The sequence below is a fragment of the Apteryx mantelli genome, unplaced genomic scaffold, assembly GCF_036417845.1.
Source record: "Apteryx mantelli isolate bAptMan1 unplaced genomic scaffold, bAptMan1.hap1 HAP1_SCAFFOLD_62, whole genome shotgun sequence".
NCBI classification, from domain to species: domain Eukaryota; kingdom Metazoa; phylum Chordata; class Aves; order Apterygiformes; family Apterygidae; genus Apteryx; species Apteryx mantelli.
In genome coordinates, this window is record NW_027118791.1 from 765,445 (window position 1) to 909,623 (window position 144,179).

Below are 144,179 nucleotides of genomic sequence, written 5' to 3' on the forward strand. Positions count from 1 at the left end.
TTTTGGAAGGAAATGATTTCTTCTGTGTCTGAGAGGGCTTGCAAGCATTTCCATACATAATGTTCTTTTGTCTTCCCTCTGCTGTTCATTCTTGTTATCTCTTTTTTGTTCTCTCCCTCCCCACTTACGCTTTCTTGCTCTTAGCATGCTGCTGAAGCAAAGGAAAGGAACTAGGGGGTGTGGGGGGGGAGGCGGGAGGGAGAGAGGGTGCTTAAAAGGTGCAGAAGGCAGGTATGTAAAACTAGGGAGCCCTTTTAAAAGATATGGATTTTCTGCTCTCCTGTTATGGGGAAAATCAGGAAATTGAGAGGAAGAAGAGAAAAGAAACTTTTTTCTTAAATAAAAGTCAGAGGGTTGCATATTAATTGCAATTAATTAATAGTATTAACTCCATTCCCCCACCCTTCAATCTCAAGGGCTTAATTTCATTCTGGCTGTCCCAGGGGCACGATGGGAAAGGGCAGAGTCAAGAGGCTGCGGCCTGGCTCTTCAGTGCAGCCACAGGACAGAGGGCTCGAGGGTAGTAAATGAGCGTGGGGAGAAACAAGCCCATCTTCTGAACCTCAGCACCCAAGTTCAGCTTTTTTTTCCCTCTTTTTATGGTAGCAGGTTGGGGGTTGATGTCACATCGAGCTGAGGGTGGTGTAAAACTATGCTGCAGCAGCACATGGTCCATCGCCTGCAGTCCTGCTCTCAGCCCGTGCCAGTCCTTGCAGTTTTGTGATGAGAGGGATTTCTGTCTGAAAACAAACCCCATGAGTAGGAAGAGGATCACAGGAGAGGGGAGCACCTGCTTTGCAGGCTGGCCTGGGGTTACAGCAGCTGGAGAAGGTGCTGAAGCCGAGCCCGCAGTGAGGGAGTGAAGCTGCAGGTTGTCACACTTCATTTGGAAGGAGACTGTTCCCATCTGCCAACCTGATGGTCAACCAGGTGGCCAAGCTGGTGAGGAGAGCCTTAAAGTGGGAGTGAGTGGGAGGAGAGGGTGACTCAAAAAAGAGTGAGGATGTAATGGCGTGGGATGGCAATGAAAAGGTGCAGGGTGATGTGGGGAAGAGAAACGCCGAGAGAGCAGTGGGAATGCAGGGAGCTCTGCCTAGGGACGGACGGTGAGGCATTCGAGAGTGTATGGGTGAGGATTAGGGGGCAGACCAACAGGGGTGGCCTTGTAGTGGATTTCTGCAATGGATTGTCTGAAGAAGGGCAGCCTCTGCAAGGCCCAAGGAGCGCTGAGCTGGGGAGAGGAAAATTTGTCCTGCTCTGCAGATCCCAGCTCCCAGGCGGGCTCAGAGCTGGAACAAGAGGCTTGGAGGCAATGACGTGGTGATGGATGTCCCCACGGTGGCCACCAAGGCATTGAGATGGGGATCCCCACAGTGACCACCAAGGCATTGTGATGGAGGGGTCCCCATGGTCACCACCAAGGCATTGTGATGGGCGTCCCCACAGTGACCCCCCAAGGCATTGTGATGGGAGTCCCCATGGCGACCACCAGGGCTTTTTGATGGAGGTCCCCACGGCGACCACCAGGGCTTTGTGATGGGAGTGGCATCGTGCCCACAAGGCCATTGTGATGGGGCAGTCCCTGTGGTGACCGTGTCCTTGCTGGGGCCAGAGCCCTGAGGTCCTCACTCCGAGGAGAGCGGCTCGATCAGGAGGAAGCAGCTCCCCTTGGTGCCAGAGTGGCAGGTCTCTGAAAGAAGATCCTGGAGATGGGCAAGGAGCGGCAGGCAAACGTCTTCTCCCAGCCCATGGATGGGCTTCCAGGCACAAAGGAGCGCAGGAGAGAGGTGAGTGATGGGGCTGGAGGGAGAGGCAGGCAGCAGGGATGGGACCCGCACAGAGAGCACAAGGATGATGGGGAAGGGGAGCTGGGGCATGAGCTCCTCCAGCAAGGGGGTATTTATTCCTAGCCTGGGGATTTTCTCTGAGACAAAGCACACCAACCTGGATGCTCCAGGGCCCACACAGACCCCGTGAGCTCTGTGCTGAGAGGCAGAGAGCAGCTCTGGGCCAAGCTCAGCCAGGCCATACTCGGCCATGATCTTCCGTTCGACACGGGGCTGAGGTTCCCTGTGCTTCAGGGGCCCTCGTACCAATGCAATCACCCCCATCATGTGCCTTCCTCCATCGGCCTTGTAAGGAAGGCTCCTTTGGGACACAGGCAGACACTGCCTGGCAGGACTTGTGCAAGAGCAGAGACACCACATCTGCCTGACTTACCACCTCTGCCAACTAAGGCAGCTAGGCAGGCACATGGAGGCCTGGAGGCCTCTGCAGGTAAAACATCAGGATCTACAAGTCGAACCAAGCTGCCTGCTCTGGAAACATCCTGCAGATCTTCTGCCAGAGGCAAGGTCAGTGCCATGGCTACTGAAGGTGTGGTGGCCAGGAGAATCCTGGAGAGAGTGACCGAGGGATTAGAGAGGCTGGCTGCAAAGTCCAGCCTAGCTGCTGCCAGGGAACACTTCCTGCCTATTAGTGGTGCTGGGATGGCTCTGGACTCAGGGAAGAGATGGGAAGAGGAAGAACTAAAGCCATCCCATCTTTCCTTGCCTCCCCTTCAAAAACCCAAGCAGGAAATGGTGACAGTGTGCTCCCCCCTACCCCAGCCAGACCTCTGCATAACCCCGCTCAGGCGATAAACATCAGCAACAGTTGTGATGGCTGCACCCCGTTCAAATCAAAATTTGGGGAGACAGATAACAGCGTGATAGCCAAGGGCTAATTGAGCATGCACCAACCCAAATACAGTTGGCATGCAAATATGACTACAAGTCAATCATCTTACCCTGTAAATAGGAGGCAGCCCAGAGCCCGTTGAGCTCTACTGCGTGGCAGCAGGCTGCACGGCAGGATCTCCTCTTGAACAGGGACACCTCTCAAGGTCACTCCTCGAGGTTGGGAGATCCCTTACCTGCAACAGATCCTCCCTAAGTGACTAATAGTGCACTGAAACTTTGCTAAGTTGCATCTCTGATTGATTGTGCACATAATCCTTTAGACATAAACCGTTGACCAAATCTGGGACTAAAACTGGATCCAGGCGCACCCAGACTCCTCTGAGAAGGAGTTTGGAAAGCAAGGGGGTCCACTCTGAACCTCGTGACTCAACGGGAGGGCCTCCTTGACAATTTGGTTTGAACCTTATATGTAGTTATTGTTTTACCCTCCATGCAGTAAATAACCGAGTGTACCTTGCCATCAAACCTTGTTAAATCACTGTCCTATCTCAATAAAACATATTGCTGCTTCTCTCTTATGAGTGAAGTGCATCACTCATCTGCAACAAATTGGTGTAGTCGGCAGGATGGCAAGTAGCATCACCAATTATCTCGGGAGGCATGGAGTGAACCCAAGTCCCAACTTCTCAGAAGAATGGGCTCGTGACAATTGGCATAATTGGGAAGCTGTTGAAGAATACGTAAAAGTGACCAAGGGCCATATAAAGGATGGAAAAGGGAAAGGAATTAACTGCAAGATGCGAGGTACCTGTTTAGAAGCTGCATATCAAGAAAGGAAGAATAAAAATAAAGAGGAGCAGGACCTAAAGGAAGAAATAGAAGATCAAAAGGCAGCTGAGTTGTTACTGTCTTTGAAAACTGAGCAGCTGCAGAAAGAGTTACAGGAGGAAAAGGAGAAAAGACAGAAGTTGGGAGAAAAGGTTGAGCTGATGCTTATGGGGGCTTCCCGCCCCCCTGACATTGTACAGATTAGGAAACTAATAGTATGCCCTGAAGATTGGGATGGAGACATGTGGGGTGATCCCGATGATAGCGAGCCAGGAGAAGATGATCCTTTGTCCCCCTCAAATCCCCCTGAATATGAAGCTAGACCCACTGTTAAAAGGGAATGAACCGAGGGACCTCGGGGTGGTGCTCCACGATATACTATGCGAATCACTCCCTGGGATCCGTGACAATTGACAATTTGGCAAGAGAGATATCACAGAATCACAGCATGGTTGAGGTTGGAAGCAGAAAATATAAGCAGAAAACCAGGTGAAACTGAAACGGAATACTTGTGGTGAGTCTGCCTAAGCGGCGGTAACTGAATAATGCTGAGTGAGGACGAAGCAAACAGCTACTGGGGTGTTAAAGAAGTTCCTTGACCCTAGGTTTCCTGAAGCAGAGTCTTAGACACGGAGTATCACAAACTGATTTACTAGAAGTGGTACAGCAGCAAACAACAGCTCGAGCAAATAAAGCTTGGAGTTGGCTGCACCTCACACTGTGACCTGGGGCTGATCATATTTCCCATGTCTGCAAAAGAGGACCAAACAACTCTTTTATCCCATGTAGTGCAGTGCATTCATACATCTACAAGGTAGAAATCTGCAAGGGGAAGGCAAGAAGGGAATGGGAAGGGTCTTCGTTTCACTCATTAGGATAGCAGGCCTTTCCCCAGAGCATGGTTATTCCCTGCAATGGCTTCACAATGGAGCTATAACACCAATCCCATGCTGAGGGCTATAGTCAGTGATCGACAAGTGACGGCTTCTCTAGCCTTTCCAGTCTCCTCCTGAATGACTCTCTGCTTTGCTCCTTCACAGCGAGACATGTCCTTCCACAAGCGCACCGACTGGAGAGTCCAGCTTAGACTGAGGGCATGTGCTGGATGCCAAGACCCACAGGAGTCATGCTGTGGCAGAGACGTTTCTTCTGGGAGCATCCGAGAGAGGAACACCGTGGAGGAAGTGGAAGAGGAGCAGCATGCTCACTTTTCCCCCTCCCACCCGGCTGCCGAGGAATTTGCCAACTTCATGGACTTCCTCGCTGACAGGGAGGTGTTTAACAGCCTCCAGACAGTCATAGAAGAAACCACCCAGAAAATAGAGGATGTCATGGCGGCTTATGGGGAGCCCAGCTGCAGCCCAGAGACTGAGTGTCAAAGGTGTTCCTGTCGGACCGAGAGGGGCCATTTCTACTCCTGCCACTACCCTGTCACCTCCAGCTTAGGAGGGCACTGGGAGAAGCAATGCATGACCAGAGCTGGGCAGGACCTGGAGTGGAGAATACTGGACCCGTCTGCTGCCAAAATTGCATGCAGGAAGGACAGGAAGCGGGTGGAGGAAGTGGTGAGGGCTTTTCACCCAACTGTCTCTCTCTTCTAAATCTTGGGGCCCTGGGCCTTTTCCCAGAGTGCAAAGCCACAAAGACTGTGATCTGATTTGATTGGAAACTGAATGTATAGTGTTGTATAGAGATACATGCAGCAAAATCTCAGCCTTAGCCCCTTCCTGTGGGGTTTGCATTATTTGCATACATGACCAGCTCTGTGTAATGCCCTTCTCTGCACCCAACAGTGTGAATTTGGGGTGTAAGGGATTGAGAAAGGAGGGCGGTGGAGACTTTCTCTTCTTGACTTTCATCACTTGAAAGCTGAACCCCAGCGTGAGCAGGAGGCACTTTTCTTAAAGGCACGTGCCTCCTACAGGCTGCTTATAGTACTGGGCCATTCCTCCTCTTTGGGCTACAGGGAGGCCCTGAGGGGGATCTGGCAAAGGCTCCGTCTCCACAGAAAAACCCTCATTCCACAGAGCCTTGAGTATAAGCTTCAGATTCATGCACGTCAGCACATGGCCAGAGAACAATCTTGGTGCTATAAGCGGGACAAATACATGGGACAAGATCCTGGAAGAAGAGCAAGTACATGCTGTTTTGCTCTTTTTTTCCCACAGCTATGAAGCTACAACTATCCCAGAACAGAATCCATAGTCTGCTCATTTCTGGAGGGCAGGGCTTGAAGCAAATCCCCTGGGAAAATCACACTCAAATTGCAAGAACTGGCAGCCCTGAATGTGTGGCTGAATGAAAGCTGCAGTCTGGCTCTGACACTCATGATCCTGCCCTCAAGCCTGAGGAGGCACAAGTGCCACCTATGTCATGAGCTCAGCTGTGCTCACAGCACTGCCCAGCTCTCTGCAAGCGTTGGCAGAGCGTGTGCTCAGCAGCATCCCGTGGTGTCCAAACCATGACATTGGGCTGCCTGACCTGGTGTCCGCCTTGGGGGCAAGATCTGAACTTGCCCAGTTAAAAACTTGGATTCCACTAGACCTGTCATTAAAACTCACTGAGGCTTGGACCTCAGACTGGGCTTTGGCCCCTCTTCAAACTAGAGATGGGATTTGCCTAGTTTAGCCTTCCCTCCCTGAGTCTCTGTGCTTCACGGGCTTACTCTGGTAAGATCTTCATCCTCTTCCCTCTTCTTGCAGACTGTTAATGAAAAGGCAGCTGATTTTCTGTCTCACAAGACCAAGATGAGATCTGCACCAGGGGCTAGCAAAGAGCGTGAAAAAGAAATCACAGCTGTCCTGAAAAAAGCAAGCCCCCCTGAAGCTTCTCAGGACCATCATGGCCAGTTTCCCTCTGGCACTCCTCATTTCTTCAAAGAAAAGACAGCATTATTCTCAGCCCTCCAAGATCTCACCAAGGACATTGTTGCCCAAGTATTCAGTGCAGTAATGGAAGAAGGATCCCACCTCCCTGACAAGTCCTGGGGACATGGGGAGAGCAAACCAAAACCATCTGCGGAGGAACCTCAGCCCAAGCCTACATCTGTGCCACCTCCACTGGCTAAAATTGCTCCAAGATCACCCCTGGAGAAACCTCCACCTAGGCTAAACAACAAGCCACCTCCACTGCGGAAGCAGAAACTTAAAGCCAAGAAATTGGAGAGGATTGAAGAAAACCCTCCACTTTCCCAGGTAACTTTGTATTTTTCCAGCTCAAGCAAAATGACATCCTAGGATCAGTCGCATGTTGCAGGTGTTTTTTCTTGGTATCCCATCCAACTCTGCATGATGTCTGCATGAATTGTAACTACAATGTCTGCCTAAGAATCACATCTTGCTCCTTTACATTGCACTAGAACAATGTAGTCTTCAAATTCAGGTATTCTTAGGGTTGTCCCTGAAACACTGCCTTTGGAGTAGTCGCACGATAGCCAGTGTGCTTTATGGGCACAGTGGAGACACGTGTGCATGATGTCACTGCAGCTCTTGCTTTTACAGTAGGTGGTGCATGTCTTGTGCTGTCTATCTTGAAGGCAAATTCACTTCTGGCATAGGTAGCAATGTAAGATGAGCTCTACAGGGAAATGGGATACAAAAATCGTCTCCAGCAAGACAGTCCAGGTAGGCAGGCCTGAGGACTTCAGTGAGGCTGTCTCGGGGCTCAGGCAGCTGCAGGAGTCACGTTTCTTACAGCCATAGCACTTCCATAAGCCTTCACATGAACCCCTGAGCCAACAACCATACACAGTCCCAAGGTGAGGCAAGAACAGCCTTCCTGTACTGGGGGATGATAACTTCAGTGCTCACTGAGACTGACTTTTAATCCCTTTTCTACTTCCATCCTTCAGAGGGCAATTTTTTCTCTGCTGCATTTCTTCCAGTGTCTCTCATGTGGACTGAAAACACATTAAGTCATAGCTGAGGCTGAGCTGAGCTGAGCTGTAGCATCCATGACTGGTGACAGACTGAAAGGCAAAGATGCTACTTTTGGTTACAAATGTCTCTGATGCCTCACGCTGCTGAGGTCCGCTCAATATCCAAAGCTGCTGGTCATGAGAGAGTTGGGGCAGGGAGCCCTTTGACAAGCCAAAATGATGGTTCTCAAAAAGCGACTGTTTAACTGTGTGGATTTAGTCTAGACTCCCACATCCCATCAGCTGGTCTGTCACACCAAAACTCTGTCATGTCTTCAGCATAAGAGGCCATTTGCTCTTTTCCACTCCCACCTTGCTCCCTTGGCTTCAGTGGGCATGGTCCAAACAAGAGCAGAGTTTAGCCTGGTTCTGGTTTTGACCAAAGTTAATCAGAAGCCACTACTACCAATAAAAAAACCACCACAAAGGGGTCTTCATGTTTAGAAAATATTTGCTATCTTTCACATTCCAAATTGTAATGAAATATATAAATTTTTTTTTCATGCTGATTCTCTCTTGGCAACTGGACATATGGACAGGCGGGACCTCATCTCCCCCCAAGGAGCCAGCTTGCTAAAAGGGTGGCGAAGAAGAATCAGCCCGGAGGAGGCAAGCGTTTCCGAAACAAAGAGCAGATTATCGAGTCTCTTGTGGAAAAGGCGGTCAGGCACATACTACGCAAGTATAAGTATGAACGATCACTTTCAGAGAAACTTGGATTTAGCTCTGTTCTGGTAACAAAGGTGCTCCTTGAGATGGTGTTGGGCTTTAAAAAGCTAAAGGGCAGTGGCATACAGTTAACGTCGCAGATTGACTGGGCTGAGGTGTATAAGCAAGGAAATCTGAAGACTCCTTCTCAACCTTGAAAGCCGACAGCAGAAGGGATGGGCAAGAAGATTTCTCCTCAACGAGAAATGATTCTCAGCAAAGCAGGATTGCCCAAGAAACACATTAGGCAGCATGCCACTCCTCTGCCAGCACCCACAGAAACAGCACCTCCAAAATTCCCTCAGGTGCTAACACAAAAGGCAGAGGACTCACCACAGCTGGCCGCTGTGCAATTTCTCGGGCAAACATCATCTTCTACAAAACCAAGGATTGCAAATGAGAGCCAGAGAAAACGACCTGTTTTACCAAACACTCAAGTCAACACCTCTGCAAGGCCGCCCATACCTCCTCCAAAGCCTGGTAGCCAAAAGCCACTCTCCTTCTTCCCAGACATTGCAGGAAATCGGACGGAGCCTTCAAAGCCCTGTGCCCACTCTGAAAGAGCTAATGCTACCCCTGAGAGCCTCGGGACCCTGTCTACCACCTTATTATTACACAGAAGAGTTAATTCCGCAGCTCCCTGGCAGCAATCAGCGTCTTCTCCAAAGCCAGGTACCTCCAACATCTCAGATGATTTAGCAGACACAACGGCCCACTCCCCTCGAGCTCGAAGAGAGAGCTCATCCTCTTCCAGGACTGACACCAATGGCGAGAGCGGCCAAAACTCTCTGACTCTTTTACTGGCCACAGACCGCCACGACTCTCTAGGAGTGCTGAGGCACTCCTCTCTTTCCCAAAGACCACAAGGAGGGCACAGGCACCAAAAGCCCTCTGCTGTTCTCCCCCCGATTTGAAATTCTCTCTGTTTAAACATGAATATCATTGTACAGATTTTTGGCCAGTGTGTTCTTTGTCTTTACCAATTCTACTTATTCTTACAGTCTTCTGAGATGGATTCAGTGTGAACAAGTGAAATATCAGTTTTTGGCTCTCTCATCCTTCAACAAATGTGCCAAGTGATGAGACGCTGAGCACTTCCACAGGTTCTTTGCAAACCATTGGGTTTTTTGTGGCTTCCGTCTCTCCTTGGGAAACAGCGCTACTGTTATTAATGCTGTTAGTCATTTGTATTATGGCCATGCTTTGGGGTCACAGGGAAGAAAACTCTGCTCTTAGCCGTGGGAACGGATAGCAATGTTTGATGTAGGGTGAGGTTATGACCATCAGTTCATCAGGGTGGGGGAAAGAAGGACACGGAAGGGAAGAAGCAAAAGAAGGCACAGACTGTTTGCAGGCTTGATTCTCCACAGTATGTGTTCGCGCACTGTCTTTCCAACCCCACCTTCTCCTGGCTACTCTCTGAACAACTTCAAAAAAACACCTTCTTTCCCACAAGAGTCTTCACTGATTTCCCAGCTTCTCATATATTGTTACTGGGTAATTCTAAGAGCTAGGGCATATTGAACTGGATTGGCTCCTGTGGTGTTAGCCAGGCATCCAAATGGTTTTGTTAGTGATGATTTACATTTATCTATTTCGACAGCAATCCAGGACCTTTGCAGGTGAACACCATTCATCAGCATTTACCTTTTAGTATTTCTTTGAGTGACCTCTCTGTGTTAACCCAATGTAGTATATTTAGCATACAGGTTCAGAGTGGCCTAAAGGAAGGACTGCCTCTTTTAGAAAAACCTCCTGGCTAGGAGATCCCACGACCGCTCTGGGTCCCTGTTCCAGTGTTTGACTACTGTCACAGTGAAAAATTACTCCTGCTGTCCAGCTGGAGTTTCCCTTGCTTCAGCTTCTGCCCATTCCTGTCTCTGTGCACCTCCAAAACAGTCTGGCTCTCTCCTCCCTGCAGCCTCCCACGAGACAGCCGCAGATCGCAACAAGATCACCCCTCAGCCTTCCCTTCTCCATGCTGGACAAGTCCAGTTCTCCCAGTCTGTCATCATGCATCCAGTGCTCCAGTCCCCCACCATACTGATGGCCTCTGCTGGATTTTCTCCAATAGATGTCAACATCTTTCCTGTGCTAGGAGCCCCAAACTGGACACAGTGCTCCACATGCCATCTCGGAAGTGCCGAGTAGAGGAGAAAAAAGATTTCCTTTGCCCTGCATGTCTGCTAATACAGCCCAGGGTGCAATTGGTGGTCTTTGCTGCAAGGGTACACTGGTGACTTCTGGTCGACTTGGTGTCCAACAGTACTCCCCAGGTCCTTTTCTGCAAAGCTGCTTTCCAGCCCCCGGCAGGCTGCAGCCAGGCTTGCTGCATGAGGTTCCTCCGTCCCCAAGAAGCAGGACTTGGCATTTGCTCTTGTTGCACTTCATGAGATTTCTGTCAGCCTGTTTCTCCAGACTCTCAGTGTCCATCTGAACAGCAGCCCATCACACATTTCAGAGAGCTTTGGGAATCTTTGTGTAAACAACTGGACTGAGCCCCTGATGTCTGTTTTTTAGATGGCGAAAGTTAGATGAACAAAATCCCACTTCAGGTAGTGGTTTGGTAGTAGGGGAAACATTTTACTGTCCGTGTCTCTGCAGCATTGCCTACGCAGCCAACTGTACAGGTTGTTCCCCTAGAAATGCATCTTAAGTCAGCATAATAGTAGCTGGGAAATGCTACAGTCTTTTCTTCCAAACAATGTTGGCAGTGTAGATTCTCATTTAATCAATTTTCCTCAGAAGAATCAATAAATCCTCCTACAAAGAGGTAGACGCTGACCCACTCTTGACATGAGAGCGGTACTGCCTTGTGACTACCATGTTTCCTGGGGATGGAGGGGCATTGCCTATGTTTATGCAGTAGATTAAACACCACTGTCTGGGCTGCTAATCTCTGGGGTCCCTGCTGTTCCCTCCAGAGATTGTCATGGACCTCTGCTGAGACTTTAACCAGCACCAGGAGGCCAACTGCAAGGGCAGTACCATTCAATTGTGTTCTTCAGCAGGGCCTCAACTAGCTTCTGAATACATTGTAGAGGGGCCCAGAGTGTAAGAATTTGCCTTCAGTTTCAGTTCTGTGGGAGATACCATCTTGCCCAAAGCCACACAGGGCACAAGCGACTTGCTCTGTGGGTAGAGCCCAACACCCTACAAAGCATAAAAGAACTTGGGAACTGGTTCTGATGATGACTAGGCTGTATGTGATAACTGTGCTCGGGTTGAAATCATGTCTGCCAGTTTTAGATAGCTACATTTGATCTCATTATGTAGGCTTCTAATATATCTTTGAAAAGGCATAGGCACCCCTTTTGAGATGATTCATCTGTCCTACAGTAGATGAAAAACAGGTTCCTATAGGCACTGTTGATTTCTCCTGGTGACTCTAAAGGCTTGTTCTTAGTGAACATCACAATTTACATAGGTAAGAGACCAACCACTTCTCTAAAGGTAGGGAAGGGCATCCTAGAAAATCAGAGACAGCCACATTGGGCTGTGACATATGACTCAAGACCTCCAGGAGACCAAAGCTTTCTTTGAACATCAACTGGAGGCCAGGCAGGCTCTCCTGGGACATATTAGGTAACTGGATCCCAAAGTGTGGGATTCACATTACCCATCCTTAGGGATGAAAGTTCAGTTCTGTATTTAAACACCTAAAAATGGCTTTTGATAACGCAGATGTCTACATGCGAGTTAGGTACTTTTAGTTCCTGCTTTAATGAAATCATTGGACAGTTGGTGAATACAGTCAGTTGGGTCTATAGAGTTATTCAGTAGCAAGACTCATTTGCCCAGCTGTAGGCATGTAGCTCCAGTACAGAGCTGGAAAATATGTTATGGGACTTCCATAACACCTGCACTCTTGTGGAATGGTGAGTAGAGGCCAGAAGGGATTAACGACAGATGCAAGGAGTTTCATACACGATGCAGAGATGTCTGAGGCAGTGCCTCTCACGTTGCCCTTGCTTTCAGTGAAGAGGAGGTGGTGTTCTGCCTGGGTTTACATGGTAACATATAGCACAGGATGATTCATGCTCCAGGAACATCTCCTGCTCTCTGCTGCTCAGAAATGAGGCCGGAGATACCCAGCTTGTCTGGCAATGGCAAAACCTGGGGGGAGCAATTTCTGCTGAAAACTCCTTTTCTGGTCAATAGAGAGACTGACTGACCTCATGTACTTTGGAGAGCAGGTGCAGGCGAGGAGGGATCCCGCTCGGGAAGTGGGTCTCTCTCCCCCACAACAGTGAGATTTCCTTGTTCACGATGGTTTCCAGCATCATTTGAGTTGCCGTAGGCTGTACTGCCTGGCTTCCCACTCTCAGAGTGTGAGGATCTCCCTCAGACCCTGCCAACCCCACAGAGACATCTGGGGCTCTGTACAGTCCTGCACGCCCTCGATGCTCCTGGGCACCCTGACTCTCCCAGTGGGGCTGTACAGCCCCTGGTCTGTGTAAGCCCTGCAGCTCAATCCATCACCAGGCACAGGTCAGTCACTCTCACTGGGAACAGGCACCAGTGCTCTTTATTTTGCATTTGTAGGTGGATGTTCACATTTTGAAAGCACTCCACCCCCTTTACTGACAGCTCCATTGCTATAAAAGGGAAAACAGGTAGAGTGTCAGCAGGAGCTCCCACAGGAACATGTCTTTGCTCTGCCCTGGAGGTGCCATCCCCTGGGGCCAGCCAAGCTTTAGGGCCAAGCACACTCCAGAGTAATCGCTCAGGACCTGCCTTTGAGCTTGCTCATGTTGCTCTTCTCTCTTTTGCATAGCTGCCTTTCCTAGGACGAGCTCCTAGTCCTTCCAGTCCCATCTCAGCATCTTCTCCTAGTGCTAGGGAGTTAAAAAGAAAGCTGTAGAGTTGTATGTATAGGGAGAAGGCAGAGAAATACTGGAGGCCTAATTTAGGCCGTATATTATGGGATCTGCTTCTGAAGAAGTGGAAAGGTCTCTGTGATGCGGTCCATGGGCCCTTGGTGCCCATGACAGGGTCCCATGTGCAGCTAGTCAGCGAGGGGCTGAGTCAGGTGGGCTGAGACCTTGGCCTGAACAGGGATCGACCCTCAGGGCAAGGGGTCTCAGTGTCAGTGCTCTGTGATGGAAGGACAGACCAACTGGTTTGGAAAAGGCAGAGCCAAATGTCAGAGGGATCCTTTTGTCTTTAGCCAGAACTCACATGTGCCATATTGAAAGCCTATTCAATGCTATCCAATTCTATTTCAAGTGCCCAAGAACTTCCTCTTGGATGTCAGGGACATTCAGTTCAAGGCCAGACTCAAAGAAGACCTGCTTCTGTCTCAGGAGGGCTGTCAGAGAAAGATCTCCTTTCTCTGTTGGTGCTGCCATCTCAGGTTTTCTACCTGTGCCCAAATAACTGAATTCCACCACTGCCTCTAGGAAAGTCCATCCCATCTACATTCAAGCAGCTGCATAATTGGGAGGCACATCACACCAAGGCCTCCGCTGTAGTTTCTGCACTCTCAAACCCTTCTAGCTCTCCCACCCCTGAACCTCTTCTCATCCCAATGATATGAACAGGGACTGTGCTAATGATGTCCACAGGCTGGCTGGATCAGAGGCTGTTCAGGCCCAGGGACTTCTTCAGTGGCACCTTGTCCTTCCTGGAGATCAGTTGACCTCTTTCACAGGCCCTGTGGTGCTGCAAAGCCAGCTCAGGCAGCAAAGCCCTTTCCTGCCATTTCTGCACAGCCCAGCTCTGTTTTCCTCCAGCCTCAGGTACTGCAGGGTTTGCTCCCTTAGTGGGAACCTCCTTTCACCATTACATTGACACCTGCTATCTACGCCAGCATGTCCCTGCACTGAAGTGGGCCATTGCACATACAGTGTCCTTGACTCTTGGTAACATGGTTCACCATGAGCAATCTGTGCTCTGTGCCACAGCTGAGGCTCTGCAACCCAAATATATGCAAGCGAATGCAGCCTGGGGCACAGACAAGTGCAGATGGAGATGCACAAGTTGTCACAGGACTACAGCATTGCCAGAATAACTGAGATGTGGTGGGATCACTCACATGACTGGAGGCCTATGATAGCACAGTACAAGCTCTTCAGGAGAAACTGTTGGGGAAGATGAGGAGGGGGAATGGCCTTTCTGTGAAGGGGCAGCTCAGATGTATGGAGCTCTTCCCTGGGATGGACAAGGAGCTGCATGAGAGCTTGTGGGTAAGCATGAGAAGAAGGATGACATTGTGATGGGAGCTTCAGACCATGTGATCTGGGTGAGGAGGTGGACGCAATCTCCTTTAAGCAACCTGAGGAAATCTGTGGCTCACGGGCTCTGGTTCTTATGGGGAGACCATAATCTCCCTGACATTCACTGCAAGGACAAACAGCAGAGTGTAAGGAGTCCAGGAGGTTTTTGGAAGACGTCAGGGAAAACTTCTTAGCACAGCTGCCAGATGGGCCAATAAAGGTGATGCTTTCCTGGATGTGGAAATTGCAAACAAGGAGGAACTGCTCAGGCATGGGATAGTCAGTGTCAGCCTCGCCTACAGTGACCATGAAAAAGTGGAGTCCCAGATCCTGAAGGGAGTGAAGAAGGAAAGCAGCAGAGTACAGACGCTGGGCTTCAGAGGAGCAGACTTGGGCCTGTCCTTGGGACTGGTGGGGGAGCCCATGAGAGGCAGCTCTGGAAAACTGGCAGGGCTTTAAGGACAGCACCCACCAAGCACAAGAATGGTCCATCCTGATGCACAGTAAAACCAGTAGCCATGTCAGGGGACCAGCTTGGCTAAAGAGGGAACTCGCACCTGAGCTCCAGGGCAAGAAGGTAGCATATGGGAAGGAGGAGGAGAGAGAGGCTGCAAAGGAGGAATTTAGAAATATTGTCTGGCAAGGTAGGCATGGTGTTCGGGAAGACAAAGCTCCCCTAGGATTGACACTTGCAGAGGATGTCAAGAGCATGAGGATGAGCTGCTACTGCTCCAGTAAGAATAAAAAGGAAAAGGCGGGCTCACTGCTGAATGGGGCAGGGAATCTAGTAACAGCAGATGCAGATAGATCTGAAGAAACCAATGCCTTGTTAGCTTTCATTTTCACAAAAAAGGTCTCTCAGGCTGTTGTGCCTTACTTCAGGACTCCTGAGGAGAAGAACAACCAACAGGGAATGAGGTTAGTGAGGGATTACTTGTGAGACCTCAAACTATGCAAGTTAATGGGGTTGGATGGGCTGCATATGAGGATGCTGTGAGAGCTGGCTGCTGTCATAGCAAGGCCACTTGCTATCATAATTGAAAGACTGGGGAGACTGGGCAAGGTCCCAATGACTGGAAAAAGGCAAATGTTACATCCATCTTCAAAACAGGCCAACAGGACTACCTGGGGAGCTGCAGGTAGTTTAGCTTCACTTTGGTGAGGAGTGTGTCATGGAGTGAATCCTCTCACATCACATTTCTGGGCACATGAAGGAGAAGGTGATAGAGAGCAGTCAGCATGGATTTACCCAGGGTAAATTGTATCTCACCAACATGATTGACTTCTATGATTAAATAACTGTATTTGTGGCTGGAGAAGAGTAAATGACTTTTTTCCTGGACTTTAGCAAGGTGTTTGACACTGTCTTCAACAATATTCTTGTTTGCAAGTTAGAACATTACTGCCTAGGCAGATAGACAACCGGATAGGTAAAAAGCTGCTTGGATAGTCAGGCTCAGAGGGCACTGGTGAATGCGTAGCACTCTCCCTGGTAGCCAGAAATAAGTGGAGTACCACTGATCTCTCCAGGAACCTGTCCTGTTTATCATCTTTATTAGTGACACGGAGGAAGCAACACTCATCATGCTTGTAGATTGCCCCAAAATGGAAGGGGGAGACCAGTCATATGCTTGAGGGCTGCCATTCAGAGGGACATAGGCAGGCAGGAGGAATGAGCTTCAGAAACCACACAGTTTCCAACGGTGGAAGTAGGTCAGCTTTCTTCTCCTCCTCCATTCAGAATTGTTCAGATGCAGGGCTTCTTGGCAGGACTCCCCCAAAGGTCTTGATCAAGCCTTTGCTTCACTTTTAATTTCTCCCTTTTTCCCCCCCCCTTTCCCCCTTCTAAGTTTGTGCCTTTTAACATCCTTATCCCCTCCCATATAGTCAGCCCACATCTGTTTACCCTTTCCTGTTTTGTGGGTTTGGGTTTTTTTTTTTGACACAGAGGAACTTCAGTCTAGAAGGACCTTGAGAAACTTGGGTGATTTAGCCAACAGACACCTCATGGAGATTTACAAGGGAAGTGTCAAGTCCTGTGAGTAGGGAGGAATAACCGCATCCATGGGGAGAGGTTGGGGGGACCTGCGCTTCTTTAGCCTGATGAAGTGGAGGTGAAGGGCAGGAGAGTAGTAGCTTGTGACTGCTTGAAGGGTGATTTCAGAGATGATGGAGCTTTTCTTGGTAGTGGGAAAAAGCATGAGAAGGGAAAAAAGCCACAAACAGCAGCTTGTGGGGTTCAGATGTAACATTAGGAAAAGGAAATGTCACTTGAAGGGTAGTGCTGTGGTGCTACAGGTCACCTAGAGGGTGTCTGTGATCAGCCCCTGGCTTTGTGATTCAAGGAAAACCAAGTGAGGACAGAGAGACATGAGTAGAGGTAGGGACATCCATGGGTGAGAACAAGGTGGCAAAGCAGGTTGGTGTGTACAGTCTGCAGGGAAAGAGACACAGGTGTGGGACAGCGTAGGACAGCCTGTAGTGGAGACAGCCATGGGCACTGCCAAGGCTGAAGGCTGCCTACAAAACTGAGCTCTTTGTCCTCTTGGCTATGGCTGTTGTCCCTGCCACTGAGGCCCTCAAGAAGATGTTTCCTTAAAGCACTGTGACCTCGCTGCCTTCTCGTCCCCAGGGACTCAGGAGGTGCTGTATCACTGTCCTGCACTCGGTATTGCACACCCCCACCCTCACACTGCCCCCAGGAAGAGCCCTGAGCAAAGCGCGAGGGAAAAGATCACCCTACCCAGGGGCTGGGTGTCAGTGTCTGGCCATTCTGCTTGATAAAACACATCAAGGCTTACTTGGCATCAGAGCTACCTGCACATTACCTTTGCCTACCAGCAATCAGGGCCTCCAGCTTTCTGCTCTCATCAGCCCCTGGGGAGCCTTCCTTGGTAACAACCCTCAGTGGGACCCATTAACGCTCCAAGAAACTTTGGAATTTACTTCTGCTTTTAACTTCTTGAGAGGTTTGTTCAATGTCCCCTCAGTATTTGAGGTTCATGGACTCAGCACCAAATACACTCAAGAGGCCATTAAAACGCAAAAAGCCCTAACAAGGCATGTCACTCCCCCTAATTTTCTTCAGTTCTTCAGTTCTTGTATGCCTAATTGGAGAGGATTCAGGAGTGTATTTACAAGAGCAAGATTTCCACGAGCACCTGAAAAAAAAAGGATTTCTCCTTTTTAAGCTTCCTTTATTTTTCAGCTTACAGAATAAGTGATAGCCACATTCTCCAATTTGTACTGACCCAGAGGGTCTCCTAATGAAGTCCAGACATGTAGGAAAAGCAGTATTTTCCATATGAGACCTTTATGGACAACTTTCCTCCTCACCTCCCCAACCCTGCCATTTCTCTCATCAGCCGCTGGGGACTTATATGACTCTTGTTAAAATCTAACTTTTTTCCACTCGAGTCTGTAGCTGAATGTTACAGCTTCTACGCACCAATTCCCACCTGCTTTCCTTAGACAACTAGCTGCAGACACAGGAGGATTTTTCTCAACTGCAAACAAGCAAAAATAAAATAGGATACAGTTTAATAAAAGGTAAAAGACACTCCTCAACTGTATGTTAAGTGCAAGCTGCCTCCAGTGTGGTCCACTTTCCACAAGGAATAACCCTCCTTGAAATGATTTTGACAGATAGATAGGAAAGGATAGACAGAAACAGAACTAAGGAGCTGGCTAAAGAGATAATTAGACTCCTGAACGACGAGGCAGGCTTCAGACACCCTGAAGCTCAGAGCAGCAGCTGGAGAGTTGAGAGGTACCTGATGGATAAAGAGTAAGATATGTCTAGTTTGTCTGATGCAAAGATGCCTTTAGAAATGATCAATTTAATCAGGACATGTGAAAATATGTGAGGAATTACTGAGATTACATCCACAGCATAATAAACAGAGCAGTGGTAACAAATTGAGGGGCAGATCAATATTTCTTCTCCTGAGATTCATACCCTGCCTGAACATTTCCACTATTTTATCATGGGAAAAGTGGACACTAAAATTAGTCATTCATTTTAGCTGATGAAAGTGTGCTCATATTTTTTAAATGTTGAAAATTCTTCTCCACCTTTTCAGGCAGAGCTCTGTTCTAACCACAAGCACCCAGTGGCACATAGAGAGGTCCCGGTATGTCTGCGGTATATCCCTAGGCCTGGCAGCTCTCACAGGGGACCTGTGGAAGACTGGAGCCCCTTGAAGCTGCAGATAGAGGGTGGGTAGAGTGGACCAGGACACCTACAATGGCACCAGCCACCAGTGACCCTGTGATTGCATCCCACCCCAATTCTGGAAATCGCTTTCCTTTTCAAAAAAAAAAAAAAAGGTATATTAAAAAAAAGACAACAAAGCAAAGACAGACAACAAGAACACAAAAAAATTTAAAAGCTGGGAAGTGTTACAAAACATTTCTTCATTTTAGATCATTTTATTAATTTCTTTCTTGTTTCATTTTTTATTGACATTTTCTAAATATCTCTGGTATTATCAGGCCTGCACCATTAAAAAATATATTTCTGTGTCTCTCACAGAGCCCAGTGGCCCAAAACCACTCACGGCCCAGGGCTGTCCATGCCACTCCTCACTCTCTGCACAGACCAAGTCGCACCCACCAGAGACAGGAGTGACCACTAAACCCACATCCTAGCCCTGTGCCTGTTGGTGGCCTAGCAGGTACTCAGGCAGGCAGGACCTCGCAACCTCTTATCCCAGACAGGAGTCAAGTGCTGGCCTATCAGCTTCACCCATAGAAGTCACCTCACAGCCACTTTCCCACCCGTATGCCTGCTCCTGGTCCATCACCTGTAGAGGCAGAAGTGACCTCACTTTCATCTTTATGATCGTGGGCCTCCTACTCTCCTATGAGCTTCTGAGAAACAACTAATCTCATAAAAATGTCCCCAGCCATCAGCTTCCTGGTGGCCTATCAGCCACGACTGATCTCATAATCACCTACCAAGCCAATGGGCCTGCTGCTGGTCTTTTACCTTGCCTTATGGAAATCACCTCAGCATGTTTTTGGCTTCTATCCAGTCAGGTATTCATGCAGGCGATGATTTTCAGGGTCCAAAAGCAATGCTGTGATTTTCTTCGTTTTCAGCACAAAAAATAAGCTCTGAGCCCTTGAAACATCACTCACTGTTGTATGTGCGTCTGGGAGAACTTGTTGTAAGAGACCAATTATTTTCTGAAGATATATTTTGTCTTTGGAAGTTTTCCTTATGTGCCCATTTTGAAAGGTAATGACTGTGGCACTGCTGCTCAAAAGAGTACCTCTGAGAGCTCCGTCACAGCAAGACCATTTCCTTGTTCACTATGCCAGAGAAAAAAGTCCCACCATGTCAAAACTGCTCTCTGCGGCCTCCTCCTGGAAGTCAGCCCCTGGATGTTTTGTTTCAGGGCCCAGGGCAGTGCATGGTGTGCAGGTTGCAGCAGAGATCTACAAGGCAGTGAGCCTTTTGGCAGGGAAAGCTCAGAACCCTGCCCCCTCCTCTCCCCCCCCCCCCATTTCACTGGATTGGGAGGTTACCTGGATGGTTAATTAAGAGCAAAGAGTTTCTAGGATTCTGCTATGTTAGAAGAAAAGAGAGCCCGCACCAATTATGTTTATTGGTAGTACCCCTCCCTCCCAATAAGACAAAGTGAATAAAAAAAGCTGTTGTCTGCATGCTATCACTGGCAAATCAGTGAGGCTGTCTTCATCACACTGATGAAACCGAGAAGTGTTTTATGGTTTTGAATCCAGTGAATTTGAACCCATTGTAATATCTGAGCTTAATTTTCGTGCTTAGCATCTTCTGTTATTCAGGGAGAGAAGGTGTTCTGAGCTTTTCTCAACAACCCTTGGACATTGTCCCCCGAGTTTTCAGCTAAATTTCCTGAGATGACTTATGAAAACTTCCTTGTGTCAGCATGCACTGGCAGTCTATGTCACAGTCCTAAGAAGTGTGTGTTCAACGTTTTATTAATATTTTTTAGATTTTGTTTATAAGAACCCCCTGTAACCAAGACTCACAATTCACATTGCTTCCTTTCACCACTATAATCCAATGAGAACATAAATCTCCCGAGGCACCTGCATTTAATAGCTACATATATATGTGTGTGACATGATATATGATACATAATCAGAATTGCTGTCATGAAAAGCATCATGACTGGGGAAAAAGCCGAACCTTTGCACGACCAATGGCTCCCTTCAGGGCCAGTTTCACAGTCCCGTTTCTGAGACTGTAGATGAAGGGGTTTAAGAACGGGTACAGGACAGTGTTGAGCAAAGCTACAATTCTGTTGTTCTCCAAGGAAACCCCTTCTGAGGGCCGTGCATAGAGAACAATGCAGCATCCATAGACAATGGCTAAGTTGGTGAGATGGGAAGAACATGTAGCAAAAGCTTTCTTCCTCCCAGATGCTGCTGGCATGTGCAGAATACAGTGGAAGATGCACATGGAGGACACTATGATTAGACATAAGGAACCCAGCACTACAAGCGATATGAAAATGGTGTCTACTTTCCAAAGCAGGCTGGCATCAGAGCAGGACAGTGTGAATAAGGGGGAGTTATCACAAAAAAAATGGTGGATCTTGTTGGGGCCACAGAAAGTCAGCTTTGAGAGGAGGACCAGTTAGCAACTCGAGAGTGTGAAGCCTAGGACCCACGCAGCAGCAACCAGGTGGGTGCAGAGCTGCCACTTCATGGCAGCAGCATAATGCAAAGGTTGGCAGATGGCAACGTAGCGGTCAAAGGACACGACAACAAGGAGAGCGAGCTCTATAAAACCCAGGGCAAAATAGAAATAGGATTGGGCAAAGCAGCTGCTTAATGAGACTGGTCTCCTTCCAGAGCTCAGAATTGCCAACAATGTGATGGTTGTGGAGGATGTAAACCAGATTTCCAGGAATGCCAGATTGCTGATGAAAAAGTACATGGGAGTTTGCAGGCGGTGATCCACACACATGAGGAAAATGATCGTTGTGTTCCCCGTCACTGTTGTCAGGTATATGAGTAGAAGGAGCAGGGAGAGAAATTGCTGTAGTCTTTGATCAAGCCCTGAGAAACCCTCCAGGATGAACTCAGCAACTATAGTTTCATTTCCTGGTCCCATGTCTAATTTCAGTACATCCTGCTGAGACAGGAGCATGAAGAAACAAGTGTGAGAATTTCACAGTCTGGATGGGAGGGTAGATCCTTCCTTCTTTGCTCCCTTGCTTGCTTCCTAGGTAGCACAGACAGAAATATTCCTCTCAGCCATTCATCGCACCCTGATTTCTCTGCTTCACATTTACAGTCCTCAGAGATTTTACTGTCTTCTTTCTACCTTCTCCAAATGCTCACAAAGGATTCTTTCTCACAAGCACAGTATTGTAAAGAGGTTGTGAACTAGTTCATGCCATGCGTGGGAAATTCCCTGTTCACTTCGACCTATTGCAAACATTGATCACATCTGTGCTTCAAAAGTCAACCTAATCTCCCAGCAAAAGTACTTACTATTATCTGCAGATGCCAGTCCATCCATTTAGATAAGTATTTGGAAAGTTATTCCTTCTACTTGTCGGTGCTTGCCTTTTTTGACTTGGAAAATCTGTGAGGCTGTTGGTTTCAAAACAAGCCAGTACTGAGCATCTCTTCTGTAATCCCCTGCTTTCTTCCACAGCTTCTTCCTCTCTCTTTCTCCAGAAAATGGGGAGACATAGAGAACAAGTATAGCTTGCCTTCTTTAATACTCCAAATAGTGAAATTCATGAGGGTTCCATTCAGTCATTGGAAATGTCTGTGTCAGACAGTCTCATCTGATATCACTGTGCACTGAAATAGAGTTCTTGCCAAAGCATTGCCAAATTCCATTGTTATTAAATGTCCTGACCAAAATGCCTTGCCTTCCCTCTAGGGGAGGAGTGGGATTGTCTCATCTTAAAGAACTTAAAGGCTGTCCTTTTGATTATTTGACATAGGAAGCATCTGGAACAAAGAAAATACTAAGCAGGGTGATGTTTTAGATGTCTAAAAGTCAGGCACTTCAGTTTGAGCAAGTTAGCTTCCCCCCATCTTGTCAGTGCAGAGAGAGAGAAGAGTGTCTGGAAGAGACTGGTAACACTTCTTTTGCCTGCCGGTTACAGGCTGGGAGGACCCAGCCTCTCTCTAGAGCTCTCTCTCTCCCTCTGTTGACTATGTAGGGACCAAGGGAAAACAAGTGCACACTCCAGCTGCTCACAGGCACCTCCAGTGAAGTTGATGAACTCACTATTTCAGTCTCAAATCTCTTCATTTATTTAGCTGCTAATTTCTTTTTTAAACCAAAAAACACATTTAACAGAAGGAAGCCAAAGGAAAACATAGGCAATAAATACTGACATTTTTTTTCCCCTCCACCTTTGCATTTGGTTTTAGACATATAAAGGAAAGGAGCAGAAGACTCCACAAATAGGATGCCTCAAAAATACAAGGGTGGAGGGGAGAAGGAGATGATGGATTTCAAGGAGTGAAACAGAGATTCTCCACAGACTCTGTTGTCCCCCAGACCCTGTCTCAGAGTGTAGTGGGTGACTCTTACACAGAGAGTAAAATGGGAAGCTCAGTAGTGGGCAATACCCCATGTTTGCACTGGCATTTTAACTTGGGGCTCAGGTTAGTCCTAGATCCCAGATGCTCTGTCTTACTCTCTGCTTCTAGTCTGGCATAAGGGAATCTCTGGACTGGGTTCATCTGGAAGATTTGCTGAAATTGAACCACTGGCTGTAATTATTTGAGCAAAAGCTCAAGCCCGGTCACCTACAGCAATATCACTGTAGCCTCAGTGAATCAGAGGTGACAGTCCCAGCTTCCCATTTGCTGGGTAAGTTCCAGCACTCAAAATGTTGTGTCTTCTTAGTCTGCTGGATGTCAGCTAAAATCATGCTTCTCCTCAATGTACTTTCTTAGAGAAACCTGCAAGGCTGCTGAGAGCTTACAGCAAAGCAGCTTCTCTGCTCACCATGGGGGTAACCCTCTGTTGAAGCCTTTCATCAGGCTTTGGTTGGTTCAAAGGATTTGCTGTATTCAGGCCCTTCGTAGCCAAAAATGGAGCTACCATATGCAATAGTGAGAATGGCAGTGTGAGGTATGCAGGTGAAGAAGGCTCTTTCCCAGAGGGTATTCTCCGGATAGTGCATCTAGTGCACACATAAGACACAGGGGTCAGTGTGAAGGAGCTCAGCAACATAGCAGAGAAGGGAACAAAGCTCATGTTTGAAGGTAGCTGGTGCCCATGCAGGCTGCTCTCATCAAAGGGATGAGGCCACAGAAGAAAGAGTCTCTGTACTGGGGACACAGGGTACCTTGGTACATAAGATGGTGGGGCTGAGCAAGGATAGAGATGCCATCACCCAATGGGTGAAGATGAGTGTGGAGTCCAACCAGGGCTTCATAAAGATGGTACAGTGCGATGGGTTGCAAATGGCCCCGCAGCAATCAAAAGACATCACAACAAGTAGGTTGAAATCAGCTGTGGCCAGGAACATGGAAACAAAGGTCTGGAACTGGCAAGCAGCCGTGGGATGGTCTTAATCTCCAAGATGAGGCTGACAAACCTTTTAGGGGCAAAGGGAACCAAATATCTAGGAAGGAGAAGCTGCTGGGGAAGAGATACGCTAGGGGTGGAACTGGTGGTTGAGTCAAATGATGGCTATCATGACCATATGCCCCATGGCAGTGAGCAGATAAATCATCCACGGCAGTATGAAGAAGAGGATTTACATTTGAGGAGTGACTGAAAAGGCCTTGAGGAAGAATTTTCCCGCTATGGTATGGTTGGGAGGATCCATTTCAGAACCCAGTCAGTTGAAGGTGTGACAAGAGTAACTAATGTCATGTGTGGTGAAATTGGTCTTGCTGCCTTCATCAAATTTCCCTTCCCTTTTCCTAGTCCTACTTTTCTTTCCTGAGGTGGGAGACCAGAACTGCACAAGGGATTCTCATTTTCTCTTTGTTTATATGCAATGCCATGAAATAAAGGTTGATTCATCCCACCTCTCTTTAGACACAGGAAACAACTCTCCTGCCTCACTTGCTTGCAGAGGTGGGCCAGAGTGCTAGCTAAGAGCCAGTACTTGTGGCAAAAGCTTTGGAAATCAAGTTCCAGGTATGAAATTCAGGTTTCTCTTACAGTTAGAATTGTGGTGTGGGTGGGCAACAGGCTATCAGGCCTGTGCCTGTATGCGCACTCAGAGCACTCAAGTCATTAATCCCCTGGGTGGCCCAGGAACTCCCCCATCTAGTAATCCACACAGGTGAGCTGATGGACAGGTTTGAGACAGGGGATGGACCTGAAACTAGGAGATTGACTGAACTCCTACCACTTTCCAAATTAAGTGTTGGACTGACTGGTGCAGAACCTCTCCAAGTGGGTATTTCAGACAGTTCTAGAGATTTCTAGAGGCAGATCCTGCTGTGCCTGGACCAATTCCTGTGCTTAAATGTGGTGAGTACCATCACAGGTGGATTATCTGGCTGTTTCAGAATCTCTGCAGCAGTTCCTGCTGCAGAACTGATTAAATTGTAAATACTTAAGGCCCTTGAAAATTGACAGTACAAACTGCTCCTGCAAATGAAGAAGTGGCCATGTAGGACAGTCTTCTGTGCATTCTTAGGAGAGTTAGGAGATGCTTTGGTATGTAGTTTGAGGTAATCAGTAGCAATGGCTCATGCATATGCTGGAGAGGTCACACAGGACCACAAGCCAGCTGGACTATAAAAATTCCCCAGAAGAACAGTTTGGGGAGTCTCATCTGATCCAGTGCAAACCACTGCTGGAAGGACCCTGGCAAAGGAGACTGCCACCACCATCTGGACAGTAACCAACCATCCCGTTCAAGAGATTTGATGCCCCTTGTGAGTGTTACCTGTGACATGCCAATAGAGGGGCGTCTGTGATTCTTTCGGATTTGGGGGTTATTTGCACTGAACTCCGAGAGATCATCATTTGTCAAGTATGAGAATTTATTAGAGATAAGAGGTTATAACAAAAAAAGCTAGAAATATAACAGAACTGAAAAAATATATATACATATCAGAGCTCTACAGTTAAATCACGGATGCACGGTACAGCAACTGCTCTCGCCCTTTATTGGTCACCCTTCTGGTACAGTTTTGCCCAGATTCTCCTCACCACGCCATTCACATCCACAGGCCAGCTGATGGTCGGTCAGAGTCCGCACCAACTTCTGTGGCTTATTCTTTTCTATAGCCAGTCAAAACAACGCCAGCCCGCAGTTACACAAAGGCTGTATGGCCTCAGTCAATAACAGCGTGCACATCAACAGGTAACCTAGTGCTCAGCCCACAGCACTGCTCAGTTGGCAACAGCACCCATGAACAGGTCGTTCTGTGGGGAATGGTTCCACAGCACCTAGATGTTTATGGGGTGAGTCTGTGGTGTCACTTCTCCTCTGTCTGGAATTGTCAGTCATGGGGTTGTTAGATGTTGTGTCCCCAGGCTGCAGCAACCCCACAGTGTGGTGGCTCCAGCTGTGATGCACCCGGGGTTCCTTAACTCCTGGGATCACCCCAGAGCAAACCCCTCTTCTGTGGGCTGCACCATCCGGAGTCCCACGCTTGCCTGTGTGGCGCCTGTCACTCCACCCCTTGACAGTGTCAGACACACACATTTATTTCAGAAGTCAGCAAATTCCCCTTGGTGTGCAATGGGCGGCTTTTGGGTAAGCACAGTGTACTGGGGAAATGCGCACTGCTATTAACAGACGCCAAAAGCAAAGCGTGCCCATTTGCAGTAACACGTAAACAACTGTTAAAAATAACAGTCTTAATCCTAATAGCAACATGATTGGTCGGCCGATTGACCCAAATTCGGTGAATCCGAGTGTTGTTCCAGCTCCATATCTTAACACAGAAATCTTATTTCCTTTAATTGCAAGCATTTCTTTCCTGCACCAAAAGATCAGTTTGTTCCCCAACCTGGAATAGTTCCCTTTAGAGGAGCTTCAAATAGAATTGGTCACCTTTTTTTTATTATTTTCCCATATTTCCCTGTCTTCTCTATAGTAAACAGACAACTTTAACTTCAGATCAACAGCTGTTACACTTATGCATAGATTTTACCATCTTTTTCTCTTTCTTTCCTTTCCTTTCATCAAGGGAAGGTGTTAGCCCCTTACTTAGGATCATCAATTTTTACAAACACTAGAATACAGCTGTTGAGTTTCGTTATCAGCCTGGTATGAGTATCCTCTCATTCTTAGGTCTGCCATCTTCCTTTGATGTTACTTCTCTTCTGGCTCCTAGGTTCATTCTATTATTTAGATACTTTTAAAAAACACGTTACTTAGCCTAACAATTCTACCACTCTTTCTGGCTGCTTCTTTTCAAGTTCTTGCTCTTCAGAGGGTCACTCTGTAAAACCCAAACAAAAAGTAAACCCTACCAAGGCCATTCGGTTGTTATAGTTTGGTTTTAACTGTAACTGCTGAAGCTATTTCTTTTAAGGTTACTCGGTTACATCCATCTATTATTCACATTTGAACAGGGATTTTTTTTTTCATTGATTTTTCTTTATGCTCAGAATCTTTTACGACAGCTTGGGGCATTTTCCAGCCCCTGCTGGTTTCTGGTGTACTTAAAGATGCCGGCTTTCCGCATTTGAGGTCTTTTCTTGTTTCCTAACTCTGCCCCTGGGGCTCTTATCTGCAGAGCCCGATCTCCACCCTGAGTCCTCCTGTGCCTCAGTGCCAGGCAGAGCAGTTATACTGGCCAGGGGGGGCAGAGCGTTTCTCACGGTCTTGTGAGAAACAAGCTGCCCAAGCCCGGTCCTGCTTTCCACCCAAAGCCTCCCCTGCTTCGCTCCCTCTCCTCTTTCACCTCTTTCTTTCACGTCTGTTTTTCTTCCACATGGTGGACTCCAATTGTCTGACAGAGCCTTCAGTGAAATCCAGACCCGCCCCCCTCCTCCTGCCAGCCAATAGGCAGGTCACAAATCAGCAGCTGCCTATGGGAATGAGCTAGGGGAGGAGTCACAATGTTGCAGTGTCCAGATGGAGTGTTGTAAAGGTGAGGTTACAAAGTGTCAATTTAATCGGGGAATGGGGGAACAGAAGAGGGAGCCACACAGCTCCTGGGGGTCCCGGTTGATGCTGGGGGCCATGCTGCTCTTGGGGATCTTGGACCAGGATGGGTTTCTGTACAAAAGTCTGGAAAAGCCTTGATGCAAGGCACTAGAGAAGAGGGATTTTCCTGAACACTTAGAGAAACCCATGCATGACCCAGAGATGTTGAGGGAAACCCATCTCACCCACCCCCAAACCCACTGCTCTCCCTGGAGACCTTCCTGGATCCTTGGGCTGGCAGCAGGAGGGGGGTCTGTGGGCACAGCCATGTCCCAGACTAGCCTCCATCAGGCCTTCAGATTCACAACATGTCACAGCTTCAAATGAACTCTCCAAAGCAACACTTCCCATGGCTTTGGTGTGGAGAGAAGACTTTGGGTAGACAAGCAGGAGACAAAGGAGGCAAAGGGCAGAGACATCAGGCTGCAGAGCTGGGGCTCCCAGCATCGTAGAGGGGGTGCCACAGGCTCAGGAAGCAACCCAAAGAAGTAAAGGAGTCCTTCCTTTTGCAGTGACTTGGAAAGCCACATCTCTGACACTATTCAAGGTGAATGGAGTCTCCCTTCTGCAAGATTTGCCCCAGGACTGTGCAGAGACTAGCAAGAGCAGGAAGGTCGGTTGCAGGGATGCTCTCAAGCTTCAGCAGCTGCAGAGCTGGGAGCTGGTCATCTCACAAACTTTGGAGTGAGTCAAAATGCACGTCCTGAGGCATTGCACTGCCTCATAGGCTCTGCACTGGAGCCTGAACAGCAGCACTGCAGTGTGTGGGCATGTCCTGAGAAGCCCAGAGTCATAAATTGTGGGAGATCCAGGATGTCGGGGCTGTACAGACCCCGGGAGAGCAAGGGTGCCTTCGGAGAGGAGGGCAGGGGGCTGAGGAGTGTACCCAGGGGAGAAGCACAGCCCCAAGGTGACACTGAAAAGCACAAGGACCAAATGAGGCCCAGGGATGAGAAATGGCTTCCTCAGGCTCAGCCAGAAGGAAAGATGGGCAAACTTCATGGGAAATGGGAAAACTTCCCCACATTTGCTACCTGGCCTCGCCCATGGCTTTGGAGCCTGGCAGGCTCCAGGGTCCTGGATAAGGGCCTCTGGATGATGTGTGTTAAGGCTATGTTTGCTCTTCTCTGGCATAGCATCTCTGTCTCAAGCACTGCCGACTGAGAAACCTTGCCGAGTACTTCTAAAAGCAAAGAGCCTGCCTTGGTGCCTAAAGGAGGAAGGCTACGTCCTGTCCCACATAATCCTACATCCTGCTTCCACAAAAAGAGTGGCCCACAGCAGAAACCAGTTTTGAGGCTCACCAAAGCATTTCTCAGCCTGTGGCCATGCTTTGTGCTGGTTCATCCCACACGCCTTGGATCCTGTAAAAATGCCAACCCCCAAACCCCAGATTCCTGCACAGGTCTGCCCAGTGCAGTGACCTGTCGGTGCAGGGGCGCAGAAGTGATGTCTCCAGTGCCCCATTTGAGATATTTCACAGTCTTTGGCACTGTCTGGAGATGTTCCTGAAGAATTTATCAGAAAATTATGGAAAATAACTGCAGTGAAGGCAGGTGGCTGCTTTCCAGGACATGAGGGGAAATCCCTCTGCTCTCTCCCTGGCTGTGCCATCTCCATGGCAGTGACCTACTGAGCCCCCAGATGACATGAGCTGAGGTCCCAATGGGACGTGCCACATCACAGGGAGGTCTCCCCGGTGTCATGGCTGGGGACCCTCACTTCCCTGTGAGGCCCAGGCACTCCTGGGCACTGCTCACACCCTCCCCACGGCTGCCCTTCATAGTGGCTCCATGGCAAGGAGAGGGGACAGGAGGCAGTGGGGCCACGTTGGGGCCCCTCACCAACAGGCGGAGGAGCAGGGGCATGTTGGAAAGGAGTTTTGGGTGACAAGACAGGAAGAGCGTCCTTCCTCATTGGATGCAGAGGTGATCTGAGGGCAAGGGGGCAAGCAAGATGGAGGACTGCTGGATGGACACCATCAGCCGGGACTGCAGTTCCTTGTTCCCAACACTACTGCAGCTCTCCACTGGGAGTAAGGGCTTCGGGAGCTCCTTCCCATAGACTGTTAACTGCCAAAACTGCTGTGGATCCCGGGCTGTGGGGGTGGCTGGACAGGGCTGGGGGCTGCTGCGAGAGCCCTGCCTGAGGGTCCCCTCTGGCTCGGGGGACAATGTGGCAGCCAGGACTCCTGGGTCCTGGGGCTGGGGCTGTCCTGAGCCCTAAGGCTTCTGTGCGGCCAGCTCCATCACCTCTTAGGGTGAGGGGGGGCATGGGAATCCATGACAGGTTCCCCTGGGAGTGGGGCCCCCTTTGGGGTCCTGCATCCCAGACGCTGAGATGGCCTGCAGCTCCATGGGGCTCTCAAGAGCCTGCTGGAAATGTCCATATATGAGAATAAAACCTTCACCTTTTAATAACCCCAAGTCCTCTGGGTGTTCGGGAAAATCTCTGTTCTTTCCCCCTGGATCCTTCCAACTTGGCGCAGCATTTTTTGGGCTCAGAGATGCCATCTTCAGATGGCCACTGCCCCTGTCCTCCTGCAAACTGGGCTCAAATCACTGTACCCAAAAGAAAATACATTGGAGAGAGCAGATTGGAAACAGGCAGAGGTGCAATCCTCATTCAACAGGTCCTGGCTGACGCCAAGGTCTTTTCTCTGAGCTGTGGTGGGCAGTGCTGGGGTGAGCCCAACACAGCCATCTCCCCCAGCCCCCTCACAACCCCACACCACTGCTCCCTAGCCGAGCCCCAGGGCTGCCGTGGGCAGGGGGCCAGGGCAGGAGGGGGAGAGGACACTGCCCTGCCCTGCCCTGCCCTACCCTGGGGGCAGCAGGACGCTGCCTGTGGACTCCAGCGCCCTGGCCAGCCCCAGGGCCCCCACGCCGGCACCACGGATACCACCAGCACAGGCCCCAGCGCTGCCCCCCTCTGTCCTGCACAGCCCCCAGGGCGCAGGGCAGCCAGCAGCCCCGCGGGGCCCCTGCCGCACAGCCCAGCCCCGCCGGGGCAGCGGCCGCGCCCCGATGCCCCGCACTGCCCGCCCACAACATGGCGCTCGACCGCGGTGGAGGGGGCAGAGCTGGCTGCAATGGCAGGAGGGCCCAATGTTGCCATGGCATCGCCCCAGTGCAGCCCTCCTATTGGCTGTCCGGAGGAGAAGGGCAGGCATTGATTTCACTGATGGCTCTGTCAGCCAATTGCAGTCCAACATGTGGAAAAAAAAAGACGTCAAAGAGGTGAAAGAGGAGCGGGAGCAAAGCAGGCGAGAAGCGAGCGGGCGAGAGGGTTTGCTGGGGGCTGCGGGCGTGTTCAAATGGCGGCAGGTGCCCTCCCGCCGGGGCGGGGGCAGCGGTGCTGGCGCCGGGGCTGCTTTGCTGCAGGAGCTGCAGCAGGGACTGGTGGGGCCGTGAGCAGGGGCCAGAGCGACGTGGGCCAGAGGGGGGAGCTGCCCTGCAGCCAGACGTGGTGGCCTGCCGCGAGCAGCTGGGCCGGGGCGGCTCGGTGGGGTTTGGGTGCAGGAACCTTTGGCCCTGTGGTGGCTCTGGGATCCCTGTTAAAGCGTTTCCCTGAGCTGCTGCTGCCAGCACAGCCCCAGGTGCTGCTAGGAGCTGCGTTTGGGAGGTGCTGGGCAAAGTGTGAGCAGGCTGCTGGTGTCGTCGCGAGGTGCCCTTCCCAATGGTGATTTTGTTGTGAAAACTGCATTTCTGAGCGTCTCTGAGAGAGACTGTGCCCGCATGTCATGCCATGCCTTAGTCGTTGTTTTTGCTCCCTGCCTCTTGCTTTGCACCGAGACCTGTGACCCTGGCAGCAGGGTGAAGGGTGTTTGCAGAAGAGCTCTGTAAGTGTGAGCTGTTTTGCTCGTCAAGGGCCTTGAAAGTTGATGAACGGCCAGTGCTTGTGTTATAGGCAAACACGACCAATTGGTTTGCATAAAATCTAATGGAATAATTGAGCAAGTTACAAGTAAGCAAAACAGCGCTGGGCGGCCGGGGGAATCTCCTGCTCCACCAACGGCGCGCGCAATCCCCCCCTCACAGTCTCCTTATATGCAATTCCAGCTCCAGGTATATGTGGCACTTCCTGTAACTTCTGCGGTTGCGCCGGCTGTTGCTAGGGGGTCTTCTTCAGCCCTCTGCATTGTGAGTGGTGACCCTCAGGTCACGCATATATTTTACAACTTTCGAAGTCGTGCTATATTTCACAGTTGTGTGACATCGCCATCACCATATTAGGCTATCTAAACTAACATTGCCTCTTCGCTAGCTCAACTCCCTTATCTCAGGCAGGGTACATGCCCCCACCACAGGATGTAGGATGTTCCCACAGATGTTCCCAAGGCTGTTTCTTACTTTGATGTAACCAATTAGCACACATCACAGTCCAGGATGTTTCAAGGCTGTTTCTCAATTTGATGTAACAAATTAGCACATATCACAATCCCCCCTTTTTGTTTTGGTCCCTTCTAATTTGTTCATCAAATCGAGCAACAGCCTCCTGTGCCAGGGAGAGCATAGGGTTATGCTTACTCTCATCTTCATTTAGTTGTTCATATTGACTTCTTATCAACAGTAGGTGGGCAGCTTCGAGTCTGCTTTTTGCTAAGTTAATTATTTTATTTACTATACACGGTCCAAAGGTCAACACTAGTACTAGTAAAGCCAATGGGCCCGCGATGGTAGACAATAAGGTTGTTAGCCAGGGAGAATGACTGAACCATGATTCATACCACCCTTGCTGGGCTTCTCTTTCCTTTTTACGTTTTTCAAGGCCTTCTCTCAATTTCGCCATAGTATCCCTGACAACTCCTGTATGATCCGCGTAAAAACAACATTCTTCTCCTAGGGCTGCACACAATCCTCCCTGTTGCAAAAATAAGAGGTCCATCCCTCTTCTGTTCTGTAAAACTACTTCTGATAGCGATGTCAACGATTTTTCTAAGGCTGTAATGGATTTTTCTATTCGTTCTAAGTCCTCATCCACTGCTGCTCGTAGGGTGCTAAGGCTCTGCTGCTGCACCACTAAGGAGGAGATTCCAGTTCCCGCTCCTACTGCCCCTAGGCCCAGTAAGGTGGCTATGGTAATTGCGGTGATTGGTTCTCTCTTTACTCGGACCGGGTGAGGGGTGTCCCAATGGTCGTACATCACATTTTCTGGGTGGTACAAGATCCTGGGAACTACCTCTATTTGTATACAATACTCTTGGGACTCACCAAGTACCCTTAGGGAGACACAGGGAGTTAGGCCCGTTTTTGAACATAATCCATCCAATTTCGGAGGTGTAGGTTTGCAATGTCACAGACCCACACAGCTTTCTCTTTGATTTTGGTATTTTACCAATACACATTCCCATTCCCATAACTTGCTCCATGGTCAACCCCTTCTTCTTATCTTCCCATTGACACTGGGAGCTGGGATTATTGCTCACAGTATATGTCATATTTACTCCTATTGCTTCATAAAAAGGGGGTCTTATGTCATAGCATAACCAGCAATGGGTGGTTATACTAGGGGTTGTAGCATTTAATACTTTGTAGGTTGCCTGTACAATCTTCCACAGAGGATTGTCTACCCCCTCTGTGGCTTTACTTTCCGAGATTACAACAGTATCTTTCGGGGTGGGATGGCTCATAGGAATACTTGTCAAATTCATTATCGCAGCCGTTGGTTTGATTCTTAATTTTGCTCCTTTAACGGCTAGATTCGGCCCTATTGCTTGAGGAGCAGGTTGCACACTTTCTTTCTTTATGAAAATCAATCCACCCCTATCGGTCCCGGGCTCCCAGTACCGGACTCCCCAGATCTTTCCCAAAAACCACCCTGGATCTTCAGGACGGGTGATATTTATCATTAAATGTTTACAGTTCGAATGGGAGGACGGACGCATACCTCCAGAAGAGTCTCGTTTGGGGGGTGTACAACCATAGGGTCCCCACTGGGTCTGAATAAACTTATCTGATCCTGCGCTGGGTGTCCAATCAGAGGCTATAGTTTCACATCCCCAATAAGCACAATAATAAGAGTTTGGGTAGTTACAGTATCCTCGCCCAGGATTAGAACTAGGGCAAAAGTAAAACCCCTTTAGATTTAAACATGGCTCAATGGGTACCAATTCACACAAGGTAGGTGTGAATGTAGGGTTCCCGGGTACGCTTCGTACTTGGATCACTGTTTGATCTTCCCATCTCATTAATGACCATTTAAAGGGTTGGTGTACATTATGTTCCCCTTGGATTCGTCTTCCTAATAAGCCCAGCACAATCATCTTCCAGAGGAGTAGTGGACCCATGGCTTGGTCAACGGATATTTTACGAACCCTTAATGCCTTGGAGGGGCGGTCCGTGATGCCAAGTGTCTCTGGGACTTTAAAGAGTCTGGGTCTTACAATTTTGGGTATTCCTGCTTAGGAGGTGGCTTATCGGCCTCGATCCCCACAAGTTCTATACGTCTCTGCCTCCCTTGCCTACTCTTTTGCTTCAGAGCAGCAGGGTGTACCGTCTTCTCGGCAGCAGCCGTATTCTTCAGGGGAACCTCCTGTATGAGCCTTTTAGATTTTTTTTTTTTTTTAAAGGCTTCCCAGTTCCCAAGAGTGACACTCAACATATGGCGCGGTCCGCCTATAATTGGTGTTTTCAATTTTAGCCTTATGTGATTTGGGGTGGTTGGCGTAGGTACAACCTTTCTCTGGTTGTACTCCTTTTAACAAAGGCTTCCCACCGTTCTACCGATCTTTTCTTAAGATCTTTTAATGTCCAATAAGTCAATTTTGTCGTAACAAGGGCGGCAAATGCCGTTAGGGAGATACCCGTACTAACAATGAGTCCACTACTTCCCTTTACAAACCCTACATGCATAACACACAAAGGGATAACAAATACAATGTGGGGTTATAACAAATACTATGTTAGGTTTTACAAAAGGTGGTCTCACTTATCGAGGTTTCCAGGTTTCTTCTTAAAGGTTACTTTTAAATTGTCCGGGTTTCCAAAGGCTTCTCACGATGATTCTGAAATCGGTCCTTTAATTCTGCTAGCATGTGTCCATCCTCGCTCTGCGGTACGAATAGCGGTGTCTGTGGTAAGCAAAACAAGGAAAGGTCCCTCCCAGCGGGGAGTCAAGGATGAGTCTTTCCAGGTTTTAATTAAAACCTTGTCTCCAGGGTTAACTCGGTGAATGGCTGCATCTAGTGGAGGTCTCTGTACTATTAGTCCTTTCTTTATCAATTCCTGTCTTCTCTTCATAAGCTCTGTAATATATTTCTGTAATAATCTCTCTTCTACTTTAGGATGTTCTTTTGGTATTTCTAAATCGTATGGCATCCCATATAACATTTCAAAAGGGGAGACTCCTGTGTCAGTTCTGGGCTGAGTTCGTATATTCAACAAGGCTAAGGGTAAACACTTGATCCAATTCATCTGGGTTTCCATCATTAGCTTCGTTAACTGTTTTTTTATTTCCCCATTCATCCTTTCTACCTTTCCTGAACTTTGAGGATGCCAGGGAGTGTGATACTCCCACTTGATTCCTAAAGGATCTAATGTTTCTTTAATGACCTTGGATGTAAAATGTGGCCCCCTGTCTGAGTCTATGACCAATACATTCCCATACCGGGGTATGATATTTTCTAACAATATCTTGGTTTACCGATTTTGCAGTTGCTCGGGCTACGGGAAAAGCTTCTACAAAGTAAGTTAAATGATCTACTATAACTAATAGGTATTTATACCTGCCCACTTTTGGGAGTTCTGTAAAGTCAACCTGTATTTTCTCAAATGGTCTCCTGGCTATAGATCGTCCCCCTGGGACCTTTTCTCTGAGGTGCTGCTTGTTAACCTTCTGACAGGTCAAACATTCTCCCACTAGTCTTTTTGCTATGTCATATATTCCAATGCACATATATTTAGTTCCAAACTGGTCTACTAATGCTTGCACTCCCCAATGAGTCTGTCGGTGGAATTCTTTCATGATTCTCCAAGCTACGCCTTTGGATACAATTTCTCTATCATCGGGCAGCACCCATTTACCTTCTTTTTCTAGGGCTCCTATCTGTCGTAATTTATCTATTTCCTGTTTAGTAAAACTCATCCTGGTATCTAGTTTATCTTGGCCCTCTTTTCCTTCAGACAATAGGTGTAAAGCTGCTTTTTTTGCTTCTTCATCTGCTAGATTATTTCCCCTTATGTGGTAAAATGTGCCTTTTTGATGGCCCCTAACATGTACTACTGCGATTCTCCGAGGTCCCCTCAGAGCTTCTAAAGTTTTTCTGATTAATTTTTCGTGCACTAAATTCTTCCCTTGTGAATTAATCAGTCCCCTTTCTTCCCATATTTTCCCAAATGTGTGTACTACTCCATAAGCATATTTAGAGTCGGTGTATATAGTCCCTATTTTGCCCTTTAAAATTTCTAAGGCTCTAAAAACTGCATACAATTCACAAGCCTGGGCCGACCAAGTTTTGTCTAGGGGCCCTGATTCTATTAACTCTAGAGACTTCCCATCTACAATAGCATACCCTGATCTGCGTTTCCCTTCAACTACGCGAGAGGATCCGTCCACAAAGAATTTAGTCCCCTCTGGTAACTCTTCTTCTTCTAAATCTCCTCTTATTTTAGTTTGGTATTCTATTAGACGCATGCAATCATGTCTTAATTGACCACTGGGTTCCCCATACAGGAACTGGGCTGGATTCTGCAAGCTTGTAGTCTCAATTTCCAACTTTGGAGAATGGATTAAAATGCCCTCGTATTTTAATAGTCTGGCATCGGTTATCCATTTTTCGGCTTTTTGTTGTAATACTCCTCGTATATTATGAGGGGTATATATTTTTAATTCTCCTCCAAAGGTTATCTTTTTAGCCTCTTCTACTAATAAGGCTGTAGCTACAATGGCTTGTAGGCAAGTGGGCCATCCCCGGCTGACGGGGTCTAGCAATTTTGAAAAATACCCTATAGGTTTCTTTTTCCCTGCCCATTCCTGTGTTAGGACTCCAAAGGCTGTTCCTTCCTGTGTATTAATAAACATGTAGAATGGTCTCTTAATATCTGGTAAACTCAAAACAGGTGCATTCACCAAGTCAGCCTTCAATTCTTCGAGGCTTTGATTATCGGTTTGAGTCCATTTTATTAGCCCATCTACTATTAGTTTTTTATATAAAAATTTTACTTTATTGCTATAATTTTCAATCCACTGTCTGCAATACCCTAATAACCCCAGCAATTGTCGGACCTGTCTTTTGCTCTTCGGGGGTCTTATTGACAGTATACCATTTACCCTTTCAGGGTCCAATTTTTTTGTGCCCTTGCTAAGCCAATGTCCCAAATACTTCACCTCTTCTTCCGTAAATTGCAACTTTGATTTCGATACTTTCAATCCCTTTAAACTTAGGAAATTTAACAACTTAATACTCTCACATCTAACTTCCTCCTGTGTTTTTCCTGCTAAAAGCAAATCATCCACATATTGTGTTAAAGTAATTTGAGGATTAGTTTCGTAAGTACTTAGAACCTGCTCCAGGGCTTGCCCAAACAAATTAGGGGATTCTGTAAACCCTTGTGGTAAAACGGTCCATCGGAGTTGTTGTTTCCTATGGGTATCTGGGTCTTCCCACTCGAAGGCAAAAAAGTCTCTACATTCTTCTTTAAGGGGGCATGCCCAAAATGCATCTTTCAGGTCTATAACCGTATACCATTTAGCCTCAGGTGACAGCTGACTAAGTATGGTATAGGGGTTAGCTACAATTGGGAACCTGGTAATTGTTCTTTTGTTTATTTCTCTTAAATCTTGTACCAATCTATAAGTACCGTCTGGTTTCTTTACGGGCAGTATGGGGGTATTATAGGGAGACATACAAGGCTCCAGTAACCTTTGATTTATTAGCCTCTGGATTACTGGTTGGAGTCCTTGCCTCCCTTCCTGTGACATTGGATATTGCTTGACTCTAACAGGGATTTCTGGATTCCGTATACTCACTTCAAAAGGAGCAATATCTAGTTTCCCTACTGATTCTGGGGTATACCAAACTTCAGGGTTGATTTTGGCCTCATCTTCAATAGTAAGGGTGCATAATTTTATAACTAATTCTTGATTCTCTACTTCTAAATTGACTCCTAATTCAACCATCATATCTCGGCCCAGTAAATTATATTCAGCTTCGGGAACTAATAAAAAGGATCCAACACTTAATCGAGAGTCTGATTCTATTTCCACATTTTTAATTACTGGGACCTTAAAGGGTTCTCCCTTAGCTCCTATCACTTGTAATTTCTCTGGGGATGGTTTACACCCCCAGGGTACCGTTTGGACAGTAGATCTTTCTGCCCCAGAATCCACAAGGAATTCTACTTCTTGTCGCTGGGGACCTAATTTCAATTTTATCAAGGGCTCAGTTCCTTTATGAGTCCCCAGCAAATAGAGCCCCTGACCCCCCTAATCTTCTTGGAACATTTGCTCATCCTGCATTCGCTTCCTGCAATTCCTCTTCAGATGCCCTTTTTTCTGGCAATAAAAACACTCCACCTGCCTCAAGTCCCTCGTCACAACTTCTCTGGGTTGTCCTTCTTGGTGAAGTGGCTTTCTTTTAGGTCTGTTATACGACCTAGGGGGTTGTGCCTGGATTCCTCTCTGCCCTTCTCGGACTGCTGCCATCAGAATCTTTGCCTGCCACCGATGGGTTTCCTCTTCCCTCCGCACATGCACTTTCTGAGCTTCCCTCAGCAATTCGTCCAGCCCCCTATCTTGCCAATCATCTAACTTCTCTAGCTTTCTTCTAATATCTGGAAAGGCCTTTGCTACAAACTGTGTTTTCAATAGAGCCTGTCCCACAGGGGTACTGGGGTCTACCCCGGAATAAAGTTGCAGATTTTTCCTAAGTCTCTCGAGCCACTCTGTTGGTGTCTCATCCTTCTTTTGTTGTTCCATGAAGGCCTTATTAATATTTTGCCCCCTGGGAACAGATTCCCTGATTCCCTGAACTATTATGGTTCTCAGATCGGACATATGTGTCCGATGCTCAGCATTCTGATTGTCCCAGTCCGGCCGTTGGGTGGGCCATTTAATATCTGCAGCGGGACCTTGTTGGTGTTGTTGATCCCAAATCCGCATCCCAGCCCTACGGATCATTTCCCTTTCTTCCGCTGTAAATAATATGCTTAAGATGGATTGTAATTCCTCCCATGTATAAAGGCTTGGACCTAAAAACTGATCTAATTTCTCAGCCACCCCTAAAGGGTCTTCTAATAAATTCCCCATTTCTTTTTTAAAATCCCATACGTCCCCTGAACTCAGGGGCATAGACACAAATCCCCGGCTGCGGTCCTCCCATGGGGAGTTCTCGCAAGGGGTACAGCTGATCAGGTCGCCCACCTCCCCTCGTTTGACTCCTCGTGACCCTTCGGGTTTCTTCTGGGGAACTAGGAGGGTTTAGATCCCAGTCTGGGGTCGTCGGAGAGGGGCTATGAGGAGGGGCTGGTGTTGGATTTTGAGCCGGAGCTGAGGGAATATAGGGGGGAGGAGAAACGGGAAGTTCCTCCAGTGTTTTGCTTTTCTTCCTCGAACCCTTCTCTTTCAAGGTAAATATCATGGTCCGAGTATCTGGTCTTATCCATAAACTAGCATACTCACTTTCTTCTAAACTAAAGGGCTCCTTTGAATTCACATATATATTTAGAGCCTGACATTTCCAATTTTCAAAAGACCCGTATACTGGCCAATAAAGGTGGTCTCCTCTAATCTGCTTCCCACCCCATACTTGCATACAGTAATGTACCATTTTTTCTCGACTTTTGCCTTTTCTGGAGGGCCAATCGTTCCAATACTTAATCATTAATCCTAAAGGGCTATCGGGCAGTATATCTGGTAACTGTACCGTAGAGCCCTCTATGGGATCAGAAGACTTGCTCTTTTTCTGTCCCATCTTCCGGAGCACCCACCCCAGTCACTCTCTTTCTTTCCGCAGGGGACCGCACTCACACCACCCGAGTCTTTAACTGCTAGGACGGTTGTCCCTTCGCAGCAGGCGGCCCAGTCGGCCGACGGGTGCCCCGTTTCGGTCCCCTGTTACACAATCACCCTCCTGGAGGGTCCGCACTCACTCCGTCCCCTGGGGACGTCTCACTCAAACGTACTCCGGGTATCCCACCCCAACCGAACGGAACCGCATACATATACTCACTCAGTCCTGAGTCTTCGTTCGGGTCTTCGTGCACAAAGTTTACGGGGTACTGCAGTTCTTTTGCTTACTTGTCCGATTTAGGGTTCGGAAATACAGGTTGTGGTAGGGGAACTACCCACTCAGGGGCCATCCGAAGACGGGATGGGGCGCCTCCCCTGAGTCAGAGTCCCGAAACCAGGGAAGCCTGTATCCGAGTCACGGCACCAAATTGTTATAGGCAAACACGACCAATTGGTTTGCATAAAATCTACTTTAATGGAATAATTGAGCAAGTTACAAGTAAGCAAAACAGCGCTGGGCGGCTGGGGGAATCTCCTGCTCCACCAACGGCGCGCGCAATCCCCCCCTCACAGTCTCCTTATATGCAATTCCAGCTCCAGGTATATGTGGCACTTCCTGTAACTTCTGTGGTTGCGCCGGCTGTTGCTAGGGGGTCTTCTTCAGCCCTCTGCATTGTGAGTGGTGACCCTCAGGTCACGCATATATTTTACAACTTTCGAAGTCGTGCTATATTTCACAGTTGTGTGACATCGCCATCACCATATTAGGCTATCTAAACTAACATTGCCGCTTCGCTAGCTCAACTCCCTTATCTCAGGCAGGGTACATGCCCCCACCACAGGATGTAGGATGTTCCCACAGATGTTCCCAAGGCTGTTTCTTACTTTGATGTAACCAATTAGCACACATCACAGTCCAGGATGTTTCAAGGCTGTTTCTCAATTTGATGTAACAAATTAGCACATATCACACTTGCACTTGCCGTTGTTCTTTCCATGCTCCTAGGTCAGGGTGAAGAGTTGCTGAATTGTGTCTCTGCTGGTTTCACCAATTGAAACGCCCTGGCCTGAGTCCTTCCACGTGTCTCTAATTGTCAGGGCCCAAAATAGGAGCATGCTTGTTGTCCTGGATGTGTAGAGGATTTTCTGGTTTTGTTCAGCATTGGGGAAGGAACCACACTTGTGAGTTGCGGGAAGGCTTCTCCCTGTGCCTGGGACACGAGGCCCTGCTGTCTACAGTTTCATGATTGCTGCTCCCACACAATCCTCCCATTAGAAAATGTTGCCAAGAGTTACTTGCAGGCTGTTCTGCAATTCTTAAATTTCATAGGCTAGGTGTTGATAATGCATAGCAGAAGCTAATCTTTTGGTGTAGTAACTGGTAGGCAATGGGTGTTTCAGAGTATTGTGAGCATTATGAAGCCTTGATGTGAATCTGTGATGTGATGATGTGAATCAGGGAGGCCGTTCAGTAGGTGGCTCAGCCCTGGAGGATGGGAGGGGGAGCTGCAGGTGGCAAGAGCCCCATGGTCAGGGTGTGGGTAGTGAGGTCCCCACTGTCTATGAGAGCTATGCCAGAAAATCACCAGTGTGAAATCAATTCTTTGTAAGTAGCTGATAGGCCAGCAGGAGGCAGATGACTGGGCTCTTGCTTTTGAGGTCATTTCTACTTGAGTACCTGAAAGGCCATCTGGAGGAAGAAGGCTTGTCTGTTGCTTGTGCGGTCACTTGTAAGTGATGAACTGATTGGATCTCAGGAGCTCTGTGAGTGGAAAGGTGTTTCTGAGGTCGTTTCTACCTGAGCAGTTGTTAGGGCAGCAGCAGGTCCACGTCTGGGATCTGTATTTTTGAGATCGTTTCAGGGTGAGGAGCTGATAAGGCAGGATTTGTCTCTTGGCTGGGGAACTTATAGTGAGGTAATTTCTGTCTTGGAGTCTTCTAGGCCAGTGACAGAGACATGGCCGTGAAGGTGGCTGTGAGGTCATGTCTTTCTGAGTCCCTGCTAGGCCAGCAGCAGGCAGTTAGGCATGGGCATTGCTTGTGAGGTGTCTTTTGTCAGAGTACCTGCTAGGCCGGCAGTAGTTGATGTCTGGGGAAGTTATATGGAGGAAACTTCTTTCCCTGATAAGCAGGCATGTGGTGGGGATACGCACTTGTGAGGTCACCTCTATGTGAGCAGCTGAGAGGTGAGGAGAAGACACGTGGCTTGGATGTTGGTGGTGAGGTCACTTCTGGGTTTGTTGTGTGTGCTCAGAGGAGGGCTTGACCCCTGCAGAGCTCTACAGCAATACAGAAATGCAACTCATTAATCAAGCAGAAGTGGATGTTCCACATCATCTGACACAAATTTTATTCCACTCCTTCATCATGAGTTAATACTGCTACATTTAAAATGCAGATGATGTTCTGTGGTGAGCATGGACATGGAGTTTGCCTTTCCACTTGTTGCTAAGTAGAAGCTTGCAGCGTCCTCGCAGTCAGCTAGGAAGTGCAGCTAGACTTTTGAGGCTGCTAAGTGAATGTAGTGCTGGAGTGAGCAGTGGTGAGAATAATCTCTTCTTGCCAGGGTGTGTGTGCTTTAGAAGTTGCCCCTGTCAAAAGAGCAGGGAGCTTGTGAGATTTTCCTGCAAGGTCTGAATGCTGTGTCTGTCTTTGAGGTGTCCAGCTGCTTTTATGACATGTTTGGAACTGTAACACTTTAGGGGTCTCTGATTTTCTGTCCACGTATGCAGTCATTGGAGAATGGGTGCAAAGGCAGTTGGAGGAGACAGAAGGAATGTCACCCCCCAAAAAGGGTATGGGCCACATTTTGAAAGAGAGTTCTTGTTCAGAGAAGTTGAGGCACAAGTGAGAGGCAAGAGCTGGCCTGATCAGCCCCTGTGAGAGCACTTCTTCTCTGCTTCCTGGAGGTGGGAAGTGAGCAGGCCCCGGGCTGCGAGTGGCTGTTCAGAGGCAGAGCCTGTTGCAAGGCCTTGGAGGACTAGAAAGGAATGGAAGGTCTGGAGAGTTGGGCTTTGTGTGTTGTGGGGTGCTTGGGGTGCCCTGTGTGCTGCCATGTGTAGTGCTGTGGGCTGTGTGTCGCTGATGCAGAGGCGTGTGTTGGTTGCCAACCCTCTGTGAGGTGTGGAGGTAACGGCGTGTTACAGTGCGAGATGCCCTGTGGTGGAGCCGGGTGGTGGCGCCAGTGTTTTGGTGCTCAGCATGGGAGGAGGTGTCTGGAGAGAGCAGTGCTCTGCTCCCAAGGCCCAGCCTGCCATCACAGTGTCCTTCTGGGAGACCTGGGTGAGGACTGTTGGTGACCGTGTTGCCTCCTTGGAGCATCGTGGTGCGAGGCAGGGCTGCTCCCAGTTTGGTGGTTTGTGTCAGCTGAGGTTCAGGCTTGCAGTTTCGGAAGGGTTTGATGCTTCCGTGAGTCTTTGGGATTTTACTGACTGCTGGCGAGAGTTCTCTTCTCCCTCCTTAAAGGCTTTCTGTAGAATCTGGACCCTCATTGCATCTTCCCATCTCAGACGCTAATCCATTCCAGTCCCTCAGCGAGATGGGTAGTTAATGAAAGCAGTCAGAGGCATTTCTGCACGTTGTGCCTACGCAGAGCCTTGCAGAGAGGGGAGATACCCCCTCACAAGAAGTCAGGCCTGTGAGGGCGATGGGTGGCTCTGAGACACCTGTCCTTGTTGAGCGGTGGAGGCAGCATCTGCAAAGCCTCTGGTGCCTTTGGCAAGAGTCTCATAATAGCATATTCCTTGAGGCTGCAATGGGGGAGCCATGTGGAGGTAGCAGGGCTCCAACGCCCTGCTCCAGGCAGGTGCCAGTAGAGGAGGTATCTTGGGGCCTTTTCCAGTGAAGTTTTGATTACCTCCAAGGATGGAGATCTGGGAACCTCTCTGTATCCGTGTGCCGCAGTTTGGCCACCGTCACGGAGAAAAAGGTTTCTTCTTAATGTCTCAGAAGCATTTCCCATTGTCCGATTTGTCCCTGTTGCCTCCCATGCTACTAGTGTGCACCTCCAAGAAAATCCAGCTCCGTCTTCTCTGTGCCCTCCATAAGGTAGCTGTGCACAGCATGAAGATCCCCGTTGGCCTTCTCTTGTCTAGGCTGAACAAAGCCAGCTCTCGCAGCCTCTAGGTTGCTCCACTCATGGAGGTTCCCAGTGCAGTGCTAGAGCCGCTGAGGATGGAGGCAGGATGCCAGGCTGTGTCCCTGTACCTGTGAACATCTTGGCCAGCGTCGTGAGCCCTCTCTGAAAGCAGCTGCAAGTGACTGAGAAGAGGCTACGTATGGATGCGAAGGCTTCCATAAATGCGCCTGTCTTCCCTGGGTGACTTGAGTTGTGGGTTCACCTCCTGGTACCTCTGCTGTGCTGCAAATTCCACATCCCACAACTGCTGTTCCTGCCAGCCCGCTCAACAAATGCTCTTGTGCACCCTCCTTTTCCTAGGAGGTTGTGGTGCCATGCAGGATGAGTCCAAGACCCTTACAATAGATGCCAGCATGTCCTGAGTGCCTTTTGTGAGTGCCCCAGAGCCTCCATAGCTTGACCTGAGGAAGTCTCAGAGCTCTTGGGCTGCTGGCTCTGGGAGGGGTGAAGATGTGCCCAGGGCCAGGTTGCCCGTGGCACCCAGCCCTCAGTGCTCTGTGAAGCCAGCTGTGGAGCCCGGACTGGTGCTGCAGAGGCTGTGCAGCCAGGAGAGCTGTCATTTCAGCAGCCGTCCAGTGTGGGTCTGTCTCATTGCTTGGGCCTCATTTCAAAGCCTCTGCACCCTTTTTCCCTTCCCCAGGGCTCCTTGTCCAAGTAACTAAAGGAAAGGAAGGGAGGTTCCTTTGGGCTCAGGAGGCCTTCCGGACTTTCAACTGTTTCTGCATTGTATCTGTATCTTTTGTATTACTAAAGAAAATCCCCATTCCCCCATCCCTAGCTGGAGCTTCCTGAGGGGATGGGGGTGGAAAGCAGCAGCCTGCTGTGCCCAAAGAAAGCAGGATCCTTCCCTCTGAAAAGAGCAGCATTGCCCAAGGAGGCAGCTCTGTGCCTGATCTTGTGCTGCTCATTTGCACGTGCCTTGTGAGCCTAGAGTGCCTTGGCCACCTTGTGATGTTGCCACAAGAGCTTGCCTGAGTGTCTGGATTGAGAAGCCAAGGGAAGGCAGCGAGCAGAGCAGTGGCTGTGGAGTGTGCAAGTGGCGAGTGTCCTGCATGCATCTGTTCTTGCTGGCACTTGGTTGTATGTAGCAGAAGAGGCAGCTGTGTGGGGCAGAGGCAGTGTGTTTGTAGAGTAGGTGGCAGAGCAGAGGTCTGGCGTCAGGTTGATGCCTGGTGCAGTGCCGAGTTGATCTGAGAGTGTCAGAAAGCCTTTGCAGTGCAGCTGCTCCCTCAGCTGATCTCTGTCCCTAGAAATGCACTAGAAATGGAAGTGGCATGCTGCTGCCATTGTGTAGGTGCTGCAGTGCGAAGGCTCCCAGCTCGGACTTGATGGTACTAAAGGAAAAGCAAGACCAATTGTTCCTTTTGTGATTTGTGTGCAGGGTGCCAGAGTGGAGCTGTGCCATGATCTGGAGAGAGTCTTGCCAGGAGATGAAAGCCATTTGCAGAAGACTGTTCTGTGTGGAGTGATCACAGTGTAATCAAGGGACGTGCAAGTGGCCCAGGTGAGCTTCTCATCTGTGAAGGTTTGCACTTTTCAGCTCCCTTGTGACTCAGTCCCAGATAGGGCAGCAGCAGGCAGGTCGATGCCATTTGTGCTTGTGAGGTGAGTTGTGCCTCTGAAGCTGGTAGGCCAACAGCATGCATGTAGCTTTGGTGGTGCTGGTGAGGTCTCTTGTGTCTCCATGCCTCATAAACGAGGAGCAGGCCCATTGCTGCTGTTTGTGCTTTTGTGGTCAGTTGTGCATCAGTATGTGACTGGCGATCAGCATGGACATTGCTGCTGTTTGTGCTTGTTTAGCTCAATTGTCCCTCAGTCGCAAAGAGGCCAGGAGCAGCTATCTGGCTTCATGGCTGCCTGTGAGGTCACTTCAGCCTGAGCACCTGACAGTCGAGCTTGCTGCATATTGCTGCTGCTTGTGTTTGTGGAGTCATTTGGCCTCAGTATCTGCTAGGCCACTAGGAGCCACATTGCTCCTTTTTTGTATTTGTGAGGTGACTTTTGCGTTACCACCTGATTAGACAGCATCAAGCACATTGCTGCTTTTGTGCTTGTGATGTCACTTGTGGCTCAGTCCCTGCTAGGCCAGTGCTGGTCATGTGGGTGCAGGTTGTGTTTGTGATGTCACTTGTGGCTCAGTGCCTGATAGGCCAATACTAGTCACATGGCTGCTGTTTGTGGTTGTGAGGTCACTTGTGGCTGAGTGCCTGATAGGCCAGTGCTGGTCACATGGGTGCAGTTTGTGGTTGTGATGTCACTTGTGGCTGAGTGCCTGATAGGCCAGTGCTGGTCAGGTGGGTGCAGTTTGTGTTTGTGATGTCACTTGTTGCTGAGTGCCTGATAGTCCAGTGCTAGACACGTGGCTGCAGTTTGTGGTTGTGATGTCACTTGTGGCTCAGTGTCTGATAGGCAGTGCTGGTGATGTGAGTGCAGTTTGTGGTTGTGATGTCACTTGTGGCTCAGTGTCTGATAGGCAGTGCTGGTGATGTGAGTGCAGTTTGTGGTTGTGATGTCACTTGTGGCTCAGTGCCTGATAGGCCAGTGCTGGTCCTGTGGGTGCAGTTTGTGGTTGTGAGGTCACTTGTGGCTGAGTGCCTGATAGGCCAGTGCTGGTCCTGCGGGTGCAGTTTGTGGTTGTTAGGTCACTTGTGGCTCAGTGCCTGATAGGCCAGTGCTGGTCCTGTGGGTGGAGTTTGTGGTTGTGAGGTCACTTGTGGCTCAGTGCCTGATAGGCCAGTGCTGGTGATGTGGCTGCAGTTTGTGTTTGTGATGTCACTTGTGGCTCAGTGCCTGATAGGCCAGTGCTGGTCCTGTGGGTGCAGTTTGTGGTTGTGAGGTCACTTGTGGCTGAGTGCCTGATAGGCCAGTGCTGGTCCTGTGGCTGCAGTTTGTGTTTGTGAGGTCACTTGTGGCTCAGTGCCTGACAGGCCAGTGCTGGTGATGTGGGTGCAGTTTGTGGTTTTGAGGTCACTTGTGGCTGAGTGCCTGATAGGCCAGTGCTGGACATGTGGGTGCAGTTTGTGGTTGTGATGTCACTTGTGGCTCAGTGTCTGATAGGCAGTGCTGGTGATGTTGCTGCAGCTTTTCATTTTGAGGTCACTTGTGTCTTAGGGCCTGACAGGCCACTGCTAGGTAAATGGCTGTTATTTGTAGTTTTGAGGTCACTTATGCCTCAGTGCCTCATAGGCCAGTGCTGGTTATGTCGCTGTTGTTTCTAGTTATGAGGTCACTTTCCCTTAGCACCTGTAGGCCAGTAGTGGTCATGGGCCTGCAGTTTCTGATTATGAGGTCACTTGTGCCTCAGTGCGTGGTAGGCCAGGGCTAGGTAATTGGCTTTTTTTTGTAGTTGTGAGGTCAGTTTTCCCTTAGTACCTGATAGACCAGTGCTAATCATCTGGTTGCAGTTGGTGGTTGTGAGGTCACTTGTGGCTCAGTGCCTGATAGGCCAGTGCTGGTGATGTGGCTGCAGTTTGTGGTTGTGAGGTCACTTGTGGCTGAGTGCCTGATAGGCCAGTGCTGACTATGTGAGTGCAGGTTGTGCTTGTGAGGTCACTTGTGGCTGAGTGCCTGATAGGCCAGTGCTGGTCAGGTGAGTGCAGTTTGTGGTTGTGATGTCACTTGTGGCTGAGTGCCTGATAGGCCAGTGCTGGTCCTGTGAGTGCAGTTTGTGTTTGTGATGTCAGTTGTGGCTGAGTGCCTGATAGGCCAGTGCTGGTCCTGTGGGTGGAGTTTGTGGTTGTTAGGTCACTTGTGGCTGAGTGCCTGATAGGCCAGTGCTGGTCTTGTGGCTGCAGTTTGTGTTTGTGATGTCCCTTGTGGCTCAGTGCCTGATAGGCCAGTGCTGGTGATGTGGGTGCAGTTTGTGGTTGTGATGTCACTTGTGGCTGAGTGCATGATAGGCCAGTGCTGGTCACATGGCTGCATTTTGTGGTTGTGATGTCACTTGTGGCTCAGTGCCTGATAGGCCAGTGCTGGTCACGTGGGTGCAGTTTGTGAGGTCACTTGTGGCTGAGTGCCTGATAGGCCAGTGCTGGCTATGTGAGTGCAGTTTGTGTTTGTGATGTCACTTGTGGGTGAGTGCCGGATAGGCCAGTGCTGGTGAAGTGGGTGTAGTTTGTGTTTGTGATGTCACTTGTGGCTCAGTGCCTGATAGGCCAGTGCTGGTCCTGTGGGTGGAGTTTGTGTTTGTGATGTCACTTGTGGCTGAGTGCCTGATAGGCCAGTGCTGGTCCTGTGGGTGCAGTTTGTGGTTGTGAGGTCACTTGTGGCTGAGTGCCTGATAGGCCAGTGCTGGTCCTGTGGGTGTAGTTTGTGATTTTGAGGTCACTTGTGGCTCAGTGCCTGATAGGGCAGTGCTGGTGATGTGGCTGCATTTTGTCGTTGTGATGTCACTTGTGGCTCAGTGCCTGATAGGCCAGTGCGGGTGGTGTGGCTGCAGTTTGTGTTTGTGAGGTCACTTGTCGCTGCGTGCCTGATAGGCCAGTGCTGGTCACGTGGGTGCAGTTTGTGGTTGTGAGGTCACTTGTCGCTGAGTGCCTGATGGGCCAGTGCTGGTGATGTGGGTGCAGTTTGTGTTTGTGAGGTCACTTGTGGCTGAGTGCCTGATAGGCCAGTGCTGACTATGTGAGTGCAGTTTGTGTTTGTGATGTCACTTGTGGCTGAGGGCCTGACAAGCCAGTGCTTGTCCTGTGGGTGCAGTTTGTGGTTGTGTTGTCACTTGTGGCTCAGTGCCTGATAGGCCAGTGCTGGTCCTGTGGGTGGAGTTTGTGGTTGTGAGGTCACTTGTGGCTGAGTGCCTGATAGGCCAGTGCTGGTCACGTGGGTGCAGTTTGTGGTTGTGAGGTCACTTGTCGCTGAGTGCCTGATAGGGCAGTGCTGGTGTAGTGGGTGCAGTTTGTGGTTGTGATGTCACTTGTGGCTGAGTGCCTGATAGGCGAGTGCTGGTCGCGTGTGTGCTATTTGTTTTTGTGAGGTCACTTGTGGCAGAGTGCCTGATAGGCCAGTGCTGGTCCTGTGGGTGGAGTTTGTGTTTGTGATGTCACTTGTGGCTGAGTGCCTGATAGGCCAGTGCTGGTCCTGTGGCTGTTGTTTGTGGTTGTGAAATCACTTTTGCCTCAGTGTCTGATAGGCCAGTGCTGGTGATGTGGCTGCAGTTTCTCATTATGAAGTCATTTGTGCCTCAGGGCCTGATAGGCCAGTGCTGGTGATGTGGCTGGTTTTTCTAGTTCTGAGGTCACTTTTGCCTCAGGGGCTGATAGGCCACAGCTGGTCATGTGGCTGGTTTTTCTAGTCATGAGGTCACTTGTGCCTCAGTGCCTGATAGGCCAGTGCTTCTGATTGTGGCTCTTGTTTGTCGTTGTGAAGTCACTTGTGCCTCAGTGCCTGAGAGGACAGTGCTGGTCATGTGGCTGGTGTTTATAGTAATGAGGTCACTTGTGCCTCATGGCCTGGTAGGCCAGTGCTTCTGATTGTGGCTGTTGTTTGTCGTTGTGAGGTCACTTGTGCCTCAGTGCCTGAGAGGACAGTGCTGGTCATGTGGCTGGTGTTTATAGTAATGAGGTCACTTTCCGTTAGCACCTGATAGGCCAGTACTGCTCACGTGACTGCTGTGACTTCATAATGAGAAACTGCAGCCACATGACCAGCACTAGCCTATCAGGAACTGAGGCAGAATTGACCTCACAATCACAAATAGCAGCCACATGACCAGTACTGGCCTATCTGGCACTGAGACCCACATGACCTTACAAGCAGAAAATGCAGCCCCATAACCAGCACTGGCCTATCAGTCCCTGACACACAAGTGACCTTACATCCACATACTGCAGCCACATGACCAGTACCTGCCTCTTAGGCACTGAGTCGCAAGTGACCTCACAACCACTAACAGTAGCCACAAGACCAATACTGGCCTATCAGGTGCTAAGGGAAAGTGACCTCAGAAGTAGAAATACCAGACACATGATGAGCACTGGCCTATCAGGCCATGAGGCACAAGTGACCTCACAACCACAATTAGCAGCCACATGACCAGTACTGGCCAATCGGGTGCTCAGGGAAAGTGACCTCATAACTAGAAACACCAGCCTCATCACCAGCACTGGCCTATCAGGCCCTGAGGCAAAAGTGACTTCACAACCACAAACTGCAGCCACATGACCAGCACTGGCCTATCAGGCAGTCGGTCACAAGTGACCTCACCACCACAAACTGCAGCCACATGACCAGCACTGGCCTATCAGCCACAAACAGCAGCCACATGACGAGCACTGGCCTATCAGGTCCTGAGACAGAAGTGACCTCACAACTACAAACAACAGCCATTTACCTAGCCCTGGCCTACCAGACACTGGGGCCCAAGTCACCTCATAATGAGAAACTGCAGCCACATCTCCAGCATGAGGGCTGGATTCAGCTCTCACGTGTGTGTGCCATGTGCTCCTGGAGGTGGTGAATGGTCAAGTGGTACCTGCCTGGAACTGTCTCCCATATGGCAGGGCTGGTGGCAGGCACCGAGAAGGGAGCCTGGAGAGTGGTTCATGTCACTTTCAATGAAAAAACACGGGCTGGACCTAGTGACACACCTGACCACAGCCTGAGCCATTTGAAATGCCCTGTGATTGCTCAGAGCCAGCATCCATGGCCACAGACCCCTTTGTAGGGTATTGTCAGGTGCAATGCCAACTGGGTCTACTTCCCACCCTGACCACCACGTCCACTGTGGAGTCACCTCACAACCCTGGGGCACCACAGCCCATTCGCTCTGCAGAGCAGCACCACCAGCTCTGGGCCCTGTGGGGAGCACAGGGGAGGGTCCAGGAATGGCCGGGCAGGCCAGCACTGATGTACTCACCTGGGGAAAGGCTCTCCAGGGAGCAGGGACGTCCCTGGAGAAGAGGAAAGGAGCAATTGTGTGCTTGCAAGGAGAAGTAAATGAGCAAAAGAAATCTGTTTCTCTGTATGTCAACTAAGGGCAGGCTGCTGTGTTGCTGGGGCAGCAGAAGTTGCCTGAGGAGCCCCAGGGCGGGGACTCTTGTGCTGTCCTGGAGAGAGGGGATAGCACAGGGGGCTGCAGGCAGTCTGGAGGTACAGAGTCTCCTAGACACAGGAGCAAGGGACACAGAGCATCACTGTCCTCTGTCTCCTTGTGCCATGGGGGCCAGTTCCAGCTTGGAGACTGGTGGGGATGCTGACACACACTCCTGCGCCCAGGGGCTGCCATGCCCAGAAGAGGGTCGGGCTGTGGTGTGAGTGCCCAGAGCTCTGCAGCACCCTGTCGCTGGCGCTGCTGTGGGGCCAGCCCCAGATTGGGCTGCTCTGTCAGGTAGGCTGGGCAGAGGGCAGGGGAGGTGGGGAGAGCTGGGGAAGGTCTGGGCTGGGCTGGAAAGGGCCCGGGGGAGGAAAATGCTGATGTTAGCTAAGCTGTGTGAACGGGCAGGGTGATGACGCACCCCGGTGGGTTTGTGGTGCAGAGCCAGGTCTCATGGATGGGAACCGAGACATGGAGGGCACAAAAGAGAGGAGGCCGCTTTGTGACCTTGGTTGCATGGAATGACTGGGAAGGTGCCCCTGGGCAATCGTCACAGAGCAGCCTCTCACATCGTCTGTTTCCATGCTGGGCTCACACTCCACATTTCTGGGTGCTTGTTGCTGCATGACAAGCTCCATGCTGCTTGTCTCAGTGCCTGTATTCAGGGGAACAGTCAGCATGAAGTCATCAAGGGCAAATTGTGTCTGACCAAGCTGATATTGCCTTCTGCGATGGGATGACTGGCTGTGTGGACAAGGGGAGTGCAGTGCAGGTTGTAGAACTTGAATTTTGGAAGGCTTTTGACATGACTTTTCCATAACATCTTTGTAGCCAAACGGGGCAGACGTGGGATGGAGGAGTAAGCAACGGAGAGTGGGGGAAATTAGTTGGAGGCCATCTGGCTCAAAGAGTGGAGAAGAGTGGTGCAAAGTCCAACTGACTAATCGTTGCCAGTGATGTTCTTCAGAAGGAGATACTGGAGCCAATACTGTTTGTCTTTATGAATGACTTAGATGATGGGTCGGAGTGCACTCTCAGCCAGTTCACAAATGATACCAAATTGGGGTTAGTGGTTGACATGCTGAAAGGCAGGGCTGCTAAGCAGAGGGACAGCGACAGGCTGGTGATACGGGCTGATAAGGACACGGGGAGTTCAACTAAGTCCTGTCCCTGGGATGAAATAACCCTGTGCAGCAGGGCAAGTTGGGGCTGACGGGCTGGAAAGCAGCTTTGCAGAAAAGGACCTGGGGGTCCTTTCTGCCAACCAGTTGACAAGGAGGCCTCAGGCTGCTCTTGTAGCAAAGCTGGCCATCCTTATCCAGAGTTGTGTTAGCAAGAATAAAGGCAGCAGGGTGAGTGCAGTGGGACAGACAAAATATCCTGGCAACCTTGACCAAAGAGAAGCAAAATAAAGACGGGCAGAACTGGCCAACTACCAGTCTTGGAGAGAGATGTATGATTAACAGAGTGCCCAGGTACTGCAAACATCTTAAAGCAATCAGAACAAATGCATTTCTGCCGGTTGCCAAGTGGCTGGAGCCAGATGTACCTGGACTTGTGCAGGGGCAAGAGGTCCAGAGGGACTTTTTATTACTCTACCTCTAAAAGCATGTCCAGGATTATGATTTTTTTTTAGTGCTAGAACACGTTTTTTTCAAGTCTAACTTTTTAATTAAAGCATTAGGACTCCTGCTCAAGCATATCAATGGGGTGGGGGAGGGGAAGACACTTTCCAGTGGCTTCAGTGGTTGTGGGATGAAGCCTGAGTTTGGTCTGAAAGAGAAAAGACTAGGACTGGGTGCCCTGAGAGTGACCATACTTGATCTACTTGATGCCTTCCGTGCTTTTCAGCGGTACTTCTTCTCATCACGCTTCAATCTACAATGCACTCTATTTTTTCCCTTGCATAATAGATCAGACCAGTGGAGAAAAAACTGAGGAAATGCCTCAGAAGTCTAGGGAAATGCCACGCTGATAATCTGGACTGCCTGGGGAGCCCACTCAAAAAGTAAGTGTGCGTGAGATTTCACAGAAAAGGCCTGGAGAAGCCAAGTGGCAGTGACCGTCCTGAGGTGCCAAGGATCCCAGTCCCTGAGTCGCAGGACTGGATATGGCCTCCTTGTGTTGCTCATGACATGGGCTTATGACACACCTCACAGAGTCAAATAAATTTCTGCGGGGGAATGGGAGGAAGAAAGTAGAAAGGAATCAAAAGAGAGGGAATGCAGGCCAGGAGTCCCGCCGGTAAATATTTCCAAATACAGGTGGATTTTACCTCCTCTCTGGCAAGGCCATTTCTTCCATGACCAGCAGCACATGGGGGAAGGAGTTTGTTTTTTTGTTTTGTTTTGTTTTCCTGACATCCCTCATGGGATGCAGGGCAGTGGGATTTGAGAGACCCCTTCCAGTCAAGGGGGAGTTGCTGGGCACTCAAGCAAAGATTTCAGTCTGGGACCTTAAAGTCCTAGGTGGCTGAAGACTATGAGATGTCTCCAGTGTTTGGCTCTCCCTTTTTAAACCGGAGAGTCTCTTTGCTCTCTCAGAGGATCAAAACCATGATGCCTTTCGCTGCAGTCAATGCCTACTCAGCCCAAGGTCTCAGCCCTGCCAGACTCAGCCCAGGGCTGGTTAGGTGTGAACAGGCCTGTGTAACTGGCTTTGTCACAAGTCACATCACAGCAACCACAGAAATGCCCCCAGAAGCCGATCTTGTGACATCTGGCCTGAACAGGACCTACAGAATTTCTCTGCCTTTTTTCCCCATACCTAAAACTTTCTTTTTAGCTCCTTAGCACTGGGATGAAGTCTCAGCTCCTGGGACAGCGGAGAAGGCACCAGCAACTGCCAGCCCTGCTGCTACACTCAGAATTTCATTCTGTTGAACTAAAGCAAGTCCCCAAAGTACTCCCTGCAGCTGTCTGGATGGGCAAAGGTGGGACCTGGCCCTTCCTGTTCCTCCCAAGCATGTCATTTGAGGAAGCGCTGGAAGAACAGGCCTGGAGGATCCTCATGGCACCGAATTGCCTGGGGCCTATCATAACGGATCGTGCCCTCCTGCAAATGCTTCCCAGGAAAGGCACTTGCGGACAAGAAGCTGGCAGTGCTTATGGGATCCATCAGGACCTCTGGGTGGGCAAGGAGACCTCAGGCTCTTTTCATCCTGTTGGAGAGCAGCTGGCCGCTCAGAGGACTGTGGGGAGGACGGACAGGTCCCATGGCTCGTGAGGTGAAGGTGCTGACACATGCCTGGGGCCAGCGCACATGCTATCTCCTAGACCCTCTCTCAGCTCCTGGGAGGCCACTGCAGGAGCAAGCAAATCCTGGAGAACAACCTTCCCCATGTTTCTGGGACCAATGACAGGGTCACTTCTGTGTGAGAACATGACATGCCAGCAGCAGGGACATGAGTGGCATTTGTACTCGTGAGGTCACTTCTGCCTGAGTACCTGATAGCCCAGAAGCAGGCACGTGGCTTAGATGCATATTGTGAGGTCACTTCTCTCTCTGAAGCTGATTGGCCTACAGCAGGCCAATCAGCCACTTCTTGGTTCATGTAGATTCTTTTTATGTCTCCTCTGCGTCTGCTGCTCAGGGGCCAAGAACAGGCTCATAGCTTCAATGCTAACTGTGAGATCATTTTTGCAGCAGCACCTGATATGCGAGAAGCAGCCAGAAGACTGAAGTTTGTACTTGTAAGGTCACCTCTGCCTGAGTACCGGATAGGCCAGCAGCGGGAACAGCATCAGCAAAGTGCCTGTGAGGTCACTTTGGCCTGAGCAGCTGATCAGCAGGAACGGGGCTGTGAAATTGATTGTGAGGATGCTTCTGTCTCTGAAGATGACAGTCCAGAAACGCGCTGGCCTTGCAGGGCTGTTCCCTGCCAGGCTGGGGCTCTCCAGGGAGCCCTGAGCCGCCCCTAGGCTGTGCTGGGCAGGGGGCTTGCGCCGGGCTACCGCTGCCGTGGATCCGGCAGGGTGCCAGAGTCCACTGAATGGACTCATCACTGAGTTCATGCAAGCAGGGATTTGGTTGGTTTGTTTGGGATTTTTTTCGCACACTGAAATAGAGACTGCTGTTGCATTTAAAAACAAAGATTTATCAGCTGGTACCAATGAACCACATATAACACAGAACTATGAAAACACAGTGCATGCAGTTGTGTGGTGAGTCTGTTGTTCCACACAAGTGCTCTGTCATGAAATATATCTATATCTATATCTATATCTATACACACAGAAGCATATATGCATATATACCTATCTATGTATATTGTTTGGGTGTCTAGGAACTACCGAAGGCCTTCCTGATGATCAGCTCTCTTTATTCTTAGGAGAATAGGTGTTTTCACCACTGCAGAAACATACCTAGGCAAATCATGGTATTCAGGAGTGCTTTGCAGAGACTGGTACAGTCTCCTTAGATGTGTGGTAGGATGAAGTTTTAAGCGAATAGCGTGTTCCCATTCAGTCAAGAAATGCAAGATCATGTATTTCAGCACTAACTTAGAAGCTCTACAAGCTTCTACATATGCAAATGAGGCATATGGACTATTCAGGGAAGTGAGCAAACATCTCTTATCTTTCAGAGGCTATAAATCATATTATAAAAGAGGATGCCATAGATAGTGATGAGGAATCACCTTCATGGTTTGAAGATGAGTTATCATCTCATCAAATGCCTAGCAGACAAAAGGAAACATTGCTTGACTACAACAGGTAAATGTCTGTGTCCTTTTGTATCAACCTCTTCATAGTGCTGGGTCTTTCTAAACAGTCTTGGTGGTTGTAAGTGTGAGGTGAGATAGAGGAGGGAGTAAAGGAAAGTTTTTCAGGGAGGGATGCTTATATCAATACATGCAAGAAGTAAGCACAAAGATGAAACTAGGTACTAAAGTTCCAATGAAGTACATTGTTATCACTGATCAAACTGAAGGACCCAGCCTCCTTTTCCTGCACATAAAAGATCCACAGACTATTTGAGCACGCTGATTTAAAACACGGTGTTCCTTAAAAGATTAAGGACCAAACAATCTGTTGTCCATCCTTTTAGATATAAAAACCTATATGGATTTGTGTAGCCACCTTTGCCCTTCCAGCTTCCAGGTTTGCTAAAACAGCAGTGAATTATGTAGTGGGAATAAAATTGAGCAAGGGTTTGTTAAAACAGTGTAAGAAAAAACTTGAAACAATGTCGGCATTTGTTACCTTTAAGCCACTAAGCTTATGTTAATCTTTTGATATTTCAATGTGAAAGTCATTTAAACCCACAGGTGTAAAGTTAGGTTAGGTTGTTCCAGCTGGATCAATCACTCTTCTCAATTTCTATTACTGTGTTGGTCAGGAAATCTTCTGACCTACTAAACGCAGTTATGCCTCTAGGATCTTTGGCTTGAGCCAGTAGGAGGTACTGCAGTGGTGCGGTGGCAAAAAGAAATGGTGTCCACAAATGTATTTCATAATACTAAAGTGAGATCACTATAAAGTTTATTTGCAATCTGGGTTAGTAAACAGCACACAAGGCAAGATGAAACCATTGGAATGGCTGAATAGAATAAGTATCTAACATGTACATATGGTAATGCCGTAACTTTACCCATCCAATTTGCAGTTCTTTAGATACAACCCATGTGTTTAAATTCCCTTTTTGTTTTTTTCTAAAAATGTTATTCTGCTCCCTTCTCCCTGCCCATCCTCTTCAAGAACTTTTGACCAATTTCAGCTAAACTTGACAAATGTAGAGCTCTCAAGGTTGTTGAATTCCTGGCAACATGAAAATTAGCATCTGGGTGGTGAGGAGATCCCTACAGGTGTGTGCTGGGAGAGAAAGCTGTAATTCTCCCCATACCAGCTAACTGACCCCTTGCCCTGCGTGCATTTGGCTGGCCACTGCCCATGTGTAATGTGAGAACCATCACTTGCCCAGCCAACACGGTGAGGACCAGCAGACATGGTGGGGATCAACACAATTGCTCAGGGCAGGTATAGCACGAGTGGTCAAGAAAATGGGCTTTGGTAGTCTTCCTGACCACAGAACAGCTTATTACTTGCTGGAGGATGGAGAGTATTAACAACAACAACAAATAGGGAGGGGGAGGGGGAAAAAAAAAAACCATTAACATCTCTGTCTTCCTTGCTAACTTTATTTTTAAACTTCTTGCTTTTCAATTATTGTTCTAGAAATGCTTATTGCCAGTCAACACGGTACAGGCCAGGGCTCTAAACAGCTGGAGAGCCAGGATACAGGCAAAGGTCTCCTTGCAGCCTGCAGGAATACGTGCTCGGGAAAGGTTTGCTGTTCATACCCCGGGCCTGTCAGGTCTATTTGTTAGCACCACATCCCCTAAAGAAAGATATCTTTTCACTTCTTTAATCTCCTAGGATTAATTGACTCAAATGACCTGGGTGGAACTCATGGTAAGGAGGTGGCCTGGTTTTAATGTGCTTCCTGTTATTTCTGCCTTAATATCCATGTTTCTTTTTGATTTAATGACATCAAATAAGGACATTGTGCATGACCATAACTTCCACTCCAAGTTAAACAATCAGGATATTGCTAGCAGCTCAGGGAGCTGGAAGATGCTGCTCGCAAACCTCTCCCAATGGCAAGAACTCCAGCTGACCTCAGTGGGATTCAGACCACAGTTTCCATTGCCTAGTAAGACTCTGTAGCCCCTAGCAGATGGCTCTGCAGCAGCCTGATTGCTGATCATGCCCTTTCTCTAGCCTACTTTTTTTTCTTTTATATAATAGTGGAATGCAACAATTTTTTTTGCGGAAAGAAACGTGTTTTTTCTTTTATTTAACTTAGGAGGAACAGTTATAATACACTTGCCACACAATGCTGCACTGTAGGCACTAAAAGCATTTCAACTCTCAGAACGCTTCTATTTCTACATCTGCGTCTTTTTCTTAACAAGAAAGATGAAGCACAAATAGACTTAGTGCTCTTCTGTTCCTTTTTACTTTTAGGCAGGAAATCCATTCTGTTTGGCATCCCTGTATTACAGCATCTGGACTTTTAGTATAAGCATTTGAGAGCTGTGTCAGTACAAACACACACGTTACATGGTTGGGTGCTCATCTGTCATGTAAGAGGAACATCTCCATTTGGGTTATGTGACGGTTGCCTCTGTCGTCATCTACCAATAACATCTAATCAGTGCACACATATCCTGCTAGCACTTTCCACCTGGGGACCAGAACTGCGTGAGTGTTGATCATCTGATCAGATGCACAGAGAAACGCATCCTGTGAAAGGATGCTTGGCGCTTTGTTCACGAGGTAGGGGCTTGTCTGCTTATGTGCTTGAGGTACCACCTGCAGGCAATGGCTTATGGTCTTCCCGAGCAAGAAACCTGGTCTGAAGGAGCCTCTGGAAATGAGACAGCAGCATGTGCCCTGGAGAGCTCTTCAGACAGACTGAAAGCTGAAAGTCTGTCACCCCCTATAAAATGAACTTTGAAATTATGATTCATAACCAGGCTTCTTTTACAGTGTCTGCTCTCACTTTTCCTGCCTATGTCATGCTGCTTGTGCTCCAGACTGACTTGGACACAGGCCCATCCCGAACCAAAAACTCGGCAGTCTTGGGAGTGTAGCAGTGCACCCAGGCTCATCCACCTTGCTGAAGGGCTTGTCTTCTTTTCTCCATCGCTCTCCCACACAAATCGAGCTGTGAGTCTCCTTAGAAGTGACCTTAGATCTCAGTAGCTCTGAAGTCGGGCAGAGGCTAAGGTCTCTTTCTGTCTGCGTAGCTATGTCAGTAATTTAATCAGAGTAGAAATTATACTTCATTATTAAGTAATTGGTTTGTTTTGGCAGGTGTGCTCTGACAGTTTGCACTATCATCTGATTGATACACAGTTTTCAATTTACATCCTGTTTCATGTGTTTACATGTGTTAGTTTGCACAGACACATAGTTATTAGTTACACAGAAGCCTAGCCTACCTGACTCAGTATTCTCATCCAAACTTCCTTTTCACCAGCACCCGGGAAGCCCAGAGGACAGCACTAACTAGCATCTATATTCCACATGTCCATGTACGGTGGGAGGCTGTTGGAGTCTCATTGAAAGCTGTATTTACAACATTATTACAGAACTGTCCAGCATAGGCAGCAGTTTTGTCACTTGCAACTTCAGATGGATGGCTATGGATATTTCTGAGTTTCATTTCATTTTCCTTTTCCAATTTCTTTTTCATTTATGTGCCCTTAAAGCACCTGAATGCTGTGCTTTCCCAAGCAACTGGATTATCATGAGGGCACCCTACCTGAAGCTCTTACAATTTGCTTAGGCAGAAAACAAGACTGAAAACATTCATCTAAACTGTTTTCTGAGTCAAGAGATTCACTTGGACCCAGCCTTCCCCCGCTTCCCCCCCCCCCCCACAGGCTTACTAGACAGGTCTGTAAGGTTGCCTAGGAGAATAATTTCAGTGACTTTGAGAGGGCTATTTAGATCATGAGTCCAGTGTATGCAATGCGTGCAATGTAAAAGGCAATCAAGATGTGTTCACTAAAAGCATACCTTCCGACAGTCTGCCATTGCAAAGTACAGTTGCTACATCGTTCATAAGAGAAATCAGCTGAGCAGTTCAATGCCTTAACCACAGTGTCAGTCCTTTCTTCATAAAGGCCAAAGCTTGAAAAAATAGGAAGCTCAATACCATCTTGCGTTTCAGTGACTTTAGGAAGACAGCTACCTCGATTTCCATCAGCAGACTTCAGCAGGAGTACAGCCTTTGATTTCCAGACTTCTGAGAGCTGCCATTAAAGGAAGGTGTTTAAAAGATGAAACAGGTTACTCTCCAGCTGGTGATTTTTTCCTGAACTTGGAAACAAAAATCCTAACTGGATGTGTTTATCATCAAATGCTTTGAAAGTGCTCAACTTTGATCCTGTTTGTAAGTTCCTTCTAAATACTGAAATTCCAGCACGTCAACAGTTTCTGGCATCCAGCAGGTCCATTTTCTCACAGAAGACACAAGCAGTTCAGGGCTAAGCCCCCAGGTCAGGGATCAGTGCTGGCCCTGGAAACAGTCCTCCATTTCCTCAGGACTAGGGAAGCCATGTTGCTCTCTCTGATGTCCAGGAGCCAGGGTGCTAAGTTTTTGCCTAATTTTTCCAAAGAGGATGAGAAGAAAACGGATTTAGGATATAGCAGTTAACACAGGCCTCCTCAAAGAGTTCAAAGCCCTTCAGCCCACGTAGCCCTACCTCAAACACTGACATCTTTGAGTCTCTCTACCTGAAGCCTTTCTTGCAGTTCCTTCAAATGATATCATAAAACATCATGACTAATGCTGTCCTGCTATCTAAAGCTTTGCAGCTTCTCCACAAACTTTTTCTGCTTCCCCACAGTCCATCTGCCTCCTCCCATTTCCATTTCATATCTTCAGCAGTTCACTAAACTCAGTCCACTAGTCAGTCCTCATCCATGTATCTGGTCTACCTCCAGATGGACAGGCAGGACTTGATAGCAAAGCCTTTCATTCCTTCTTAAAGGATGTATGTTACTGGATTTGCTCTCCCCGAATTTTTCTCAATAGCTGAAGAGAAAGTCTGAAGCCGGCAGAAAGAGAAAGGTATTCTGCATTTCCAGATAACACTTAAATAGCAAACAGAAAATCTAGCCTGCTCTTTTTCAGAAGAGAATTTCAATGAAGACAGCAGCAAAACATTTGAAGGGTTTTGTTTCATTATTTGCAGTACTTTTTACATTCTTGAAAACAAAGTATTTAAAGACATATTTCATCCTACTGTGCACTGAGTTTTGCTGACCTAGAATGTATACAGCTAACCATTACATCTACAGATAGTATGCCCATAAAGGAAACAGCTGGTTTTTCAAGCAACAAATTACAATGGACTTCCAACAGATAAACCTGTCCTGCTTATAAACCAGTCAAGCTAACATCTACATAAAACACACAGACAACAACATCCCCAAACCCACCTTTTTAAACCAGAAGCCTTTCTGAGTATACTCTCCTTCTTTATTACACCAGACACTAAGACTCCTACTATGACAACGCATTGCTTATATTTTGAATCTACATATATTCGGCATTTTATCCACTCTTAAGAAACTACTTTTTTCTACTACTATAAGAGCTCAATATTAACAGAATTTTTTTGAGCACACAAATGTATTGATTCCTCAGGTACATGCTCCTGCAAACAGCTGAGTTAGCATTTATAGTTCTAACACAGTCTCTGTTACCTTGGATGTCACACTTTGAATCTGTCACAGGACTTCTGGATGAAGAAACGGAGCAATGACCATCTCTCTTCTTCAAGCTGAAATTTGGTCAGAGAGACCACCCACACCATCAAATCATACCTAAAGATGAATTCCACACAACACATGTCATAGGTTAAAGAAAGGTAAAGAAACTCAATCATTGTCTCCATACGTTTTCTGTTACGGGGGGTTTCTTTCTGAATAACCTACTGTAAAGCAGAGGTGCAGTAGGATTTTACATTAGAATATTTAGAGTTTACTCCTAAGCCCCCCAAAGAAACCTAATTGCTCTTTAAGAATCAATTCTAAAAGAGAGCCCACTTAAAGCCACCAATGCCAACAGATTAAATATTATGCCAATGGAGTAAATATTGCCACCCTTTAGACTCTGTAGGAGAGCAGGGAGGGGACCACTTCACAGGCAGTTGCTCCTCCTCTTCAGTAGTTTCCTCCCTCCCCCGTTCTCTAATCACACTCACCTTCTGAAAGCTCTGTTAGGGCTGCGCTTCCTACGCCTCTGAAAATGTTCCTCCTCATTAGAGGAGGAGGACGGGGGCGTACTGTTGTAGAGTTCATGTTTCCACCTGAAAGCATTTCAAAGGCAACAAAAAGAAGATTAAGAACATGCTAAGTCATGTCAAGAATCAAGTGAAGTCTATCTCAGAATGTACTGTGAGATCTATGAATTTTCCAGTTCATTATATTTCTCATGCAAGGGATTTCAAAAAGCGCTACATGTTTTCCCTTGCAAGAGCAAAATTCAGTCTTTGTTGGGAAGGTAAAATGTTTAACAATTCTACAAACAAAATTCAGCTACAAAGGACTCATTTTCTCTAATCAGTCTCACACAGAAAGCATCCAGTTTCACTGAGCATGAAGTATTCACTCCGTGAAACATAAGTCCCTTGCACTTATTTAATAATCGGTCTTCTAAAACTGATGCACCCTCCTCTTTCCTAAACTGACTGCTTGAAAGAATGCCAAACAAAGTGCTCATATCACGCTATAGATAGCATTCTCCAAGCTCTAAGTGCTTACAGAATCCAAGCTACCTTTGTCACCACCATCACCATTGACACCTCTTTTTGGAATTCTTCTTGATTAAGAGTATTTCCACAGAGAAACATTCCAAGAAAGAAGAAGAAGAAGAAGAAGAAACTTGCATTGGCGTTTGAGTGATTACAGAAGTATATGGTGATACTATTCAGTTTGACTTTTGCATACAGTATACCAGAGCTGTGCAAAATAACTGTATTCTATATTTCCCCCTGATTTCCACTGAACTTTGTGTTCAAAGTGGTTACCAAAAACAGCAGGGCAAGTAAAGAAGGGAGCTCCTGAGAGAGCTTCAGTTACTTACTCCCAAGGTCTCCAGGCTTTATGATTTCTCAGTGTCTCGGCCTTTGTTTTCCTCGCAGTTTGTCTCCCCGACACAGGCAGACCAGACAACGTCACACAGAGCTTGAAAAGCAAATGCAGATCTATCCAAAGGCAGCAACAGCTGGGTCAAGCAGCCTGCCAGTGGACAATCACTTTTTGACATAAGTTCTCAGTCTTCTTTAAAATCATGGCAGGCTGCAAAGCAGACAGCATAAAAAACTAAGTGACAGTATAGATTATATGATGCCATACATAATACTGAAGTACTGACCGAGCTGCATACCCAGTTCTGTCTGTAAGCTAACAATTGGTCCCAGCTGCTGCTTTATTGACACTAATTACAGATGAGCTTCTCTGAATTTTGCATATAAACAAGAACTGAGTTCCACCTCTATGTCAAACTGAAAAGTTTTTATGAACCCATTCTGAATCATGGAGCAGAAGAGACTAAGAACACAGTAAAATTTCCAGACTCTTCTGTGGAGTCTAACTAAATTACCTGCCCTTTTTCAGAAATTCTTTGCTATACTTGACGATTAAATAGTCCGATGAAGATTTTTAGAAGGGGCTTCTGGTTTCAAGTGCAGAACAAAAGGATTTCAGTTAAAGAATCTCAGCCAATACTTCCTAAATCATGTCATCACTGACCCCAAATTGTATTTTTAGAAATCACTTGCTATTGAAATATCATTTCTCCCAAGAAAAAGATCTTGCTTCCTTTGTACCTTCAGACTGTCACACTTACAATGCTACAATTACTCTGTAATTACCAGCCATCTGAAAATACTTTAAAGCATTTTGGGCTGTTGTGACTGACACTACAACTGATAAATAAGAACCATCATTAGCCATACACCTTCCGATTAGTTCTTTTGCAGCAAAGGCTTTATGACAGGGCACTTCTAAATGTGTACATTTGCCTGACTGGAGAAGACCAGCCCACGGTGAATATCTTACTTTGTTTGTGTTCTACTGAAAGCAAAGAATTTAGAAGAGTATTACAAGCTTCATTAAGATAAAGCAGGTTAGCGATGAAGCCGAACATGTGATGTGTTTCAACCATCTCTTTACAGAGCACAGGGAAGTTTCAAGTTTCTTTCATCAATGCACAGGACAAGTGGACCACACGCACACCCACTTTTTCAGGAGGACTGAAAGTCACCACAGAGACCAAGAAAGCTGGTTTTGGTGCTGTTCTTTTAGAGATACACAGGTCATTGCCTTAATTTTGTGTGGAGAGCTTTAATTGAAAATCAGGAAGTTTGATATGGAGATAGTAAAACTCATTCTGTAAAACTCCCCAGTAAAAATAGTGCAGTGGAATGGAAATGGTATTATAAACTGTAAACTACAAGTAGGAAAAGAAACTGAATTATAAAGAGCAGACATCCTGAAGTCACACTATAGTAGTTAGCATCCCATTTGCAGTATAGTGCTGATACCCATTAGACACAGAGCAGTGCATAGAAAAAATGGAAAACAGCAAGGAGCATGCCAAGTGACAAAGAAATATAGTGTGCACCGATACCTGCATCTAGCAAAAACAGTAAAACGTTACTTGCAGAATGATGGTAAGAAATTTAAATAAAAGTAGTGTGGGTGGTGTTTATATTCTTTTCCTTCATGAAATTATATCCCGCTTATAGACAAGAAATCAGCCCTTCAGAGCTATTGTGCAGATAACCTACTTTCCAGCAGAGCTTGACAGCATTCAACAGTTTTCCTTGGTCTAAGGTCATAGGGCATTCGAGAATCTTTGCCATCTTCAGCTTCTCAGGTTTAGCCTTCTTCTGATGACACAATAATTATACCCAATTCCCCAATGAGAAAAAAGGAACTCAGTGCCTGCAGGAAACATTTATGCCATTAGCTTCTGTAAAGTAACTTGAAATTCTTCCACGAAGATGACTAGAATGAAAAATACTGCGCTTGCCTGCCTAGCCAGCTTTTAATAATATTCTTTTACATTAATAGCTGGATGCCGTGAAAGGAATGTACATGCTCTGATTACCTACTGGCCCAATAAGAATAATTTCATTTTATTCCTCAGTAAAAACAATCTTAAAAAAAAAAAAGAAATAAAAAAGAAAGAGTGGCCCTGCTTTCTGAATGCAGGATAAATGATATGGGGTATAGAGACAGAGCACATGGAAAACTGAACAATGAGTCTGTGAGCACTGGCAATCCCACTCCTCAGTCCTCCAACACTCTTCTCTTTGATCATAAAAAAATGAATTTCTCTGCTCTCCTATTCTTCGAATTCCAGTTGTTCCAATTCCACCTGTTCCAATGATCCCATCTAACCTCCTTTAAACCAGCATTCTCTGTAATCACTCATTCTCTTCTGGTATGCTTCCCACCATAAAAGCATGCTTCAGTTTTCTCCCCATTTCAAATTCCAGGGTTTTCACTTTGCTTCTGAATGAAATCCCACATACACTTTTTTTCTCATTCAGCAGACTATTTATACTGGCTTTCTGCAAGTTTCTCCTTGCCAACTCCCTGAAATCCACACACTTTATCCGCATTACACTACTCCACTCTCTAGGTGGCCACGTATTGAAGCAGCTCTCCTTAAAATCTTCAGTTAACTTTCCTCAAGGAGACTTCCAAACCATTAGTCAATTCTCATTCCTCCTTACTAGTCTGCTGCCTTTGGCACATTTGACCATATTTCTTCTTGTTCATCTCTTGCCCTACCTCGATTTCTCTTGGTCACCCTTCCCAGTTTCCTCCAGTTCGTCTAAATGGTCTCTCATTGTTCTACAAGGGGTTCCGATGCCAAGGTGCTTCTTTGGGAGTCCCAGGCTATGTCTAGACTAATGCATAAAAACAGGCATGGACTGTTCCCTGGCCTGTTAAAGACTAATAACATGATTACCCCAGGGATAATACTTCTTTCATGGACATTTGACTTGTACTTTTTTGTAGGTTTTCATTTCCAATGTTCAAGTCTTGCACAGGCTGCAGAACTTGTGCAAGATACTGCTTTCATGAGGTATTGCATAATTACATCTCTTAATCCAGGCCTAATAAGCTCAACTACTGCAACATGCTTTTCTGTCCTCAAATACAGCCTTACCCCACTCAGATCTATTCAGAAAGTTGCTACAAAGATCACGCTCTGAACTTACTGCCTTAATCACAAAGAACGTTCTCCTGAAACCGTTCAAGATTCTTCTCTTGCAGCAAACATGAAGTCGCTAAGGCCCTCCATGACTTATTCTCCTTCCTGTATTATTTCCCACTGAGTACCCAGATGACAGCTCTGAATTCCAAGCCGGCTCTGACAGCAGCTCCCACTGACTGCCTGCTCAACACAAAAATGCAGAAATACGTTCTCTCCTCCCCTGCTGTCTTCATGCTTGAGAGGAGCTTTTCATTCATGCTTGAGAGGAGCTTTTCATATGCATCATATTCATATTATCTCCTGAAAATTCTTGCTGGGCTGCTCAAAACCCATGAAAACTGTCAGGCTACTGCTATAGCGAGAGCAGTGCTTATCATTCAGAGTAGGACTGTCCATTTCCTTATCTTCCCACCTGTCAACAGCCATCTGTTGCCTTTTCTCTTCTGCTAGATTGTAAGCATTTTGGATAAGGACCGATTTCTTTTGCCAACACTCTGTCCTGAGCTTACTAGCAAGGCCCTGCACTCCCTGACAATAGCTTGTCAGCTCTACGGCTACACACAAATGCGAACAGATGAAAAATATCCAGTAGTTCAGCTCATTTCCACCATTTAAGGTAAGACTTTTGGCCAGAATGCAGTAAAGAAAATTGAAAGCCGCAACTAACCTGCACTGCCATCTTCATTGTCAGCAATTTCGTCATGAGTTCTTTAAGTTTCTTTCTTGTTCTTCCCTCCTCAGTAGTACATATCAAGGTTTTCCTATTTAAAAGAGAGAAGAAGGATCAGACACAAACATGCAGCAAATCTGACATGCGCACACTTGGTGCCTATGGAGTAACTTTATCAAGGCTCTGCATGTACACAAAAGTTTAGCATACAGCCCAACTACACAGAAAGCAAATAAGGATCACTAGAATCCAACCACCTAGTTTTACTCATTTCCACAAGAGAAACATTCTAGTTTCAGTTTATATCTTTCAATCTAATAGAGATGAGAAATGGACACATACTTTAAGAGAAGAAGGAAACCTACACTTCTAAAGATAGGTCATGGCCTACTTTGCCTCTCTGTTAACATGTTGATTCATGGCCCAGGAAATGTTTAAAAAAAAAAAAAGTGATTAGCAAAGCAAAAAGCAGGTCATCCCCAGAGATTCCTGAAGTCTATGAATCTATCTGCTTTTTATCCTAGAGTTCTCAAAGAACAGGACAGTGGTACTCGCAGGAGTGCTCATTCTGGCACCCAGGATTAACCAGAAGAATTTCTGCTCCAAACCAGGGTTCAGTAAATGTGGAAGTTGCTGCGAATTTCTCATCCAGATTCAAAACTGAGTGTATCAGCTAATCACAGACTACTAATCCACCAGGAGAATCATGAAAAAAGCAAGTTTCCCAGGAGCCACAGAAGTATTCATACTGGCACTTGAGGGATATCATATGAAATATTGTGGATAAATCTGGTCTCCTTTGGAAAAAAGGAATTGAGATTCAAACAAAAAGCACAAAGGCAGCCTATGAAGATGCTCCAAAAATGAAGTGCTGATCATTCAAAAGCGCACTAGGAGAATTTAATTCAACAGAGGAAAAACTAAGACTGAGAAAACATGATTGTTACTGACGAACGAGTGAAGAGTTAACAGGATTCAAGAAGTTTGCCAACTGATATGCACAAGGCTGTGGAATAGAAGTGTTAACAGGGTTAAAGAAGTCTGCCACCTGATAAGGCTGCGGAATCCAAACTGCACGGACACCCAGGGAGGGAAGAAGCGATACGGAGGTGCTGCGGTCTTGCCTCGCTAGCAGGGACTTCCAAGCAGAAGAACGAACAGTCCTGTGATTGTGAAACTCACAGAGGTCAGCAAGAGCAGTGTTTGCCCAGAGCCCCAGCCATATAAAAAGAAACTTGGAAGCTAAGACAGTTTGAGCAGGGATGGGAACGTGACCTGACCATCCTCTCCGCCTGGACTGTGAGTATTCCCCCCTTCTCCTTTTCCTGGGACGCTGGGTTAAGGTAACTCCTCGAGGTTGAGAGTCCTCTCACTAAGAGAGCGAACAAGCTAGCTTTCAAGTTGGGATAAGCAGTGCTTCCAAGTAATAGCGTAGTAGCCAACGGTTTGAGGTTATCCTTTCTAAATTAGTAATCGCATTATTTTAATGGGTGTTACTAATCCGAGAGCTTGCGTGAGGAAAGAAACATATTTTTATTACGTTACTGTCTCAGAAGTGACTATCGATCCTTCCTAGAGTGACAGTTACTTATAACAGAAATTCCTCTGGGGACAGAGAACCAGTTAAGCTCACAGGCAATGCTGGCACAAGAACAAATACACATAGAGTTGCCATTAAAAAGTGCAGTTTGGATTTGTGAAGGATTCAAATCCCTGAAAGGGGGATTCTGGAAGTGGCTCTCAGTGAAAGGAGCAGTTCACAAGGGAGCTTAAGTCAATTTATGAAGAAGATTCTAGGATACATTTCCCTGTAACAGGCGACTAAACTACATGACACAGGAGATTCTTAGCGAGGTGACGAAATGTCAAAAAAACCAGGCAAACAGAAATACGAACCTGAGTCTGCTTTATCACCACACTTTTCAATCTGAAATGCAATGCACCAAGTTATTAGCTGATCCAAGTGGATCTTGTTGAACTAGTCAGCTCTTATTGTCCCTCCTGGTTTGTGTTAGGTTATGGCACTAAAGGCTAATCTCCACAAACACAGAGGAGCAGAGGAACAATGACAGGCCGAGGAACCCTCCGTAACCTCATCAGAACCAACAGGGCTCCCTAACAGGGCTCCTCAACCCATGATCCTGAGGTGACACCCACCACATGAGTCAGTGGTCTCCCTGGACCACCTTGCAGATCCCCTTGGAGGGGTTATTGCATGCGGGGGTATGGGAATCAATACGGGATGCCAGGAAGAACATCTTGCAATTGAGACTCACTAGGGGCTGTTTAGAGGAAAGACCAAAGGCAGTGAAAGAGAGGGATCAAGCTAGTTTTGGGAAGGAACCAGTGTGGAGAAACAGAGGAAAAAGGGGATAAAAGGTGCAGGCTGCTTGTGAAAAGGTGCCTGGTCAGGAAGCTTCTCTGGCGATGCCCTGCACCTGATAACTGCAGCCTGCTCTGTCTTCTTAACTCCCTTTTGAACTATTCGCCAGGGTGAGGGGACCCTCTCCCAGGAGTTAGGATCAGCATCAGGCCACTGGTTCTGTTTGTGTTTGTGCAAGTGCTGTGTCTTCTGTGTTGATCTGTGTGATTGGTGAAAAACATAGGTAGTGTATGTAGGTGTGCTTGTCTGACTACTGGTGAGCCTACATGCTCAGCCTCACTATTGCCTGCACCTGGGGACATGGAGCTGTGGCAGCCTCACTTCTGTTGGACTATTGGATTCGGCATCTCCTACCTGAGCGCACATACAAGGCTGAGTGGAGGCAGGTTCATGTGGGAGCTCCCGCTGCTGCTGTCAGTGCTGGCCCCTCTGCAGCACTGGCATTGTTAAAAAGCACGCGTGTGCGGGCATACTTTGCAAGCTGCTCAAATCTACCTACAAATGCAAAACAAAGATGGTTTCGTGCTGCTTCCCAGCAGAAGTGACCAGCCTGTGCCTTGCAATGCATTTCCCTACAGGAAAGGGGAGCTGCTCAACCCCATGGGCTATCCCACAGGCATTTGTACAGCCACTGCGACATAAAGAGCTCGCTCTGAATCGCCTCTCCTTTCAGCTAGGAAGCTCAGGAGCAAGCAGTGCAAGCCAGACCCTGGACTGGGGACTCAGGGTCTCTGGGTGCTGTAGGGGCCTTCCTCCAGGGACTCCCCCCCAAGGTAAGCGCTGCCCCAGGACTGACACTGGACAGCCCAGGGACTGGCTGAGGCACAGAGGAGAGAAATGACATTCCCCAGACTTGGCTGCCAGCAGTGCACTGGAGCTGGGAGAGAACCCAGGTGTCTGGGCTCCCAGTCAGCCTCTCCCCTGCTCTCCCCAACAGACCCCTGCCCTTCACCTTCCCACCCAAACCTGAGAGGAGGGGGGGGAGTCTTTGTGCACCAGCCCTACACCACCTCCATGCCCAGCCCCGCTGCCCCAGGGCTGTGGGTGCAGCAGGTGCAGGTGGGCTGGACAATGTGCTGTGTGGGGGGATGGGGGAGTGCACGCGGTGCTGTGTTTGGGCAGGTGTGTGGAAAAGGGGTGTGTGCAGCATCCATGGTGTGGACAGGTCTCTTATCCCCATTCAGAGACACAGGTATTAAGGGGGATCTTTGGCCACAGCATCCTGCGTACATCTGCAATATGTCCATTTAACAGGAAATTCTCTTGCTCCAAACCAACTGCAGGAGATGTCTTGGGGACGAAGGCACTTGCACCAGCTCCATGAATTCGGAGTCCATCAAACCACATGAGTGTGTCAGAAGATGTGCAACTCGGACAGTGTGAAAGAACAAGAGAAGGGAAGAGAAGAAAGAGGGGAAAAGAACAATCAGAGACTGTAAATGCAGCAACTTATGAAATTACTGTTGGTATCTCTTATCTACTGACCTAAAGAAGTGCAAAGTCCAATGGACATTAGCAGCATTATTACGTTTTGGGAAGTCCAGATAAAGTGGTGCTGCTCACCACTTTACACTATACACTGCGGAGGAAAATACAAGTTCTCCTTGTACTTACCCTGAGATCTGCCGTGTGATAAGCTTGTATCACTGCTGCAACACCTTTGCTGGGGCAGCCTGGAAGATGCAAGAAGACAGAGTGTCCAGACCCTCTATGAGAACAGGTTTGGCTTTCAGGAACAAAGCGCTCTGAAAGACAGCAAATAAACTCTCCTGCGTCATCTAGGAAAAACATTTCCACAGCCAATGGACAAGCTGTGTCACTCTCCTGGCGAACATCAACAAGCCATACAGTCTGTGATGGCTTGCATTTCCCCTAAATGCCTGGCCTGTTGTTTATTTTGGCTGCGCTGACAGCAGATCGGCCCCTCTCCGGCAACTCAGACAACAGGAGGAGAAAGACAGGAGCACAGCTCCCATCACCTTGCTCAGTGTGCTCTTGAGAGGACCAGAAAGAGAAGGACCAGGGCAATGTTTTGCCCCGGTCTCCTGTGGGACCTTGCAATGAACTGCCAAAGGCTTTTGTTGCCTTCCACAAGGGGCACTAAGCCCACCCACAGACAGCCTTGCTCATCAGGCCTTTTTCAAGGTACGCTGAGAAGCCTTGAGGGCAGCTCAAAGAGATGGCTATTACCTCAGGTGCAGGTAAACGTGGAAAAGATCCTGTTTATTCTTGTACTAAGGGGAAAAGGGATCCTCACCACCAAAACTTTAAAGGACATCACATTCAAGAATGTTTTAATGTGAGGATGGCAGAGGCATTTGTTTCTTCCCCAACTCTCAAATCAACTGTTGATCAGCAAATTCAAACATTAACCAAGATTTGGTTTTTATCCCCCTCAGTTCTGCCAATCAGTGTAATACAGGCTAGGCCTTTTGTTTCAGCTGGTGCATCTTGACGGCATGGCAAAGTCAAGGCTTTGCAGGTCACCTGCTTACACATGTCCATAACTTTGTGGTAGTGGTCAAGATTCCCTGAGAATTGTCATTAGACACAATTCATTTACCTGAGAACGTAAAACACTAGCTCCTCTTTAATATTAGCTGGCAGGTTACGTTATAGCATCCTTTCCCGGAAGCAGTGGAGAAGAAGTCACAGTTCAACAGATAATGGGTTATTTTCCAAAATTCCTGGAAAAGACAATACCAACTGTAATTTGGCTCCACAAATTATAGTACAGACACTGTTAATCACTGTGCAGAATGGCAAGAGGCCAGAAGGAGGCACAATTGAGTAAAATTTCATCTCAGCTGTAAAACAGGTCAGTTTGAATGCAGTCCAGAGGCTCCTTAACTTTACAGACATCCATACTACGAGCTCCAATTGAAACAAAATACTTCTGGATATTGCTGCTTCATAATTTCATCTGTTAGATGCAGTTCAAACTCTTAGTCCTTTGGGTGCTGAAAAACAACCACTTCCATTGCAAAAATGAATGGTATTGAGAAAAAGCCTACTAAAAATGGGGTGCGGGGGGGTGTACCTGAATTTCACCTTATATGGCATTTTTAGAGCAGCCCAAGTCACATATGGCAGCAACAGCTTCTGCAGCGAGGCCCAAAGCTGCCTTCTCCACAGAACTGAAACGAACAAAACCTTCATCCTGTCTGGCTGATCCCAAATATACAGACCCAGAGCATCCAGGCTGTTAACAAGACTGTTTCAGAGTACCAGTCTGAAAGATTCACCACCGCTTTGTCCTGTGGTCGCAATGCTGGAAAAACCCTGCCCAAACCTCAAAATCCACTCACTAGCAGACATGAGAGAAAAAAGCCCACAAAGTCCTTCAAAATCAAGATGTCAAGCAAGAAGTATCATTTCAATCCAATTCACCTTAGCTGGCTATTCTGCAGATGAACGATGAGTTCACTGTCAACTTGCTGCTTTTCATGCTTTGGACACAGCAAACAGGAAGGAAGAAAAGGTTGGGGAGAGAAGGGGGAGAAAGGAAAGAAGACAGGGAGTAGAAACGGGCATTTTGGCCTGATATTGTTGGGCTACAAGGCACTTATGAATAAGAAAACAGGGCGGGCTGTCACATTAAGCATGGCTTTTGACAGCTGAGAAACAGCAGGGCCTGGATGCGGAATCAATTCCTGCCACACACTTTTCTGCTCAGGAAGTTCTTGTCCATTCCTGCTCAAAGCAAGGCTTGGGCACCCCTCAGCCCGTTCAAGGGGCTGTAAACTGGAGCTGAAAAGTGCCCGACTCACTTTATCGTACCAATCTTGCTCAAACCCCTCCTAACACTTAACTTAGACGTGTGGCACTACAGTACATGATCATGACATTCAGATTCCCACAACACCTAGCTGGAGCAGGAGAGACTTCTAGTCTCTGCTCTAGCATTTCTCACTGCTGACGGCTTGCCTTTGCAACCTTGAGATTGTTTGTATTTCGAGAAATTTTATTTTAAACCGCCAAAATTCCTTCTAAGCAAATAATGCGTAGCTGGGGAGCTTTCAGGACACATCGGCTCATTAGTCCCACTGAGCTGCCTTTCACCTGCTTGAACGAAAGGAACTAACTGCAGCAGCATGTTATTCTTTCTTAGGAAAACCTGCAGTGCAACCACCTCATGTATTTTCCCAATGTATTTCTCAGTACCTTAGAGGCCGCAGAGAGATGCTGAAGCTGGAGAATAAGGAGCTGGCTCCAGGTTTGCAGAGTGCTCTCTGGCAGTTCTCCCTCTCTCTGCCGCTGGACTCCTCAGCCCTTCTCTTTGCAGAAGCTCAACTTGGGCTGTCTGGTGTGTGGTAAATGCTTGCCCATTTCTAAGAGACTTTTTGATGCTCTTGCAGTAAAAAGAAACTCACTAGAACAGCAGAAGATGGCACGTCCACAATAACAGCTCTACACCTCCCTGCTTCCCAGCTGTTGGCTCTGACGCAGGAAAACATCAGAGTTCCTCTGCTTAACAGAGGCAAGGACAGCTCCCCCTGCCCCCACCAAATGGTTCCTCTCCCTTATCATCCAAAACAGCTGAATCCTTTAGACTGTCTCCTTCCCAGAGAAGATCTGCCCAAAATATAAGCAACTAAACCTTATATCCAGTAACAGCTGAAGGTCACCTTCAGCTGTAGGCGTCTGGTACCACCAATAGAGTAAAGAACACCATGATCGTAGGATGTTGCAGGAAGAGCCTCTTGAAAGGGATCTTAAACTCACGGCTGTAAATTCTCTTCCACTTTTACTGAAGCTGTCTCATGGGTATATGTTACCACAGTCCAAAATAAGTTTCTCCTACAAAAGCCCTCCCTACTCTGCTTGCAAGTAGTTCAGAAAAGCTCAGATCTCCTCTTTCAGCCCAATTCATATGCTGTTAAGAGCATCAGCTTGTCAAAATTCTTATGTTAATGTCAAAAACTGTCAGCAGCCTTCTTATGCTAAGTACCTGCCCTCTTACCTGAGCTGCCCCAAGCAATTACTAGCTTTCATCTGTAGCAGCGAAACATAACAGTGTAGTACCCAGCTGACGCCACACTCTTTCAGAAAATTTACAGTACTTAGTATTCCTTTGCTCTTTACTGCATGCTGTTGCCAATAATTCTGAAACCACATCCTCCAAAAATATCTGTTAGCATACAGGATACCTTCCAGACGGTTGCCAACATCCTTCAGCGCAAATGAACGCCAGAACACAGCCAGCCACACTCCCCAGAACAGCCTGTGATGCTCTCACACTCAGCTGAAACCGCGGCCGCATCCGCACACTCTTTCCTGCAACGCCTGCTACCCTGCCTGCACTGACACAGCCTTCCCAAATGCAAGTGTCTCCTGCCTGCCAAAGCCACTCACGCGGCAAACTGCCACAGCCTGAGCAGCTCCTGTGCTTGGGGGGATACAACTGACACTGCCTGCTCCTCAAGCACCTCCACTGTCCCACCAGCACTATCCCATTTCTTTACTCACAAAATACAAATGCATAAAAAGGAAACACAGCCGCTCCAAAGGCAACCACGGTCTACCCATCCCTCCCCAAACAAAAAAACACCTGGCGCCACCTACCTGGGAGCTGCTGCTTGAGCTCGACCACTCCATCGCCTCGGCTGGCCTGGCTGATGCCAGCCCAGCTCTCTTCACCGCCTGCAAAACAAAACGAGGCATTTCTAGACAAAGGCAGACACAAAGACACACCAAGAGACACTGCCTCTTCTGTCCCGCCTCCTGACGACATTCCCAGGCTGCCCCCAACAAAGTCTCTTCTACTTGGCCCCACTGTGTGACCAACCACAGGCACACATTTGTGCCCCATTCTGTGCTCAAACAAAGGCACACATCCTTGCCCCATTCTGTGCCTAAAAAAAGGCACACAAGGCACACATTTCTGACCCAGTGCGTGCTCAAACAAAGGCACGCATCTCCACCCCATTCTGTGCCCAACCAAAGGCACACAGGACACACATTTCTGCCCCCTTTTGGTCCCAACCAAAGGCACACAACTATGCACGCACAACATGCTTCCAAGTTCTCTCTTCCAAGCCCAGCTCACCACGGCGCCTCACCGCTCAGCAGCGCAAACCCTTGACAACGCACCCTCCCCACCCCTCCCCAAGCAAAAAAACACCTGGCGCCACCTACCTGGGAGCTGCTGCCTGAGCTCGACCACTCCATCGCCTCGGCTGGCCTGGCTGATGCCAGCCCAGCTCTCTTCACCGCCTGCAAAACAAAACGAGGCATTTCTAGACAAAGGCAGACACAAAGACACACCAAGAGACACTGCCTCTTCTGTCCCGCCTCCTGAAGACGTTCCCAGGCTGCCCCCAACAAAGTCTCTTCTACTTGGCCCCACTGTGTGACCAACCACAGGCACACATTTGTGCCCCATTCTGTGCTCAAACAAAGGCACACATCCTTGCCCCATTCTGTGCCTAAAAAAAGGCACACAAGGCACACATTTCTGACCCAGTGCGTGCTCAAACAAAGGCACGCATCTCCACCCCATTCTGTGCCCAACCAAAGGCACACAGGACACACATTTCTGCCCCCTTTTGGTCCCAACCAAAGGCACACAACTATGCACACACAACATGCTTCCAAGTTCTCTCTTCCAAGCCCAGCTCACCACGGCGCCTCACCGCTCAGCAGCGCAAACCCTTGACAACGCACCCTCCCCACCCCTCCCCAAGCAAAAAAACACCTGGCGCCACCTACCTGGGAGCTGCTGCCTGAGCTCGACCACTCCATTGCCTGGGCTGGCCTGGCTGATGCCAGCCCAGCTCTCTTCACCGCCTGCAAAACAAAACGAGGCATTTCTAGACAAAGGCAGACACAAAGACACACCAAGAGACACTGCCTCTTCTGTCCCGCCTCCTGAAGACATTCCCAGGCTGCCCCCAACAAAGTCTCTTCTACTTGGCCCCACTGTGTGACCAACCACAGGCACACATTTGTGCCCCATTCTGTGCTCAAACAAAGGCACACATCCTTGCCCCATTCTGTGCCTAAAAAAAGGCACGCAAGGCACACATTGCTGACCCAGTGCGTGCTCAAACAAAGGCACGCATCTCCACCCCATTCTGTGCCCAACCAAAGGCACACAGGACACACATTTCCGCCCCCTTTTGGTGCCAACCAAAGGCACACAACTATGCACGCACAACATGCTTCCAAGTTCTCTCTTCCAAGCCCAGCTCACCACGGCGCCTCACCGCTCAGCAGCGCAAACCCTTGACAACGCACCCTCCCCACCCCTCCCCAAGCAAAAAAACACCTGGCGCCACCTACCTGGGAGCTGCTGCCTGAGCTCGACCACTCCATTGCCTGGGCTGGCCTGGCTGATGCCAGCCCAGCTCTCTTCACCGCCTGCAAAACAAAACGAGGCATTTCTAGACAAAGGCAGACACAAAGACACACCAAGAGACACTGCCTCTTCTGTCCCGCCTCCTGAAGACATTCCCAGGCTGCCCCCAACAAAGTCTCTTCTACTTGGCCCCACTGTGTGACCAACCACAGGCACACATTTGTGCCCCATTCTGTGCTCAAACAAAGGCACACATCCTTGCCCCATTCTGTGCCTAAAAAAAGGCACACAAGGCACACATTTCTGACCCAGTGCGTGCTCAAACAAAGGCACGCATCTCCACCCCATTCTGTGCCCAACCAAAGGCACACAGGACACACATTTCTGCCCCCTTTTGGTGCCAACCAAAGGCACACAACTATGCACGCACAACATGCTTCCAAGTTCTCTCTTCCAAGCCCAGCTCACCACGGCGCCTCACCGCTCAGCAGCGCAAACCCTTGACAACGCACCCTCCCCACCCCTCCCCAAGCAAAAAAACACCTGGCGCCACCTACCTGGGAGCTGCTGCCTGAGCTCGACCACTCCATCGCCTCGGCTGGCCTGGCTGATGCCAGCCCAGCTCTCTTCACCGCCTGCAAAACAAAACGAGGCATTTCTAGACAAAGGCAGACACAAAGACACACCAAGAGACACTGCCTCTTCTGTCCCGCCTCCTGACGCATGCCAAGGCCACCAAAGACATTCCCAGGCTGCCCCCAACAAAGTCTCTTCTACTTGGCCCCACTGTGTGACCAACCAAAGGCACACATTTGTGCCCCATTCTGTGCTCAAACAAAGGCACACATCCTTGCCCCATTCTGTGCCTAAAAAAAGGCACGCAAGGCACACATTGCTGACCCAGTGCGTGCTCAAACAAAGGCACGCATCTCCACCCCATTCTGTGCCCAACCAAAGGCACACAGGACACACATTTCTGCCCCCTTTTGGTGCCAACCAAAGGCACACAACTATGCACGCACAACATGCTTCCAAGTTCTCTCTTCCAAGCCCAGCTCACCACGGCGCCTCACCGCTCAGCAGCGCAAACCCTTGACAACGCACCCTCCCCACCCCTCCCCAAGCAAAAAAACACCTGGCGCCACCTACCTGGGAGCTGCTGCCTGAGCTCGACCACTCCATCGCCTCGGCTGGCCTGGCTGATGCCAGCCCAGCTCTCTTCACCGCCTGCAAAACAAAACGAGGCATTTCTAGACAAAGGCAGACACAAAGACACACCAAGAGACACTGCCTCTTCTGTCCCGCCTCCTGACGCATGCCAAGGCCACCAAAGACATTCCCAGGCTGCCCCCAACAAAGTCTCTTCTACTTGGCCCCACTGTGTGACCAACCAAAGGCACACATTTGTGCCCCATTCTGTGCTCAAACAAAGGCACACATCCTTGCCCCATTCTGTGCCTAAAAAAAGGCACGCAAGGCACACATTGCTGACCCAGTGCGTGCTCAAACAAAGGCACGCATCTCCACCCCATTCTGTGCCCAACCAAAGGCACACAGGACACACATTTCTGCCCCCTTTTGGTGCCAACCAAAGGCACACAACTATGCACGCACAACATGCTTCCAAGTTCTCTCTTCCAAGCCCAGCTCACCACGGCGCCTCACCGCTCAGCAGCGCAAACCCTTGACAACGCACCCTCCCCACCCCTCCCCAAGCAAAAAAACACCTGGCGCCACCTACCTGGGAGCTGCTGCCTGAGCTCGACCACTCCATCGCCTCGGCTGGCCTGGCTGATGCCAGCCCAGCTCTCTTCACCGCCTGCAAAACAAAACGAGGCATTTCTAGACAAAGGCAGACACAAAGACACACCAAGAGACACTGCCTCTTCTGTCCCGCCTCCTGAAGACATTCCCAGGCTGCCCCCAACAAAGTCTCTTCTACTTGGCCCCACTGTGTGACCAACCAAAGGCACACATTTGTGCCCCATTCTGTGCTCAAACAAAGGCACACATCCTTGCCCCATTCTGTGCCTAAAAAAAGGCACGCAAGGCACACATTGCTGACCCAGTGCGTGCTCAAACAAAGGCACGCATCTCCACCCCATTCTGTGCCCAACCAAAGGCACACAGGACACACATTTCTGCCCCCTTTTGGTGCCAACCAAAGGCACACAACTATGCACGCACAACATGCTTCCAAGTTCTCTCTTCCAAGCCCAGCTCACCACGGCGCCTCACCGCTCAGCAGCGCAAACCCTTGACAACGCACCCTCCCCACCCCTCCCCAAGCAAAAAAACACCTGGCGCCACCTACCTGGGAGCTGCTGCCTGAGCTCGACCACTCCATCGCCTCGGCTGGCCTGGCTGATGCCAGCCCAGCTCTCTTCACCGCCTGCAAAACAAAACGAGGCATTTCTAGACAAAGGCAGACACAAAGACACACCAAGAGACACTGCCTCTTCTGTCCCGCCTCCTGACGCATGCCAAGGCCACCAAAGACATTCCCAGGCTGCCCCCAACAAAGTCTCTTCTACTTGGCCCCACTGTGTGACCAACCAAAGGCACACATTTGTGCCCCATTCTGTGCTCAAACAAAGGCACACATCCTTGCCCCATTCTGTGCCTAAAAAAAGGCACGCAAGGCACACATTGCTGACCCAGTGCGTGCTCAAACAAAGGCACGCATCTCCACCCCATTCTGTGCCCAACCAAAGGCACACAGGACACACATTTCTGCCCCCTTTTGGTGCCAACCAAAGGCACACAACTATGCACGCACAACATGCTTCCAAGTTCTCTCTTCCAAGCCCAGCTCACCACGGCGCCTCACCGCTCAGCAGCGCAAACCCTTGACAACGCACCCTCCCCACCCCTCCCCAAGCAAAAAAACACCTGGCGCCACCTACCTGGGAGCTGCTGCCTGAGCTCGACCACTCCATCGCCTCGGCTGGCCTGGCTGATGCCAGCCCAGCTCTCTTCACCGCCTGCAAAACAAAACGAGGCATTTCTAGACAAAGGCAGACACAAAGACACACCAAGAGACACTGCCTCTTCTGTCCCGCCTCCTGACGCATGCCAAGGCCACCAAAGACATTCCCAGGCTGCCCCCAACAAAGTCTCTTCTACTTGGCCCCACTGTGTGACCAACCAAAGGCACACATTTGTGCCCCATTCTGTGCTCAAACAAAGGCACACATCCTTGCCCCATTCTGTGCCTAAAAAAAGGCACGCAAGGCACACATTGCTGACCCAGTGCGTGCTCAAACAAAGGCACGCATCTCCACCCCATTCTGTGCCCAACCAAAGGCACACAGGACACACATTTCTGCCCCCTTTTGGTGCCAACCAAAGGCACACAACTATGCACGCACAACATGCTTCCAAGTTCTCTCTTCCAAGCCCAGCTCACCACGGCGCCTCACCGCTCAGCAGCGCAAACCCTTGACAACGCACCCTCCCCACCCCTCCCCAAGCAAAAAAACACCTGGCGCCACCTACCTGGGAGCTGCTGCCTGAGCTCGACCACTCCATCGCCTCGGCTGGCCTGGCTGATGCCAGCCCAGCTCTCTTCACCGCCTGCAAAACAAAACGAGGCATTTCTAGACAAAGGCAGACACAAAGACACACCAAGAGACACTGCCTCTTCTGTCCCGACTCCTGACGCATGCCAAGGCCACCAAAGACATTCCCAGGCTGCCCCCAACAAAGTCTCTTCTACTTGGCCCCACTGTGTGACCAACCAAAGGCACACATTTGTGCCCCATTCTGTGCTCAAACAAAGGCACACATCCTTGCCCCATTCTGTGCCTAAAAAAAGGCACGCAAGGCACACATTGCTGACCCAGTGCGTGCTCAAACAAAGGCACGCATCTCCACCCCATTCTGTGCCCAACCAAAGGCACACAGGACACACATTTCCGCCCCCTTTTGGTCCCAACCAAAGGCACACAACTATGCACGCACAACATGCTTCCAAGTTCTCTCTTCCAAGCCCAGCTCACCACGGCGCCTCACCGCTCAGCAGCGCAAACCCTTGACAACGCACCCTCCCCACCCCTCCCCAAGCAAAAAAACACCTGGCGCCACCTACCTGGGAGCTGCTGCCTGAGCTCGACCACTCCATCGCCTCGGCTGGCCTGGCTGATGCCAGCCCAGCTCTCTTCACCGCCTGCAAAACAAAACGAGGCATTTCTAGACAAAGGCAGACACAAAGACACACCAAGAGACACTGCCTCTTCTGTCCCGCCTCCTGAAGACATTCCCAGGCTGCCCCCAACAAAGTCTCTTCTACTTGGCCCCACTGTGTGACCAACCAAAGGCACACATTTGTGCCCCATTCTGTGCTCAAACAAAGGCACACATCCTTGCCCCATTCTGTGCCTAAAAAAAGGCACGCAAGGCACACATTGCTGACCCAGTGCGTGCTCAAACAAAGGCACGCATCTCCACCCCATTCTGTGCCCAACCAAAGGCACACAGGACACACATTTCCGCCCCCTTTTGGTCCCAACCAAAGGCACACAACTATGCACGCACAACATGCTTCCAAGTTCTCTCTTCCAAGCCCAGCTCACCACGGCACCTCACCGCTCAGCAGCGCAAACCCTTGACAACGCACCCTCCCCACCCCTCCCCAAGCAAAAAAACACCTGGCGCCACCTACCTGGGAGCTGCTGCCTGAGCTCGACCACTCCATCGCCTCGGCTGGCCTGGCTGATGCCAGCCCAGCTCTCTTCACCGCCTGCAAAACAAAACGAGGCATTTCTAGACAAAGGCAGACACAAAGACACACCAAGAGACACTGCCTCTTCTGTCCCGCCTCCTGACGCATGCCAAGGCCACCAAAGACATTCCCAGGCTGCCCCCAACAAAGTCTCTTCTACTTGGCCCCACTGTGTGACCAACCAAAGGCACACATTTGTGCCCCATTCTGTGCTCAAACAAAGGCACACATCCTTGCCCCATTCTGTGCCTAAAAAAAGGCACGCAAGGCACACATTGCTGACCCAGTGCGTGCTCAAACAAAGGCACGCATCTCCACCCCATTCTGTGCCCAACCAAAGGCACACAGGACACACATTTCTGCCCCCTTTTGGTGCCAACCAAAGGCACACAACTATGCACGCATAACATGCTTCCAAGTTCTCTCTTCCAAGCCCAGCTCACCACGGCGCCTCACCGCTCAGCAGCGCAAACCCTTGACAACGCACCCTCCCCACCCCTCCCCAAGCAAAAAAACACCTGGCGCCACCTACCTGGGAGCTGCTGCCTGAGCTCGACCACTCCATCGCCTCGGCTGGCCTGGCTGATGCCAGCCCAGCTCTCTTCACCGCCTGCAAAACAAAACGAGGCATTTCTAGACAAAGGCAGACACAAAGACACACCAAGAGACACTGCCTCTTCTGTCCCGCCTCCTGAAGACATTCCCAGGCTGCCCCCAACAAAGTCTCTTCTACTTGGCCCCACTGTGTGACCAACCAAAGGCACACATTTGTGCCCCATTCTGTGCTCAAACAAAGGCACACATCCTTGCCCCATTCTGTGCCTAAAAAAAGGCACGCAAGGCACACATTGCTGACCCAGTGCGTGCTCAAACAAAGGCACGCATCTCCAACCCATTCTGTGCCCAACCAAAGGCACACAGGACACACATTTCTGCCCCCTTTTGGTGCCAACCAAAGGCACACAACTATGCACGCACAACATGCTTCCAAGTTCTCTCTTCCAAGCCCAGCTCACCACGGCGCCTCACCGCTCAGCAGCGCAAACCCTTGACAACGCACCCTCCCCACCCCTCCCCAAGCAAAAAAACACCTGGCGCCACCTACCTGGGAGCTGCTGCCTGAGCTCGACCACTCCATCGCCTCGGCTGGCCTGGCTGATGCCAGCCCAGCTCTCTTCACCGCCTGCAAAACAAAACGAGGCATTTCTAGACAAAGGCAGACACAAAGACACACCAAGAGACACTGCCTCTTCTGTCCCGCCTCCTGACGCATGCCAAGGCCACCAAAGACATTCCCAGGCTGCCCCCAACAAAGTCTCTTCTACTTGGCCCCACTGTGTGACCAACCAAAGGCACACATTTGTGCCCCATTCTGTGCTCAAACAAAGGCACACATCCTTGCCCCATTCTGTGCCTAAAAAAAGGCACGCAAGGCACACATTGCTGACCCAGTGCGTGCTCAAACAAAGGCACGCATCTCCACCCCATTCTGTGCCCAACCAAAGGCACACAGGACACACATTTCTGCCCCCTTTTGGTGCCAACCAAAGGCACACAACTATGCACGCACAACATGCTTCCAAGTTCTCTCTTCCAAGCCCAGCTCACCACGGCGCCTCACCGCTCAGCAGCGCAAACCCTTGACAACGCACCCTCCCCACCCCTCCCCAAGCAAAAAAACACCTGGCGCCACCTACCTGGGAGCTGCTGCCTGAGCTCGACCACTCCATCGCCTCGGCTGGCCTGGCTGATGCCAGCCCAGCTCTCTTCACCGCCTGCAAAACAAAACGAGGCATTTCTAGACAAAGGCAGACACAAAGACACACCAAGAGACACTGCCTCTTCTGTCCCGCCTCCTGACGCATGCCAAGGCCACCAAAGACATTCCCAGGCTGCCCCCAACAAAGTCTCTTCTACTTGGCCCCACTGTGTGACCAACCAAAGGCACACATTTGTGCCCCATTCTGTGCTCAAACAAAGGCACACATCCTTGCCCCATTCTGTGCCTAAAAAAAGGCACGCAAGGCACACATTGCTGACCCAGTGCGTGCTCAAACAAAGGCACGCATCTCCACCCCATTCTGTGCCCAACCAAAGGCACACAGGACACACATTTCTGCCCCCTTTTGGTGCCAACCAAAGGCACACAACTATGCACGCACAACATGCTTCCAAGTTCTCTCTTCCAAGCCCAGCTCACCACGGCGCCTCACCGCTCAGCAGCGCAAACCCTTGACAACGCACCCTCCCCACCCCTCCCCAAGCAAAAAAACACCTGGCGCCACCTACCTGGGAGCTGCTGCCTGAGCTCGACCACTCCATCGCCTCGGCTGGCCTGGCTGATGCCAGCCCAGCTCTCTTCACCGCCTGCAAAACAAAACGAGGCATTTCTAGACAAAGGCAGACACAAAGACACACCAAGAGACACTGCCTCTTCTGTCCCGACTCCTGACGCATGCCAAGGCCACCAAAGACATTCCCAGGCTGCCCCCAACAAAGTCTCTTCTACTTGGCCCCACTGTGTGACCAACCAAAGGCACACATTTGTGCCCCATTCTGTGCTCAAACAAAGGCACACATCCTTGCCCCATTCTGTGCCTAAAAAAAGGCACGCAAGGCACACATTGCTGACCCAGTGCGTGCTCAAACAAAGGCACGCATCTCCACCCCATTCTGTGCCCAACCAAAGGCACACAGGACACACATTTCCGCCCCCTTTTGGTCCCAACCAAAGGCACACAACTATGCACGCACAACATGCTTCCAAGTTCTCTCTTCCAAGCCCAGCTCACCACGGCGCCTCACCGCTCAGCAGCGCAAACCCTTGACAACGCACCCTCCCCACCCCTCCCCAAGCAAAAAAACACCTGGCGCCACCTACCTGGGAGCTGCTGCCTGAGCTCGACCACTCCATCGCCTCGGCTGGCCTGGCTGATGCCAGCCCAGCTCTCTTCACCGCCTGCAAAACAAAACGAGGCATTTCTAGACAAAGGCAGACACAAAGACACACCAAGAGACACTGCCTCTTCTGTCCCGCCTCCTGAAGACATTCCCAGGCTGCCCCCAACAAAGTCTCTTCTACTTGGCCCCACTGTGTGACCAACCAAAGGCACACATTTGTGCCCCATTCTGTGCTCAAACAAAGGCACACATCCTTGCCCCATTCTGTGCCTAAAAAAAGGCACGCAAGGCACACATTGCTGACCCAGTGCGTGCTCAAACAAAGGCACGCATCTCCACCCCATTCTGTGCCCAACCAAAGGCACACAGGACACACATTTCTGCCCCCTTTTGGTGCCAACCAAAGGCACACAACTATGCACGCATAACATGCTTCCAAGTTCTCTCTTCCAAGCCCAGCTCACCACGGCGCCTCACCGCTCAGCAGCGCAAACCCTTGACAACGCACCCTCCCCACCCCTCCCCAAGCAAAAAAACACCTGGCGCCACCTACCTGGGAGCTGCTGCCTGAGCTCGACCACTCCATCGCCTCGGCTGGCCTGGCTGATGCCAGCCCAGCTCTCTTCACCGCCTGCAAAACAAAACGAGGCATTTCTAGACAAAGGCAGACACAAAGACACACCAAGAGACACTGCCTCTTCTGTCCCGCCTCCTGACGCATGCCAAGGCCACCAAAGACATTCCCAGGCTGCCCCCAACAAAGTCTCTTCTACTTGGCCCCACTGTGTGACCAACCAAAGGCACACATTTGTGCCCCATTCTGTGCTCAAACAAAGGCACACATCCTTGCCCCATTCTGTGCCTAAAAAAAGGCACGCAAGGCACACATTGCTGACCCAGTGCGTGCTCAAACAAAGGCACGCATCTCCACCCCATTCTGTGCCCAACCAAAGGCACACAGGACACACATTTCTGCCCCCTTTTGGTGCCAACCAAAGGCACACAACTATGCACGCACAACATGCTTCCAAGTTCTCTCTTCCAAGCCCAGCTCACCACGGCGCCTCACCGCTCAGCAGCGCAAACCCTTGACAACGCACCCTCCCCACCCCTCCCCAAGCAAAAAAACACCTGGCGCCACCTACCTGGGAGCTGCTGCCTGAGCTCGACCACTCCATCGCCTCGGCTGGCCTGGCTGATGCCAGCCCAGCTCTCTTCACCGCCTGCAAAACAAAACGAGGCATTTCTAGACAAAGGCAGACACAAAGACACACCAAGAGACACTGCCTCTTCTGTCCCGCCTCCTGAAGACATTCCCAGGCTGCCCCCAACAAAGTCTCTTCTACTTGGCCCCACTGTGTGACCAACCAAAGGCACACATTTGTGCCCCATTCTGTGCTCAAACAAAGGCACACATCCTTGCCCCATTCTGTGCCTAAAAAAAGGCACGCAAGGCACACATTGCTGACCCAGTGCGTGCTCAAACAAAGGCACGCATCTCCACCCCATTCTGTGCCCAACCAAAGGCACACAGGACACACATTTCCGCCCCCTTTTGGTGCCAACCAAAGGCACACAACTATGCACGCACAACATGCTTCCAAGTTCTCTCTTCCAAGCCCAGCTCACCACGGCGCCTCACCGCTCAGCAGCGCAAACCCTTGACAACGCACCCTCCCCACCCCTCCCCAAGCAAAAAAACACCTGGCGCCACCTACCTGGGAGCTGCTGCCTGAGCTCGACCACTCCATCGCCTCGGCTGGCCTGGCTGATGCCAGCCCAGCTCTCTTCACCGCCTGCAAAACAAAACGAGGCATTTCTAGACAAAGGCAGACACAAAGACACACCAAGAGACACTGCCTCTTCTGTCCCGCCTCCTGACGCATGCCAAGGCCACCAAAGACATTCCCAGGCTGCCCCCAACAAAGTCTCTTCTACTTGGCCCCACTGTGTGACCAACCAAAGGCACACATTTGTGCCCCATTCTGTGCTCAAACAAAGGCACACATCCTTGCCCCATTCTGTGCCTAAAAAAAGGCACGCAAGGCACACATTGCTGACCCAGTGCGTGCTCAAACAAAGGCACGCATCTCCACCCCATTCTGTGCCCAACCAAAGGCACACAGGACACACATTTCCGCCCCCTTTTGGTCCCAACCAAAGGCACACAACTATGCACGCACAACATGCTTCCAAGTTCTCTCTTCCAAGCCCAGCTCACCACGGCGCCTCACCGCTCAGCAGCGCAAACCCTTGACAACGCACCCTCCCCACCCCTCCCCAAGCAAAAAAACACCTGGCGCCACCTACCTGGGAGCTGCTGCCTGAGCTCGACCACTCCATCGCCTCGGCTGGCCTGGCTGATGCCAGCCCAGCTCTCTTCACCGCCTGCAAAACAAAACGAGGCATTTCTAGACAAAGGCAGACACAAAGACACACCAAGAGACACTGCCTCTTCTGTCCCGCCTCCTGAAGACATTCCCAGGCTGCCCCCAACAAAGTCTCTTCTACTTGGCCCCACTGTGTGACCAACCAAAGGCACACATTTGTGCCCCATTCTGTGCTCAAACAAAGGCACACATCCTTGCCCCATTCTGTGCCTAAAAAAAGGCACGCAAGGCACACATTGCTGACCCAGTGCGTGCTCAAACAAAGGCACGCATCTCCACCCCATTCTGTGCCCAACCAAAGGCACACAGGACACACATTTCTGCCCCCTTTTGGTGCCAACCAAAGGCACACAACTATGCACGCACAACATGCTTCCAAGTTCTCTCTTCCAAGCCCAGCTCACCACGGCGCCTCACCGCTCAGCAGCGCAAACCCTTGACAACGCACCCTCCCCACCCCTCCCCAAGCAAAAAAACACCTGGCGCCATCTACCTGGGAGCTGCTGCCTGAGCTCGACCACTCCATCGCCTCGGCTGGCCTGGCTGATGCCAGCCCAGCTCTCTTCACCGCCTGCAAAACAAAACGAGGCATTTCTAGACAAAGGCAGACACAAAGACACACCAAGAGACACTGCCTCTTCTGTCCCGCCTCCTGAAGACATTCCCAGGCTGCCCCCAACAAAGTCTCTTCTACTTGGCCCCACTGTGTGACCAACCAAAGGCACACATTTGTGCCCCATTCTGTGCTCAAACAAAGGCACACATCCTTGCCCCATTCTGTGCCTAAAAAAAGGCACGCAAGGCACACATTGCTGACCCAGTGCGTGCTCAAACAAAGGCACGCATCTCCACCCCATTCTGTGCCCAACCAAAGGCACACAGGACACACATTTCTGCCCCCTTTTGGTGCCAACCAAAGGCACACAACTATGCACGCACAACATGCTTCCAAGTTCTCTCTTCCAAGCCCAGCTCACCACGGCGCCTCACCGCTCAGCAGCGCAAACCCTTGACAACGCACCCTCCCCACCCCTCCCCAAGCAAAAAAACACCTGGCGCCACCTACCTGGGAGCTGCTGCCTGAGCTCGACCACTCCATCGCCTCGGCTGGCCTGGCTGATGCCAGCCCAGCTCTCTTCACCGCCTGCAAAACAAAACGAGGCATTTCTAGACAAAGGCAGACACAAAGACACACCAAGAGACACTGCCTCTTCTGTCCCGCCTCCTGACGCATGCCAAGGCCACCAAAGACATTCCCAGGCTGCCCCCAACAAAGTCTCTTCTACTTGGCCCCACTGTGTGACCAACCAAAGGCACACATTTGTGCCCCATTCTGTGCTCAAACAAAGGCACACATCCTTGCCCCATTCTGTGCCTAAAAAAAGGCACACAAGGCACACATTGCTGACCCAGTGCGTGCTCAAACAAAGGCACGCATCTCCACCCCATTCTGTGCCCAACCAAAGGCACACAGGACACACATTTCCGCCCCCTTTTGGTCCCAACCAAAGGCACACAACTATGCACGCACAACATGCTTCCAAGTTCTCTCTTCCAAGCCCAGCTCACCACGGCGCCTCACCGCTCAGCAGCGCAAACCCTTGACAACGCACCCTCCCCACCCCTCCCCAAGCAAAAAAACACCTGGCGCCACCTACCTGGGAGCTGCTGCCTGAGCTCGACCACTCCATCGCCTCGGCTGGCCTGGCTGATGCCAGCCCAGCTCTCTTCACCGCCTGCAAAACAAAACGAGGCATTTCTAGACAAAGGCAGACACAAAGACACACCAAGAGACACTGCCTCTTCTGTCCCGCCTCCTGACGCATGCCAAGGCCACCAAAGACATTCCCAGGCTGCCCCCAACAAAGTCTCTTCTACTTGGCCCCACTGTGTGACCAACCAAAGGCACACATTTGTGCCCCATTCTGTGCTCAAACAAAGGCACACATCCTTGCCCCATTCTGTGCCTAAAAAAAGGCACACAAGGCACACATTGCTGACCCAGTGCGTGCTCAAACAAAGGCACGCATCTCCACCCCATTCTGTGCCCAACCAAAGGCACACAGGACACACATTTCTGCCCCCTTTTGGTGCCAACCAAAGGCACACAACTATGCACGCACAACATGCTTCCAAGTTCTCTCTTCCAAGCCCAGCTCACCACGGCGCCTCACCGCTCAGCAGCGCAAACCCTTGACAACGCACCCTCCCCACCCCTCCCCAAGCAAAAAAACACCTGGCGCCACCTACCTGGGAGCTGCTGCCTGAGCTCGACCACTCCATCGCCTCGGCTGGCCTGGCTGATGCCAGCCCAGCTCTCTTCACCGCCTGCAAAACAAAACGAGGCATTTCTAGACAAAGGCAGACACAAAGACACACCAAGAGACACTGCCTCTTCTGTCCCGCCTCCTGACGCATGCCAAGGCCACCAAAGACATTCCCAGGCTGCCCCCAACAAAGTCTCTTCTACTTGGCCCCACTGTGTGACCAACCAAAGGCACACATTTGTGCCCCATTCTGTGCTCAAACAAAGGCACACATCCTTGCCCCATTCTGTGCCTAAAAAAAGGCACGCAAGGCACACATTGCTGACCCAGTGCGTGCTCAAACAAAGGCACGCATCTCCACCCCATTCTGTGCCCAACCAAAGGCACACAGGACACACATTTCCGCCCCCTTTTGGTGCCAACCAAAGGCACACAACTATGCACGCACAACATGCTTCCAAGTTCTCTCTTCCAAGCCCAGCTCACCACGGCGCCTCACCGCTCAGCAGCGCAAACCCTTGACAACGCACCCTCCCCACCCCTCCCCAAGCAAAAAAACACCTGGCGCCACCTACCTGGGAGCTGCTGCCTGAGCTCGACCACTCCATCGCCTCGGCTGGCCTGGCTGATGCCAGCCCAGCTCTCTTCACCGCCTGCAAAACAAAACGAGGCATTTCTAGACAAAGGCAGACACAAAGACACACCAAGAGACACTGCCTCTTCTGTCCCGCCTCCTGAAGACATTCCCAGGCTGCCCCCAACAAAGTCTCTTCTACTTGGCCCCACTGTGTGACCAACCAAAGGCACACATTTGTGCCCCATTCTGTGCTCAAACAAAGGCACACATCCTTGCCCCATTCTGTGCCTAAAAAAAGGCACGCAAGGCACACATTGCTGACCCAGTGCGTGCTCAAACAAAGGCACGCATCTCCACCCCATTCTGTGCCCAACCAAAGGCACACAGGACACACATTTCTGCCCCCTTTTGGTGCCAACCAAAGGCACACAACTATGCACGCACAACATGCTTCCAAGTTCTCTCTTCCAAGCCCAGCTCACCACGGCGCCTCACCGCTCAGCAGCGCAAACCCTTGACAACGCACCCTCCCCACCCCTCCCCAAGCAAAAAAACACCTGGCGCCACCTACCTGGGAGCTGCTGCCTGAGCTCGACCACTCCATCGCCTCGGCTGGCCTGGCTGATGCCAGCCCAGCTCTCTTCACCGCCTGCAAAACAAAACGAGGCATTTCTAGACAAAGGCAGACACAAAGACACACCAAGAGACACTGCCTCTTCTGTCCCGCCTCCTGAAGACATTCCCAGGCTGCCCCCAACAAAGTCTCTTCTACTTGGCCCCACTGTGTGACCAACCAAAGGCACACATTTGTGCCCCATTCTGTGCTCAAACAAAGGCACACATCCTTGCCCCATTCTGTGCCTAAAAAAAGGCACGCAAGGCACACATTGCTGACCCAGTGCGTGCTCAAACAAAGGCACGCATCTCCACCCCATTCTGTGCCCAACCAAAGGCACACAGGACACACATTTCCGCCCCCTTTTGGTCCCAACCAAAGGCACACAACTATGCACGCACAACATGCTTCCAAGTTCTCTCTTCCAAGCCCAGCTCACCACGGCGCCTCACCGCTCAGCAGCGCAAACCCTTGACAACGCACCCTCCCCACCCCTCCCCAAGCAAAAAAACACCTGGCGCCACCTACCTGGGAGCTGCTGCCTGAGCTCGACCACTCCATCGCCTCGGCTGGCCTGGCTGATGCCAGCCCAGCTCTCTTCACCGCCTGCAAAACAAAACGAGGCATTTCTAGACAAAGGCAGACACAAAGACACACCAAGAGACACTGCCTCTTCTGTCCCGCCTCCTGAAGACATTCCCAGGCTGCCCCCAACAAAGTCTCTTCTACTTGGCCCCACTGTGTGACCAACCAAAGGCACACATTTGTGCCCCATTCTGTGCTCAAACAAAGGCACACATCCTTGCCCCATTCTGTGCCTAAAAAAAGGCACGCAAGGCACACATTGCTGACCCAGTGCGTGCTCAAACAAAGGCACGCATCTCCAACCCATTCTGTGCCCAACCAAAGGCACACAGGACACACATTTCTGCCCCCTTTTGGTGCCAACCAAAGGCACACAACTATGCACGCACAACATGCTTCCAAGTTCTCTCTTCCAAGCCCAGCTCACCACGGCGCCTCACCGCTCAGCAGCGCAAACCCTTGACAACGCACCCTCCCCACCCCTCCCCAAGCAAAAAAACACCTGGCGCCACCTACCTGGGAGCTGCTGCCTGAGCTCGACCACTCCATCGCCTCGGCTGGCCTGGCTGATGCCAGCCCAGCTCTCTTCACCGCCTGCAAAACAAAACGAGGCATTTCTAGACAAAGGCAGACACAAAGACACACCAAGAGACACTGCCTCTTCTGTCCCGCCTCCTGACGCATGCCAAGGCCACCAAAGACATTCCCAGGCTGCCCCCAACAAAGTCTCTTCTACTTGGCCCCACTGTGTGACCAACCAAAGGCACACATTTGTGCCCCATTCTGTGCTCAAACAAAGGCACACATCCTTGCCCCATTCTGTGCCTAAAAAAAGGCACGCAAGGCACACATTGCTGACCCAGTGCGTGCTCAAACAAAGGCACGCATCTCCACCCCATTCTGTGCCCAACCAAAGGCACACAGGACACACATTTCTGCCCCCTTTTGGTGCCAACCAAAGGCACACAACTATGCACGCACAACATGCTTCCAAGTTCTCTCTTCCAAGCCCAGCTCACCACGGCGCCTCACCGCTCAGCAGCGCAAACCCTTGACAACGCACCCTCCCCACCCCTCCCCAAGCAAAAAAACACCTGGCGCCACCTACCTGGGAGCTGCTGCCTGAGCTCGACCACTCCATCGCCTCGGCTGGCCTGGCTGATGCCAGCCCAGCTCTCTTCACCGCCTGCAAAACAAAACGAGGCATTTCTAGACAAAGGCAGACACAAAGACACACCAAGAGACACTGCCTCTTCTGTCCCGCCTCCTGACGCATGCCAAGGCCACCAAAGACATTCCCAGGCTGCCCCCAACAAAGTCTCTTCTACTTGGCCCCACTGTGTGACCAACCAAAGGCACACATTTGTGCCCCATTCTGTGCTCAAACAAAGGCACACATCCTTGCCCCATTCTGTGCCTAAAAAAAGGCACACAAGGCACACATTGCTGACCCAGTGCGTGCTCAAACAAAGGCACGCATCTCCACCCCATTCTGTGCCCAACCAAAGGCACACAGGACACACATTTCTGCCCCCTTTTGGTCCCAACCAAAGGCACACAACTATGCACGCACAACATGCTTCCAAGTTCTCTCTTCCAAGCCCAGCTCACCACGGCGCCTCACCGCTCAGCAGCGCAAACCCTTGACAACGCACCCTCCCCACCCCTCCCCAAGCAAAAAAACACCTGGCGCCACCTACCTGGGAGCTGCTGCCTGAGCTCGACCACTCCATCGCCTCGGCTGGCCTGGCTGATGCCAGCCCAGCTCTCTTCACCGCCTGCAAAACAAAACGAGGCATTTCTAGACAAAGGCAGACACAAAGACACACCAAGAGACACTGCCTCTTCTGTCCCGCCTCCTGACGCATGCCAAGGCCACCAAAGACATTCCCAGGCTGCCCCCAACAAAGTCTCTTCTACTTGGCCCCACTGTGTGACCAACCAAAGGCACACATTGTGCCCCATTCTGTGCTCAAACAAAGGCACACATCCTTGCCCCATTCTGTGCCTAAAAAAAGGCACGCAAGGCACACATTGCTGACCCAGTGCGTGCTCAAACAAAGGCACGCATCTCCACCCCATTCTGTGCCCAACCAAAGGCACACAGGACACACATTTCCGCCCCCTTTTGGTGCCAACCAAAGGCACACAACTATGCACGCACAACATGCTTCCAAGTTCTCTCTTCCAAGCCCAGCTCACCACGGCGCCTCACCGCTCAGCAGCGCAAACCCTTGACAACGCACCCTCCCCACCCCTCCCCAAGCAAAAAAACACCTGGCGCCACCTACCTGGGAGCTGCTGCCTGAGCTCGACCACTCCATCGCCTCGGCTGGCCTGGCTGATGCCAGCCCAGCTCTCTTCACCGCCTGCAAAACAAAACGAGGCATTTCTAGACAAAGGCAGACACAAAGACACACCAAGAGACACTGCCTCTTCTGTCCCGCCTCCTGAAGACATTCCCAGGCTGCCCCCAACAAAGTCTCTTCTACTTGGCCCCACTGTGTGACCAACCAAAGGCACACATTTGTGCCCCATTCTGTGCTCAAACAAAGGCACACATCCTTGCCCCATTCTGTGCCTAAAAAAAGGCACGCAAGGCACACATTGCTGACCCAGTGCGTGCTCAAACAAAGGCACGCATCTCCACCCCATTCTGTGCCCAACCAAAGGCACACAGGACACACATTTCTGCCCCCTTTTGGTGCCAACCAAAGGCACACAACTATGCACGCACAACATGCTTCCAAGTTCTCTCTTCCAAGCCCAGCTCACCACGGCGCCTCACCGCTCAGCAGCGCAAACCCTTGACAACGCACCCTCCCCACCCCTCCCCAAGCAAAAAAACACCTGGCGCCACCTACCTGGGAGCTGCTGCCTGAGCTCGACCACTCCATCGCCTCGGCTGGCCTGGCTGATGCCAGCCCAGCTCTCTTCACCGCCTGCAAAACAAAACGAGGCATTTCTAGACAAAGGCAGACACAAAGACACACCAAGAGACACTGCCTCTTCTGTCCCGCCTCCTGAAGACATTCCCAGGCTGCCCCCAACAAAGTCTCTTCTACTTGGCCCCACTGTGTGACCAACCAAAGGCACACATTTGTGCCCCATTCTGTGCTCAAACAAAGGCACACATCCTTGCCCCATTCTGTGCCTAAAAAAAGGCACGCAAGGCACACATTGCTGACCCAGTGCGTGCTCAAACAAAGGCACGCATCTCCACCCCATTCTGTGCCCAACCAAAGGCACACAGGACACACATTTCTGCCCCCTTTTGGTGCCAACCAAAGGCACACAACTATGCACGCACAACATGCTTCCAAGTTCTCTCTTCCAAGCCCAGCTCACCACGGCGCCTCACCGCTCAGCAGCGCAAACCCTTGACAACGCACCCTCCCCACCCCTCCCCAAGCAAAAAAACACCTGGCGCCACCTACCTGGGAGCTGCTGCCTGAGCTCGACCACTCCATCGCCTCGGCTGGCCTGGCTGATGCCAGCCCAGCTCTCTTCACCGCCTGCAAAACAAAACGAGGCATTTCTAGACAAAGGCAGACACAAAGACACACCAAGAGACACTGCCTCTTCTGTCCCGCCTCCTGACGCATGCCAAGGCCACCAAAGACATTCCCAGGCTGCCCCCAACAAAGTCTCTTCTACTTGGCCCCACTGTGTGACCAACCAAAGGCACACATTTGTGCCCCATTCTGTGCTCAAACAAAGGCACACATCCTTGCCCCATTCTGTGCCTAAAAAAAGGCACGCAAGGCACACATTGCTGACCCAGTGCGTGCTCAAACAAAGGCACGCATCTCCACCCCATTCTGTGCCCAACCAAAGGCACACAGGACACACATTTCCGCCCCCTTTTGGTCCCAACCAAAGGCACACAACTATGCACGCACAACATGCTTCCAAGTTCTCTCTTCCAAGCCCAGCTCACCACGGCGCCTCACCGCTCAGCAGCGCAAACCCTTGACAACGCACCCTCCCCACCCCTCCCCAAGCAAAAAAACACCTGGCGCCACCTACCTGGGAGCTGCTGCCTGAGCTCGACCACTCCATCGCCTCGGCTGGCCTGGCTGATGCCAGCCCAGCTCTCTTCACCGCCTGCAAAACAAAACGAGGCATTTCTAGACAAAGGCAGACACAAAGACACACCAAGAGACACTGCCTCTTCTGTCCCGCCTCCTGAAGACATTCCCAGGCTGCCCCCAACAAAGTCTCTTCTACTTGGCCCCACTGTGTGACCAACCAAAGGCACACATTTGTGCCCCATTCTGTGCTCAAACAAAGGCACACATCCTTGCCCCATTCTGTGCCTAAAAAAAGGCACGCAAGGCACACATTGCTGACCCAGTGCGTGCTCAAACAAAGGCACGCATCTCCACCCCATTCTGTGCCCAACCAAAGGCACACAGGACACACATTTCTGCCCCCTTTTGGTGCCAACCAAAGGCACACAACTATGCACGCACAACATGCTTCCAAGTTCTCTCTTCCAAGCCCAGCTCACCACGGCGCCTCACCGCTCAGCAGCGCAAACCCTTGACAACGCACCCTCCCCACCCCTCCCCAAGCAAAAAAACACCTGGCGCCACCTACCTGGGAGCTGCTGCCTGAGCTCGACCACTCCATCGCCTCGGCTGGCCTGGCTGATGCCAGCCCAGCTCTCTTCACCGCCTGCAAAACAAAACGAGGCATTTCTAGACAAAGGCAGACACAAAGACACACCAAGAGACACTGCCTCTTCTGTCCCGCCTCCTGAAGACATTCCCAGGCTGCCCCCAACAAAGTCTCTTCTACTTGGCCCCACTGTGTGACCAACCAAAGGCACACATTTGTGCCCCATTCTGTGCTCAAACAAAGGCACACATCCTTGCCCCATTCTGTGCCTAAAAAAAGGCACGCAAGGCACACATTGCTGACCCAGTGCGTGCTCAAACAAAGGCACGCATCTCCACCCCATTCTGTGCCCAACCAAAGGCACACAGGACACACATTTCTGCCCCCTTTTGGTGCCAACCAAAGGCACACAACTATGCACGCACAACATGCTTCCAAGTTCTCTCTTCCAAGCCCAGCTCACCACGGCGCCTCACCGCTCAGCAGCGCAAACCCTTGACAACGCACCCTCCCCACCCCTCCCCAAGCAAAAAAACACCTGGCGCCACCTACCTGGGAGCTGCTGCCTGAGCTCGACCACTCCATCGCCTCGGCTGGCCTGGCTGATGCCAGCCCAGCTCTCTTCACCGCCTGCAAAACAAAACGAGGCATTTCTAGACAAAGGCAGACACAAAGACACACCAAGAGACACTGCCTCTTCTGTCCCGCCTCCTGACGCATGCCAAGGCCACCAAAGACATTCCCAGGCTGCCCCCAACAAAGTCTCTTCTACTTGGCCCCACTGTGTGACCAACCAAAGGCACACATTTGTGCCCCATTCTGTGCTCAAACAAAGGCACACATCCTTGCCCCATTCTGTGCCTAAAAAAAGGCACGCAAGGCACACATTGCTGACCCAGTGCGTGCTCAAACAAAGGCACGCATCTCCACCCCATTCTGTGCCCAACCAAAGGCACACAGGACACACATTTCCGCCCCCTTTTGGTGCCAACCAAAGGCACACAACTATGCACGCACAACATGCTTCCAAGTTCTCTCTTCCAAGCCCAGCTCACCACGGCGCCTCACCGCTCAGCAGCGCAAACCCTTGACAACGCACCCTCCCCACCCCTCCCCAAGCAAAAAAACACCTGGCGCCACCTACCTGGGAGCTGCTGCCTGAGCTCGACCACTCCATCGCCTCGGCTGGCCTGGCTGATGCCAGCCCAGCTCTCTTCACCGCCTGCAAAACAAAACGAGGCATTTCTAGACAAAGGCAGACACAAAGACACACCAAGAGACACTGCCTCTTCTGTCCCGCCTCCTGAAGACATTCCCAGGCTGCCCCCAACAAAGTCTCTTCTACTTGGCCCCACTGTGTGACCAACCAAAGGCACACATTTGTGCCCCATTCTGTGCTCAAACAAAGGCACACATCCTTGCCCCATTCTGTGCCTAAAAAAAGGCACGCAAGGCACACATTGCTGACCCAGTGCGTGCTCAAACAAAGGCACGCATCTCCACCCCATTCTGTGCCCAACCAAAGGCACACAGGACACACATTTCTGCCCCCTTTTGGTGCCAACCAAAGGCACACAACTATGCACGCACAACATGCTTCCAAGTTCTCTCTTCCAAGCCCAGCTCACCACGGCGCCTCACCGCTCAGCAGCGCAAACCCTTGACAACGCACCCTCCCCACCCCTCCCCAAGCAAAAAAACACCTGGCGCCACCTACCTGGGAGCTGCTGCCTGAGCTCGACCACTCCATCGCCTCGGCTGGCCTGGCTGATGCCAGCCCAGCTCTCTTCACCGCCTGCAAAACAAAACGAGGCATTTCTAGACAAAGGCAGACACAAAGACACACCAAGAGACACTGCCTCTTCTGTCCCGCCTCCTGAAGACATTCCCAGGCTGCCCCCAACAAAGTCTCTTCTACTTGGCCCCACTGTGTGACCAACCAAAGGCACACATTTGTGCCCCATTCTGTGCTCAAACAAAGGCACACATCCTTGCCCCATTCTGTGCCTAAAAAAAGGCACGCAAGGCACACATTGCTGACCCAGTGCGTGCTCAAACAAAGGCACGCATCTCCACCCCATTCTGTGCCCAACCAAAGGCACACAGGACACACATTTCTGCCCCCTTTTGGTGCCAACCAAAGGCACACAACTATGCACGCACAACATGCTTCCAAGTTCTCTCATTCCAAGCCCAGCTCACCACGGCGCCTCACCGCTCAGCAGCGCAAACCCTTGACAACGCACCCTCCCCACCCCTCCCCAAGCAAAAAAACACCTGGCGCCACCTACCTGGGAGCTGCTGCCTGAGCTCGACCACTCCATCGCCTCGGCTGGCCTGGCTGATGCCAGCCCAGCTCTCTTCACCGCCTGCAAAACAAAACGAGGCATTTCTAGACAAAGGCAGACACAAAGACACACCAAGAGACACTGCCTCTTCTGTCCCGCCTCCTGACGCATGCCAAGGCCACCAAAGACATTCCCAGGCTGCCCCCAACAAAGTCTCTTCTACTTGGCCCCACTGTGTGACCAACCAAAGGCACACATTTGTGCCCCATTCTGTGCTCAAACAAAGGCACACATCCTTGCCCCATTCTGTGCCTAAAAAAAGGCACGCAAGGCACACATTGCTGACCCAGTGCGTGCTCAAACAAAGGCACGCATCTCCACCCCATTCTGTGCCCAACCAAAGGCACACAGGACACACATTTCCGCCCCCTTTTGGTCCCAACCAAAGGCACACAACTATGCACGCACAACATGCTTCCAAGTTCTCTCTTCCAAGCCCAGCTCACCACGGCGCCTCACCGCTCAGCAGCGCAAACCCTTGACAACGCACCCTCCCCACCCCTCCCCAAGCAAAAAAACACCTGGCGCCACCTACCTGGGAGCTGCTGCCTGAGCTCGACCACTCCATCGCCTCGGCTGGCCTGGCTGATGCCAGCCCAGCTCTCTTCACCGCCTGCAAAACAAAACGAGGCATTTCTAGACAAAGGCAGACACAAAGACACACCAAGAGACACTGCCTCTTCTGTCCCGCCTCCTGAAGACATTCCCAGGCTGCCCCCAACAAAGTCTCTTCTACTTGGCCCCACTGTGTGACCAACCAAAGGCACACATTTGTGCCCCATTCTGTGCTCAAACAAAGGCACACATCCTTGCCCCATTCTGTGCCTAAAAAAAGGCACGCAAGGCACACATTGCTGACCCAGTGCGTGCTCAAACAAAGGCACGCATCTCCACCCCATTCTGTGCCCAACCAAAGGCACACAGGACACACATTTCTGCCCCCTTTTGGTGCCAACCAAAGGCACACAACTATGCACGCACAACATGCTTCCAAGTTCTCTCTTCCAAGCCCAGCTCACCACGGCGCCTCACCGCTCAGCAGCGCAAACCCTTGACAACGCACCCTCCCCACCCCTCCCCAAGCAAAAAAACACCTGGCGCCACCTACCTGGGAGCTGCTGCCTGAGCTCGACCACTCCATCGCCTCGGCTGGCCTGGCTGATGCCAGCCCAGCTCTCTTCACCGCCTGCAAAACAAAACGAGGCATTTCTAGACAAAGGCAGACACAAAGACACACCAAGAGACACTGCCTCTTCTGTCCCGCCTCCTGAAGACATTCCCAGGCTGCCCCCAACAAAGTCTCTTCTACTTGGCCCCACTGTGTGACCAACCAAAGGCACACATTTGTGCCCCATTCTGTGCTCAAACAAAGGCACACATCCTTGCCCCATTCTGTGCCTAAAAAAAGGCACGCAAGGCACACATTGCTGACCCAGTGCGTGCTCAAACAAAGGCACGCATCTCCACCCCATTCTGTGCCCAACCAAAGGCACACAGGACACACATTTCTGCCCCCTTTTGGTGCCAACCAAAGGCACACAACTATGCACGCACAACATGCTTCCAAGTTCTCTCTTCCAAGCCCAGCTCACCACGGCGCCTCACCGCTCAGCAGCGCAAACCCTTGACAACGCACCCTCCCCACCCCTCCCCAAGCAAAAAAACACCTGGCGCCACCTACCTGGGAGCTGCTGCCTGAGCTCGACCACTCCATCGCCTCGGCTGGCCTGGCTGATGCCAGCCCAGCTCTCTTCACCGCCTGCAAAACAAAACGAGGCATTTCTAGACAAAGGCAGACACAAAGACACACCAAGAGACACTGCCTCTTCTGTCCCGCCTCCTGAAGACATTCCCAGGCTGCCCCCAACAAAGTCTCTTCTACTTGGCCCCACTGTGTGACCAACCAAAGGCACACATTTGTGCCCCATTCTGTGCTCAAACAAAGGCACACATCCTTGCCCCATTCTGTGCCTAAAAAAAGGCACGCAAGGCACACATTGCTGACCCAGTGCGTGCTCAAACAAAGGCACGCATCTCCACCCCATTCTGTGCCCAACCAAAGGCACACAGGACACACATTTCTGCCCCCTTTGGTGCCAACCAAAGGCACACAACTATGCACGCACAACATGCTTCCAAGTTCTCTCTTCCAAGCCCAGCTCACCACGGCGCCTCACCGCTCAGCAGCGCAAACCCTTGACAACGCACCCTCCCCACCCCTCCCCAAGCAAAAAAACACCTGGCGCCACCTACCTGGGAGCTGCTGCCTGAGCTCGACCACTCCATCGCCTCGGCTGGCCTGGCTGATGCCAGCCCAGCTCTCTTCACCGCCTGCAAAACAAAACGAGGCATTTCTAGACAAAGGCAGACACAAAGACACACCAAGAGACACTGCCTCTTCTGTCCCGCCTCCTGACGCATGCCAAGGCCACCAAAGACATTCCCAGGCTGCCCCCAACAAAGTCTCTTCTACTTGGCCCCACTGTGTGACCAACCAAAGGCACACATTTGTGCCCCATTCTGTGCTCAAACAAAGGCACACATCCTTGCCCCATTCTGTGCCTAAAAAAAGGCACGCAAGGCACACATTGCTGACCCAGTGCGTGCTCAAACAAAGGCACGCATCTCCACCCCATTCTGTGCCCAACCAAAGGCACACAGGACACACATTTCCGCCCCCTTTTGGTCCCAACCAAAGGCACACAACTATGCACGCACAACATGCTTCCAAGTTCTCTCTTCCAAGCCCAGCTCACCACGGCGCCTCACCGCTCAGCAGCGCAAACCCTTGACAACGCACCCTCCCCACCCCTCCCCAAGCAAAAAAACACCTGGCGCCACCTACCTGGGAGCTGCTGCCTGAGCTCGACCACTCCATCGCCTCGGCTGGCCTGGCTGATGCCAGCCCAGCTCTCTTCACCGCCTGCAAAACAAAACGAGGCATTTCTAGACAAAGGCAGACACAAAGACACACCAAGAGACACTGCCTCTTCTGTCCCGCCTCCTGAAGACATTCCCAGGCTGCCCCCAACAAAGTCTCTTCTACTTGGCCCCACTGTGTGACCAACCAAAGGCACACATTTGTGCCCCATTCTGTGCTCAAACAAAGGCACACATCCTTGCCCCATTCTGTGCCTAAAAAAAGGCACGCAAGGCACACATTGCTGACCCAGTGCGTGCTCAAACAAAGGCACGCATCTCCACCCCATTCTGTGCCCAACCAAAGGCACACAGGACACACATTTCTGCCCCCTTTTGGTGCCAACCAAAGGCACACAACTATGCACGCACAACATGCTTCCAAGTTCTCTCTTCCAAGCCCAGCTCACCACGGCGCCTCACCGCTCAGCAGCGCAAACCCTTGACAACGCACCCTCCCCACCCCTCCCCAAGCAAAAAAACACCTGGCGCCACCTACCTGGGAGCTGCTGCCTGAGCTCGACCACTCCATCGCCTCGGCTGGCCTGGCTGATGCCAGCCCAGCTCTCTTCACCGCCTGCAAAACAAAACGAGGCATTTCTAGACAAAGGCAGACACAAAGACACACCAAGAGACACTGCCTCTTCTGTCCCGCCTCCTGACGCATGCCAAGGCCACCAAAGACATTCCCAGGCTGCCCCCAACAAAGTCTCTTCTACTTGGCCCCACTGTGTGACCAACCAAAGGCACACATTTGTGCCCCATTCTGTGCTCAAACAAAGGCACACATCCTTGCCCCATTCTGTGCCTAAAAAAAGGCACGCAAGGCACACATTGCTGACCCAGTGCGTGCTCAAACAAAGGCACGCATCTCCACCCCATTCTGTGCCCAACCAAAGGCACACAGGACACACATTTCCGCCCCCTTTTGGTCCCAACCAAAGGCACACAACTATGCACGCACAACATGCTTCCAAGTTCTCTCTTCCAAGCCCAGCTCACCACGGCGCCTCACCGCTCAGCAGCGCAAACCCTTGACAACGCACCCTCCCCACCCCTCCCCAAGCAAAAAAACACCTGGCGCCACCTACCTGGGAGCTGCTGCCTGAGCTCGACCACTCCATCGCCTCGGCTGGCCTGGCTGATGCCAGCCCAGCTCTCTTCACCGCCTGCAAAACAAAACGAGGCATTTCTAGACAAAGGCAGACACAAAGACACACCAAGAGACACTGCCTCTTCTGTCCCGCCTCCTGAAGACATTCCCAGGCTGCCCCCAACAAAGTCTCTTCTACTTGGCCCCACTGTGTGACCAACCAAAGGCACACATTTGTGCCCCATTCTGTGCTCAAACAAAGGCACACATCCTTGCCCCATTCTGTGCCTAAAAAAAGGCACGCAAGGCACACATTGCTGACCCAGTGCGTGCTCAAACAAAGGCACGCATCTCCACCCCATTCTGTGCCCAACCAAAGGCACACAGGACACACATTTCTGCCCCCTTTTGGTGCCAACCAAAGGCACACAACTATGCACGCACAACATGCTTCCAAGTTCTCTCTTCCAAGCCCAGCTCACCACGGCGCCTCACCGCTCAGCAGCGCAAACCCTTGACAACGCACCCTCCCCACCCCTCCCCAAGCAAAAAAACACCTGGCGCCACCTACCTGGGAGCTGCTGCCTGAGCTCGACCACTCCATCGCCTCGGCTGGCCTGGCTGATGCCAGCCCAGCTCTCTTCACCGCCTGCAAAACAAAACGAGGCATTTCTAGACAAAGGCAGACACAAAGACACACCAAGAGACACTGCCTCTTCTGTCCCGCCTCCTGACGCATGCCAAGGCCACCAAAGACATTCCCAGGCTGCCCCCAACAAAGTCTCTTCTACTTGGCCCCACTGTGTGACCAACCAAAGGCACACATTTGTGCCCCATTCTGTGCTCAAACAAAGGCACACATCCTTGCCCCATTCTGTGCCTAAAAAAAGGCACGCAAGGCACACATTGCTGACCCAGTGCGTGCTCAAACAAAGGCACGCATCTCCACCCCATTCTGTGCCCAACCAAAGGCACACAGGACACACATTTCCGCCCCCTTTTGGTCCCAACCAAAGGCACACAACTATGCACGCACAACATGCTTCCAAGTTCTCTCTTCCAAGCCCAGCTCACCACGGCGCCTCACCGCTCAGCAGCGCAAACCCTTGACAACGCACCCTCCCCACCCCTCCCCAAGCAAAAAAACACCTGGCGCCACCTACCTGGGAGCTGCTGCCTGAGCTCGACCACTCCATCGCCTCGGCTGGCCTGGCTGATGCCAGCCCAGCTCTCTTCACCGCCTGCAAAACAAAACGAGGCATTTCTAGACAAAGGCAGACACAAAGACACACCAAGAGACACTGCCTCTTCTGTCCCGCCTCCTGAAGACATTCCCAGGCTGCCCCCAACAAAGTCTCTTCTACTTGGCCCCACTGTGTGACCAACCAAAGGCACACATTTGTGCCCCATTCTGTGCTCAAACAAAGGCACACATCCTTGCCCCATTCTGTGCCTAAAAAAAGGCACGCAAGGCACACATTGCTGACCCAGTGCGTGCTCAAACAAAGGCACGCATCTCCACCCCATTCTGTGCCCAACCAAAGGCACACAGGACACACATTTCTGCCCCCTTTTGGTGCCAACCAAAGGCACACAACTATGCACGCACAACATGCTTCCAAGTTCTCTCTTCCAAGCCCAGCTCACCACGGCGCCTCACCGCTCAGCAGCGCAAACCCTTGACAACGCACCCTCCCCACCCCTCCCCAAGCAAAAAAACACCTGGCGCCACCTACCTGGGAGCTGCTGCCTGAGCTCGACCACTCCATCGCCTCGGCTGGCCTGGCTGATGCCAGCCCAGCTCTCTTCACCGCCTGCAAAACAAAACGAGGCATTTCTAGACAAAGGCAGACACAAAGACACACCAAGAGACACTGCCTCTTCTGTCCCGCCTCCTGACGCATGCCAAGGCCACCAAAGACATTCCCAGGCTGCCCCCAACAAAGTCTCTTCTACTTGGCCCCACTGTGTGACCAACCAAAGGCACACATTTGTGCCCCATTCTGTGCTCAAACAAAGGCACACATCCTTGCCCCATTCTGTGCCTAAAAAAAGGCACGCAAGGCACACATTGCTGACCCAGTGCGTGCTCAAACAAAGGCACGCATCTCCACCCCATTCTGTGCCCAACCAAAGGCACACAGGACACACATTTCTGCCCCCTTTTGGTGCCAACCAAAGGCACACAACTATGCACGCACAACATGCTTCCAAGTTCTCTCTTCCAAGCCCAGCTCACCACGGCGCCTCACCGCTCAGCAGCGCAAACCCTTGACAACGCACCCTCCCCACCCCTCCCCAAGCAAAAAAACACCTGGCGCCACCTACCTGGGAGCTGCTGCCTGAGCTCGACCACTCCATCGCCTCGGCTGGCCTGGCTGATGCCAGCCCAGCTCTCTTCACCGCCTGCAAAACAAAACGAGGCATTTCTAGACAAAGGCAGACACAAAGACACACCAAGAGACACTGCCTCTTCTGTCCCGCCTCCTGACGACATTCCCAGGCTGCCCCCAACAAAGTCTCTTCTACTTGGCCCCACTGTGTGACCAACCAAAGGCACACATTTGTGCCCCATTCTGTGCTCAAACAAAGGCACACATCCTTGCCCCATTCTGTGCCTAAAAAAAGGCACGCAAGGCACACATTGCTGACCCAGTGCGTGCTTAAACAAAGGCACGCATCTCCACCCCATTCTGTGCCCAACCAAAGGCACACAGGACACACATTTCCGCCCCCTTTTGGTGCCAACCAAAGGCACACAACTATGCACGCACAACATGCTTCCAAGTTCTCTCTTCCAAGCCCAGCTCACCACGGCGCCTCACCGCTCAGCAGCGCAAACCCTTGACAACGCACCCTCCCCACCCCTCCCCAAGCAAAAAAACACCTGGCGCCACCTACCTGGGAGCTGCTGCCTGAGCTCGACCACTCCATCGCCTCGGCTGGCCTGGCTGATGCCAGCCCAGCTCTCTTCACCGCCTGCAAAACAAAACGAGGCATTTCTAGACAAAGGCAGACACAAAGACACACCAAGAGACACTGCCTCTTCTGTCCCGCCTCCTGAAGACATTCCCAGGCTGCCCCCAACAAAGTCTCTTCTACTTGGCCCCACTGTGTGACCAACCAAAGGCACACATTTGTGCCCCATTCTGTGCTCAAACAAAGGCACACATCCTTGCCCCATTCTGTGCCTAAAAAAAGGCACGCAAGGCACACATTGCTGACCCAGTGCGTGCTCAAACAAAGGCACGCATCTCCACCCCATTCTGTGCCCAACCAAAGGCACACAGGACACACATTTCCGCCCCCTTTTGGTGCCAACCAAAGGCACACAACTATGCACGCACAACATGCTTCCAAGTTCTCTCTTCCAAGCCCAGCTCACCACGGCGCCTCACCGCTCAGCAGCGCAAACCCTTGACAACGCACCCTCCCCACCCCTCCCCAAGCAAAAAAACACCTGGCGCCACCTACCTGGGAGCTGCTGCCTGAGCTCGACCACTCCATCGCCTCGGCTGGCCTGGCTGATGCCAGCCCAGCTCTCTTCACCGCCTGCAAAACAAAACGAGGCATTTCTAGACAAAGGCAGACACAAAGACACACCAAGAGACACTGCCTCTTCTGTCCCGCCTCCTGAAGACATTCCCAGGCTGCCCCCAACAAAGTCTCTTCTACTTGGCCCCACTGTGTGACCAACCAAAGGCACACATTTGTGCCCCATTCTGTGCTCAAACAAAGGCACACATCCTTGCCCCATTCTGTGCCTAAAAAAAGGCACGCAAGGCACACATTGCTGACCCAGTGCGTGCTCAAACAAAGGCACGCATCTCCAACCCATTCTGTGCCCAACCAAAGGCACACAGGACACACATTTCTGCCCCCTTTTGGTGCCAACCAAAGGCACACAACTATGCACGCACAACATGCTTCCAAGTTCTCTCTTCCAAGCCCAGCTCACCACGGCGCCTCACCGCTCAGCAGCGCAAACCCTTGACAACGCACCCTCCCCACCCCTCCCCAAGCAAAAAAACACCTGGCGCCACCTACCTGGGAGCTGCTGCCTGAGCTCGACCACTCCATCGCCTCGGCTGGCCTGGCTGATGCCAGCCCAGCTCTCTTCACCGCCTGCAAAACAAAACGAGGCATTTCTAGACAAAGGCAGACACAAAGACACACCAAGAGACACTGCCTCTTCTGTCCCGCCTCCTGACGCATGCCAAGGCCACCAAAGACATTCCCAGGCTGCCCCCAACAAAGTCTCTTCTACTTGGCCCCACTGTGTGACCAACCAAAGGCACACATTTGTGCCCCATTCTGTGCTCAAACAAAGGCACACATCCTTGCCCCATTCTGTGCCTAAAAAAAGGCACGCAAGGCACACATTGCTGACCCAGTGCGTGCTCAAACAAAGGCACGCATCTCCACCCCATTCTGTGCCCAACCAAAGGCACACAGGACACACATTTCTGCCCCCTTTTGGTGCCAACCAAAGGCACACAACTATGCACGCACAACATGCTTCCAAGTTCTCTCTTCCAAGCCCAGCTCACCACGGCGCCTCACCGCTCAGCAGCGCAAACCCTTGACAACGCACCCTCCCCACCCCTCCCCAAGCAAAAAAACACCTGGCGCCACCTACCTGGGAGCTGCTGCCTGAGCTCGACCACTCCATCGCCTCGGCTGGCCTGGCTGATGCCAGCCCAGCTCTCTTCACCGCCTGCAAAACAAAACGAGGCATTTCTAGACAAAGGCAGACACAAAGACACACCAAGAGACACTGCCTCTTCTGTCCCGCCTCCTGAAGACATTCCCAGGCTGCCCCCAACAAAGTCTCTTCTACTTGGCCCCACTGTGTGACCAACCAAAGGCACACATTTGTGCCCCATTCTGTGCTCAAACAAAGGCACACATCCTTGCCCCATTCTGTGCCTAAAAAAAGGCACGCAAGGCACACATTGCTGACCCAGTGCGTGCTCAAACAAAGGCACGCATCTCCACCCCATTCTGTGCCCAACCAAAGGCACACAGGACACACATTTCCGCCCCCTTTTGGTGCCAACCAAAGGCACACAACTATGCACGCACAACATGCTTCCAAGTTCTCTCTTCCAAGCCCAGCTCACCACGGCGCCTCACCGCTCAGCAGCGCAAACCCTTGACAACGCACCCTCCCCACCCCTCCCCAAGCAAAAAAACACCTGGCGCCACCTACCTGGGAGCTGCTGCCTGAGCTCGACCACTCCATCGCCTCGGCTGGCCTGGCTGATGCCAGCCCAGCTCTCTTCACCGCCTGCAAAACAAAACGAGGCATTTCTAGACAAAGGCAGACACAAAGACACACCAAGAGACACTGCCTCTTCTGTCCCGCCTCCTGACGCATGCCAAGGCCACCAAAGACATTCCCAGGCTGCCCCCAACAAAGTCTCTTCTACTTGGCCCCACTGTGTGACCAACCAAAGGCACACATTTGTGCCCCATTCTGTGCTCAAACAAAGGCACACATCCTTGCCCCATTCTGTGCCTAAAAAAAGGCACGCAAGGCACACATTGCTGACCCAGTGCGTGCTCAAACAAAGGCACGCATCTCCACCCCATTCTGTGCCCAACCAAAGGCACACAGGACACACATTTCTGCCCCCTTTTGGTGCCAACCAAAGGCACACAACTATGCACGCACAACATGCTTCCAAGTTCTCTCTTCCAAGCCCAGCTCACCACGGCGCCTCACCGCTCAGCAGCGCAAACCCTTGACAACGCACCCTCCCCACCCCTCCCCAAGCAAAAAAACACCTGGCGCCACCTACCTGGGAGCTGCTGCCTGAGCTCGACCACTCCATCGCCTCGGCTGGCCTGGCTGATGCCAGCCCAGCTCTCTTCACCGCCTGCAAAACAAAACGAGGCATTTCTAGACAAAGGCAGACACAAAGACACACCAAGAGACACTGCCTCTTCTGTCCCGCCTCCTGACGCATGCCAAGGCCACCAAAGACATTCCCAGGCTGCCCCCAACAAAGTCTCTTCTACTTGGCCCCACTGTGTGACCAACCAAAGGCACACATTTGTGCCCCATTCTGTGCTCAAACAAAGGCACACATCCTTGCCCCATTCTGTGCCTAAAAAAAGGCACGCAAGGCACACATTGCTGACCCAGTGCGTGCTCAAACAAAGGCACGCATCTCCACCCCATTCTGTGCCCAACCAAAGGCACACAGGACACACATTTCCGCCCCCTTTTGGTGCCAACCAAAGGCACACAACTATGCACGCACAACATGCTTCCAAGTTCTCTCTTCCAAGCCCAGCTCACCACGGCGCCTCACCGCTCAGCAGCGCAAACCCTTGACAACGCACCCTCCCCACCCCTCCCCAAGCAAAAAAACACCTGGCGCCACCTACCTGGGAGCTGCTGCCTGAGCTCGACCACTCCATCGCCTCGGCTGGCCTGGCTGATGCCAGCCCAGCTCTCTTCACCGCCTGCAAAACAAAACGAGGCATTTCTAGACAAAGGCAGACACAAAGACACACCAAGAGACACTGCCTCTTCTGTCCCGCCTCCTGACGCATGCCAAGGCCACCAAAGACATTCCCAGGCTGCCCCCAACAAAGTCTCTTCTACTTGGCCCCACTGTGTGACCAACCAAAGGCACACATTTGTGCCCCATTCTGTGCTCAAACAAAGGCACACATCCTTGCCCCATTCTGTGCCTAAAAAAAGGCACGCAAGGCACACATTGCTGACCCAGTGCGTGCTCAAACAAAGGCACGCATCTCCACCCCATTCTGTGCCCAACCAAAGGCACACAGGACACACATTTCTGCCCCCTTTTGGTGCCAACCAAAGGCACACAACTATGCACGCACAACATGCTTCCAAGTTCTCTCTTCCAAGCCCAGCTCACCACGGCGCCTCACCGCTCAGCAGCGCAAACCCTTGACAACGCACCCTCCCCACCCCTCCCCAAGCAAAAAAACACCTGGCGCCACCTACCTGGGAGCTGCTGCCTGAGCTCGACCACTCCATCGCCTCGGCTGGCCTGGCTGATGCCAGCCCAGCTCTCTTCACCGCCTGCAAAACAAAACGAGGCATTTCTAGACAAAGGCAGACACAAAGACACACCAAGAGACACTGCCTCTTCTGTCCCGCCTCCTGACGCATGCCAAGGCCACCAAAGACATTCCCAGGCTGCCCCCAACAAAGTCTCTTCTACTTGGCCCCACTGTGTGACCAACCAAAGGCACACATTTGTGCCCCATTCTGTGCTCAAACAAAGGCACACATCCTTGCCCCATTCTGTGCCTAAAAAAAGGCACGCAAGGCACACATTGCTGACCCAGTGCGTGCTCAAACAAAGGCACGCATCTCCACCCCATTCTGTGCCCAACCAAAGGCACACAGGACACACATTTCTGCCCCCTTTTGGTGCCAACCAAAGGCACACAACTATGCACGCACAACATGCTTCCAAGTTCTCTCTTCCAAGCCCAGCTCACCACGGCGCCTCACCGCTCAGCAGCGCAAACCCTTGACAACGCACCCTCCCCACCCCTCCCCAAGCAAAAAAACACCTGGCGCCACCTACCTGGGAGCTGCTGCCTGAGCTCGACCACTCCATCGCCTCGGCTGGCCTGGCTGATGCCAGCCCAGCTCTCTTCACCGCCTGCAAAACAAAACGAGGCATTTCTAGACAAAGGCAGACACAAAGACACACCAAGAGACACTGCCTCTTCTGTCCCGACTCCTGACGCATGCCAAGGCCACCAAAGACATTCCCAGGCTGCCCCCAACAAAGTCTCTTCTACTTGGCCCCACTGTGTGACCAACCAAAGGCACACATTTGTGCCCCATTCTGTGCTCAAACAAAGGCACACATCCTTGCCCCATTCTGTGCCTAAAAAAAGGCACGCAAGGCACACATTGCTGACCCAGTGCGTGCTCAAACAAAGGCACGCATCTCCACCCCATTCTGTGCCCAACCAAAGGCACACAGGACACACATTTCCGCCCCCTTTTGGTCCCAACCAAAGGCACACAACTATGCACGCACAACATGCTTCCAAGTTCTCTCTTCCAAGCCCAGCTCACCACGGCGCCTCACCGCTCAGCAGCGCAAACCCTTGACAACGCACCCTCCCCACCCCTCCCCAAGCAAAAAAACACCTGGCGCCACCTACCTGGGAGCTGCTGCCTGAGCTCGACCACTCCATCGCCTCGGCTGGCCTGGCTGATGCCAGCCCAGCTCTCTTCACCGCCTGCAAAACAAAACGAGGCATTTCTAGACAAAGGCAGACACAAAGACACACCAAGAGACACTGCCTCTTCTGTCCCGCCTCCTGAAGACATTCCCAGGCTGCCCCCAACAAAGTCTCTTCTACTTGGCCCCACTGTGTGACCAACCAAAGGCACACATTTGTGCCCCATTCTGTGCTCAAACAAAGGCACACATCCTTGCCCCATTCTGTGCCTAAAAAAAGGCACGCAAGGCACACATTGCTGACCCAGTGCGTGCTCAAACAAAGGCACGCATCTCCACCCCATTCTGTGCCCAACCAAAGGCACACAGGACACACATTTCTGCCCCCTTTTGGTGCCAACCAAAGGCACACAACTATGCACGCACAACATGCTTCCAAGTTCTCTCTTCCAAGCCCAGCTCACCACGGCGCCTCACCGCTCAGCAGCGCAAACCCTTGACAACGCACCCTCCCCACCCCTCCCCAAGCAAAAAAACACCTGGCGCCACCTACCTGGGAGCTGCTGCCTGAGCTCGACCACTCCATCGCCTCGGCTGGCCTGGCTGATGCCAGCCCAGCTCTCTTCACCGCCTGCAAAACAAAACGAGGCATTTCTAGACAAAGGCAGACACAAAGACACACCAAGAGACACTGCCTCTTCTGTCCCGCCTCCTGACGCATGCCAAGGCCACCAAAGACATTCCCAGGCTGCCCCCAACAAAGTCTCTTCTACTTGGCCCCACTGTGTGACCAACCAAAGGCACACATTTGTGCCCCATTCTGTGCTCAAACAAAGGCACACATCCTTGCCCCATTCTGTGCCTAAAAAAAGGCACGCAAGGCACACATTGCTGACCCAGTGCGTGCTCAAACAAAGGCACGCATCTCCACCCCATTCTGTGCCCAACCAAAGGCACACAGGACACACATTTCCGCCCCCTTTTGGTCCCAACCAAAGGCACACAACTATGCACGCACAACATGCTTCCAAGTTCTCTCTTCCAAGCCCAGCTCACCACGGCGCCTCACCGCTCAGCAGCGCAAACCCTTGACAACGCACCCTCCCCACCCCTCCCCAAGCAAAAAAACACCTGGCGCCACCTACCTGGGAGCTGCTGCCTGAGCTCGACCACTCCATCGCCTCGGCTGGCCTGGCTGATGCCAGCCCAGCTCTCTTCACCGCCTGCAAAACAAAACGAGGCATTTCTAGACAAAGGCAGACACAAAGACACACCAAGAGACACTGCCTCTTCTGTCCCGCCTCCTGACGCATGCCAAGGCCACCAAAGACATTCCCAGGCTGCCCCCAACAAAGTCTCTTCTACTTGGCCCCACTGTGTGACCAACCAAAGGCACACATTTGTGCCCCATTCTGTGCTCAAACAAAGGCACACATCCTTGCCCCATTCTGTGCCTAAAAAAAGGCACGCAAGGCACACATTGCTGACCCAGTGCGTGCTCAAACAAAGGCACGCATCTCCACCCCATTCTGTGCCCAACCAAAGGCACACAGGACACACATTTCTGCCCCCTTTTGGTGCCAACCAAAGGCACACAACTATGCACGCACAACATGCTTCCAAGTTCTCTCTTCCAAGCCCAGCTCACCACGGCGCCTCACCGCTCAGCAGCGCAAACCCTTGACAACGCACCCTCCCCACCCCTCCCCAAGCAAAAAAACACCTGGCGCCACCTACCTGGGAGCTGCTGCCTGAGCTCGACCACTCCATCGCCTCGGCTGGCCTGGCTGATGCCAGCCCAGCTCTCTTCACCGCCTGCAAAACAAAACGAGGCATTTCTAGACAAAGGCAGACACAAAGACACACCAAGAGACACTGCCTCTTCTGTCCCGACTCCTGACGCATGCCAAGGCCACCAAAGACATTCCCAGGCTGCCCCCAACAAAGTCTCTTCTACTTGGCCCCACTGTGTGACCAACCAAAGGCACACATTTGTGCCCCATTCTGTGCTCAAACAAAGGCACACATCCTTGCCCCATTCTGTGCCTAAAAAAAGGCACGCAAGGCACACATTGCTGACCCAGTGCGTGCTCAAACAAAGGCACGCATCTCCACCCCATTCTGTGCCCAACCAAAGGCACACAGGACACACATTTCCGCCCCCTTTTGGTCCCAACCAAAGGCACACAACTATGCACGCACAACATGCTTCCAAGTTCTCTCTTCCAAGCCCAGCTCACCACGGCGCCTCACCGCTCAGCAGCGCAAACCCTTGACAACGCACCCTCCCCACCCCTCCCCAAGCAAAAAAACACCTGGCGCCACCTACCTGGGAGCTGCTGCCTGAGCTCGACCACTCCATCGCCTCGGCTGGCCTGGCTGATGCCAGCCCAGCTCTCTTCACCGCCTGCAAAACAAAACGAGGCATTTCTAGACAAAGGCAGACACAAAGACACACCAAGAGACACTGCCTCTTCTGTCCCGCCTCCTGAAGACATTCCCAGGCTGCCCCCAACAAAGTCTCTTCTACTTGGCCCCACTGTGTGACCAACCAAAGGCACACATTTGTGCCCCATTCTGTGCTCAAACAAAGGCACACATCCTTGCCCCATTCTGTGCCTAAAAAAAGGCACGCAAGGCACACATTGCTGACCCAGTGCGTGCTCAAACAAAGGCACGCATCTCCACCCCATTCTGTGCCCAACCAAAGGCACACAGGACACACATTTCTGCCCCCTTTTGGTGCCAACCAAAGGCACACAACTATGCACGCACAACATGCTTCCAAGTTCTCTCTTCCAAGCCCAGCTCACCACGGCGCCTCACCGCTCAGCAGCGCAAACCCTTGACAACGCACCCTCCCCACCCCTCCCCAAGCAAAAAAACACCTGGCGCCACCTACCTGGGAGCTGCTGCCTGAGCTCGACCACTCCATCGCCTCGGCTGGCCTGGCTGATGCCAGCCCAGCTCTCTTCACCGCCTGCAAAACAAAACGAGGCATTTCTAGACAAAGGCAGACACAAAGACACACCAAGAGACACTGCCTCTTCTGTCCCGCCTCCTGACGCATGCCAAGGCCACCAAAGACATTCCCAGGCTGCCCCCAACAAAGTCTCTTCTACTTGGCCCCACTGTGTGACCAACCAAAGGCACACATTTGTGCCCCATTCTGTGCTCAAACAAAGGCACACATCCTTGCCCCATTCTGTGCCTAAAAAAAGGCACGCAAGGCACACATTGCTGACCCAGTGCGTGCTCAAACAAAGGCACGCATCTCCACCCCATTCTGTGCCCAACCAAAGGCACACAGGACACACATTTCCGCCCCCTTTTGGTGCCAACCAAAGGCACACAACTATGCACGCACAACATGCTTCCAAGTTCTCTCTTCCAAGCCCAGCTCACCACGGCGCCTCACCGCTCAGCAGCGCAAACCCTTGACAACGCACCCTCCCCACCCCTCCCCAAGCAAAAAAACACCTGGCGCCACCTACCTGGGAGCTGCTGCCTGAGCTCGACCACTCCATCGCCTCGGCTGGCCTGGCTGATGCCAGCCCAGCTCTCTTCACCGCCTGCAAAACAAAACGAGGCATTTCTAGACAAAGGCAGACACAAAGACACACCAAGAGACACTGCCTCTTCTGTCCCGCCTCCTGAAGACATTCCCAGGCTGCCCCCAACAAAGTCTCTTCTACTTGGCCCCACTGTGTGACCAACCAAAGGCACACATTTGTGCCCCATTCTGTGCTCAAACAAAGGCACACATCCTTGCCCCATTCTGTGCCTAAAAAAAGGCACGCAAGGCACACATTGCTGACCCAGTGCGTGCTCAAACAAAGGCACGCATCTCCACCCCATTCTGTGCCCAACCAAAGGCACACAGGACACACATTTCTGCCCCCTTTTGGTGCCAACCAAAGGCACACAACTATGCACGCACAACATGCTTCCAAGTTCTCTCTTCCAAGCCCAGCTCACCACGGCGCCTCACCGCTCAGCAGCGCAAACCCTTGACAACGCACCCTCCCCACCCCTCCCCAAGCAAAAAAACACCTGGCGCCACCTACCTGGGAGCTGCTGCCTGAGCTCGACCACTCCATCGCCTCGGCTGGCCTGGCTGATGCCAGCCCAGCTCTCTTCACCGCCTGCAAAACAAAACGAGGCATTTCTAGACAAAGGCAGACACAAAGACACACCAAGAGACACTGCCTCTTCTGTCCCGCCTCCTGACGCATGCCAAGGCCACCAAAGACATTCCCAGGCTGCCCCCAACAAAGTCTCTTCTACTTGGCCCCACTGTGTGACCAACCAAAGGCACACATTTGTGCCCCATTCTGTGCTCAAACAAAGGCACACATCCTTGCCCCATTCTGTGCCTAAAAAAAGGCACGCAAGGCACACATTGCTGACCCAGTGCGTGCTCAAACAAAGGCACGCATCTCCACCCCATTCTGTGCCCAACCAAAGGCACACAGGACACACATTTCCGCCCCCTTTTGGTCCCAACCAAAGGCACACAACTATGCACGCACAACATGCTTCCAAGTTCTCTCTTCCAAGCCCAGCTCACCACGGCGCCTCACCGCTCAGCAGCGCAAACCCTTGACAACGCACCCTCCCCACCCCTCCCCAAGCAAAAAAACACCTGGCGCCACCTACCTGGGAGCTGCTGCCTGAGCTCGACCACTCCATCGCCTCGGCTGGCCTGGCTGATGCCAGCCCAGCTCTCTTCACCGCCTGCAAAACAAAACGAGGCATTTCTAGACAAAGGCAGACACAAAGACACACCAAGAGACACTGCCTCTTCTGTCCCGCCTCCTGAAGACATTCCCAGGCTGCCCCCAACAAAGTCTCTTCTACTTGGCCCCACTGTGTGACCAACCAAAGGCACACATTTGTGCCCCATTCTGTGCTCAAACAAAGGCACACATCCTTGCCCCATTCTGTGCCTAAAAAAAGGCACGCAAGGCACACATTGCTGACCCAGTGCGTGCTCAAACAAAGGCACGCATCTCCACCCCATTCTGTGCCCAACCAAAGGCACACAGGACACACATTTCTGCCCCCTTTTGGTGCCAACCAAAGGCACACAACTATGCACGCACAACATGCTTCCAAGTTCTCTCTTCCAAGCCCAGCTCACCACGGCGCCTCACCGCTCAGCAGCGCAAACCCTTGACAACGCACCCTCCCCACCCCTCCCCAAGCAAAAAAACACCTGGCGCCACCTACCTGGGAGCTGCTGCCTGAGCTCGACCACTCCATCGCCTCGGCTGGCCTGGCTGATGCCAGCCCAGCTCTCTTCACCGCCTGCAAAACAAAACGAGGCATTTCTAGACAAAGGCAGACACAAAGACACACCAAGAGACACTGCCTCTTCTGTCCCGCCTCCTGACGCATGCCAAGGCCACCAAAGACATTCCCAGGCTGCCCCCAACAAAGTCTCTTCTACTTGGCCCCACTGTGTGACCAACCAAAGGCACACATTTGTGCCCCATTCTGTGCTCAAACAAAGGCACACATCCTTGCCCCATTCTGTGCCTAAAAAAAGGCACGCAAGGCACACATTGCTGACCCAGTGCGTGCTCAAACAAAGGCACGCATCTCCACCCCATTCTGTGCCCAACCAAAGGCACACAGGACACACATTTCTGCCCCCTTTTGGTGCCAACCAAAGGCACACAACTATGCACGCACAACATGCTTCCAAGTTCTCTCTTCCAAGCCCAGCTCACCACGGCGCCTCACCGCTCAGCAGCGCAAACCCTTGACAACGCACCCTCCCCACCCCTCCCCAAGCAAAAAAACACCTGGCGCCACCTACCTGGGAGCTGCTGCCTGAGCTCGACCACTCCATCGCCTCGGCTGGCCTGGCTGATGCCAGCCCAGCTCTCTTCACCGCCTGCAAAACAAAACGAGGCATTTCTAGACAAAGGCAGACACAAAGACACACCAAGAGACACTGCCTCTTCTGTCCCGCCTCCTGAAGACATTCCCAGGCTGCCCCCAACAAAGTCTCTTCTACTTGGCCCCACTGTGTGACCAACCAAAGGCACACATTTGTGCCCCATTCTGTGCTCAAACAAAGGCACACATCCTTGCCCCATTCTGTGCCTAAAAAAAGGCACGCAAGGCACACATTGCTGACCCAGTGCGTGCTCAAACAAAGGCACGCATCTCCACCCCATTCTGTGCCCAACCAAAAGCACACAGGACACACATTTCTGCCCCCTTTTGGTCCCAACCAAAGGCACACAACTATGCACGCACAACATGCTTCCAAGTTCTCTCTTCCAAGCCCAGCTCACCACGGCGCCTCACCGCTCAGCAGCGCAAACCCTTGACAACGCACCCTCCCCACCCCTCCCCAAGCAAAAAAACACCTGGCGCCACCTACCTGGGAGCTGCTGCCTGAGCTCGACCACTCCATCGCCTCGGCTGGCCTGGCTGATGCCAGCCCAGCTCTCTTCACCGCCTGCAAAACAAAACGAGGCATTTCTAGACAAAGGCAGACACAAAGACACACCAAGAGACACTGCCTCTTCTGTCCCGCCTCCTGACGACATTCCCAGGCTGCCCCCAACAAAGTCTCTTCTACTTGGCCCCACTGTGTGACCAACCAAAGGCACACATTTGTGCCCCATTCTGTGCTCAAACAAAGGCACACATCCTTGCCCCATTCTGTGCCTAAAAAAAGGCACGCAAGGCACACATTGCTGACCCAGTGCGTGCTTAAACAAAGGCACGCATCTCCACCCCATTCTGTGCCCAACCAAAGGCACACAGGACACACATTTCCGCCCCCTTTTGGTGCCAACCAAAGGCACACAACTATGCACGCACAACATGCTTCCAAGTTCTCTCTTCCAAGCCCAGCTCACCACGGCGCCTCACCGCTCAGCAGCGCAAACCCTTGACAACGCACCCTCCCCACCCCTCCCCAAGCAAAAAAACACCTGGCGCCACCTACCTGGGAGCTGCTGCCTGAGCTCGACCACTCCATCGCCTCGGCTGGCCTGGCTGATGCCAGCCCAGCTCTCTTCACCGCCTGCAAAACAAAACGAGGCATTTCTAGACAAAGGCAGACACAAAGACACACCAAGAGACACTGCCTCTTCTGTCCCGCCTCCTGAAGACATTCCCAGGCTGCCCCCAACAAAGTCTCTTCTACTTGGCCCCACTGTGTGACCAACCAAAGGCACACATTTGTGCCCCATTCTGTGCTCAAACAAAGGCACACATCCTTGCCCCATTCTGTGCCTAAAAAAAGGCACGCAAGGCACACATTGCTGACCCAGTGCGTGCTCAAACAAAGGCACGCATCTCCACCCCATTCTGTGCCCAACCAAAGGCACACAGGACACACATTTCCGCCCCCTTTTGGTGCCAACCAAAGGCACACAACTATGCACGCACAACATGCTTCCAAGTTCTCTCTTCCAAGCCCAGCTCACCACGGCGCCTCACCGCTCAGCAGCGCAAACCCTTGACAACGCACCCTCCCCACCCCTCCCCAAGCAAAAAAACACCTGGCGCCACCTACCTGGGAGCTGCTGCCTGAGCTCGACCACTCCATCGCCTCGGCTGGCCTGGCTGATGCCAGCCCAGCTCTCTTCACCGCCTGCAAAACAAAACGAGGCATTTCTAGACAAAGGCAGACACAAAGACACACCAAGAGACACTGCCTCTTCTGTCCCGCCTCCTGAAGACATTCCCAGGCTGCCCCCAACAAAGTCTCTTCTACTTGGCCCCACTGTGTGACCAACCAAAGGCACACATTTGTGCCCCATTCTGTGCTCAAACAAAGGCACACATCCTTGCCCCATTCTGTGCCTAAAAAAAGGCACGCAAGGCACACATTGCTGACCCAGTGCGTGCTCAAACAAAGGCACGCATCTCCACCCCATTCTGTGCCCAACCAAAGGCACACAGGACACACATTTCTGCCCCCTTTTGGTGCCAACCAAAGGCACACAACTATGCACGCACAACATGCTTCCAAGTTCTCTCTTCCAAGCCCAGCTCACCACGGCGCCTCACCGCTCAGCAGCGCAAACCCTTGACAACGCACCCTCCCCACCCCTCCCCAAGCAAAAAAACACCTGGCGCCACCTACCTGGGAGCTGCTGCCTGAGCTCGACCACTCCATCGCCTCGGCTGGCCTGGCTGATGCCAGCCCAGCTCTCTTCACCGCCTGCAAAACAAAACGAGGCATTTCTAGACAAAGGCAGACACAAAGACACACCAAGAGACACTGCCTCTTCTGTCCCGCCTCCTGACGCATGCCAAGGCCACCAAAGACATTCCCAGGCTGCCCCCAACAAAGTCTCTTCTACTTGGCCCCACTGTGTGACCAACCAAAGGCACACATTTGTGCCCCATTCTGTGCTCAAACAAAGGCACACATCCTTGCCCCATTCTGTGCCTAAAAAAAGGCACGCAAGGCACACATTGCTGACCCAGTGCGTGCTCAAACAAAGGCACGCATCTCCACCCCATTCTGTGCCCAACCAAAGGCACACAGGACACACATTTCTGCCCCCTTCTGGTGCCAACCAAAGGCACACAACTATGCACGCACAACATGCTTCCAAGTTCTCTCTTCCAAGCCCAGCTCACCACGGCGCCTCACCGCTCAGCAGCGCAAACCCTTGACAACGCACCCTCCCCACCCCTCCCCAAGCAAAAAAACACCTGGCGCCACCTACCTGGGAGCTGCTGCCTGAGCTCGACCACTCCATCGCCTCGGCTGGCCTGGCTGATGCCAGCCCAGCTCTCTTCACCGCCTGCAAAACAAAACGAGGCATTTCTAGACAAAGGCAGACACAAAGACACACCAAGAGACACTGCCTCTTCTGTCCCGCCTCCTGACGCATGCCAAGGCCACCAAAGACATTCCCAGGCTGCCCCCAACAAAGTCTCTTCTACTTGGCCCCACTGTGTGACCAACCAAAGGCACACATTTGTGCCCCATTCTGTGCTCAAACAAAGGCACACATCCTTGCCCCATTCTGTGCCTAAAAAAAGGCACGCAAGGCACACATTGCTGACCCAGTGCGTGCTCAAACAAAGGCACGCATCTCCACCCCATTCTGTGCCCAACCAAAGGCACACAGGACACACATTTCCGCCCCCTTTTGGTGCCAACCAAAGGCACACAACTATGCACGCACAACATGCTTCCAAGTTCTCTCTTCCAAGCCCAGCTCACCACGGCGCCTCACCGCTCAGCAGCGCAAACCCTTGACAACGCACCCTCCCCACCCCTCCCCAAGCAAAAAAACACCTGGCGCCACCTACCTGGGAGCTGCTGCCTGAGCTCGACCACTCCATCGCCTCGGCTGGCCTGGCTGATGCCAGCCCAGCTCTCTTCACCGCCTGCAAAACAAAACGAGGCATTTCTAGACAAAGGCAGACACAAAGACACACCAAGAGACACTGCCTCTTCTGTCCCGCCTCCTGACGCATGCCAAGGCCACCAAAGACATTCCCAGGCTGCCCCCAACAAAGTCTCTTCTACTTGGCCCCACTGTGTGACCAACCAAAGGCACACATTTGTGCCCCATTCTGTGCTCAAACAAAGGCACACATCCTTGCCCCATTCTGTGCCTAAAAAAAGGCACGCAAGGCACACATTGCTGACCCAGTGCGTGCTCAAACAAAGGCACGCATCTCCACCCCATTCTGTGCCCAACCAAAGGCACACAGGACACACATTTCTGCCCCCTTTTGGTGCCAACCAAAGGCACACAACTATGCACGCACAACATGCTTCCAAGTTCTCTCTTCCAAGCCCAGCTCACCACGGCGCCTCACCGCTCAGCAGCGCAAACCCTTGACAACGCACCCTCCCCACCCCTCCCCAAGCAAAAAAACACCTGGCGCCACCTACCTGGGAGCTGCTGCCTGAGCTCGACCACTCCATCGCCTCGGCTGGCCTGGCTGATGCCAGCCCAGCTCTCTTCACCGCCTGCAAAACAAAACGAGGCATTTCTAGACAAAGGCAGACACAAAGACACACCAAGAGACACTGCCTCTTCTGTCCCGCCTCCTGACGCATGCCAAGGCCACCAAAGACATTCCCAGGCTGCCCCCAACAAAGTCTCTTCTACTTGGCCCCACTGTGTGACCAACCAAAGGCACACATTTGTGCCCCATTCTGTGCTCAAACAAAGGCACACATCCTTGCCCCATTCTGTGCCTAAAAAAAGGCACGCAAGGCACACATTGCTGACCCAGTGCGTGCTCAAACAAAGGCACGCATCTCCACCCCATTCTGTGCCCAACCAAAGGCACACAGGACACACATTTCCGCCCCCTTTTGGTGCCAACCAAAGGCACACAACTATGCACGCACAACATGCTTCCAAGTTCTCTCTTCCAAGCCCAGCTCACCACGGCGCCTCACCGCTCAGCAGCGCAAACCCTTGACAACGCACCCTCCCCACCCCTCCCCAAGCAAAAAAACACCTGGCGCCACCTACCTGGGAGCTGCTGCCTGAGCTCGACCACTCCATCGCCTCGGCTGGCCTGGCTGATGCCAGCCCAGCTCTCTTCACCGCCTGCAAAACAAAACGAGGCATTTCTAGACAAAGGCAGACACAAAGACACACCAAGAGACACTGCCTCTTCTGTCCCGCCTCCTGAAGACATTCCCAGGCTGCCCCCAACAAAGTCTCTTCTACTTGGCCCCACTGTGTGACCAACCAAAGGCACACATTTGTGCCCCATTCTGTGCTCAAACAAAGGCACACATCCTTGCCCCATTCTGTGCCTAAAAAAAGGCACGCAAGGCACACATTGCTGACCCAGTGCGTGCTCAAACAAAGGCACGCATCTCCACCCCATTCTGTGCCCAACCAAAGGCACACAGGACACACATTTCTGCCCCCTTTTGGTGCCAACCAAAGGCACACAACTATGCACGCACAACATGCTTCCAAGTTCTCTCTTCCAAGCCCAGCTCACCACGGCGCCTCACCGCTCAGCAGCGCAAACCCTTGACAACGCACCCTCCCCACCCCTCCCCAAGCAAAAAAACACCTGGCGCCACCTACCTGGGAGCTGCTGCCTGAGCTCGACCACTCCATCGCCTCGGCTGGCCTGGCTGATGCCAGCCCAGCTCTCTTCACCGCCTGCAAAACAAAACGAGGCATTTCTAGACAAAGGCAGACACAAAGACACACCAAGAGACACTGCCTCTTCTGTCCCGCCTCCTGACGCATGCCAAGGCCACCAAAGACATTCCCAGGCTGCCCCCAACAAAGTCTCTTCTACTTGGCCCCACTGTGTGACCAACCAAAGGCACACATTTGTGCCCCATTCTGTGCTCAAACAAAGGCACACATCCTTGCCCCATTCTGTGCCTAAAAAAAGGCACGCAAGGCACACATTGCTGACCCAGTGCGTGCTCAAACAAAGGCACGCATCTCCACCCCATTCTGTGCCCAACCAAAGGCACACAGGACACACATTTCTGCCCCCTTCTGGTGCCAACCAAAGGCACACAACTATGCACGCACAACATGCTTCCAAGTTCTCTCTTCCAAGCCCAGCTCACCACGGCGCCTCACCGCTCAGCAGCGCAAACCCTTGACAACGCACCCTCCCCACCCCTCCCCAAGCAAAAAAACACCTGGCGCCACCTACCTGGGAGCTGCTGCCTGAGCTCGACCACTCCATCGCCTCGGCTGGCCTGGCTGATGCCAGCCCAGCTCTCTTCACCGCCTGCAAAACAAAACGAGGCATTTCTAGACAAAGGCAGACACAAAGACACACCAAGAGACACTGCCTCTTCTGTCCCGCCTCCTGACGCATGCCAAGGCCACCAAAGACATTCCCAGGCTGCCCCCAACAAAGTCTCTTCTACTTGGCCCCACTGTGTGACCAACCAAAGGCACACATTTGTGCCCCATTCTGTGCTCAAACAAAGGCACACATCCTTGCCCCATTCTGTGCCTAAAAAAAGGCACGCAAGGCACACATTGCTGACCCAGTGCGTGCTCAAACAAAGGCACGCATCTCCACCCCATTCTGTGCCCAACCAAAGGCACACAGGACACACATTTCCGCCCCCTTTTGGTGCCAACCAAAGGCACACAACTATGCACGCACAACATGCTTCCAAGTTCTCTCTTCCAAGCCCAGCTCACCACGGCGCCTCACCGCTCAGCAGCGCAAACCCTTGACAACGCACCCTCCCCACCCCTCCCCAAGCAAAAAAACACCTGGCGCCACCTACCTGGGAGCTGCTGCCTGAGCTCGACCACTCCATCGCCTCGGCTGGCCTGGCTGATGCCAGCCCAGCTCTCTTCACCGCCTGCAAAACAAAACGAGGCATTTCTAGACAAAGGCAGACACAAAGACACACCAAGAGACACTGCCTCTTCTGTCCCGCCTCCTGACGCATGCCAAGGCCACCAAAGACATTCCCAGGCTGCCCCCAACAAAGTCTCTTCTACTTGGCCCCACTGTGTGACCAACCAAAGGCACACATTTGTGCCCCATTCTGTGCTCAAACAAAGGCACACATCCTTGCCCCATTCTGTGCCTAAAAAAAGGCACGCAAGGCACACATTGCTGACCCAGTGCGTGCTCAAACAAAGGCACGCATCTCCACCCCATTCTGTGCCCAACCAAAGGCACACAGGACACACATTTCTGCCCCCTTTTGGTGCCAACCAAAGGCACACAACTATGCACGCACAACATGCTTCCAAGTTCTCTCTTCCAAGCCCAGCTCACCACGGCGCCTCACCGCTCAGCAGCGCAAACCCTTGACAACGCACCCTCCCCACCCCTCCCCAAGCAAAAAAACACCTGGCGCCACCTACCTGGGAGCTGCTGCCTGAGCTCGACCACTCCATCGCCTCGGCTGGCCTGGCTGATGCCAGCCCAGCTCTCTTCACCGCCTGCAAAACAAAACGAGGCATTTCTAGACAAAGGCAGACACAAAGACACACCAAGAGACACTGCCTCTTCTGTCCCGCCTCCTGACGCATGCCAAGGCCACCAAAGACATTCCCAGGCTGCCCCCAACAAAGTCTCTTCTACTTGGCCCCACTGTGTGACCAACCAAAGGCACACATTTGTGCCCCATTCTGTGCTCAAACAAAGGCACACATCCTTGCCCCATTCTGTGCCTAAAAAAAGGCACGCAAGGCACACATTGCTGACCCAGTGCGTGCTCAAACAAAGGCACGCATCTCCACCCCATTCTGTGCCCAACCAAAGGCACACAGGACACACATTTCTGCCCCCTTTTGGTGCCAACCAAAGGCACACAACTATGCACGCACAACATGCTTCCAAGTTCTCTCTTCCAAGCCCAGCTCACCACGGCGCCTCACCGCTCAGCAGCGCAAACCCTTGACAACGCACCCTCCCCACCCCTCCCCAAGCAAAAAAACACCTGGCGCCACCTACCTGGGAGCTGCTGCCTGAGCTCGACCACTCCATCGCCTCGGCTGGCCTGGCTGATGCCAGCCCAGCTCTCTTCACCGCCTGCAAAACAAAACGAGGCATTTCTAGACAAAGGCAGACACAAAGACACACCAAGAGACACTGCCTCTTCTGTCCCGCCTCCTGACGCATGCCAAGGCCACCAAAGACATTCCCAGGCTGCCCCCAACAAAGTCTCTTCTACTTGGCCCCACTGTGTGACCAACCAAAGGCACACATTTGTGCCCCATTCTGTGCTCAAACAAAGGCACACATCCTTGCCCCATTCTGTGCCTAAAAAAAGGCACGCAAGGCACACATTGCTGACCCAGTGCGTGCTCAAACAAAGGCACGCATCTCCACCCCATTCTGTGCCCAACCAAAGGCACACAGGACACACATTTCCGCCCCCTTTTGGTGCCAACCAAAGGCACACAACTATGCACGCACAACACGCTTCCAAGTTCTCTCTTCCAAGCCCAGCTCACCACGGCGCCTCACCGCTCAGCAGCGCAAACCCTTGACAACGCACCCTCCCCACCCCTCCCCAAGCAAAAAAACACCTGGCGCCACCTACCTGGGAGCTGCTGCCTGAGCTCGACCACTCCATCGCCTCGGCTGGCCTGGCTGATGCCAGCCCAGCTCTCTTCACCGCCTGCAAAACAAAACGAGGCATTTCTAGACAAAGGCAGACACAAAGACACACCAAGAGACACTGCCTCTTCTGTCCCGCCTCCTGAAGACATTCCCAGGCTGCCCCCAACAAAGTCTCTTCTACTTGGCCCCACTGTGTGACCAACCAAAGGCACACATTTGTGCCCCATTCTGTGCTCAAACAAAGGCACACATCCTTGCCCCATTCTGTGCCTAAAAAAAGGCACGCAAGGCACACATTGCTGACCCAGTGCGTGCTCAAACAAAGGCACGCATCTCCACCCCATTCTGTGCCCAACCAAAGGCACACAGGACACACATTTCTGCCCCCTTTTGGTGCCAACCAAAGGCACACAACTATGCACGCACAACATGCTTCCAAGTTCTCTCTTCCAAGCCCAGCTCACCACGGCGCCTCACCGCTCAGCAGCGCAAACCCTTGACAACGCACCCTCCCCACCCCTCCCCAAGCAAAAAAACACCTGGCGCCACCTACCTGGGAGCTGCTGCCTGAGCTCGACCACTCCATCGCCTCGGCTGGCCTGGCTGATGCCAGCCCAGCTCTCTTCACCGCCTGCAAAACAAAACGAGGCATTTCTAGACAAAGGCAGACACAAAGACACACCAAGAGACACTGCCTCTTCTGTCCTGCCTCCTGACGCATGCCAAGGCCACCAAAGACATTCCCAGGCTGCCCCCAACAAAGTCTCTTCTACTTGGCCCCACTGTGTGACCAACCAAAGGCACACATTTGTGCCCCATTCTGTGCTCAAACAAAGGCACACATCCTTGCCCCATTCTGTGCCTAAAAAAAGGCACGCAAGGCACACATTGCTGACCCAGTGCGTGCTCAAACAAAGGCACGCATCTCCACCCCATTCTGTGCCCAACCAAAGGCACACAGGACACACATTTCCGCCCCCTTTTGGTCCCAACCAAAGGCACACAACTATGCACGCACAACATGCTTCCAAGTTCTCTCTTCCAAGCCCAGCTCACCACGGCGCCTCACCGCTCAGCAGCGCAAACCCTTGACAACGCACCCTCCCCACCCCTCCCCAAGCAAAAAAACACCTGGCGCCACCTACCTGGGAGCTGCTGCCTGAGCTCGACCACTCCATCGCCTCGGCTGGCCTGGCTGATGCCAGCCCAGCTCTCTTCACCGCCTGCAAAACAAAACGAGGCATTTCTAGACAAAGGCAGACACAAAGACACACCAAGAGACACTGCCTCTTCTGTCCCGCCTCCTGACGCATGCCAAGGCCACCAAAGACATTCCCAGGCTGCCCCCAACAAAGTCTCTTCTACTTGGCCCCACTGTGTGACCAACCAAAGGCACACATTTGTGCCCCATTCTGTGCTCAAACAAAGGCACACATCCTTGCCCCATTCTGTGCCTAAAAAAAGGCACGCAAGGCACACATTGCTGACCCAGTGCGTGCTCAAACAAAGGCACGCATCTCCACCCCATTCTGTGCCCAACCAAAGGCACACAGGACACACATTTCCGCCCCCTTTTGGTGCCAACCAAAGGCACACAACTATGCACGCACAACATGCTTCCAAGTTCTCTCTTCCAAGCCCAGCTCACCACGGCGCCTCACCGCTCAGCAGCGCAAACCCTTGACAACGCACCCTCCCCACCCCTCCCCAAGCAAAAAAACACCTGGCGCCACCTACCTGGGAGCTGCTGCCTGAGCTCGACCACTCCATCGCCTCGGCTGGCCTGGCTGATGCCAGCCCAGCTCTCTTCACCGCCTGCAAAACAAAACGAGGCATTTCTAGACAAAGGCAGACACAAAGACACACCAAGAGACACTGCCTCTTCTGTCCCGCCTCCTGACGCATGCCAAGGCCACCAAAGACATTCCCAGGCTGCCCCCAACAAAGTCTCTTCTACTTGGCCCCACTGTGTGACCAACCAAAGGCACACATTTGTGCCCCATTCTGTGCTCAAACAAAGGCACACCTGGCACACATTCGTGCTCCATTTTGTTTCCCTCCAAAAAAACAAGGCACACATTTGTGCCCCTTTGTGTGCCCCAAAAAAGGAAAACAAGGCACACATTTGTGCCCCTTTGTGTGCCCCAAAAAAAGGAAAACAAGGCACGCATTTGTGCCCAGTGCCTGCCCTACCAAAAGACATAGAAGGCACCCCTTTGTGCCCCATTGTATTCTCAGCCAAAGGCACACAAAGCACACATTTCTGCCCCATTCTGGGCCAAAACCAAAGGAACACAAGGCACGCAATTGTGCCCCATTATGTGCACAACCAAAAGGCACAAAAAGCACACATTTGTGCCCCATTCTGTGCCCAACAAAATGCACACAGTTGTGCCCCATTATGTGCACAACCACAGGCACACATTTGTGCCCCCTTGTGTCCCTAAACAAAGACACACAACGGTGGACGCAGAACATGCTTCCAAGATATCTCTTAGGCGGTCTTCTGTAGTGTTTTACTAATTGCCTCTTCTTTACTTCGCTCCCTTTCTTGAAATGATCTGTGTACATCCTGGCTCTGCTTGGCTTGCACTCTGCTAGTCTCATGTTAAGCCCAGCTGCACTCACCACCCCAGAGACTCTCTCCAATACCTCTCCAACTAGGTCCTGTGCAAACATCCAGACCAAGTCCACCACAGTGTCTTTTCTCACTGCTTCCCAGACCACCTGGTGTAGGAAGCAGCCCTTTACAAGCAGGAGACACTTCAGGTCTGAAGGCATCGTCTCCTGACAGGGCCTCGGGCCTTCTAGCCAAGCATCATAAGATGTCAGTGCTACCTCTGGGCCTCCTCCCCTCCTGGGTGCACAAGCCCTTTGTGCGAGGCAGCCGAGCTGGGACCTCAGCCAGCCCTTCCAGGCCCTTGTCAGGCTCTCCCCCTCCTCCTCAGCACAGGAGGAAGGCCAGGGCACGAAAGCCTGGCGCCTGCCCTGCCTGGTGGAACAGGGCAGAGAGGCATGCCTGCCTCTGCTTTGCCCAGCACCTACCACCGTGTCACTGTTGAGCCATGCACAAATACTCCCCTGGGTCTCTCCCCATGTAGGTGTCACTTCCCCCAGGGGGCCTTGGACACAGGGCAGGGCTGTTCTCTTCAGTCTTTCAAAGCACTTCACATTCATATCACTTGTGGCTGTCAGTCCAGAAGCTTTGTGTCCCTCGGCCAGGGCAGTTGCAAAGAGTTCAGGAGCTAACGACAAGTTTTCTTTTCCTGTAACTCCAAGAGCCCCTACCCTAAGTACTCTCTGCCAAACGCCCACACACCAGGTGATCGTCTGGGGCTGGAGCCTCCCTCCAGCACCCCCAGAACATCAGGTGACGTTTCCCCTTCAGGAATTTAACCCACAGGCATTTCCAAAAGTCTCCGGGGCCTCACCCAGGGACCCCCCCCAGGCCGGAGGCTCCCCGGGGGCCGACGCCAGCTCCCCAGCATCGGCAGCCCCTGCCTGCTCCCATCCCCTGGGGTCCAGTCGAGACTGCCCGTGCCAGGCCCGCTCCTCCCTCACCTCCGCCACACACACCCTGGGCGCTGCTCCCCAAGGCCACGGGGAAAGTGGAACGGTTCATGGGTAAACAAGCGGCCCAGCCTCATCTCTTCCCCCTTGCCTCCGTCACACCCTGCCCCGCCGGCCCCATCTCGCGGCCCGCCTCCCCTCTCACCCACCACGCAGGCCTCCCCCGTGCCAGCACCAGGCGTACCTGCCTGAGCTGGCAGGCCCTGCTGCGCACCCGGCCTCTTCTCCCCAGGCCGACACCGGTGAGGCCACGGGTGACCTCCTTCCCTCCTGTGCGCATGGGCATCCTTAGCAGAAACACACCAGCAGCCACTGACCGCGGGGAGGACCGCTCTGGCACAGAAACCTCACGGCTGGAGTCCTGAGTGCATCCGTGTTCCCATGGCGATAACGGCCACTGGGGACGGAAGCGGAAGGGGAGGAGAAGGGGGCCGGAAGGGGGCTGGGGGAGACGGCCCTGTAGGACTCACCTCGGCACTGCCCGCCACGGCTGCAGAGACCAACCCTGGGGGCGGCCAGCACTTGCTGGGTTTGGACTGCGTCCCCCACGTGTTTCCCAGCTGCTCGCCCAGTCATGGTTTCTTCTGGGTGCAGAGGTTTGGGCCCGCCATTTCCAGGAGGACAAGAGTGCCCCAGGGCTGTGCTGACGCTCAGACAGGAGGATGTTACACTATGATGGGACCCATCGTTCTCTGTCCCCACCAAAGCCCTCAGGCTGAGACCCTGTCTGGGCATGTGCTGACACTCCCAAACCAGCCTGGATTACTGACACTGTGCACTGGACCCCAGAGGTTTAGGAGCACTGCGCAAGGGAGCTGGGCGCGTGGTGCTGCACATGCAGCATGGCCCCTCTGCGCTGCTCCCACTTTGCCTCCCGGGGAGCAGCGCCAAGTTCAAGCCCAGATGCCACAACACAAGACAGAGCCCCCAGCGCTGAGCCTGGGCAGAGCCCAGCCCTGGCGGGGCAGTGGCCGCACCCCGGGGCCCCGCACTGCCCGACCACACGGGCCGCGCTGCCCCCAGGCCCCACCGCGCCCCGGCCCCGCGCTGCTGCCCACAAGATGGTGCCCGACCGCGGGGGGAGGGGGCAGAGCAGGCCGCCAGGGCAGGAGGGCCCAGCGTTGCTATGGCACCGCCCCAGTGCGGCCCTTCTATTGGCTGGCAGGAGGAGGAGGGTGGGGCTCCCTTGGACTGACAACTCTGTCAGCCATTAGGAGTCCAGCATTCAGTGTCCTCAGGAGAGAGGAAGGGGTGGGGCCTGATCCGGAGGAGAGAAGAGAGAGGCGAGAAAGAGGGAGGGAGGGAGAGAGAGAGAGAAATAGAGAGAAGTGAAAAAGAAGGAGGAGAAAAGAAGGGGAGACGAGAGCAGAAGAGCGAGTGAGCAGGGGGAAAGTGAGAGAGCAGGGCAGAGCTGCGCAGGCAGTGACCGCTGCTCCCTCGCCTCTCCCTGCCACACTGGCGTTACCTCTGCCTTCCCCATGGCTTCCTGCCCTTCCCTGCGGAAATGCTTTCTCCCTGGCTTTGGCCAGCCAAAAGCCCTCCCAGCCTCACCAGGAAGCACGGGGCCCTGACAGCAAAACTGCCCCCAGCCCACGGGGGCTGCAGGGCCAGTGCGGACACCTGCTCTCATCAGCACCTTTAGCAAAGGGGGCCATTTGCCAAGCAATCTGGGTGGGGGAATGGCCAGGACTAGACATTTCCCCCAGGGCTGGCCCACCCTGGAGCTGAGATTTAACTCTGCTCCTGCTTCTCTGAGCCTGGCGCCCTTTCCCATGGCGAGAGCACGCTCCAGCTGCTGCCTCTGCAATGCAGCACCCGTGCCCATGGCATGGCCCCAGAAGCAGCCCCCCCACCGACCACCTTGGCCATGGGGGCCTTGCAGATGCTCCTGAGATCACTGTGCCTCCAGCAGGTTGCAAAGTGTCCCCTCTGGGCCCTCCCACCCGAACACACTGGGAAAAACCCACCCTTCGGGAACGGGGGTCACAAAGCCACCTCGGGGACTAGCTTTGGTCACTTGCTGCTTTGGGGTGCTTACCTGGCATCTCCTGCCACGCACGCATCCTCCCTCCCTCCCTGTATTGGCAGGACAGTGCTCCTTGCCAGTGGCTTCTGATGCTTCATTGCAAACAGCCTCGCCTGTGCTGAGACAAAAAAGCTCCTCGTGGGTAAATGAGAGCAGACCTGGGACAAGACCAACATGGCTCTCTCTGGCACCTCAGGTGCCAGGTCAGGCTCCTGCCCAGAAAGCTCCAGCCTAGCAAACGCTGGCTGACAACTGGCTCCCTGCCGTGGAGAAGCCAGAGATCTCAGCAGCTCCCCAAAATGACCTGCCTGGCAGCATCCAGGAGGCAACAGCTGCAGATGCAGTCAATATTTAGCACTACCCCAAGAGTGCTAACAGAGCCACCGTTGTGCCCCTACACAGCGTTGCCCACCACCATCCCCCCCAAATCCCAAGGTAGCAGCTGGTAGTCAGAGAGCCCCAGCGACGGGCACAGCAGGCCCCAGGCCCAGACATATGTGCAAGTCCATGGACAAGCTTCTTCACAGCTTCTCCCACCACAGGAGGGGAAGGCAGATGAACGAACAGCGATCACAACCTGGTGTAGCAGAAGCCAAAATCTCCCCCCTCGTCACAGCAGAGCACGGCCCGACCCCAGCAGGACACGGGTCCCCGAGCCCTTCGTGACAGAGCCCTCGCTGTAGCCGTGCTGCCAACAGCAACTCTGACCCGTTGCAAACAGTGCTGCCAGCACTGGGGGTTTATGGGCCACACGGAGCATCAGGGGGATGCTTGAGCCTGTTCCCAGGGAGGGAGCAGCAAGGGGCATATATAGATATATTTGTGCCCACAAAAACCAGACACAAATTGCCACACACCCTACAAATTGCCAAGAGATCTCTACCTTTCAGATGAGCCTTTGTTACTGGATCATTTCATTATTTCAATTATCTTTTCACTTCAGGTAGCAAGTATCTTCAAGTATCTATCCATTGCAGCAAGTATCATTGTGGCAAGTGGCATTTCTCCCGCAGGAAAACCCACAGGCTGGGACTGGGGAGGCCTGAGATTAGCCCCAGCCTCCCCAGCTCCATTAGCAGCCACTTCAAGGAGGGATTTCAACTCTGGCCCGAGAAAGAGGTCTGGACCCATCCTTCCAGAAGCTTCATCCCCAGTAACCCTTCCGGGAACGTGAGGACTCCTGCTCCAAACACCGACACATCCGCTGCTTGCTTCGGGGCCCCCAGCGAGGGCACAGAGCACCCGAAGAGCCGAGGGCTTTCTCCAGACACCGCCAGCAACTCCTGCCCCATGAGAGGCTGTAACGCAAGGGCACAAAAAAAGCTCTGCTTCCCTTAGTGCTTACTCAGCCCAGGGTCGAAAGCACAATTTTAGCAGGTTTGCTTTCAAACTGCCTGGAAACTTCAACACACTTTCTTTCACCTTCGCTCCCCCTGAGCGGGCTGCCCTGTGCCTCCTTTCCTCTCTGTCAGCCCTGGCCGGGGGAAAGCACCCAGGGAGGCTCCAGACCACATCTCTGCCTGGAGTGCTGCTAGCTGAGCTCTTCTAATCGTTTGTCCAAAATGTGCCACAGTGCCTAGGATGGGGATTTTCCTGCTCTGAAGATGCACAACGCACCTCTCCTGCATGGCAGGAGTGGGGGACAAATCCAAGTGAGGAATCAGAAGTGAGCTCCATGGGCACTCCCAGCCATCGCTGGCTCCCTCAGGAGACTCCTTTCCTCTGAGACACCAAGGCCTTGTGTAGTGAGAACACCTGCGGAAGATCTGGCGAGGAGTCAGTGACTGGCAGAGTACATGACGGCAGGCCCAGCATGTGAGACTACACGCTGACCTGGTTCCCATCAGAACCAGGCATGCATACTCCGTTTTGTCTACAGTGTCTAGCTGCTTCCCAGGCAGTAGTTTCTCACGGTTAGCACAGCTAAGATAAGGAAATAGTTCTAGTGGATTAAAGGGGGGGCCCTTGGGTTACACGGGGGGGAGTCCCACCTGGGCATCTGACCCGTGCCTCCGACCTGTGCCTCCAGCAGCCTCCTGCCGGCAACCCCTCCTCGCGATTCCCGGGGCTCCCCGTGCAGCTTGGAGTGTAGGTCCCTTATTAAATCTATCCTGTTTAACCCCTCACGAACTTTGAGTGTCTCTCTCCGCCGGTATCTGACCCTCTCTTGCCTGCCTTGCGGTCACATTTGGCATAGTCAGCAGGATACCAGTGTGGAGATGCCTCTTTGGGGGTGAAAGAACAAGGGGGAGAGAGTGAGTCACATTCCCGGGTGGCCCGCTACAGGTCGGTGGGCACTCATGGCTTGCATGCTGGCGCGGTGGATCATCCCCGCAGCACGGCCGGAGCTAGAGAGTGAGCTAAGGGTTTCCCCAGAGCGGCTCGTGGAACTGGTTTCTGAGCTCTGGCTGGAAAAAGCAGGGCTGGCGTCACGAAAGGGAACGGGGGATCTGGGGTGGATCTTCCTGACTGTGCTCTGCACCCTGGACAAGGTGCTGTTGACACAGCGCTGGTGAATTGGGCAGTTGGAAAGTGATCTTGGAGCCGCTAAGGAGGCTCGCCAGCTGACCCAGAAGGTTGGGTCAAACTTGGGATGGAAACGTCTGGGACTCCAACGAGCCCCCCAGCTTGGAGTCAGACACAGAGTATGAGGGGCAGGTAGCTGCCCGACTGGTGGTAGAGCAGCAGCTTTCCAGACCAAATGCAGTCAATCTGCAAGAGACCACAACTATTAGTGATTTTAAAGCATCAGAGCTGCAGCAAGATATGCAGGGGCGCTACAGGCAGCTGCCCCGTGAAGGGTTGTTAGAGTGGCTGTTAGGGCTGTGGGACGATGGGGCGGAGGCAGTTTATTTTACTGGAGAGGAGCTCGGTAGGATGGGGCCTCTGCCCCAGCATCCCAGGCTGTGTAACACTCTCCGTACCCCACAGCAGCAAAACCAAAAGGTTCCCCCCTCCCTAATGGAGTGGCTGATGAGTGCGGCACGTTTAACCTGGCTGACTGCCACAGACATCAATGACAGGCTCACCAGGTGGACTACTATCTCAGCAGGGATAAACCAGCTGCAGCAACTAGGAATGTTGTCCAGAATTTATTCTGCCGAGTTTACGGGACCAGATCAGGTCGCCATGAGTAAAACCATCCGGACTAAGATACTGCGAACCGCCCCTCCCCATCTTAAAGCGATGTTGCTACCTATGATTGGTGGGGGAGCAGGTACAGTGTGGGAAGTTGCAGCGCTGCTATCTCAGTTAGCAGAGGCGTCCTCTCTTAGCAGAGATGGGAAGTCAGGAAACAGGAGGGTAAATGTGAAAAAGAAAAAAGAGTGAGTTGCAGCACTATGTTACGAGACCTGCTGCGAGCTGGCATGCCGTGGCGGGAGGTGGACGGTAAACCCAGTGCAGAGCTGCTTGAGCGGTGGCTGCAGCTTCAGCTAGAGCAGAGTACACAGTCCCCGGTGATGGGGGAGCGCAGCAAGCAGCCAGGAGAGTGCAGGGGGGACCCGTGACACCCACTGCCCCGCCAGCAGCATGCACAGAGGGGGATCTGCCAGCAGCACAAAAACAGGCCAGGCAGCATTGCCCCTGCTGTACCTGCTTAGCTCCACAGCAGTTGCGGACCAAAAAGCATTATATCCACAGGGGGCAAAAGCCTGGGGAGGTGTAGCAAACTGATTATATTGGACCCCTACCAGAGAGCCAGGAGCACAGATACGTCCTGACCACTGTGGACACCCACTCTGGTCTATCATACACACACTTTTGTGCCGCAGCTACCCGGGCTCACACCATTAAGGCATTAGGAGACTTGATTGGGTTATATGGCTCCCCGGTGGAAGTCCAAAGTGATCAGGGCACTCATTTTACAGGGAATGACATTCAGAACCGGGCCGAAGAGTGGGGAATAGCCTGGACGTATTCACATACCCTACCACCCGTAAAGGGCAGGATTGATAGAGTGAATGAATGGGCTGCTCAAAGAGCAGCTGTGCAAACTGCCCCTACTGGTACCCTCATGGGCTGGAGCAAAAGCATTTGTCAGGCAACTGCCTGCCTCAGTGACCGACCGCTGTGTGGCTCTACCCTGTATGCTTGTTTCAAAGGGGAATCCATCGAGCAGCCGCGTGTGCTTAGAGTGCAACGGCTGCACCCCCAAGCCTGCCTCCCCATGCAAGCCAAGCCTGGGAGTGCAGGGTTGGGTCTGCAACTGCCACACAAAGAAATAACCCTAGAATGGGAGACCCATCATCTTGTGAGTATGAAGTTGGCCATCAGCATACCTCAAGGGTATTATGGTCGCGTGGTGCCCTATAATAGTTTAGCTCTCCAGGGGAGTGGACATCAAGGCAGGAGTCATTGACTCCAACTACCTTGCGGGGGTGAAAGTTGCAATCCATTATGCTGGATCCCAGTCCCTGTGATGTGCACAGAGAGACCAAATAGCCCAACTGATATACGAGCGGATAAGGGTCCCCACTATCCGGGACAGATTTCTTGCGGCCCAGCCAGCAACCGGGAGGTTTCAGGTCTCCAGGGCGTGCTGTGTGGGAGCATGATCTGGCTAAACCTGAACAGTCGGAAGGGGAAATTGTTGCTGATGGGCCAGGAGACACCCACCTGGTACTAATCAAAGGGGAAAGTGTCCCAGTCTATGTCCCCTCTAGGAGACTCTCTCCCAGAGAATTGTGTGTGACCCGATGAATATGCTGAGCGGAGCCGTGACATCGCTGCCCTCCATCCTAACCCTGTACCCTAACAGTAGTTGGGGCACCGATGGAACTGCGGTCATCGAGTCCAGCATCCACAAGATAAAGAGCCTACTTCAAGTACTACACGATGTAAAGTCCGAAGAATCAGTGCAGGACAACCCCTGGCAGTGGCTGTCATCATGGCTGTCAAATTTTGGACTATGGGGAAAATGCATTATGCTCCTGGTCTTCTGGGCTGATCAGTTTTGTGTGCATACATGTTATAATTTACTGTCTATATGTATATAACTATATATCTATATGTACATTCACCATGGTTTAGTTGCTTGTACATCTTAGCTGTTTAGTTAGGATAATACCTGAAAGGCATGTCTGAAACTTGTCCACACACTGGTGGCACTGATAGCACGTCTCTGTCAGTCAAGGGGTGGAGTGCAGTGAGAACACCTGTGGAAGATCTGGCGAGGAGTCAGTGACTGGCAGAGTAGGTGGCAGCAGGCCCAGCGTGTGAAACTACACACTGACCAAATCCCCGTCAGGGCCAGGCACGCATATTCCGTTTTGTCAGCAATGTCTAGCTGCTTCCTGGGCAGTAGCTGCTCAAGGTTAGCGCAGCTGAGATAAGGAAATAGTTCTAGTAGATTTAAGGGGCCCTTAGGAACAACGAGTTGAGTCCTGCCCATGCGTCTGACCCGTGTGTTCTGCCTGTGTGTCCGACCCGTACCTCCAGCAGCCTCCCATCAGCAACACCTTCTCACAGTTCCTGGGGCTCCCTGTGCAGTCTGTAGAGCAATTCCTTCATTAAATCTATCCTGTTTAACCCCTTATGAACCTTGAGTGTCTCTCTCCACCGGTATCTGACGCTCTCTTGCCCACCTTGCAGTCACAGGGATGTTCTAACGCCTTCACTCTCCTCAGCATTTGTCATGGCAACCAGCTGCATTGCACTGGTCTTTATGTAAACCTGGCCCTGCAGTGTCCTGCAAAAAGTGCTTTTAGACAGCCAGCTCCTAGAATAACTGCCGTGGGGACAGACAGACTTCCTCATCCATGTGGACCCTGCATCTGCCAGTGTCTAGTCCAACTCCTGCTCCAAGCTCGCCCCTAGAGCCCTTCATCCCCTCATGCAGCTCATTAAGAAAGACCTTAAGCAGTCTTTGCCCTAGCATTGCAACCACCCTCCACCCAGGATGACACTACTCACCAGCTTACTGTCAGACCTCGTACTGCTGAGGACAACCCTCGGAGCCCAGCACTGCAGCCCTTTCTCCTTTTCCTTTGGTCATCTTTTCTAGTCCTCATCTCCCCTGGCTTCTCTGGCTGCTCTTGTCTCTGCTTCCTGGCCATCTCCTAGGCAGTTCCATTCTCCCTCCTGATGCTGAGACCATGCTGGCCTCTTGCTGGGCTGAGTACAAGCCTCAGGGCTGCCTGCCCTCCTCTTGCTGGCCAGCTGGGGACTCCCAGGTGAGCACTGCCTGCCCCTGCCAGGAGCAAAGGGGATCTGGCTGCAGCCCTGCGCACAGCAACCAGCCATATCCTCCATCTGCCCCTCCTGGGGCTCTCTCTCCTCCCTGGGGGCAGCAGGACAGCAGCTGGGGTGGCTCCAGCTAGTTCCCTCCAGCATGGCAGAGCCTGGTGAGCAGCCCCCGCTGGCGTTGCTGCAGCTCCAGCTGGATACATAGAGTGACTGCTCTTTCTGCCCAGCCTCCCTTTCCTCTGCTGGGGCCGAGTGCTCCAAGTCCGAGGAGAGCACAATGCATTCGGGGCTTCTCTCTGCCAAGGGCTTCCGGTACCCCATAAGGACACAGCTGTCTGACGAGGAGTCGCTGTCCTGAGGGTTGGCAGGAGCTGGCAGCTGTCTCCAGGCTTCTCCTCCTGCTCGAGCGGCCCCATCATCAGAGATTCTTTGCGTCTGCTGGGGAGACCGTGTGGCTGTGGCAACCTCATGGGGGATGGCATATGAGGTGCCAGGAAGCTCTGTGTGCCCAGGGCTACCAGCCCGGGGTGGACTCTGGGCTGGCTCTGGTGTCATGGCCATACCTGCAGCAGCTGCCAGGCTCAGGGAGGCTGAGGGGCTTCCTTTGTGCTGGCTGGGAGCATGGTAGCCGTATATGGCCTGCTGGTCATAGGTCTCCATGCTGCATGAGCACTGGGCAAAACTGATGAGCTCATGGAGGAAGCGCTCAGTGTGACTCAGCAGAAGCAGCTCTAAGTCCTCAGCAAAGGCCTGACTGTCCAGGTCATACCTCCTCAGGTTTGTCAGGACAATGAGCTCCGTGACAGTCATCAATGTCTGATGGACTCCAGAGAGGACTCTCAGTTCCCGCTGCAGCCAGGGCAGCAGTCTCTGAATGCTGGCTGGGTTGCGGCAGAAGAACTCTGCCGAGATGTCTTGGGGCTGGCCGCCATCGGGAGCCCTTTGCACGCGCATCCCTCTGCAGTACAGAGAGCGGCGGAAGTTTAGCATCTCCTCCTCCCTCACTGGCACATGCCCCTGAGGTCTCCTCTCAGCACTAGCCTGCCTCTGTGGGGACAGCCTCTGGCTTGGCTCCAGCAGCCCTCTGGCTCTCTGCCTCTGCATGCTGTGGCTCGGGCTCTCCTCCAGCGTGCTGCTGTTCTGGGCAGAGGACCGCATCTGAGGAGAAGGGGAATGCTGCTGTGGGCGAGCTGCAGGGTGACGGCGCCTCCTGATGGCAGGGCGCTGAGGAGCTCTCCGTTGCTGACGGCTGGCAACAAAACCATCTTTGGGAGGCCTGATGACATACTCCTGGTAGTCATCTTCTGCCACCACTGTGTGCAGAATTGATTGGAATACCTGCTTGCACAGGGGGCATTCGGCCTTTCTTTTTGACCACCGGAACACACAACCAAAGCAAAACTTATGGAAGCAGGGTTTCACGTAGGCAGCATCGTCCAAGGTGTCCAGACAGATGGGACATGTAGCGTCTGGAGCTGCAGGTCGTGGTGTTGTTGGCTGCAGAGGGCTGGGGAGAGCTGAGGGTAAGGAGCTGCCATCCATTGCAGGTGCCTCAGCTGTTGATGCTGCGCTCTGCTGAAGAAAGAGAGGCCAAGATCATTTCCTTTCCGGAGCAGACTGTGGGGGTCGTGTGGGGGCTGGACTATGGTGCAGGAAGGGTGCAGAAGAGCCATTGGTACCGAAACCCACAGGAGGCTTCTTTTGGGATGAGAAGAAAGAACATGGGCACTGGTGGCCTATCACCCCAGAAGGCCTGGGTGCCCTCAAAAAAGGGAGGTGTCATGGGTCAGTCCCCTCCCAACTCAGCAAGAGAGCAAGGAAAGGCGTTGAAAAATGTCCAGGCTCAGGAACTGCCTAGGAAGCACAGAAGCTGACTCCTTCCTTCCTCCAGAAGGGGAGAGGTCCCCATTTGCACCAGTACCACCTGCATCAGCTGAACACAGGAGGCTGCGGGAGCATGCATTCAGTCAGCTGTGAGAGCAACTCTTCCTTGATGAACTGGCACCTGCTGGAAACCTCAGGAACCAACATGCCGCCCCCAGGGAACACGGGCAGCCTTGCCACTCCTGGGCACCCAGCCTCAGCCCTGCCCTTTCTCCTTCCCCTCTTCAAAAGCACTCCTTTGCTGCTTGGGACTCGGCACTTCCCAAAATCCCACTCACCACCACTGCTTCCTTGCACACCCCAGCCTGCAGGACATTTCCAAGTGCAGCTCACCTCAGCTGCAGGTGGACACTGAGGAAGAGGCAGTGAGGTGTCTCAGCCTTCCTAGAGACCCCTGCAGCCTCTTGGTACACACAGAGCACTGGCCATAGACACACAGCATCCCTGTCAGCCGAGGGAGCCCAGCAGCAGTACGGAAAAGACAGAAAGCACTTTTGCGATTCAGCACCCAGAGCTGCTGCTAGCCCCCAAACTTCCCATTGTAACATTGTAACACTGTAACTCCTCCTGTTACTCTTTGTTCACTCCCATACCGAGCTGCTGATTTGCACTTCAGGCTGGTTAAAGTTTGCTCCCTCTTTCGGTAGTGTGTCCCTTTAGCCAAGTCCGAAATTCTGCTTACATCTAGCCTTTCCTATCTATCCAAAAGGTTTCCAGTAAGACTATCCCTTGTGGAAAGTGGACCTCATTGGAGGCAGCTTGGACTTAGCATGCAGTTGAAGAGTGTCATTATTTTTTATGAAACTCTATCATGCTTTATTTTTTGTTTCTTTGCAATTAAGAAAAATCCTTCTGTGTCTATTTGCAGGTAGTTCACTAAGGAAAGCAGGTGGGAAGTGGGGCATAGGAGCTGTAACATTCAGTTGCAGACTTCAGTGGAATAAGGGTAGCTTTTAACGGAAGTGATGTAAAGTCCCAGGTGGCTGATGAGCGAAATGGCAGGGGTGGGGAGATGGGGAGGAAGATTGTCCATACAGTGTCTGACCTCTGGGACACTGCTTTTCCTACATGTCCAGACTTCATTAGGAGACACTCTGGATTGATCTCAATTGGAGAATGTTGCTGTCACTTATTCTGAAAGCTGAATAATAATATTAATAATAAAAGCCTGTTAGAAGTAGAAATACTTGTATATTATGGAAGTCTCCACCTTTCAGCTACACGCCAGAAACTTCTCCAATTAGCCGTACAAGACTTGAAGAAAATTATAGTCAGAGACCCAGTTCATCAGGGCTTTTTGTATTTTAATGAGCCCCATGGTGTATTTGGTGCCGAATCCATGAAACGCACCTACTGAGAGGAGAGTGAACAAAACATTCAAGAAGTCCAAGTCAGAAGCAAGCCCCAAAGTTTCATAGAGCGTGAATGGATGCCACTGAGGGCCACTAGCAGCAAATTAGAGCAGAAAATTGTAATCACTGATTACAGGTAGACAGAGGAAATGTGCAGGTGGCTCTGATGCCATGTAAAGCCTTCATGTGTTTTATCAAGCAAAAAAGCCAAGCGCTGACACCAAGCCCCTGGGAAAGGAGACCCTTTGCCCCATGCGTTGCCCAAGGCTCCTCCTGAGGGCAGTGTGAGGGTGGGGACGTGCAGTGCCAAGTGCAGGACAATGATATGACACCCCTCAGGGCCCCCTGGGGGGCCAGGGGTCAATGAGGCCCCCCCAGTGTGTACTCGTAGGCCTCAGTGGCAGAGACAACAGCCATAGCCAAGAGCACAGAGACCTCAGTTCTGTCAGGACCCTTCAGCCTTGGCAGTGCCCTTTGGCCATCTCCACTCCCACACTGCCGGGCCCCTAGCCCTCTCCAAACATTGTATCCATCTTCAAGAAGGACAGGAAAGAGGATCTGGGGAATGACAGGCTGGTCAGCATCACCTCGGTCCCTGGGAAGCAAATCTTCCCGGAAGCTAGTTCCAGCCACATGAAGGGGTTGGGAACAGGCAGCAGGAAGTCATCAAGGGCACGTTGTGCCTGACCAACCTGACTGCCTTCTGTGATGGGATGACTCCAGAAACGGGGACATAAGGGGGCTGAAGGGAAATCTCTCTGCTCTTTCTCTGGACCTGCCATCTCCATGGCAGTGACCAACTGAGACCCCAGATGGCATGAGATGAGGTCACAGTGGGATGTGCCACATCACAGGGAGGTCTCCCTGCTGCTGCAGTGATGCCCTCCCTTCCCACAGCTGCCCTTTGGAGCTGCTCCATGGCAAGCAGTGGGGACAGGAGGCAGCAGGGCCACACTGTGGCCCCTCGCTGACACACACAGCAGCAGGAGCATGTCTGAGAGCAGTTTTGGGTGACGAGATGGGAAGAGCATCCTTCTTCCCCAGCTGGAGAGGCAAGACAAGGGCAAAGGGGCAAGCAAGATGGAGGACTGCTGGACCCATACCATCAGCCTGGACAGCAGTTCCTTGTTCCCAACGCTCCTGAGGCTCTCCACCAAGGGTAAGGGCTTCGGGAGCTCCTTCCCAAGGTGTCGCACAGAGGCTGTTAACTGCAAAAACTGCTGTGGTTCCCGGGCCGTGGGGGTGGCTGGACAGGGCTGGGGCTGCTGCGAGAGCCCTGCCTGAGGGTCCCCTCTGGCTCGGGGGACGATGTGGCAGCCAGGACTCCTGGGTCGTGGGGCTGGGGCTGCCCTGAGCCCCAAGGCTTCTGTGGCGATGGGGGCAATCCATAGCCAGGTTTCCCTGGGAGTGGGTCCCCCTTTGGGATGTGGCTCTGGGAGGAAAGGGGCCTGCGTCCCAGAGGCTGGGGTGTCCTGCAGCCCAAGTGGGGCTCTCCAGAGCCTGCTGCAAATGCCTTTGTTGGAAAGGGATCCTTCACCTTGTAAGAAGAGCCCCCAAGCAGGGCAGGAGGGGTGAGAGGACACCGTCCTGCCCTGGGGGCAGCAGGACGCTGCCTGCGGGCTCCGGCGCCCCAGCCATGCCCAGGGCCCCACGCCGGCACCAGGGCTGCCACCAGCACAGGCCCCAGCGCTGCCCCCCCCGCACCCGCCACAGCCCCCCAGGGCGCAGGGCAGCGAGCAGCCCCGCGGGGCCCCTGCGGCAGAGCCCAGCCCCAGCGGAGCAGTGGTTGCGCCCCGGGGCCCCGCACTGCCCTGCCACACGGTGCCGCGCTGCCCCCAGGCCCCGCCGCGCCCCGGCCCCGCGCTGCCGCCCACAAGATGGCGCCCGACCGCGGGGGGAGGGGGCAGAGCAGGCCGCCAGGGCAGGAGGGCCCAGCGTTGCCATGGCACCACCCAGTGCAGCCCTTGGCTGCCTATTGGCTGGCATGAGGAGGAGGGCGGGGATGGATTTCACTGATGGCTCTGCCAGCCAATTGGAGCCCACCATGGGAAAAAAAAGCGACGTGAAAGAGGAGCGGGAGCAAAGCAGGTGAGAGGTGAGCGGGAGAGAGAGTGGGGGCGAGGGCGTTTGGTGGGGGCTGCGGGCGCGTTCAGCTGCTGGCGGATGCCACAGTGCTGGTGACGGGGCTGCTTTGCTGCAGGAGCTGCAGCAGGGGCTGGTGGGGCCGTGAGCACGGCACAGAGCGACGTGGGCCAGAGGGGGGAGCTGCCCTGCAGCCAGAGGTGCCGGCCTGCCGCGAGCAGCTGGGCCGGGGCGGCTCGGTGGGGTTCTGGGTGCAGGAACCTTTGGCCCTGTGGTGGGTCTGGGATCCATGTTAAAGCGTTTCCCTGAGCTGCTGCTGCCACCGCAGCCCCAGGTGCTGCTGCGAGCTGTGTTTGGGAGCTGCTGGGCCAAGTGTGAGCAGGCTGCTGGTGTCGTCGCGAGGTGCCCTTCCCAAGGGTGTCTTTTGTTCTGAAAAGTGCACTTCCGAGTGGCTCTGAGAGAGGCTGCCCCGCATGTGATGCTGTGCCTTAGCCGTTGTTTTTGCTGCAGGCCTCTTGCTTCGCCCCGAGACCTGTGAGCCTGGCAGCAGCCTGAAGGGTGTTTCGAGAACAGCTCTGTAAGTGTGAGCTGTTTTGCTTGTGAAGGGCCTTGAAAGTTGATGAACGACCAGTGCTTGCACTTGCCGTTGTTGTTTCCGTACTGCTAGGTCAGGGTGAAGAGTTGGTGAATTGTGGCTCTGCTGGTTTCCCCAAGCCAGGCCAGGATGCCCTGGCCTGAGTCCTTCCGCGTGTCTCAAGCTGCCAGGGCATAAAATAGGAGCATGCTGGTTGCCCTCGATGCGTAGAGGATTTTCTGGGTTTGTTCAGCACTGGGGAAGGAGCTAGACTTCTGGGTTGCAGGAAGTCTTCTCCCTCTGACTGGGCCACGAGGCCCTGCTGTCTTCAGGTTCGTAATTGCTGCTCTCATGCAATCCTGCCACTAGAAAATGTTGCTAAGAATTACTGGTAGGCCTTTCTGCCACTCCTAAGTGTCCTAGACTAGGTGTAGGTGTTACCTAGGCAAAAGCTCATCTTTTTTTGGGGTAGTAACTGGTCTGTAATGGGTGTTTTGCTGCACTATGAGCATTGAGAGGAGCACGAAGTGAGTGAGGGTGGCCATTCAGTAGGTGGCTCAGCCTTGGGGGAGGGCATGCAGGTGGCAACAGGCACATGGTCAGGGTGTGGGTAGTGAGGTCATGGGTGTCTATGAGAGCCATGCCAGAAAATCCCCAGTGTCAAATGAATTCTGTGTAAAAGTTGCCGATAGGCCTGGAGGAGGCACGTGAGTCGGCCATTGCTGATGAGGTCACTTCTGCCAGAGTACGTGATAGGGCAGCTGGAGGAACAAGGCTTGGCTGTTGATTGTGAGGTCCCTTCTGACTGCTGAACCGATTGGAGAGCAGCAGAGATGTGGCTGGAAAGGTGACTGTGAGGTCATTCCTGCCTGAGCAGTTGATAGGGCAGCAGCAGGTCCGTGGCTGGGATCTGTGTTTTTGAGCTTATTTGTGTGTGAGGTGCTTGCTGCTAAGGCAGGATTTGTCTCATGGCTGGGGAAGCTCTAGTGAGGCAATTTCTGTCTTAGAGGCTTCTAGGCCAGTGACAGAGACATGGCCGTGAAGGTGAGTGTGAGGTCCTGACTTTCTGAGTCCCTGCTAGGCCAGCAGCAGGCAGTTAGGCACGGGCGTTGATTGTGAGGTCCCTTTTGTCAGAGTGCCTGGCAGGCCAGCAGTAGTTGATGGCTGGGGAAGTTACTTTGTGGAAACTTCTGCCTCTGAAGCCCATAGGCCAGCAGCAGGCACCTGGTGGGGGCATGCACTTGTGAGGTCACCTCAATGTGAGCAGCTGCTAGGTGAGAAGAAGACACATGGCTTGGATGCTGGTGGTGAGGTCACTTCTGGGTTTGCTGAGTGTGCTCAGAGGAGGGCTTGACCCCTGCAGAGCTCTACAGCAATACAGAAATCTATCAAGCAGGAGTAGATGTTTCACGTCATCTGGCACAAATTTTATTCCACTCCTTCATCATGAGTTAGTACTGCTCCATTGAAAATGCGGCTGATGTTCTGTGGTGAACACGGGCATGGAGTTGGCCTTTCCACTTGTTGCTAAGTAGAAGCTTGCAGCCTCCTGCTGGTCAGCTCGGGAGTGCAAGCAGCCTTTTTCGGCTGCTAAATTCATCTAGCGCTGGTGTGAGCAGTGGTGTTAGTAATCTCTTATTGCCAGGGGGTGTGTGCTTTAGAAATTGCCCCTGTCAAAAGAGCAGGGAGCTTGTGAGATTTTCCTGCAAGGTCTGAATGCTGTGTCTGTCTTTGAGGTGTCCACCTTCTTTTATGACACGTTAGGAAGTGTACCATGTTAGAGGTCTCTGATTTTCTGTCCGCGTACGCAGTCATTGGAGAATGGGTGCGACGGCTGTTGGAGGAGACAGAAGGAATGTCACTCTGCCAGAAATGGTATGTGCTACGTTTTGCAAGAGATTTCTTGTGCAGAGAAGTTGAGGCACAAGCGAGAAGCAAGAGCTGGCCTGATGAGCCGCTCTGAGGGCACTTCTTGTCTGCTTCCTGGATGTGGGAATTGAGCAGGCCCCAGGCTGTGAGTGGATGTTCGGAGGCAGTGCCTGTTGCAAGGCCTTGGAGGCCTAGAAGGGAATGGAGGGGCTGGAGAGTTGGGCTTTGTGCGTTGTGGGGTGCTTGGGGTGCCCTGTGTGCTGCCATGTGTAGTGCTGTGGCCTGTGTGTGGCTGATGCAGAGGCATGTGTTGGCTGCGAAGGCTCTGTGAGGTGCGGGGGTAGCGGCGTGTTGCAGTGCGAGATGCCCTGTGGTGGAGCCAGGTGGTGGCGCCAGTGTTTTGCTGCTCAGCGTGGGAGGAGGTGGCTGGAGAGAGCAGTGCTCTGCTCCTAGAGCCCAGCATGCCATCACAGTGTCCTTCTGGGAGACGTGGGTGAGGACTGTTGGTGACCGTGTTCCCTCCTTGGAGCATGCTTGTGTGAGCCAGAGACGCTTGCAGTTTAGTGGTTTCTGTTAGCTGAGGTTCAGGCTTGGAGTTTCTGAAGGTCTTGATGCTTCCGTGAGTCTTTGGGATTTTACTGACTGCCCTGGAGAAAGTTCTCTTCTCCCTCCTTAAAGGCTTTCTGTTGAAGCTGGACCCTCATTGCATCTTCCCACCTCAGACCCTAATGCATTCCAATCCCTCAGAGATGGGTAGTTAATGAAAGCAGTCAGAGGCATTTCTGCAGTTTGTGTCTACGCAGAGCCTTGCAGAGAGGGGAGATGCCACCTCACAAGAAGTCAGGCCTCTGAGGACGATGGGTGGCTGAGACAGCTGCCCTTGGTCAGCAGTGGAGGGGGCAGCTGCAGAGCTGCTGGCGCCTTTGAAAAGAGTCTCAGACTAGCAGATTCCTTGAGGCTGCGATGGGGGAGACATGTGGAGGTAGTGATCCAACGCCCTGGTCAAAGCAGGTTGCAGTAGAGGAGGTATCTCTGGGCCTTTTGCAGTGCAGTTTTGATTATCTCCAGTCTTTGATTATCTTGGAGATCTGAGAAGCCTCTCTGGATCCCTGTGCCACAGTGCGGCCACCGTCCCGGAGAAAAAGGTTTCTTCTTAACATCAAAGAAGAATTTCCCATTGTGCAATTTGTCCCGGTTGCCTCTCATGCTATTAGTGTGCACCTCCAAGAAAATCCGGCTCCGTCTTCTCTGTACCCTCCATAAGGTAGCTGTGCACAGCATGAAGATTCCCCTTGGCCTTCTCTTGTCTAGGCTGAACAAAGCCAGCTCTCGCAGCCTCTCCTTGTATGCCCCACGCTCTAGCCGCTGACTGTCTTGGTGTCCCTGTGCTGGACTCCCTGCTGTGTGTTAGTGCCTTTGCAGAATTGGAGGGCCCATACAGGAGCCGGTATACAGACATGGTCTCCCCTGTGCCAAAAAGTGGGGTAGAACGTCTCGGTGGCCCTGCTGGCTGTGCTCTCACCAATACAGCTCAGCATCGAGGGGAGACATTTGCCCCTGACTGTCACAACTATGTAAGACCAGCAGAACTGATAGTAACACTCCGGTTCTTTCTTTCGTTTGTTCGTTCTTTCTTTCTTTCTCTCTTTCTAGGTTGCTGCACTCATGGAGGCTCCCAGTGCAGTCCTAGAGC